The sequence below is a fragment of the Gopherus flavomarginatus genome, chromosome 1, assembly GCF_025201925.1.
Source record: "Gopherus flavomarginatus isolate rGopFla2 chromosome 1, rGopFla2.mat.asm, whole genome shotgun sequence".
Lineage (NCBI taxonomy): Eukaryota > Metazoa > Chordata > Testudines > Testudinidae > Gopherus > Gopherus flavomarginatus.
The window spans coordinates 209,411,143-209,552,569 of record NC_066617.1 but is presented as its reverse complement, the minus strand read 5'-3'; the positions used below and the strand labels follow the sequence as shown (position 1 = coordinate 209,552,569).

The 141,427-nt window shown below is 41.6% G+C and overlaps 3 protein-coding genes across 5 annotated transcripts; 2 read left to right on the top strand and 1 right to left on the bottom strand.

The window, feature by feature from the left end:
* The first annotated feature begins 21,206 nt into the window (after positions 1–21,206).
* Positions 21,207–38,772, top strand: RSPH1 (radial spoke head component 1). The gene is made up of 9 exons (XM_050936712.1): positions 21,207–21,324; positions 22,823–22,936; positions 23,791–23,896; positions 31,166–31,256; positions 31,602–31,737; positions 32,045–32,116; positions 36,211–36,367; positions 36,847–36,987; positions 38,590–38,772. The coding sequence occupies exons 1-9, from the start codon at positions 21,271–21,273 to the stop codon at positions 38,661–38,663; spliced, it is 945 nt and encodes a 314-aa protein (XP_050792669.1). The 5' UTR covers positions 21,207–21,270; the 3' UTR covers positions 38,664–38,772.
* An 11,322-nt stretch (positions 38,773–50,094) lies between these two features.
* UBASH3A (ubiquitin associated and SH3 domain containing A) lies at positions 50,095–100,435 on the bottom strand. 2 transcript variants are annotated; one of them, XM_050936582.1, is made up of 15 exons: positions 100,292–100,435; positions 99,147–99,272; positions 95,355–95,408; positions 92,952–93,138; positions 88,557–88,755; positions 78,746–78,915; positions 77,247–77,455; positions 62,313–62,436; positions 61,120–61,228; positions 58,929–59,051; positions 57,904–57,996; positions 56,984–57,128; positions 52,882–52,988; positions 52,265–52,371; positions 50,095–51,265 (listed from the first exon to the last, which is right to left on the bottom strand). In XM_050936582.1, the coding sequence occupies exons 2-15, from the start codon at positions 99,257–99,259 to the stop codon at positions 51,128–51,130; spliced, it is 1,878 nt and encodes a 625-aa protein (XP_050792539.1). In that variant the 5' UTR covers positions 99,260–99,272; positions 100,292–100,435; the 3' UTR covers positions 50,095–51,127. The 2 variants fall into 2 exon arrangements, with proteins under 2 accessions (XP_050792539.1, XP_050792540.1); XM_050936583.1 differs by lacking the exons at positions 50,095–51,265; positions 52,265–52,371; positions 52,882–52,988; positions 100,292–100,435 and adding an exon at positions 53,001–55,940 and having other exon boundaries at positions 99,147–99,333.
* A 1,102-nt stretch (positions 100,436–101,537) lies between these two features.
* Positions 101,538–133,470, top strand: TMPRSS3 (transmembrane serine protease 3). Of its 2 annotated transcripts, none has more exons than XM_050936636.1 (13): positions 101,538–101,641; positions 102,805–102,949; positions 104,772–104,882; positions 106,002–106,118; positions 107,984–108,107; positions 110,040–110,165; positions 110,696–110,739; positions 121,088–121,253; positions 123,634–123,803; positions 125,726–125,821; positions 127,264–127,316; positions 130,649–130,801; positions 132,893–133,470. In XM_050936636.1, exons 1-13 carry the CDS (start codon positions 101,624–101,626, stop codon positions 132,911–132,913), a joined length of 1,344 nt encoding a protein of 447 aa, XP_050792593.1. In that variant the 5' UTR covers positions 101,538–101,623; the 3' UTR covers positions 132,914–133,470. The 2 variants fall into 2 exon arrangements, with proteins under 2 accessions (XP_050792593.1, XP_050792592.1); XM_050936635.1 differs by having other exon boundaries at positions 127,264–127,406.
* Positions 133,471–141,427: the final 7,957 nt, after the last annotated feature.

The window sequence follows — 141,427 nt, the reverse complement described above, 5'->3', positions numbered from 1 at the left end:
CAATCTGAGGAGTCCCATTTAATTCAATAGGGCTACTCTCCTAGTACTGCCATCTCAAATGTTCAAAAATTATGAGGCAGATTCATGAAATTGGCTTAAAATCATGATTAAAAAATGAATTTTGGGTTCTTTTTATTTGCCACCTAGTTTGTGCATTTGCGACACATTTTAAAACTTCTGAATAACCATGAATGCTAGAAAATTAATTTTTTTTTAAAAATGAAAGCTGAGCTGTTTATGTATATACTTGATTCCTGTCGTTGGGGCTTAAATAAAAATGCTAAATATTGCTAGACTTGTGATAAAATTGTGGGATTGGGTAACACTGCTCACCAGGCACAAAGAACATGTCTGAGACTTTTCAGGATCAGACTCTTTGTCAAGAGACTAGGTCCTACATTTACAGGAAGATGGACTTAATCTAATTCCCTTCTGTCATAAACAGATAAGTAAAAGTTAATAGAGCAGAAGTACTTCATATCTATTTTGCCTGTAAAGGGTTAACAAAATCAGTGAGCCTGGCTGTCACCTGACCAGAGGACTAATCAGGGGACAGGATACTTTCAAATCTTGAGGGAGGGAAGTTTTTGCGTGTGCTGTTAGTTTTTGGTTGTTGTTCTCTCTGGGTTCTGAGAGTGACCAGACGTGCAACCAGGTTTCTCTCCAATCTCTCTGATACAGTCTCTTATATGTCCAGAATAGTAAGTACTAGGTAGATAAGGCGAGTTAGCCCTATGTTTGTTTTCTTTATTTGCAAATGTGTATTTGGCTGGAAGGAGTTCAAATGTGTATTTTGCTGAAAGGATTTTAATTTGTACTTGTATACTTAGGCTGAGAGGGTATTCCCAGTGTCTATAGCTGAAAGACCCTGTAATATATTCCATTTTAAATTTACAAAGATAATTTTTACTGTTTTTCTTTCTTTAATTAAAAGCTTTTCTTGTTTAAGAACCTGATTGTTTTTTTTTATTCTGGTGTGAGATCCCAGGGGATGGGATCTGGATTCACCAGGGAATTGGTGGGGAGAAAGGAGGGAAGGGGGAGAGAGGTTAAATTTCTCTCTGTGTTAGGATTACTTTCTCTTTCAGGGAGAGTTTGGGAGGGGGAAAGAAAAGGAGGGGGGAAGATGAATTTTCCTCTCTGTTTTAAGATTCAAGGAGTTTGAATCACAGTAATCTTCCAGGGTAACCCAGGGAGGGGAAGCCTGGGAGAAGCAACGGGGGGAAAGGGTTTACTTTCCTTGTGTTAAGATCCAGAGGGTCTGGGTCTTGGGGGTCCCTGGGCCAGGTTTTGGGGGGACCAGAGTGTACCAGGCACTGGAATTCCTGGTTGGTGGCAGCGCTACAAGTACTAAGCTGGTAATTGAGCTTAGAGGAATTCATGCTGGTACCTCATCTTTTGGACGCTAAGGTTCAGAGTGGGGAATTATACCATGACACCTTCCCCCCACTCTAATTTGTACAAACCCTTATTTCAGTTATGTTTTTAAGAATCTGTTTATTTTATTCAGTACTCAGTAACGTAAACAGTTATGGAGTAGCAGCTTTAATTATCCTCTACAATATAGACAGTTTCTATTTTGTATAATGTAATATCCTTGGCTCCAGCAGGCTGCTTACAAAATGTCTCACAGCTCTCACTGGAAAGTTATGCTTCATTTCATTTTCTCCCTTGTACTGCCTGTCTGAGCTTTCACAGTTAAACAAACTCATTAGCTCCTAACATGATTTTATTCATGCCTGATCCTGCAAACATACAAGCTCAACTTTTCTACCATGGGTAGGCCCATTCATTTAAATGGGACTATTCAGACTAGTAAAGTTAAACGTGGTGTTTGCAGAATCAGGTTCTTGGCATTACATTGAAGCTTAGTAAAATTACACTAGATAGTTGTGATCTTGGGTAGCCATTGTGCAGCTTGCGGAAAAAATTGGTGCCTGCCTTGGAAGCTAAAATGTTGTCCTTGATTAGGACCAATCTTATCCTTAAAGTAGAACATTTCTGGTTCACAGGTAATCCAGTAATTTAGGACCAATTTCAGAAAAACAAACACTCCTACTCTGTATGTTAAATGTTTAGTTTTGGCACAACTAGTAGAGAGGAATGTCATACAGTATAGACTAAATTGTGACTTTATCACAAACCCTGGCAATACATAGTTGCCCAGTCACCATATGGCCCCTTGTTCCCTCCTTACTCCAGAGAAGAAATGATCTGCCTCAGCTCACTATATGAGTAATCCTTATAGGGGAAGGCAATTTATGCCCCCTTCTTTCACTGTGCAGGAGCATTGAGTAAATTGCCCAAACTTGATATGTGGCTGGGGAGGAAACATCAGCTATATTCTGCTAATAACTACAGCACAGACAATGTAGGGAAGCATGACATTATTGAGCTATTGATGGGAGCCATCAGTCTGGGCTGCTTCTTTATCAATATGCTGATTTTTTTTTAATTTCTATTTTATGGACCGTTTAACAGAGAGAAAAATAGAACAAGGGTGCCCTCCGAGGAAAAACAATTTGCATGAATAATGCTATTGCCCTTTTCTGCCAGCACCAGAAGACATTCAGGCAATGTTTACTCTGACTGATGTGAAAAGTGAAGATTTGCACTCTTTGCAGCAGAAAGGTCAGCTACCCTAAAGTAACATTTGTTTATATGCAAAACTACACAACATAAATTATATTCTTACCATTACATGCACAGCCTCTTGTCTTTTTAAAGTCTGTTTTGACCTTTTTTAAGTTATGTTATCTGATGCTTATGCTTCTAAAGTACATAAGCTTGAATTGGTAACATCCAGTCCCTGATTGAAAACATCTCCTTAAAATAAATAAATCAACAAATAAATAAAAACAATTCTCCTCTTAAAGCTGAAAATGCTGCTCTAAAAATCTCTAACACCAGAAACTGCTGCTGCATTTAGCACAGCTGCCAGCAGCTAAACTTGTCAAAAGCCAGCAAGTAAGCAAGAACACATATAAAGAGTGACAGGAGTCTGTGCCTGTCAGTTACAAAAGAGAACAGTGGCAGGGAGAATCAGAAGGTCATCCTCCAGCCTGAGATGCAGATAGTAATATGGCCAGGAGTAAAGGATTAAAAAAAACCATTGGGAGGAGAATACATAATCCAGAGCACCATGCAAAATAATTGTTGGGTTTTGATGACGTTTTCTTTATAGAAGGTATGCATGAGGATGGCAGTATGTTGTTGGATTGATTATACAAACCATTTCCTTTCTTGCTATGCCTGTACCAGCACTCTCATTGCCAAAAAAAGAGAAAAAAAAGTGTGTGCTTGTCTCCAAAACCAAACAGTTACTATGCTCTGTATATTGACATATCCTTGACTACATCCCTGTTGACATCACAGCCTGAAAAAGTACTCCAGTTTCCTGGGTAAAAAAGTCAGTTTAATTTGTTCAGAACTCAAAGCTCTGACTTAGCAAAGTACTTAAATTCATGACTTGAAGTCAATAGGAGTTAAGCATATTCTTAAATACTTTGCTGAATTAGGATGTTTTGTTGAACTGGGGCCTTAATACAGAAATTACAGCCTGTAGCCACATATAGCATTTACATGTACACAGCTGGTATGTGTTTCCCTCCCAGTATGTTATATTGCATGATCTCATTTTCATGTCTTATGATTAGCCTTTTATGTACATGCAGATAGTTTCAGAAGTTCAAAAAAGCTAATGCCTTCCCTAGCTAATAATGGGTTAATATTTCCAAAGAAGTAGCAGAATTCCAGGCACTGGTGCAACTATTGGACTTCATTTGTTTTTATTAATTTTAACAGCCTTTGTCTCCCTAACAGAGGACATGGGATATTATATGACTCATTTACACCAAAATTGGGGCCAGACCAGCCATTAAACTGTCCTAAAGAAAAACAATCCAAAAGGAAGAGCTGGTAACAAAAGGGAGGGGGAAAATAGCTATAGGTGCAGTGGATTTATATCTGGATTTATATCCTCTTAAAACAGGCAGTTCCTGAACCAAAACATTTCTGTTCTAGCCTGATTGAGATGGCACCTCTGAACTAAGGGTGTGGTCCAAATCCCACTGAAGTCAATGGGAGTCTTTCCATTGATTTCCATAGGCATTGAATCAGACTCACACAGCAAAGACAAGATGGTCAATTTCAGTTGCTTTGGAGGAGCACAGGGAGTGAGGCTGACCTATTGCTGTGCTTTGGACAAACTTCTGACAGTATCACTACTTTTAATCGCCTTTATAGGGAAAGGCTTTGGGCCAGGGGTGGCTCTAGGGATTTTGCCGCCTCAAGCACGGTCATCCGAAGCCGCGGGACCAGCAGACCCTTCACAGGCAAGCCGCCGAAGGCAGTCTGCCTGCCGCCCTCGCGGCGCTGGCAGAGCACCCCCCGCGGCTTGCCGCCTCGAGCACGCGCTTGGCGTGCTGGTGCCTGGAGCCGCCCCTGCTTTGGGCACACTTACAATTGGTATAACGGCACTATCAGAACATTTTCAACAAATATTTTTGTTATGACCAGAGTAAATATTTTTCTAATCCTCAATAAATAAAGATTTCATCCGTGGCTGCTTTATCCAAAGAAGTAAAAGCCCCCCGTTGAAGTAAAAATTGCAAGTCCAAAATGTTTTTGTACAAAAAAAAAATGTACAGCAAACTCTTGTGCATTTATAACTACAGTTGTGCCAGGACTGAAATGCCAGATTTAAAGCCATCTAAATCTTGGGGAAGTCTGAATCTGGATTCATTTGGATACCAGAGCATAGGGAAAACACAAGCCTACTCTGCATTACCAATTTTGGAGAAAGGCATCTGTTGCTAGTGCATGTTGTGCTCTCATAACTGAGCAAATAGCACATATATTAAGGAAATACTTTTAAGAGGGCAGGAAGCAATTACTCTCCTTAGATAAGGATGGATAAGGTAAGAATCCAATTAAACAGCAGCAGGGAAAATGATGTTAAATATTAAGAAAATCTATAACTACTGGAATGATTAGGCAATAGAACACACTATTGTGGATGGCTGTCGAAGTGCCTTCATGGGTGCTATTTAAGGATAGATCTGACCCCTATAATAATGACTCATAGCATGATTGGTGAGTCACACACAAATCTGTTTTCCCAATCAAACAAATGAGGTCAGCTGCCTCTGTGTCATTATCCCACTCTTACTGGGCCTTTGTAGAGGTTTCCCACAGGCAGTCTCAGAAAAGCTGCTCTAGCACCAGGCTTTTCCATGGATCCCTTCTAGTAAAGGAACCATCTTGAATGTTGTTTCTTGGGGCATTATGTGTCAGAGAAAGACTGGGCAAAGCTGCTCCCTTTGATCCATTCTACTAGGAACCAGTAGCTCCTATAGCGAGTGTAGAGGGCACTTGTCTCCTGCAGATCCCAGATTTGAGGCGGGAGATGGAATCACAAATATTCCATAGTGGGACAGACATCACCTCTCTGTCAGATAACTTGAGCAGAATTCCATGAAGGAATCGGTGAGGAATTGTTCTCCCCTTTAGTCCTCTCCCGCATTTTCGAACATGGATACTATTGAACTAGCCCAATTCAATCAATGCTGCCATGTGGCAGGAGGACCCTCCCAACCCATATAATCCTTGATTTGGAAAATCCATGACTGTAGGGCAAGACGTACCAGTAAGTTACCTTGACAGGGCCACAAGTTCTAGATCCTTTCTTAAAGCTTCTGGAAAATAAACTAATTCTCAGCTGACCCCTGGCCACAGAAAGAGTACCAACAATACATTAAGAACTCTGTGAATTTTTTTAAAAAAGGATTGCTTTTCTTTTAACTTTACTATAAATGCAGCGTGCAAGTCAACATATTGCCAATCTTATGCCCAATCTGATCCTCCTCCTACAGAAGTCTGGATGACAACAATGCACAAATGAGAGAAAATGAGAGAAGGAAAGGAATAGCAAACTGCATAGACACATGTTATAGAAGTGTTGGGGGAAGAGTTCATAAGGTTAAGGTTAAGTTCATAAGGTTTTTCCTTTAAATGGCATTTGGTGTGTCATTTTCTTTCTCGTCCCCTCCCAAATATTGGAAGGGGAAACTCTCTTTTTTATATAAAAGTTTAGGGGAAAATACTTGTCTTAAGAATGCGATATGCTAAGCACTTCAAAGTCAGCTGTAAGGTTTGAGGAGTTCTGGAGTATGTATTACCACTCCCTTGGGTCTGCAATAGAAGCTGAGCAGGGTTGCATTAGCTGAGGAGTAATGAAGAGCTGCCAGTATTTCAAGAATGGCTTCCTCCATATTTTTTGTCCTTAGGGAAACTACGTCTCAGGACATCTATGTTTGCAGGGTGTGGGGAAGGAAGGACTAGATAAGCCATTCATTTGTTTTCATGTATAAAACAAGCTTTTTTCTTATCCATAAATACAGAGGGATACAAACAGATATGCTAAGCAGCTCCACTTTTGCTGGAACGGTTATACTTTGTTCATGGGTATAATATACTCTGTATTAAGAGTTAACTTGTGAAATTTGAAGAGGGGTGGATGTGAAGACCTGGTAAAAGATCTGGGCTTTTACCAGGATTTCCCAAGGGGTGGATGTGAAGACCTGGTAAAAGATCTGGGCTTTTACCAGCTTTGCCCAGGATTTTTCTTAAAATACCTGGTCCATTCCAAAGAAAACAAATTTGATATTCTGGGGCCTAATTCTGTCCCCACTGAAGTCAATAGAAAAAAATCTCATTGACTTCAATGGTTCAGGAATGAGCCCCAGAAATAAGCCTACTCTGACAATGATAATTTAATTGTATCCAGAGCAGAGATGAGCTCTGCTGGAATCAGAGAAATCACTGCAACTTTCATCTTAAATCAGTGACAGAATTCTAAAAAGGGTTCCAGAGAGCAATCTCAGTGCCTAGTAGGGTGACCAGACAGCAATTGCAAAATATCGGGAGAGGAGGTGGCGGGTAATAGGAACCTATATAAGAAAAAGACCCCAAAATTGGAACTGTCTCTATAAAATCAGGACATCTGGTCACCCTAATGTCTAGGTAGTGAAAAACTGCTACAGTTCACAGATGTACTGCTGCTGGAGGAGAGAGAGACTCATAGACTCTAGGGCTGGAAGGGACCTCGAGAAGTCATCGAGTCCAGTCCCCTGCCCTCATGGCAGGACCAAATACTGTCTAGACCATCCCTAATAGACATTTATCTAACCTACTCTTAAATATCTCCAGAGATGGAGATTCCACAACTTCCCTAGGCAATCTATTCCAGTGTTTAACTACCCTGACAGTTAGGAACTTTTTCCTAATGCCAGTCTATATCTCCCTTGCTGCAGTTTAAGCCCATTGCTTCTTGTTCTATCATTGGAGGCTAAGGTGAACAAGTTTTCTCCCTCCTCCTGATGACACCCTTTTAGATACCTGAAAACTGCTATCATGTCCCCTCTCAGTCTTCTCATTTTCAAACTAAATAAACCCAATTCCTTCAGCCTTCCTTCATAGGTCATGTTCTCAAGACCTTTAATCATTCTTGTTGCTCTTCTCTGGACCCTCTCCAATTTCTCCACATCTTTCTTGAAATGTGGTGCCCAGAACTGGACACAATACTCCAGTTGAGGCCTAACCAGCGCAGAGTAAAGCGGAAGAATGACTTCTCGTGTCTTGTTTACAACACACCTGTTAATGCATCCCAGAATCATGTTTGCTTTTTTTGCAACAGTATCACACTGTTGACTCATATTAAGCTTGTGGTCCACTATGACCCCTAGATCTCTTTCTGCCATACTCCTTCCTAGACAGTCTCTTCCCATTCTGTATGTGTGAAACTGATTGTTCCTTCCTAAGTGGAGCACTTTGCATTTATCTTTATTGAATTTCATCCTGTTTACCTCAGACCATTTCTCCAATTTGTCCAGATCATTTTGAATTTTGACCCTGTCCTCCAAAGCAGTTGCAATCCCTCCCAGTTTGGTATCATCCGCAAACTTAATAAGCGTACTTTCTATGCCAACATCTAAATCGTTGATGAAGATATTGAACAGAACCAGTCCCAAAACAGACCCCTGCGGAACCCCACTTGTTATACCTTTCCAGCAGGATTGGGAGCCATTAACAACTACTCTCTGAGTACAGTTATCCAGCCAGTTATGCACCCACCTTATAGTAGCCCCATCTAAATTGTACTTTCCTAGCTTATCTATAAGAATATCATGCGAGACTGTATCAAATGCCTTACTAAAGTCTAGGTATATCACATCCACCGCTTCTCCCTTATCCACAAGGCTCGTTATCCTATCAAAGAACGCTATCAGATTAGTTTGACACGATTTGTTCTTTACAAATCCATGCTGGCTATTCCCTGTCACCTTACCACCTTCCAAGTGTTTGCAGATGATTTCTTTGATTACCTGCTCCATTATCTTTCCTGGCACAGAAGTTAAACTAACTGGTCTGTAGTTTCCTGGGTTGTTTTTATTTCCCTTTTTATAGATGGGCACTATATTTGCCCCCTTCCAGTCTTCTGGAATCTCCCTCGTCTCCCATGATTTCCCAAAGATAATAGCTAGAGGCTCAGATACCTCTTCTATTAACTCCTTGAGTATTCTAGGATGCATTTCATCAGGCCCTGGTGACTTGCAGGCATCTAACTTTTCTAAGTGATTTTTTACTTGCTCTATCCTTATTTTCTCTTCTAAACCTACCCTCTTCCCGTAAGCATTCACTATACTAGACATTCCTTCAGACTTCTCAGTGAAGACCGAAACAAAGAAGTCATTAAGCATCTCTGCCATTTCCAAGTCTCCCATTACTGTTTCCCCCTCCTCATTGAGCAGTGGGCCTACCCTGTCCTTAGTCTTCCTCTTGCTTCTAATGTATTGATAAAAAGTCTTCTTGTTTCCCTTTATTCCCATAGCTAGTTTGAGTTCATTTTGTGCCTTTGCTTTTCTAATCTTGCCTCTGCATTCCTGTGTTATTTGCCTATATTCATCCTTCGTGATCTGACCTAGTTTCCATTTTTTATATGACGCCTTTTTATTTTGTAGGTCACGCAAGATCTCAAGGGTAAGCCAAGGTGGTCTTTTGCCACATTTTCTGTCTTTCCTAACCATTGGAATAACTTGCTTTTGGGCCCTTAATAGCGTCCCTTTGAAAAACTGCCAACTTTCCTCAGTTGTTTTCCCCCTCAGTCTTAATTCCCATGGGACCTTGCCTATCAGCTCTCTGAGCTTACCAAAATCCGCCTTCCTGAAATCCATTGTCTCTATTCTGCTGTACTCCCTTCTACCCTTCCTTAGAATTGCAAATTCTATGATTTCATGATCACTTTCACCCAAGCTTCCTTCTACTTTCAAATTCTCAACAAGTTCCTCCCTATTTGTTAAAATCAAGTCTAGAACAGCTTCCCCTCTAGTAGCTTTTTCAACTTTCTGAAATAAAAAGTTGTCTGCAATGCTGTCCAGGAACTTATTGGATAGTCTGTGCCCCGCGGTGTTATTTTCCCAACATATATCTAGATAGTTGAAGTCCCCCATCACCACCAAATCTTGGGCTTTGGATGATTTTGTTAGTTGTTTGAAAAAAGCCTCATCCACCTCTTCCGCCTGATTAGGTGGCCTGTAGTAGACTCCCAGCACAACATCACCTGTGTTTTTTACCCCTTTTAGCCTAACCCAGAGACTCTCCACCCTTCCGTCTCCTATGTCCATCTCCACCTCAGTCCAAGTGTGTACATTTTTAATATATAAGGCAACACCTCCTCCCTTTTTCCCCTGTCTATCCTTCCTGAGCAAACTATACCCATCCACACCAACATTCCAGTCGTGTGTATTATCCCACCAAGTTTCAGTAATGCCAATAATGTCATAGTTGTATTTATTTATTAGCACTTCCAGTTCTTCCTGCTTATTACCCATACTTCTTGCATTTGTATAAAGTCATCTAAGATACTGGTTTGATCTTGCCTCCCAGCTTTGCCCTGACCCTCCTTCCTCTCTGCCATTATAGCCCGTGCTCCATCCTGTTTCCAACCCATCTCCCACGTCTTGTTCCCCACTTACCTGTGGGCTTTGCTCACCTGTCCCCGTCGAACCTAGTTTAAAGCCCTCCTTACTAGGTTAGCCAGTCTGTGTGCAAATAAGGCCTTTCCCCTCTTCGAAAGGTGAACGCCATCTGTTCCTAGCAGTCCTTCCTCAAATAGCATCCCGTGGTCGAGGAAGCTAAAGCCCTCCTGGCGACACCATCTTCGCAGCCAGGCATTCACCTCCACGATGCATCTGTCTCTGCCCGGACCCCTACCTTCAACAGGAAGAATCGAAGAGAATACCACCTGCGCTCCAAACTCCTTAACCCGTACTCCCAGAGCCCTGTAGTCACTCTTGATCTGCTCAGTGTCACACCTCGCAGTATCATTTGTGCCCACATGGATGAGTAGCATGGGGGAGTAGTCAGAAGGCTGGATAATCCTCGATAATGCCTCTGTAACATCTCGGATACGGGCCCCTGGCAGGCAGCATACCTCCCGGGATGACCGGTCAGGGCGACAGATGGGTGTCTCCGTCCCCCTCAGCAGAGAGTCTCCAACCACCACTACCCTACATTTCTTATCAGTGGTGGCAGCAGACCTCCCAGCCTTAGGGGTACGAGGCTTCACCCCCTTAACTGTTGGGGGTGATTTCTTCTCTCCTGTATCAAGAAGAGCATAATGGTTATCTTTTACCACAGCAGGAGGGTTCGCAGCAGCGGTGGAGCACTGCCTGCTGCTAGAAGTAACCAGCTGGCTGTGTCCACCCTGAGCCTCCTCCTCCACTGGTGTGTCAGATACACCCTGAGGCATCTCCTCCTCCACTGGAGTGTCGGTAGTCCTGTCAACTGGGACTGCACCGTCAGCTGTCTCCACATGGATACTGTCCAGGAATTGCTCATGGATATGGATGTTCCTCAGCCTAGCCACCTCCTCCTGTAGCTCTCCAACCTGCTGCCTGAGAGATTCCACCAGTAGGCACCTTTCACATTGGATGCCACCCCCAGCCTGGATATCAGTAAGTGGAAATTGCAAATTACAGTCTTTGCAAGCCCACACCAGAATCTGGGTAAAAGCATCCATGCTTTGGTACTCTGTCTGGCTACAGGTGCAGGTGGAGGAGACAGAAGCAGCGCTGGCACAGGTGTTGCGGGTCCTCCTCACCATTGTAAGCCTCCCTCTGTCAAACTCTCTCAAATTCCCGTCTACAGCTCCCTGTTCGCTCTACTCTGCTGTAAACAGAAAGGTTTTTGATGTGGCTCAGTTTACAGGTTCAGGGGACCAATGGGTCACAGATGAGACTGACAAGGGACCCCCCCTCCCTTCCTACTCCCTTGCAAAACTCCCTGTTAGCAGCTCCTGTTCGCTAAGCTCCCTGGTCGCTTGTGCACAGCTTTATAAAGCCCTGGCCGGAGTGAATGCCCCACCCATATGAAAGCATATGGAGGAGGGTCTAAAATGGAACACTCTTTAAGGGCTGGAAGTCTGGAGTGTACTTGGTTGGCTTAACGGAGAGGATAAAACCACACAAAGTTCTTCAACAACTTGTGATTGTAAATGCCAATTGAGCATCTGGTTACATAAGAAACTGTGAAGCTGTCACAGACCATGGTTGACTGCACTATCTCAGTCGCACACTAGACTACTATGAAGGAAATCAGCCACTGGTCCCTGGAATTTTAAGACTCTGGGCCATGAACGGAGCCCAGACATTGGGTCCCTCTCTCTGTCTAGCACCCCTCTGGAATTCTGGTTCAAGACAGAGGTCAGAAGACAGTAGGAAGGTAATGACCAGCCTTACAATCAAAATGGAGTTTGCAGTCTCACACAGACATAGAGAGAGCTCATAATCTCAAACAGAATTTGCAAATTGCACAGACAAATTCCCCAATCGTCACAGAGGTGTTATCAGGGGGAAGGAAGGAGGACATAAGAAAAGGAAGTAGCTATGTTTAGTGTTGGCAAGCAGATGTCAAATTCTGAAAGTTGTAAGAAACTGGAACAGAGAGGTTTGTATACTATACAGTTATTAAGAAATAACTGTGCAGATCCCGTCATCCAGAAACAGGGGATTTGCATAAGTGAGAAATAGTCATACAATTATGAGTTAGTAAGTGTACAGCTTCTTTTGCTCTGACAGCTGGGGAAATTTGATTTCAGTATTGTTAAATATCTCAAAACAGAATGTTCCCTCAGATTAATAACCATGCACAAAATAAATTGCAGAGCCAAAGGACAAGGAGTTTGTTAGCTAAGTACACACTTATTTTGAGGTCAATATTAAGCAACATTGAACTACTTTTTAATAAAATGTCTTCTCCCTCCTCACCTTTGTTCCTGGGAAATAAAATCATTATATATATGCCATATAATAAGAATACCTAGCTCTTATTGAGCACTTTTCATCAGCAGATGTCAAAACACTTTACAAAGGAAGATTAACATTATTATCCCCATTTCACAAATGGGGGCACAGGGAGGGGAAGTGACTTTCCACCTAGTAGGTCAGTGGCAGAGCACTAAGAATTGCCATGTTTCCACATACTGAATGTATAGATTTCTGTGCAAACTAATGTGAAAAAAACATTCCTTTGCACATTACAGTTCACACATAGGAAATGGATATTCAAAATTGACATACTATCACAAAACATTTCTCCATATGGGGTACCATGATTGGCTGATGTGAACATACTGTTCTGATTAGCTACTGTTCTCAGTGCTCCAGTTCCTTATGCCAACAACCAGCACTACTCCCTATTACCCACTCAGTTTTAGCTATCTCAATATCAGCCCATTATCTTCCTTGCCCTTTGAAGTGGGGAATTCTCATCACTCCCTACATTGGATTGACATCAATAATTAGGTGAGGGTGACCAAATAGTTAGAAGTTGAAGTGGTTGTGCTTGTTTTGGGTACCTGAATAAGTTCTGAGGCCAATAGCTAATTATAACAGAGAGATTTAGAACAGCAAATCAGAATACAAAAATGTGCATGATCTATTACTGATGCCAGGTCTGCACTACAGTACACTAACTCTACAAGCATCTACACTAAAATGTAGCTCCCACCAATGTAACTTGCCCACTACACTTGCTTAATAGCTCCACCTCCGTGAGAGATGTGGCTGTTAAATTGATGTAGTTACGTCGATGCAGTGTCAGTGTAGACACTGCATTGCTTACATTGACTTTTGCTGTCCCACAATGCCCCACTATGATAGCCAAATTGTTGAAAGCACTCCTGGTGAGAACACACACTACTGAAAAAAGAAGCATAGTGTGGATATACAAAAGTGATTTAATTACTTCAGTGGCTGTATATTGATGTAACTTAGGTCAACTTAATTTTATAGGTGTCACAGGGCAAGTGCGCCCTGTCCCTTCTTGGGACGGAGTGGGGGTAATGATGGCCCCGCAGCTGAGTCTATACAACCATCTCTCGTCTTGGGGTAGCTTGGCCTAGGGATAAAATTCAATATGTCTGACCTGTTCAGTAGGGCTGTGTGGCCTGGCGGCCAGAGTCAGTATGGCTGCCACCTCTCAGGGCTGCATGGCCCAATGGCCAGAGTCAGTATAATGATCCTCTTCAGTATGGCTGTTTGGCCTGGCAGCTGGTCAGGGGAGTGGGCTGCCTCAGGGAGGTGGAAGGGATGTGGCAGCTGGGTAGGGGGGCCTAGGCCCTCCCTGCTCCTCTATGTCTCAGCTCAGGGCCCTGTCAATAATAAGTATGCCTGCCACTGAGTCAGTGGGAAATCCACCCGAAACACACTGACCCCACACAGCACCATAACTTTTCCCCCTGAGCTACTTTCTACACAGTTCTTGAGGCAGCATCTGGGCTTCTTGGTCAGTGCAGCTCCCAGCAGCTCTGACACTCCTTGGGCATCCTCCAGAGTCTCAGTGTCTCTGGCTTCCACCATCAGGGGCTTCCACAGTTTCCAGGCTGGAGCTCACAGCATGCATCCTCCCACTTCAGCAGTCAGCCATGAATGAACCAAGCTGCGTCCCTTTATATCTAGTCTCCAACCAGAGCATGCCCAGCAGGGCAGCAGGGGTGAGGCCTCCATGGTCCAGAGAGTACAGTTAATTCTCGCAGTACCAGTGCAGGGCAAGTGCGCCCCATCACAGTCTGGTAGACTTGTCCTGAGAAATGACTACAGAGTCATCAGGCAAAAAACGACCCATTTAGCCAGAGCATAGATGACTGCATACATTATTTATTTGATATGGGGTCTTATACGGCACCTATCATGTGGTACCTGAATACCAGCTCAGTGGTTTAGCAACTTCCCTGTGGTCATACTGGCTATGACAATTCAGTTTTAGTGGAACTTAAAAATACCTCTTCTGTTTATTTACATAGATACATAAAATTTTCCAGACCAGATTACACCACTAGTCCATGAATTCCAAAATCCTACCTCTAGCAGTGGCTAGTACCAGGCATTTTTAGAGGAAACTGAACTCTTTCCCAGCCCGATCTTGGCTCACAAATAATGCACCTAACCAGTTATGCAGTGCTTTACACGGGTAGCTGGGAATCCTTCCCAACTGCTGAGGCATCAGCTTAAGCACCGAAGCATGAGATTTAATTGCCTATTCTTTTTCTTCTGTCTTTATGCTCCCGCACCCTCAGATGCACAGAGCATTCATTAGTTTCCACCATTTTGTCTGCTCTTATGCTGGTCTGTTTAGGCTTCTAAATGCCATGTTGATGGATTTAGCTTCTTTCTCTATTATTCTGTGTTAAGTTTCTCTAGGTTACCCTCTTTTTTTTCTTTCTAAGTTGAAAAAATGGTGTAAAAGTCATGTTGGTGGTATAGTTAAAGTGTCTCCTAAATATGTCCTTTGTCATCTTCTTACAAGAGTGGCTAACAGGGGAGTTTTGCAAGGGAGTTTAGGGGATGAGTGGGAGGGGGCTAGATTCATTTAACATTCTTTAAAGACATAAACACCCCCTGATAAAAATAAAACATCAACAAAAGAATGCGCTGCAGGATTAAAAAGAGAGTGCAGGCAGAAGTCCATCAACACAGTGGGGGCTATCCAGTTTATTGCACCCAATGCAGCATGTATGATTACCTGCCCTATGGGCAGATGGCATATGTTTGCATTTGGTGCAAAGAGCTCCTGGCCCTTAGAGACTGTGTACTGGCTTTGAAGACCAGGGTGGCTGAACTGGAGGAGCTCAGGGAGACTGAGGTACATAGATGAGATTTTCTAGGACGCAGTAGACTGGTCTTACCCTCGGTCTGACAGCCTCTGTGCTGTGAAGGAGGATGAAAGTCTCAGAGAAGGAGAACATCCAGCTGGAGCAGAGGGAAAGGATCCATAGTTGCGACCCTCCTTCCAGATGATGTTATGGTATCCTCTCGCACTGAGGATACCCGTCTGGGGAAGGGAACTCCAGTTATTAGAAAGAGACAGGTATTAGTAATGGGGGTTTTGATCATTAGAAACAAATAGCTGGATTTCTGATGACCGGGAGAGCCGCATAGTGACTTGTGTTCCTGGTGTGAAGGTTGCAGATCTCTCAAGATATCTAGATAGACTTATGTGTAGTGCTGGGAGGAGCTGTGGTTGTGGTACATGTAGGTACCAATGGCATAGGGAAAGATAGGAGAGAGGTCCTAGAGGCCAAATTTAGGCTGCTGGGTAAGATATTGAAGTCCAGGACCTCCATGGTAGCATTCTCTGAAATGCTTCCAGTTCCACGTGCAGGGACAGATAGACACGCAGAACTGCAGGGTCTCAATGCGTGGATGAGACGATGGCGTAAGGAGGAGATTTATTAGGAAATGGGGAAACTTTTGGGAAAGGGAGAGCCTATACAGGAAGGATGGGCTCCACCTAAATCAAAGTGGAATCAGACTGCTGGCACTTAACATTAAAAAGGTTGTAGAGCAGTTTTTAAACTAAGGGCTGCGCGAAAAACAACAGGTGCGGAGGAGCACGTGGTTCAGACAGAGACATCCCTTAGGGGAGGATCTATTAATGGAGATTCTCTATGTCCTAGTAAGAAGGGAAGGATGGAAGGTGATAAAATACAGGTAGGATCTGATGAGAAACAGTCAAATGAAAAAGAGTCCCATTCAACTACATCATGTAATGGCAGACAGCAAAAAAGTGACAAGTTTTTAAAGTGCTTATATACAAATGCTAGAAGTTTAAATAATAAGATGGGTGAACTAGAGTGCCTTGTATTAAATGAGGATATTGATAAAATAGGCATCACAGAAATTTGGTGGAATGAGGATAATTGATGGGACACAAGAATGCCAGGGTACAAAATATATTGGAAGAAGAGAACAGGTCGTGCTGGTGGGGAGTGGCTGTATATGTGAAAGAAAGCATAGAATCAAATGAAGTAAAAATCTAAAATGAACCAAACTGTACCACAGAATCTCTATGGATAGTAATTCCATGCTCTAATAATAAGAATATAGCAGTAAGATATATTACCAACCACCTGACCAGGATGGTGATCATGACTGTGAAATGCTCAGGGTGATTAGAGAGGCTATAAAAATAAAATACTCAATAATAATGGGGGATTTCAACAATCTCCATTTGACTGGGTACATGTCATCTTAGGATGGGTTGCAGAGATAAGGTTTCTTGACATCTTAAATGACTGTTTCTTGGAGAAGCTAATCCTGGAACCCACAAGAGGAGAGGCAATTCTTGATTTAGTCCTAAGTGGAGCACAGGATCTGGTCCAAGATGTGAATATAGCCGGACTGTTTGGTAATAGTGACCATAATAGAATTAAATTTAACATCCCTGTGGTGGGGAAGACACCACAGCAGCCAAACACTGTAGCAATTATTTCAGAGAGGGGGACTACACAAAAATTCAGATGTTAGTTAAACAGAGATTAAAAGGTACGGTGCCAAAAGTGAAATCCCTGCAAGCTGCATGGAAACTTTTTAAAGACACCATAATAGAGGCTCATCTTAAATATATACCCCAAATTAAAAAACACAGTAAAAGAATTAAAAAAGAGCCACTGTGGCTTACCAACCGTGTAAAAGAAGCAGTGAGAGATAAAAAGGCAACCTTTACAAAGTGGAGGTTAAATCCTTGTGAGGAAAATAGAAAGGAATATAAATTCTGGCAAAAGTGTAAAAATATAATTAGGAAGGCTAAAAATTGTTTTGAAGAACAGCTAGCTAAAGACTCAAAAAGTAACAGAAATTTTTTTGTAAGTACATCAGAAGCAGGAAGCCTGCTAAACAATCAGTGGGGCCACTGGACAATTGAGATGCTAAAGGAACTTTCAAGGACAATAAGGCCATTGCAGAGAAACTAAATTAATTCTTTGCATCGTTCTTCACGGCTGAGGATATGAGAGGGATTCCCAAACCTCTGAAGAATCTCAAATGTGAAACTGCAGAACTACTAACTGTAGTTTGTAATGTATCATTTAAACCAGTTTCTGCACTAAATGACTAGAGGATAGCTAATGTGATGCCAATTTTTAAAAAGGGCTCCAGAGGTGATCCAGCCTGACTTCAGTACTATGCAAACTGGTTGAAACTACAGTAAAGAACCAAATTTTCAGACACACAGATGAACATAAATTGTTGGGGAAGAGTCAACATGCTTTTTGTAAAGGGAAAACATGTCTCACCAATCTACTAGAATTTGTTGAGTGGGTCAACAAGCATGTGGACAAGGGGGACCCAGTGGATATAGTGTACTTAGATTTTCAGAAAGCCTTTGACAAGGTCCCTCAATGAAGGGTCTTAAGCAAAATAAGCTGTCATGGGATAAGAGGGAAGGTCCTCTCATGGATTGGTAACTGGTTAAAAGATAGGAAACAAAGGGTAAGAATAAATGGTCAATTTTCAGAATGGAGAGAGGTAAATAGTGGTGCCCCGAGGAATCTGTACTGGGACCAGTACTATTCAAAATATTCATAAATGATCTGAAAAGAAGGGGTAAACAGTGATGTGGCAAAAATCTGCAGATGATACAAAACTATTCAGAATAGTTAAGTTCCAAGCAGACTGCAAAGAGCTACAACAGGATCTCACAAAACTGGATAACTGGGCAACAAAATAGCAGATGAAATTCAGTGTTGATAAATGCAAAGTATTGCACATTGGAAAACATAATTCCAACTATACATATAAAACAATGAGGTCTAAATTAGCTGTTACCACTCAAGAAAGAGATTTTGGCGTCATTGTGGATAGTTCTCTGAAAACATTCACTCAGTGTGAAGTGGCAGTCAAAAAAGTGAACAGAATGTTGGGAATCATTAAGAAAGGGATAGATAATAAGACATAAAATATCATATTGCCTCTATATAAATTCATGGTATGCCCACATCTTGAATACTGCATGCAGATGTTCTCGCCTCATCTCAAAAAAGATATATTGGAATTGGAAAAGGTTCAGAAAAGGGCAAGAAAAATGATTAGGGATATGGAAAGGCTGCTATATGAGGGGAGATTAATAAGACTGGGCCTTTTCAGCTTGGAAAAGAGACAACTAAGAGGGGATATGATAGAGATCTATAAAATCATGACTGGTATGGAGAAAGTAAATAAGGAAGTGTTATTTACTCCTTCTCATAACACAAGAACTAGGGGTCACCAAACGAAATTAATAGGCAGCAGGTTTAAAACAAACAAAAGGAAGTATTTTTTCATACAACACACAATCAACCTGTGGAACTCTTTGCCAGAGAATGTTGAGAAGGTCAAGACTATAACAGGGTTCAAAAAAGAACTAGATACATTCATGGAGGATAGGTCCATCAATGGCTATTGGCCAGAATGGGCAGAGATGGTGTCCCTATCTTCTGTTTGCCAGAAGCTGCGAATGGGTTATAGGGGATGGATCACTTGATGATTATCTGTTCTATTCATTCCCTCTGGGGCACCTGGCATTGGCCACTGTTGGAAGACAGGATGCTGGGCTAGATGGACCAGGATGGCTGTTCTTATGTTCTTTTTTGATGCTTTAGATTGATTTGTTCTACTGAGAATTTTTGGTGTTGCAAGAAACAATTTCCAGTAGACTCTGAAGATCTCCCACTCCATTTACTTTAGAATGTAGTTATCTTCTTATCAGTTTCAGGGGTAGTTTTCTGTGACTCTACTCCATAAAGGAGTACAGACATGATGCTAGTGTTAAACATTCATCTTTTTGTTAGTGCCAATCATGCTACTTTTCCAGATCTTTTCAATTTTATGTATGTTGTTTTCTTCTTTTGATATTTGTTGCTTGATATCTAGCCTAGTGTCCTCAACACTGCATCTCACTCCCTTGATGTACATGAATAATAAAGCAGAAGTACAGATTATTATCAATGTACTCTTTTATTGTATTCCCATGGAAACACCCTTTTTTATGCTAGTCAAGGTGCATATAAGTTATTTTGTGCATAAATTCTCCGTACTATGAGTACTGCCAAGTTAGCTGCATCTTACTTGCTGGATTTCAGACATGCCAGCACATTGGTATGTTTACCATAAGATCTCTGGCTTCGATTTGAAAGCATATACTGTTTCCAGTAAGATTTACTGAGCTGTCCACAAGAGGGTGTCCTGATGAACAAGACTCATTTATAAGCAAAAGTCATAAGATATAACAAGCAGATAAAAATCAATGAACTGGAATTTCTGAACATCACTATATCCAAATGAAAGAAAATTGGACCTAGCAATAGTTTAAATTTAAAATATGATTTACAGGTTCAAGACCAAACTATTTGAATTACTGGAAACGCTCAGTATGCATGACAGAAAAAGATTTGTGAACATTTGAAGCATTTATTTAGACAGGCTCATGACATTAAGAAGTCCTAGGTGTAAAGAAAGGGGCTATTTCTGGGGAAAGTTAATATTTAATAAAGATAAGCTATGCACTATTGAATATGTATATCTACGTTATCATAATTGCATTTCCATGAAGGATTTCAGTCATCACAACATAATATCGAGGCCCAACATTCCTTGAAAGAAACTCAAACAAAAACAACCAACCAACCAACCAACCAAAGATATGAGGAAGGAGGTTTCTATTTATTGGGATGTGGTCATTTTCATTTTCTAATAGGAAAAAAGGCCTGCCACACTTGTCCTTTGTGAAGTAAGCAGTGGTCATACATTATGTGCCCTTGGTTGTGCACTGATCTAGAGATGAGTCCAAACAAAAACTCTTGTTACAGTTGCGTAGCTGAAGTCGATCTCTACTGTAGTCATAAAATGAAAATCTGAACATGGTGTACTCTAGCAAAGTTTAGAGTCAGACACAAGCCACACACTCAGAAGTGTAGAAATTTGGAATTTTGACTTGTACCTTATATTTGTTGGACTAATAAAGCCATGGCACATCAGGCCTCTTCCATCATTGCCAAGCTAAACCACACGCTATAGTGATTCCCTTTGTTTGTGCTCAGCGCTATGCCATATGTGCACCAGGCTGAATGTGCCCTGTGAATGCCATACCCTGCATTGTATCTATCATCCCACAACTTACACACACTCCTCACATCAGTGGGTGCTACTTGCTCTGTGCCTTGTGTCCTGCTCTGTGCCTTACAATCACCTCCTGTATTAGGGTGGCCAGGCAGCAAGTATGAAAAATCGGGATGGGGGTGGGGGGTTATAGGAGCAGGGCCGGGTCTAGGCACCAGCTAAGGAAGCAGGTGCCTGGGGCGGCAAATCTGAAGGGGCGGCACTCCGTCTGGCACTCCGACTGTTTTTTTTCCCTCTTCTTTGGTGGCGCTTCAGCAGCAGCTTTTTCTTTTTTTCTTCTTTGGCGGCAGTTCAGCGACAGCCTTTTCATTTTTCTTCTCCAGCGGCACTGCTGTGTTCCTCCCTTTTTTTCTTTGCTTCACTGCTTGGGGTGGCAAAAAAGGTAGAGCCGACCCTTTCCAGGCGCCTGTATAAGAAAAGACCCCAAAATTGGGACTGCCCCTATAGAATCCGGACATCTGGTCAGTGGTCACCCTACCCTCCCTGCCCTGTATCCCCTGTGCCAGACCCTCGCCCCCTGCAGGCTCCTCGTGTGCCCGGGACTGTGCCTTGGGCGCTGCACTGTGCGCTCCCGTCGAGCCCTCTCCGGCCGGAGCGCGACGTTGCAGCCTATTGGCTGGGCCGGACGCCCCGCTCCAGGACCCGGGACAGCAGCACGCGCCCTAGGGCGGCAAGGGGGCGGGGCCTCTGCGTGTCGCTAAGGTGACGGCGCGCGCCTCCCTCCGCCCGGGCCGGCGGTTCCCATGGTGACGGAAACGCGGCGAGGCCCGGCAGGACCATGTCGGACCTGGGCTCGGAGGAGTTCGAGGAGGAGGCGGAGAACTACTTGGGGGTCAGTGCGGGCCGCGGCCGCCGCTCCTCCGGGGCCCAGCGCTGCCTCCCCCGACCCGCCCCCGGGCCGGGGTCACCCCTCGCCCCCGCTAGCGCCTGCCCCGCGCCCCACGCGGCCCGGCCCCGCCTCACCCAGCCGCCCCTTAGAGCCGCAGCTCCGGGCGGGCTGGCGGCGGAGCTGACCCCCCCCCCCCCCAGCTGTGCCGGGGAGCCCTCGGCGAGCCTCGCTCCAGAGCCCGCGTGCAGCGGGGCAGCCTGGTGGAGAAGAGCTGGCACCAGCTACCCCAGAGCTGCCCGCCATTGCCAGGCCCTGGCTGCACTGTTAATCTAGGTGCCGGGGGGCTGGTTGTGTCTGTGCACCAAGGTTAAAGGGTGGCCTGATTTTAGCCTGTCAGTATCCTCCTGGGGAACAAATACTTAACAGTGGGCTCTTTAGTCTAGCAGAGAAAAGTATAACAGGACCCAGCAGCTGCAAGTTGTAGCTAGATAAATTCAGACTGGAAGTAAGATATACATTTTTAGCAGCGAGAGTAAATATCCATTGGAACACCTTACAAAGGGTCCCGATAATTTTAAAATCTAGATAGGATGTTTTTCTAAAAGATCTGCTCTAGGATTTATTTGGGAGAAGTTTTATGGCTTGTGCTGTATGGGGATCAGACCAGATGCTCATAATGGTCCCTCTGAATCTATAAATCCTCTTTTTCACCTGGCACAGCCCCAGTCCATAACTATGTGGAATATTAATAAAAACGCACCCATTAGACATAATTACACCAACATATCTTTAGTTTTGTCACCCCAAAAAGAACTGAATGTGTAATTACTCACTCTTACATATTTTAAAGGTCAATTCTGCTCTAATCAAAGTTAACAGAAGGTCTTCCACTCATGTCAATCAGAATAGGAGCAGAGCCATAGACTAGGATCACACAGGATATTGGATTTGTACTATTAAAGTATGAGGAAACAAAAAAAAAAATCACTGTTATGTTGGGATTCTCAAAGCTATGATATGTGTATCTCAAACAAAATGGTTTTTAAAATAAGAAATAATCTTTCACATACAATGATGTCATTAGTTGCTATTTTCTTTTGGATTATATACGTTAGTGATACTCAGCCTCAAAGAGTTGCTAAGCTACTGCATTTAATGGAGTTGTAGAGATAAAAAGGACTTGAGTGAATTCCTGCCATTTTACTGTGGTATGTAGTGTCTGTTTCAACTTGCTGCAGTCTGTGCAGCAAGAATCCAGCCCCCAACACATTTCAGTAGTTTGCAGGCAGAACACACCTTTGGGTACCATGTAGGATCTGGTGCATTGGTACAAGATACTCACCACAGTTACAAATAGATTTCTTGGCCAGGTGCCATCCTGGGACTCAGGAAGAAAATTTGCTGTTCAGAACAAACAATTGACTTCCTCTTTGTACTCATATTGGATTCAGCTCAGAACCCCTGCCTCTTAACTGTTGAATGGCTTATTCCATTTAAATAGGAATATGAAGGTGAACGCAATGCAGCAGGTGAACGACATGGACATGGAAGAGCACGATTACCCAATGGTGATACATATGAAGGAGAGTATGCCAATGGTCTGAGAAATGGGCGGGTAAGATAATTATAGAGCAGTGGTTCACAGACTTTAACAACCTGTGAACCCTTTCACTAACATGTCAAGTCTCGCAACCTGCCTCTTAAAAAGGAATATTTCCAGGGTTTTTCTCCTTTACCTGAGTACAAATTATAAAAAAGTGATCTTGGAAATATAAAATTTGTTTTTATAACATGCTTATTAGACACTATTTATTATTATTATTTATCATTACAGTATTTTTATTACATTATGAAAATGGCAACACTCTTCCAAGATCTCCCTTTCGTAGCTTTTATCCCTTTGAATAAGCCTGTTATAAGACAAGGCTCCTATGTTTCATCAAGGAGTATCAGATGGGAAAAAGCATGAAGGTATTTAAGAAGCCAACTCAAAGAGTTCCTCCTACACAAGCATTCAGGTCTTGAGCAGTCCAGGAAACAGTGCACGTTACAACAAAGCTTAAACTTGTTTTTCATAATAATTTAAAAAACAAGACTAGCTGCCTATTTAATTTTAAAAACAGCAACAAATATTCACCTCCCTTTCCATTTCTTATAAGGAGTCTTGAGGTTTAAATCTCTTAAGTGTGAAAGATAAGCTTGCTTTGATCTGCTTAGCTCTTGGAAATCCAGGGGCTCTGGGTTGCTGGCCCCGTGCTGGGACAGCTCTGTCCGCCATTAGGGAATTTTTTCCCGAGAACCCTCTGTAACATTTTGTGAACCCCCAGGGGTTTGCGAACCCCAGTTTGGGAACCACTGTCATAGAGGATTATTTTGAAAGCCATGCATGTGTTTCAGCAATTCCATTAGTTTAGGCACTTCATTATCCTTTTAATTCAAAGTACTATATCTACACCAAATGTATTGCAGGGGACCTACAGATTTAAAAATGGTGCTCGCTACATTGGAGAATTCTTTGACAACAAAAAACATGGTCAAGGCGTTTTTATGTATCCAGATGGATCAAAATATGAAGGTAAAATGTGCATCTTTTGTTGTTGAACATAATTATGAAGATGTAAATATTTGAGAAGATGAGGTGCCTCAGAGGAATTATGGGAAACAATGAGCCAGGCAGCATATTATTGCTTCGATCCACAAAATTGTCCCTTGTGGTCGGCTCCTCTGGCGTGGCTGCTGTACCACCCCCAGCCTCGCCCCCCAGTCCTGTCCTCCGGCTGGGCTGCTGTACTGCCCCCAGCCTGGCTCCCCAATCCTGTCCTCTGGCGGGGCTGCTGTTGTACAGATGGAGCCAGAGGAGAGGCAGGTCAGTGGCAGGGTAGGGGGTGGGGCTGGGGGCAGTACAGCCACACCAGAGAAGAGCCATGGGGCCACTGGCTCCTTCTGTGTCTTTCTGATACACCATACCAGCTATAAATATCTTGCTGGTATGGGGTACTGGGCATACCAGCCTACTTGCACTGCTGGGAAGAACTCTACACTGGCAGAGATTACCACAGAATTTTCCAAGGGGAATCTGTGGCCAGAGAGCTTAGACTGAAGAATCCAACCTGTAAAGCTTACTATAAAAAAAGTTTTTACCTGTTGGGAGAACATTTATTTATTTATTTATTTTTATTGGTGAGATTGCCAACAGCAAGGGAGGAGTCCATATATATATCTGCACCTATCTTCAATATGATAGTAACCCCCATAGGGTAGATAGTAACCCCCACAGGGTATATATGGTGAGTTAACACCAAGTGACCCACTACTTCTATGTGGACAACTAATAAATACTCTGTGGTCCACAGTTTGAGTCACTATGATAAATATCCTAATGCAGCTTCTACTTCTTGGAGTAGCAAGAGTCTTTTCCCTCCTCTGTACACCTCTATAAGTGTGCAGTTCAGGAAAAGTGAGAGATCCAGGAGAAGAAAACTTTATATATTATAGGTAGATAAGAAATCTGCTACTTAGTAGAAGCACCACCTCCGAATGTAGGCATTATATCTGACTTGAGATTAAGCATTCGCCAGGGAACATCACTGAACTGCTTTCATCAGAATATAGATTGGAAGGCTTGGGAAGATTAGATTCACACTGATGCATCTTGCAGTGCAGAAGAAATGGATGTCAGCAGAAGTGCAAGAAAGAATTAAGTGACTTGCACAGACATAAGTTAAATTAATTTGTTTATGGCAATGTCTTTTGGCCTGATTCATGCACTAGGAAAGCTACGTTGGATTGTTTGCTCACTGAGGAACAATTACTTAAGCAGTACCTCATCGTTTGCTTTCTGAGGCTAAAATACTCCGAAAATGAGTTCAAACTATATTTTACTAGTGCAGTCTTTGTTTTATATTTTCCCCTCTAAGAAAAGAAATATTGACTGATGTCATTGTGACTCCCTTACTTTCTGTCTGCACCTATCTTTAATATGATAGCAACCCCCACAGAAAAACCCAACAACCATAACACTAAGTTGCATAGGCCCAATCCACAACGTTATTTAAGCTCCTCACTTCCACTGAAATCAATGGCATTCTGTTGAAATTAGCATGTGTCAGCAGTTCTCCTTCCATTCACAGATGCTCTTTTAGGCTTCTTGTACAGAATTATTTGATTTAGCTTGATCTAGATCTTTACCCTGAACAGAATTCTCAAGATTAATCTGTAGGGTCATTACAATCTTTTACAAATAACAGATTATTTTAGGAATGCACTTTCTTCCTTTATGGTAGCAATGTCTAGGAAATGCAGCAGTTTAAGCAAGATACTGTACTTAAAGAATCTCATAAAACAGAAGAGTGGAATATCATTAGTCCAGCTCCTGAAACAGAAGCTCATACAGAATATTTCCCCACATTTTAATACTAAGAATGACTGATTCGGTCTGATTCTCTTCACTATCTTCCCTGAAATATGAGGAAACAGATAAATCAGACTCCAGCTGCTTCATTAACCATCTTCAGAGAGTTTCTTTCCAGAATGACATTTAATTTGAGGACTAATGCTGTCTCTGCAAAACATCAGGAGGTTGATCTGATTGTTGGCCTTTTTTATTCATTTTTTTCAATAGAGTAATGTTGTATGCTATCCCATCAGCTTTGAAAGAGGAGATCAGAACCAAAGACAAAGTTTTTAAACTTAAGTGCTTAATTTTAGGCACCACATTCAAATTTTTTGCCCCTGAATGAGTGAACAGATTTCCAGATGTTCTGAGGCACCCAGCTTCTGTTGCACAGTATCTGAAAATCAGAACGCTCAGTTACTGGTTTTGGCTTAGGTTCTTTAGAACCTATTAAAAAATTATTTCAACTACAGTGTAAGACACTCTGAAATAGTCCCACCCTATTCTTCCATCGGATGTGTGTAAATTGTCTCAGATTTTAAAGGTGACCTGAAAAGGAAAATAATTTGCCTTATGCTGTCTTTTTTTTGCTGCTTTATGATGTGCAAAGAAAGCCTGAAAGGTAGGGGGTTTGGCCTGTGTTAGAAATTTGAATCTTGTGCAGGCCAGAGTACTATATGTACTGGAGAACTAGTGAAATGGTGATAATCTGAAGGATCAGTACAGTGAATTTTCAGTTAAGACTACCAGCCACCCCAATGGGTTGGGAGGGGTGGCTGCCCTGCTCAAGATAGGTCTCACAAAAGGAATAAGAGCTACAATATTCCACGCTCAGCAAGGTTAAAATAAAACAAGCGCAGAGTAGCTACCTTTGGCTGCAGGGCAAATGAAACAAAACAAACACAGGGTAGTTTCCTCCCACTTACTCCAAGTGTCCACAAAGAACACAGGGCAGCAGCTTCCTTCAGTCAGGGCCTAGTTTGAGGAAACAAACAAATTCAGTTCTGACTGTGATCAGAGTCTCTTGGCTCCAGCATAATGTTCTGTGTACAAAGCAGCCAAATAGTTCCCCAGATCCTCCTGTCCCCTGAGTAAGAAAAAGACAAATGAGGCTATGATCTCTTCCCATTTTGGATATCTGTACTGCTTAACTAGCCACAGCTACCAGCACTTCCCTCTAAGTTTGGCAGCTCAGACAGTCTTTAAGCTTGATTTTCCTCTTTTCTGGGTAGTGAAGATGTTTACATTCTGGTTCACATGATCGAGATGAGGCACATACACGACATCACAAAAGCCCTGCTTTATTTGGTTTTGCTAACACCCATTTAACTTCAAGAATCATAAAAGTGGAAGGGACCTCGAGAGGTCATCTAGTCCAGCCCCCTGCACTCATGGCAGGACGAAGTATTATCTAGACCATCCCTGACAGGTGTTTGTTTAACCTGCTCTTAAAAACATCCAATGACGGAGATTCCAGAACCTTCCTAGGCAATTTATTCCAGTGCTTAACCAGCCTGACAGTTAGGAAGTTTTTCTTAATGTCCAACCTAAATCTCCTTTGCTGCAATTTAAACCCATTGCTTGTCCTATCCTCAGAGGTTAAGAAAAACAGTTTTTCTCCCTCTTCTTTGTAACAACTTTTATGTACTTGAAAACTGTTATCATGTCCCCTCTCAGTCTTTTCTTTTCCAGACTAAACAAACCCTATTTTTTCAGTCTTCCCTCATAGATTATGTTTTCTAGACCTTTAATAATTTTCATTGCTCTTCTCTGGACTCTCTCCAATTTGTCCACATCTTTCCTGAAATATGACACCCAGAACCGGACACAGTACTCCAGTTGAGGCCTAATCAGCGTGGAGTAGAGCGGGAAGTATTACTTCTCATGTCTTGCTTACAACACTCCTGCTAACACATCCCAGAATGATGTTTGCTTTTCTTGCAACAGTGTTACACTGTTGACTCATATTTAGCTTGTGGTCCACTATGACCCCCAGATCCCTTTGCACGGTACTCCTTCCTAGGCAATCATTTCCATTTTGTATGTGTGCAACTGATTGTTCCTTCCTAAATGGAATACTTTGCATTTGTCCTTATTGAATTTCATCCTATTTACTTCAGACCATTTCTCCAGTTTGTCTGCAAACTTTATAAGTGTACTTTCTATGCCATTATCTAAATCAATGACTAAATTAATATTTTGGGGAGAGAAAGCCTATGTTCAAGATACAGGAACTTCCTCCCTTCAGTGTTAGGCCCCTGAATAAGTGATGCCAGGCTTTGGCAAATTAGTTCTAATCTACTGGTACATACCCTAAGGTCCACTTTTAGATTTTGGAGGAAGGGTCCCTTGACATAACCAAATACATATCCCACACTACAAAATAAAACTATAGGACACTGTAAAATTTATGGTGTGGGAAGTGAGGACCACAAGTTACGCAGCTTGCACTGTCCACTCTAATGTAAATAAAGGTATGTATGTAAGCATGATACTAGGTGAGAATAAATGGAAGAATGTGTTAGGAGTAAAAGAAATAGCAGACAACTATGTAAGTTTGTGTAGAGAGGGGCAGAGAGTGAGGAGGGGAAAAAGTGATTGGAGCCCAACCAAGTAAGGGAAGAGGCTGAGAGCCTGCCACAGGGAAGAGAGAAAAGAGGATGAGAGGCAGAACAAAGGGGTCAGAATGAGGAAAGGAGGGAGACAAGAGAAGGGACGAGTGTGACACAGTGCTGATTAGACTGAGGACCTGTATGGCCTGCTGTATGACGACATGGCCAGAGCAGAAAACAAGTGACCTTTCAACTATTTTAAAGGGGAATCTGAGGATTCCTCCTGTGTGGTAGCATGTTGGAAATTTCCTGAAGGCAAGGCATGATTGAAAAGGTGGAGTGTGTTCCACTGATACTTGACTGGCAGAATAGTCCCTAGGGACGGTCTAGTTAACATAAATTAGAGCAGCCTTGTGGCTAGGTCTGTGACTTTAAATACACCTTCTCATCCTGTTCTTTAAATCATCAATTAAGATGACATTGCATAGTTCAGTCAACAAAATTATTTCATTTTACCTAAACCAACAAGAGAACACAAGATAAAGAGCATTTGGGGCAGAGACAGTCAGCATATGGAAATTCTGTATGTGCAGAAACATTCATCTGATAGCAAGTAATCTTTCAGTCATGAGTAACCAAGAGCACAATAGCTGAACGGAGGTGCAGAACCACCTCACTAGTGAGAACACTGCTGATAGGCCTTTCTTCTTCCATCACACCTAAAAGTAAAGTAATGCACGCATGGATATCCAGCTTCAAGACTAAAGAGTTATGCTGTAATCTGTCATACATGGCTATATATTGTCAGCTCTACACTGTGTCCTGTTACCAGATTTCCCCGTTACTTTGGGATATGCTTATTTATTCAGGTTATTTTTTTGGGGTGGTGGGGAGGGGGGTTTCTATAATTCTATTAATACATTGCTTGTGTTACTTGTGTTTTTATTTGGAGCTCTACTTCTCCCTTCTGCAAATCTCCTCCCAATGGAGCTATCCTGCAGGACCTAGGTTCCCTAGGGCTGAGTTTTTCCAGCCCCAGAACTGGTTGGATGAAGCAGCACTTTTAAACTGCCTCCCCTTAAATGCCCGTGGGCTCCATGGACTGGGTCAAGCTGTACTTTTAAGCTGTCACCCTTATGTGTCCCAGATTCAGCATATCCCTGTCCACACTCTTACATCAGAATTGTACTGGCAGTAACCTATTTGATGAGCAAACCCCACAGTATTTTGGGTGCTGTGGGGATCTTTAGCTTAGATAAAAGAAGCATTGCTGTAGAGTGAATGAGGGAAGCTAAAAACACAAAAGAGTAAAGTTTAGCAAGAGAGAGAAGCAACCAGCTTAACCATAAAAGTTATTTATTGAATAATAGTGATAAGTACACAAGGAGAGCCTAAGCCAACATAACATACATTATTAAAGCTTAATACCTAAGGTAGAAAGGAAAAAAAGAGAGAAAGAGGGGGATCTCACCCACTCCACGAGGCTTGAAGGGTTGGGGTTCCCAGGTGATAGTGGTAGCTCAGGGTCTTGAGTGCTTTAGGCAGGCAGAGCCCCCAGCACGATCAGTCAAGAGAAGATGGAGTCCCAGTGGAGCTGATGCATAGTTTGGATCTAAGCATCAGAACACTTACTGGAGGGTGAGTAGGGATTAGTATAGAGAAAATATAATGGTTCAAGGGAGAACATCAGATTTGTTTATGAGTAAACTGGTGACTCAAGGGTTTTCTTTAGGCTAGACAATAGGAGTGGATTACTCTTGGCTATGGGTGGTGTTTTATTCCAGGGAGCTCACAATGCAACAAGTCTGCTTTAGTATTTTGGATGTTAATCAAGGATTCATTACTAGAATTGGTCTGATAATTGCTGAGCTGGGTGTGTGCAGGCATAGGTTCATTAACATCTGGAGCAGAGATTCCCATGATGCAGCGTGTCCCTGCTTTTCTGGTCCCAGAGTTCAGTGCAATTTTCTGTTCTCCATTCTGTATGCAAATTGAGATGTTTCTCTGTCCCATCTTTTATGCAGATGAGGCTAAGGGAGTTGTCTGTTTTTCATTCTGTATGCTAATGGAGATGTCTTAATCTTGTCACCCTTGTCAGGACGGGTCTAGGTGTGTCTCCCATCCACCCTTCATTGCGCTCTGCAAGTCTTTTCTCTGATGAGTTTTGATTTAAGCAGAGGCTGGTGGGGGTGGGTATCTTTCATGAGTCAGTCAGGCTGGATACTGTGCCCTAGTTCCCCAAGAACACAGATCTGACTGCAATCAGTCCCCCCTCCCCCCAAAACCTTTAGTTCTCAGACTGCTCCAAAGTGGCATTAGACTACAGCTGGCTAATTCTAATTCTCTAGCTCTCAACTGGCCAAGTAGATGCTGTTTTGCACTGATTAGTTTTATGGTCCAGAACATTCTCCCTGCCCTTTCTAGAAGCCTGAAGCCCTACTGATTCTCAATAAGAGAATAGTTTATCCTCTGAATCTGTGCATGCTCATGGCTTTTCTCCTGACAAGTCAAATCTTTCCATCAGTTAGAAATACTGTACTAGTAATATCAATAATGATATAGTGACAAATGGTGGCCTGCTTTATGTCAGGGAATACCAGTACTTTTCTAATTTAATTTACTGTGGAGTGTGAAGAGACTACACTGATATACAAGCCTAATAAGCTATCTTTACTGTTCACACAGAAGTTGAAGATTACTGAGGTAGAGCTTGCTTCTGCTCTCATTGAATTCAGTTACAGAATTTACATTGTCTTGAGTTTACATGTTCATTTTCTAATACTGTATATTCATTCACATAAAAAGTTGACTAAATGTCTAGATGATCATTGTAAAGGCTGACTTCTATGACCAGTTAAATTGATCACATCTCACTCTATTTTTGTCACATCCGTTGCAGGAGAATGGGTGGGAGACCAAAGACATGGCAATGGAGTTTACTACTACGTGAATGGAGACACCTACACTGGAGAATGGCTTAACCACTATAGGTTTGTTTCATTATTACAGTGAACTTTCAAGTTTCTTGATGAAGTTTAAAAAATGTTGTTTTCAGAGTTGTAGTTGTCCTTTTGAAAGAGAGAGCTGTGGGAGGGCCTTGGCAACTAAATCCAGTTTGGAATGGGAGGAAAGCCTGCAGTAAGACATCAGCTGATTTCAATAGAGCCAAACACATCAGGCAGATGAGCATGAATGTATGAAGATATTCTTTGGGTTGGAAATATGGATTAATGTGGCATTTGTTTTAATCATATGTTTAATGAATTAAAATTGCAAAGAAATCCTGCTCTTTTAATTTACAGTAATATAGAGTACAATTATTATTTGCCTCTCAGGCATGGGCAAGGTACATACCTCTATGCAGAGACTGGCTCTAAATATGTTGGTGGCTGGGTAAATGGGCAGCAGGAAGGAGCAGCTGAACTTATTCATCTAAACCACAGATACCAGGGCAAGTTTGTGAATGGAAATGTAAGTATGTTGGAAAATGCTATTTGAATTTGAAAAAATAACGCATGTTGTTGTTCTGGTATGCATTCTTTACATTGAAAAATTAAACTAGGTTTCCCATTTTGCACAGTATTCTCTGAACCATAAATGTAACAGATATAAATGAATCTATGATGCAAAGTTTCTCCAAAGTTTACTTTTCTCATTTTTATTTAACATTGTGTAAATTACATAGTACAGTGTTAAGTGATCATCTGTATTTTTCATTTACTCCTTCAAAGTTTTCTAGCTTTAAAGTCTTGCTAACTTTTTATTTCTCTGTGTACAGCCGATAGGTCGTGGAAAGTATGTCTTCGATATTGGGTGTGAACAGCATGGTGAATACACACATTTAGATCAGGTAAATAATATAATACAGACTATACCAAATGTTAGAAAACTCAGCAAGTCAGGTCAGCCTATTCAAACGTAGTCTGCCTAGCTCATTACAGGTACTGTATATTTAAAAAGTCCAACAGCTTTAGAATGTGCTTTTCTAAGCACCAGAGTAAATAAAAATAACTTGTCTGGCTACTGTGCTGTGCAAGGCCAGACACATGAAGGCCCCATTGCTGCTCCCATTGCAAACACTAGAAGTTTTGCCATTGATTTGAGGTATGATCCTGCTTTCACTGAAATGTGCTAGCCTTCTGCAATACAAAAAGCCAGGCAGAGTTTTGATTGACTTTGGCCTTTATTTTGAAGATGTCATGTCCCTGTACCAGATATGGACTGGCTTCAAAGCTTGCTTATATATACCAGATGTGGTCATCATAAGATCTCTTAATGCTGTGTTCCGTATAGTTGAGGTTCGTTTAAATAAGATATTTTACACACCATGCCCCTTAGTGGCTGAACAGTATAATATATTTTAGCACTCCATTACAGAAGACTGGAAAATAAAAAATATAGTACTAAGTAATTCTAAAATTTAGTGAAAAATTACAGGTGCAAATTTAGAGCCACAATTGAAACTACTTTTTCAAATGTGGTCTATTATTGTCCTGATCCTATGAGGAACTAAGTACCCACAACTCCCATTGATTTCAATAAGAGCTGTGGGTGAATAGTATTAGGGAATGATTTTTCTTCTTGCTTTTGAGTGTGGGTTTTCAGACCTGTTTCTTACTATCTGACCTACATACTCTAGTTATATAATAAAAATAATAATGCCTAGCTGTTATTACAAATATATTTTTAGCTTAGTATTTTGATTTCAAGATAACAAACATGCTGCATTTAGTTCAGAACTTGCTCTTTTTCTATATTGCCTGACATGCCAGATCTTAGTCTATTACATGCTATTTCAAAACGTCCAGTGAAACAATTATTTCAAATATAGTCTCACCTAAATGAAAGCTTTGGGCGATTTGTAATCTTTCTTTTTTCAAAAAGGGTCTTCCTCATTTTTCCATCTTTCTACAGTTAACGTGTCAATCTAGTGCACATTTATTTCTTCTTTTTCATTGATTTGCTCAGCTAATCCAACCCATGGACAAGAGAAAGGGCAGCAAAAACCTGCCTTCTCTTCCAGTGTATGGGAACCCACACACCACTAAACGCTTTATCTTCATGCAGCCTACTGTAACAGAGGTGCTCTCTGGGTTTGCATGAAGTGTTTCTGCTGCGTGGTTAACCTGCATGTAACAAAACACAAAAAAAGGAGCGTGGGAAACAGTATCCCTTCATAATATCAGTTTGAATGGGAAACTTTTGCTTTACCTGTAAAATTTAACTCCAGTTGTTTTTGTTTGTTAAGACCTTAAAAATATGAAGCATTTTATAACTGAAATGATTATTATTTCTATTTTATTGCATGTTTTGGTAAACAGCTACTAAGATGTAAAACATATGCTTTGGCTTTGTTTTACTTTTATTTTTTAATCAAACTGTATTTCCCTCCTTAAATGAAAAATGCTTTCCTCTTTTTCTGTAAAAATACTGCAATTACATTTTGAAATGTTTAGATCAGGGGTCAGCAACCTTTCGGAAGTGGTGTACCGAGTCTTCATTTATTCACTCTAATTTAAGGTTTTGTGTGCCAGTAACACATTTCAACATTTTTAGAAGGTCTCTTTCTATAAGTCTATAATATATTACTAATCTATTGTTGTATGTAAAGTAAGTAATGTTTTCAAAATGTTTAAGAAGCTTCATTTAAAATTAAATTAAAATGCAGAGCCCCCCGGACTGGTGGCCAGGACCCGGGCAGTGTGCCACTGAAAATCAGCTTGCGTGCCGCAGGTTGCCTACCCCTGGTTTAGCTATTGTTAGACAAAGCACTAGGAAAGATAACATTCATCCCAAGTATATTTGTAAGCAGTAAGATATGGGGAAGTGTATATGGTTATAATGGAAGATTTATGTGTATGACATGATGAAACCTTCAGCCACCCAAGAAGTATGAGCAATATCAATTTCTTTAGGCCAGTGCTCTCAGATTTCTATAAAAAGGGAACAACTTGCAACTCCACATCAGATCCCTAAAGAACACTGTGTGGTGGTGGGTGTGCCAAAGCCAGCGTCTCTGCTGCTAGAAGTCCATGTTGGGAGAACTCAGGGCTCTTGCAGACAGTGGCTTCACAGCTGGTCATTGTGTCTGGGAGGAGAGGAGGAAAGTATCTCCCCCTTTCCCACTCCCCCTGCATCTTCCCAGCATCTGGCCTGGTACTTTGTGTGTGCTAAGATTTTCCCCTTAGGTATATGTCTATACTGGAGCTGGGACTGTAATTTTTAGCTGAGGTAGACATTCCATGCTAGCTCTCCGATCAAGCAGTGTAGCCAGAGTGGTGCAAGCAGTCAGGAGGGCTAGCTGCCCACATACGTACCAAGCATTTCAGAGGTGATTGTGTTTGGTTGGCTCCCCTGCTGCCACTCGTACCTCTGTGGCTACACTATTTTTAGCATGCTAGCTTGATCAGAGCTAGCACAGATATGTCTGTCTGAGCTAGGAAATATACCTCCAGCTCCAGTGTAGACATACCCTCAGTTCTTAAATCTAACTGGTGCTGATTGAGATGCATTAAAAATTAGGACTCAGTTATGGCCTGTAAGAACCTGAACTATATTTGGAAAGTGAAGAGGTTCATTGTCGGAGGTGTTGCCTGAGGACATTTTACCTTTGCAAAATGGGCACCTAAAATTAGGCAATTAACTCCATATTTGGATACCTGAATATAAGTAGCCGGACTTTTACAAGAGCTGAGCACGCAGCAGCTCCCTCTGACTTCAGCAGGAGCTGATGGATGCTTGATACTTTTGAAAATTAGGCCATTTACGAAGGTGTCTAAATGTGAACTTAGAAGCCTAACTTTAAGCACTCACTTTTGACAGTCTTAGCCCTTAACTATAGCAATTACTCTCAAGTGAATCCTATGATTATTATTTACTGTAGGTCACACTAAATAATACTCATTACTATAATGGAGTATTACAGTTCTAGCTGAGGTAGACATTCCCATGCTAGCTCTCTAATCAAGCAATGTAGCCAGAGTGGTGCAAGCAGTGAGGAGGGCTAGCTGACCACATACGTACCAAGCATTATAGCAATGAGAATAAACAGTCCAAACTTTGCTTGTTTGCTGTAGTTGAAATAGTTGTAGTACACGACTCATTTTCAAATAAAATTAGTTTAAGAAAAGTTAGCTTTCAATACAGCTAGCTAGTCTATAATTTAAACTCTCCCACTTTTGTATAAAATAAATCATTCTTATTTGTAAAGAAAGTGGCAGAAGGGCTGATATTGAGAGCACAAAAGCTCATGTACAATACTACATTCTTCATAAGTTCCATGGGTCTTACCTGAGCGCAGGCGGCACAGCCTTGTGAAGCAGAGAGCAATTTTGTATTGTATGCACTCTTTCTTCTCTGTTTCTGAAAGGGGTTGGGGCAAAGAGCTATATAACCCCACTGGAAGAAGCAGGATGCATTCTCCCTCTGGGGTGCAGAATGCCTCCGTGAGCTACCTATGTGCCAGACCTATGGTGTAGGTTGATGTGGAAAGGAGGCAGATAATGAGCCTGCCTTCTCTCCTTTTCATCCCTTTTGTGGCACTGGGGAAATGGAACACCCCAGTGTCTGTAGGTACTGCCGTTAGACCCAGCCCTTCTGAGAGTTGCAGAATGATTAAAGAAGAAGGCTCTTTGTTGCCTGAATCTAAGCATAAGAAAGAAAGGAAACTAGCATTTTTTTCTTTAATTTTGAGACCAACATTATAACTGACTGACTGCCTCCAAGTTTTCTAGCTTAGAATGGTTTTCTCTCTCTTCTAAAGTTTGTGACTGTTAATGTTGTTCAGTTGTTGTTTCATATTGGCACCATACTGTAAAGGGCTGTATTGTTACCATTTCAAACTCAGGGTAAAAAGAGATTTCAATACATGCAAACAGGCTCATAGTCATTACCTTCACATTCCCAATTGTGATGCTAGATTTTTTATGTTTGTTTGTTTTTTAGGATAAAGGGGAAGAAGAGGAAGAAGAGGAATCTCAGTCAATTATTCCAAAATGGAAAGCAAAAAATATTACTAAATTAACTCTGTGGACGCCGGGGGTTGAAAAACCACCACCTCTTGAAGAGCCTCCAGCTGCAGAAAAGATGCCAGAAACTGCAGGTTTGTCCTGATGAACTGTTGGAAACTCCTTCCCCCCAAAATTCCCCAAACTGTTTCTGCCTCATTAATTTGCATATGTTATAATAGAGTTGTACTTTTTGTCAGCTTACAAGATGCTGGATATTAGCGACAAGTAAAAGTGTGAAGGTTCATCTTATTGCAGCACATTCATATGCAGCAGAATGCATGCTGAGTATACTTCCATTTGATATAATGTGGTGTTAGTAACAGAGACAACTGTCCTGGGAAGCCTGTAACATTAGAGAAATTATTATAATCTGATTCACGGCTTGATACTGCAACCCGTCTATAAGCATTCCCCATGAAGTCAGTGGGATTACTCACATGAGCCAAGGCTACAGGATTGGGCCTAAGATGTTAGCTGTTACTTAAGAATAAAAATAATGGCAATGAACAGTTCTATAAAGTTCTTCTTCCCCCTTATAGGTTGACATATATCTCCTTTTCTCCCCTTTCAGTTGCTGAGGAACCTGTTGCTGAGGAACCTGTTGAGATTGAGGAACCTCCTGCTGAAGCTACAGAGCCCACTGAAGATCTGTTCCCATCTAAGGAGGGAGAAGAAGAGGAGGAAGGGGGCAAAGAAGATCAAGTGGATCAGGGTGAGGAAGAAAGAGAGGAATGAGTGATTATAGTTGGCCATCTAAAATGGTGCATGTCAACTAGCTGAAAATGTGTTACTGTGTGGGGGCACATTATCGTTCTGAAAAGATAGTAAACTCTTGTTTTTCATAAGGGTCCAAATCTTCACAAGGTGGCTTTTAATTTATACATTCAAGTTTATGTGCATTATTGTTTGCACATAGTGGAGATTTGAAACTTGTGTGTACAAAAATTAGAGGCCAGGCTGACATGCCTCACAAAATTTAGCCCCTCAGAGTGAAGCTCCCCACCCCACCCCCAATGAGAGGAATGTTCTCCTCACTGGAATGAAAAAACAAAACAGAACCAAAACGCCCTAAGAGATAATGAAACAAACCTTTTATATTAATGTAAAATTTGTTTAGTTAGAAAGTGAAACTGACATACAGGACTTCAAACTGTATCACTTGTCACGCAAAGCTTTGTTCTGAAGAAAGAAATCTCATTACTATTGATGGGTCTGATCTTTGTAATACACTAAATGGAACGCCAGAGCTAACCGACACCAGAACTTTGGACATTTGAAATCTACATATGAATTTGGAGGCTTGATCCTGTTGGTGACACTTGCACACTCTCATTCAGAAAGCTAAATGAATGATTAAAAGAAAAACTAGTTTTGAAAATGAAGTTATTGCTTTTTAATGTTTGGATGTTTTAAGTATAGTTTCTGAATTTTCAGTATTTTTTAAAAAATATTTCAAATTATTTATCACAATTATTAGAAGGTATTGTAAAATGAGGCCTGTGTTAAGCCATATTTTATGAGTAAATCTCTACCTATTTAAAATATGGACTGCATATATTAAAACATATCCAGAATTGTAAACTTTTATTCTGATGTTTCAAACCATCAAGTGTTTGATTCTCAGTTTTTCATCAATCCATTTCATGTTAAGGTAAAGTGCAAAACTGACAACAGGAGCCAGGAAAACAATTAAATGGCTTGAAAATATGCTGAAACATACACTAAACACACAGAGCTAAGTTCTTTGATTTCAGCAGAGTTATGTCCATGAAGAATTTGGCCCCTAATATACAGAATGTGATGATGCTGAATGTACTTGTAATGTTTAGGCCTCATTAGTACTTTATTGTTCTCTAATAATGTTCTCCAATAATGAAATATTAATTGAGCAGCCCACACCTCAGTAATTAGTATTTTTTGTAATGAACGGAATCAGTCCATTTAAGTCCTGCAGCATTCTGTTGATGAACCTAGGGCTATGAGTATGGGTTAAATATTTATGTCCTCATTCGTTTACCATAGGGTCTTTCCTTTGGTAATGTGAATACAGTAAGTGGACTGTAAATTTAAAGCAGTTTGGGATTTTATTATACCCTATATATGCCTATCTTCTAAAAAGAGTGAGATTTTCTAAAGCACTCCACTTAGGCCCACTCCTAATAACGAACTGGACAGTATATGTAAGGAGCCTGCACTATATTTTCCAGGATAAAGTATTACTACAATGAATGAATGAATTAAAAAGATTTCAAGCACTATTAAGCACTATTGTTTTATTAAATGTACCCCAGATTTCATGTTTTTCTCCCAACAGTAAATACTAGTTTAGAGGAGAAGGAGGAGGAATCAAAGGAATCAGAGGAGGCAGAAACAGGTAAAGAAGAATAAAACCAAATAAGGAAATTACACAGAAAAAAGCTAGGTACCATAGCCCTGTATTATTCTTATTCAATTGAAAGCTCTGTTACACTGTTTTGAATAAACATATTTTTCTGAGCACTTTGTGTAGAAAATGCCTTTTTTTCTGAACTCACAGTTTATGATTTCTAACTCCAAGTCCATTTTATTTGCTATATACAGTATGTGTACGCATTGGTTGAACTCAGTGGGACTCCTCACATGGATAAAGTTACTCATTTGTTTAAGTGATTACAGGATCAGGATATATCTTTGGACTCTTTCACATTATTAGTTTAAAATGGAGTGTACACAAATGAGAAGAAAAATTCTCAGTAATTTCCCATAATGTATCAGACCATTGTTCACTGAAGTCTGTATCTTAACTGTGGCAGTGGTCTATGCCCAATTCTTCGAGGAAGGTGAACTTTGGATCTTACAGTCCTCAAAGTCCTTAAGAGCAGTACCGAATCAAAACACAGCTTCTCTGTTGGAAACTAATTCTCAGCATCAAAAATATTTTTGAAATTGTGATGTTATAAAGCAATTAAAATGACATTTGCACCTGCTTCTTTAGCAGTTTTACTAACTTCATGGCAGTGTGGAGTTGCACACAAAAAAAGTGCACTAGTGTACAGTGCTATAGCAAGTTTTTGTGCATCTTCAGAGATTGAGTGGAACAGCACAAAAACAGTTGCAAAATCTCAGTGCTTCAGCTATGTTTTTTTTTCCTTTATAGAAAAACAAAATAAGGAACTAACCACAAAATGCTATATTAATACAGTGTTAAAATTGCAAATTTGACTGCACAAATATCAGACAATATAAATTTAAGGTTCTTATAAAAACACTAATGCCTCCATGTTGAGTTACTAGTAGTGTTCCCCAAGGGTCAGTCCTAAGACCAATCCTATTCACCTTATTCATAAATGATCTGCAGAAAGGGGTAAACAATGAGGTGGCAAAGTTTGCAGATGATACTAAACTGCTTAAGATAGTTAAGACCAAAGCAGACTGTGAAGAACTTCAAAAAGATCTCACAAAACTAAGTGATTGGGCAACAAAATGGCAAATGAAATTTAATGTGGATAAATGTAAAGTAATGCACATTGGGAAAAATAATCCCAACTATACATACAATATGATGTGGGCTAATTTAGCTACAACTAATCAGGAAAAAGATCTTGGAGTCATCGTGGATAGTTCTCTGACGACGTCCACACAGCATGCAGCGGCAGTCAAAAAAGCAAACAGGATGTTAGGAATCATTAAAAAGGGGATCGAGAATAAAACAGATATTATCTTATTACCCTTATATAAATCCATGATATGACCACATCTTGAATACTGCGTACAAGTGGTCTCCTCATCTCAGAAAAGATATACTGGCATTAGAAAAGGTTCAGAGAAGGGCATCTAAAATGATTAGGGGTTTAGAACAGGTCCCATATGATTGAGAGAGTAAAGAGGCTAGGACTTTTCAGCTTGGAAAAGAGGAGACTAAGGGGGGATATGATAGAGGTATATAAAATCATGAGTGATGTGGAAAAAGTGAATAAAGAAAAGTTATTTACTTGTTCCCATAATATAAGAACTAGGGGCCACCGAATGAAATTAATGGCAGCAGGTTTAAAACAGATAAAAGGAAGTTCTTCTTCACACAGCACACAGTCAACCTGTGGAACTCCTTGCCTGAGGACGTTGTGAAGGCTAGGACTGTAACAGGGTTTAAAAGAGAACTGGATAAATTCATGGAGGATCAGTCCACTAATGGCTATTAGCCAGGGTGGGTAAGGAATGGTGTCCCTAGCCTCTGTTTGTCAGAGGGTGGTGATGGATGGCAGGAGAGATGATGATCACTTGATCATTACCTGTTAGGTTCAGTCCCTCTGGGGCACCTGGCATTGGCCACTGTCAGTAGACAGGATACTGGGCTGGATGGACCTTTGGTCTGACTCAGTACGGCCATTCTTATGTTGATACAATGGTTAGGCCCTGATCCTGCAAATACTTCAACACTTGCTTAACTTAAAGCATACAAGTAATCTTATTGACTTCATATAGGACTACTCATGTTCTTAAAGTTAAGCCAAGTATGTAAGTACTGACAAGTTTGTGCCTAAGATATTTTACAGGTCCCTTTTGGGGTAAAGTAGCTGTTTCTAGCCCTGGTGAGTCATGAGATATCAATGTTACTGAAACAGGACTAAATATTTCAGACCAGGATAATTTGAGTGACATTCCACATTAAGAGGAAAAGGAGTTAACATTTTAGTGGCAGAGTCTTTTTATTGTAACACAGAACCTATCTGAAGCTGTTGTAGAGGTTTTTGAAAATAATTAGTAGAGATAGTTAAAGGAAGGAAGTGATAGGTGTAAAATAAATACAGTTTATCACTTGGTTTTGCAATTTTTCTCCTGTCTACAATTTCTTATTAAGGAAATGCTCATTTAATTTTTTTCTCCTACCCTGCTTGGAATTTTGTTTGCTATTCCTTATTACGTTTTAAGTTGAGCTTCTCATGTGGTTATCTTTTTTAATTATTGAATATTCTCCCCTCTCCTTACATGGCTTCCTTGGTGAATGGAAATATCATATTTCCATTACTGGCACTGCTAGATTAAGGAAAGTTTGGCTTACTAATGTAAACTTTCCTTCTCTTCTAGAAGAACTCACGTAAATTAGAATTCTATTACATCTCTACCCCGATATAACACAATCTGATATAACATGAATTCGGATATAACGCAGTAAAGCAGTTCTCGATGGGTGGGGCTGCGCACTCCAGTGGATCAAAGCAAGTTCGATATAATGTGGCTTCACCTATAATGTGGTAAGATTTTTTGGCTCTGGAGGACAGCGTTATATCGGGGTAGAGGTGTATATGCAAGCTTTAACATAGTCTGAGGCAAATTTGATGAACAGCTGCATGACATAGTTAATCAGTCGCTGCTATCTCAAGGTTGTCTTCAGTTCAACTGAGTTCATTCTTGGTTGGTTTATGAAATTACTTTTTCCTCAGGCTCATCATGTACTCTGACTTTCAGGAAACTAAAAGCATTTGTTTCGTGAGCATATTTACTTGTTCATTTGGATCACATTCCTATTTCTTTAATCCTCACTGATGTTTATGGTACAATTTCAATGTGCAGAGCAAACTATAAAACCTGCACCCATCCAGAACAAATAAGGATATAGGAACCAAAGTTCAATCCACAGACTTATTTTGTAATACATTGTTCCCCTTTCCTTCCTCATACTGCTACAGCACCATTTCTACCCTCAGCACTGAGACATGTATGACCTCTAGTGGTATGACACATGCTTCGCATCCTCTTACATACAGTGTAGCCAAGGCTGCTAAGAACCTTTCCCTACTTTCCTGAGAGGCCTGAAGTTATACCATCTTTGTTGTTTCAACATCTTTCAGCAGTATGTTTCAGCTTACCACTAATGACGAATCAGAGCTCTGACCCTGAAGTCAGTAAAAAGTTTGCCTGAGTAAAGACTACAAGATCAGGTCCTGTGTTAGAAATAAGCACCTCAAGAGCCTCAATAAAACGGGTTGGATCACAGAAACCCCCTTGGGAGCTGCCACCTGATGTGCCAAGACTGCTTCTACCCCTGCCTTCCCTTCCAGCTCGGGACCCCAGCACCCTGTCTTGCTGAGCGAGACACTCCCGTCCGCTCCAACAAAGACCCAGTGTCTGAATTACTTGCCCCAAAATGTGCAGGTTTACCTGAAAGCAGCTAACTAAAGAGTTCTTGTCTTTAACACCCAGATGCCCAACTTCCAATGGGGTCTAAACCCAAATAAATCCATTTTACCCTGTATAAAGCTTATACAGGGTAAACTCATAAATTGTTCACCCTCTATAACACTGATAGAGAGATATGCACAGCTGTTTCCCCGCCCCCACCCCAGGTATTAATACTCTTGTTCCAGCTCAGGTGGTAGCTAGTGGGTTCTTCATGATGGCTCCTCTCTTTAGCCAGCTGAAGACAAAATGGAGGGGTCACCCAGGGGTTTAAATAGACTTTCTCTTGTGAGTGGAGACCCCCTCCTCACTTCTATGCAAAGTCCATCTCCAAGATGGAGTTTTGGAGTCACCTGGACAAGTAACATGTCCATGCATGACTCACAGTTTTTACAGGTAGCATCCATTGTTTACATGCTACCTTGAACATCCTCAAGTAGACTTCTTATTGGATTGGAGCATTCCAAGATCCATTGTCCTTTAAGCGTTTCTTGATTAGGTACTTAATTTCAACATTCCTTGCTCTACTACTATGGATTATTTAGAAACCAAGCCAGTACACAGCCAACATTCATAACATTCATAACTTCGAATACAAAAGACACATGCATACAAATAGGATTAATACATTCAGTAGATCATAACCTTTACAGAGATATGTTACATGGCATATGTAGCATAGAACACATTCTAAGCATATTTCCATAAAGCCTTATGGGAGGTACTGTCACGACTGCCTCTCCCTCTCTCCTTGTAGGGTGACCAGATGATAAACATGAAATATCGGTACGTGGGGGCGGGGGGAAGGGAGTTTTCTGACAGAGCAACAACAACAAAAAAACAACAACAAAACCCACCAAGAGCCGGCGGTGGAGAAAAAACAAAAACAAAAGCAAAAAAACCCCAAAAACCTAAGAGCCGCCGGAGCATAGGAAAAATTGGTGGGGATGAGCACCCCTGGCAGCTCTATGCCCCGTCCCCCTGCACCAGCTTGCCTTCGCTCTGCCTCCACCTCCCCTGAGCTGGCTGCCGCAGCCTGTTTCTCCCCACTCCCTCCAGCGCTTGCGCTGCCATACAGCTGATTCATGCAAGCCTGGGCTAGAGGGGTGAGGAGGAGGAATGCGGCGTGGTTGGAGAAGAGATGGGGCCAGGGCAGGGATTTGAGGAGGCATCCAATAGTGCAGTGAGGGGGGAGGGCTGGGGGAGCAGCCAGGGCAGAGATTGGGAGGGATCCAATGGGGGAGGGAAGGGCGAAATTGGGGCGGGACCAGGGTGAAGTTGGGGCGGGGGGGCGCGAGCCCCCTCCACCTGTGCACCAGAGGGCAAAATATCGGGACAATTCGTGTTCCGACTGAACATTGGTCGGAACGCAGGACAAACAGGTAAATATTGGGACATCTGGTCACCCTACCTTCTTATCTTCCTCTCTATTCTCCTGCTGCTGCGCTAGAGGATGTTCATGTTAATCTCACCACTCTATGACATCACAATAAACTGTGGGCTCAGTGATGGAGTGCAGTCAAACAAGGTTCTGCACATGGATTCTGGCTACAGATTATTGTGCCACTTCTCTTGCAATGGAAACTACACTTTAGCCTAGTTTCCTGATAAACCCGCTTTCCCAGCCCTCTGCATGTTCTGAGTGATGGCTGACAGTGCCTGTTTTGTTCTTCTAAAAAGACTTCACAGGCAGCAGAACTTGAATGGACATCTTTCTCATCACGTTTCTAGCAGGATTCTGATGCAAAAGGTCCTGCTGCCAGTTTCTGGCATTTACAGAGATTGTGGGTTCTTCTAATTTATCAGAAACTTCTTTTAGGTGTTCAGATTGCGATCTATCTTATCCCATAAAGTTCCAAAACAAGAAAAAGATACCAATGTTAACACTATTTTAAAAGACTTCAGAGATCAGAAGTTAGGGGGAGGAAAATGGAATAAAGAACCGTGAAGTTGCTTTCTGAATTTTATACACATATATGTGTATTGTGACAGACCCAGACCAGTAGGGTACAGGAGTCTGGTAGAGGGCAAATATACTGGTCACTGGATGAGTAGTTTTCTGTTCCCTGACTGACCAGAGCAGGGGCTGCATTAGAGTAATCAGGAACCTGCTAGAACCAGTTAAGGCAGACAGGCTGATTAGAACACCTGCAGCCAATCAAGGCAGGCTAATCAGGGCACCTGGGTTTAAAAAGCTCACTTCAGTTTGTGGTGTGTGTGCCCACGTCCAGACTAACCCGCGGCATCGGCGGGTTAAAATCGATTGCTCGGGGATCGATATATCGCGTCTAGTCTGGACGTGGTGTATCGATCCCCGAGCGCGCTTACATCGATTCCGGAACTCCATCAATCCGAACGGAGTTCCGGAATCGACACGGAGAGCCGCGGACATCGATGCCGCGCCGTCCAGACTGGTGAGTACCTCGATTTTAGAAATTCGACTTCAGCTACGTTATTCCTGTAGCTGAAGTTGCGTATCTAAAATCGATTTTAATACCTAGTCTGGACGTGGCCTGATGAGAGGACCTGGGAGCAAGAGGTACAAGCAGCTGAGAGTGAGAGTGAGAGTGAGAGCTGCTGGAGGACTAAAGAGTACAAGTGTTATCAGACACCAGGAGGAAGGTCCTGTGGTGAGGATAAAGAAGGTGTTTGGAGGAGGCCATGGGAAAGTAGCCCAGGGAGTTGTAGCTGTCATGCAGCTGTTACAGGAGGCACTATAGACAGCTGCAATCCACAGGGCCCTGGGCTGGAACCCGGAGTAGAGGGTGGGCCCAGGTTCCCCCCAAACCCCTCAACTCCTGATCAGACAGAGGAGGAGTTGACCCAGACTACGGGTTCCAGCAAATGGGAAGATCACTGAGGTGAGCCAATAAGCGCAGGACCCACCACGGTAGAGGAGGAACTTTGTCACAGTATATATTCACAAAACAAACAAACACACACACACACACACACACACACACACACACACACACACACACAGAGTCTCTCTCTTATGGAGTTATTTTCATTGGCACAGTTATTCTCCTATGCTGTACTATGTTACTCATGAAATATCTTCTATTGTAGTGACATAATAGATGATTTACATCCTGATCCTGAATATCAAAGAAGATAATAAATCAATGATTTCCTCAACTAAATCTATGAGACTACAAAATCCTATTTTATATGCATCCGGCTCACTGGTTTTTAGACTGATATTTTGACAGACTTGTTTGCCTGTATTGTCACTGGAGAGTAGATGATACTTCATATATTTTCCATTTAGTGTATTACTCATTCAGTTTGCCAGCATTCAAGTGGCAAGATGAAGAAGAACGGCTGGAAATGGCATCTTCTTAGCATCAAACAGATTTAGGAACAAGCTGCTTTTGCCCTCACTAGATAATGAATGAAGGTTGAAACTCCTGGGCGTCCGTGAACAGATTTACAACACAAGTACCCACTATGAATCAAAAGGATGATTTTAAATCCTCTGAGGTATACATTTTCCTGTAGAATCAATAAAGAATTTAAAGGTGAAAAGTTTTTTTCCCCATTATTTCAGCTGAAACCTAAACAAGACATAGACTTAGTTCCAGATCCTGCAAATGCTTATGCACATAAGTAGTCCTATTGACTTATATAAGACCATTCATATCAGTAAAATTACTTGTTTAAATACTTCCAGGATTGGGGCCTTAAAATTTCTTTATTACATTCTTATGGGCAGATCATCCCCTCTGTAGGATTTCTTCACTGAGAGTACAGAAAACTCAATAAAATCCCACTTACAGAGTTCTCACCTGGTTATTCAAAGAGGGGAGGGGCATGGGGCAGGATTTGCACATGCACAGGCACCACACACTGCAGAACTGGCAGCAGGTTACATCAACTCTCGAAAACCATGCAGACCTTGGATGCTCCACCAGAGTTATCTCCATGGAGGTCCTAGTGCCTCTACACTGCTTCAGGTCCTCCCACCACGCGAGCAGGGATTATACGCCCATGGACTTCCCCAGCTGTTGCCCACAATCCCCCTTCCAAGAGAGGATAATGGAGGAGGAAAGCAAGTAAAATAAATGTCAACACACTCAACAGGGTTTTTTCCTCACAGCATGTAGCTTTTGTCTACATGTAGCTTTTTCTTAAAATTTCCTACTGTTACTGGAAGATTTTAAGCAAAATCTTAGTGGAGACATAGGCAAAGGTCTGACTCACTGCTTTGCCCCTAGTGTGATGATTATACCTGTGCAAAGTGAGTGAGTGTGTATGACTGGATAATGTTTTAGACTCACTTGCATAGGTATAAATGGCTGCAGAAAGTGCAAGGTTCTGGATTATTAAGCCCCAAACAACTACAACTTACCTCCCTTACATAGGACCAGAAGAACTGGTTTGCATTTTCTACTTCAAACTTTTTATTTTGCCTATATGTAAACAAGAAATTATCAATTGATCACTGGAAAAATGTGTAAACAGTGAGGTGACAAAGTATGCAGGTGATAAAAATTTTTCAAGATAGTTAAGCCCAAAGCAGACTGCGAAGAGCTACAAAGGGATCTCACAAAACTGGATGACTGAGCAACAAAATGGCAGATGAAATTCAGTGTTGATAAATGCAAAGTAATGCACATTGGAAAACATAATCCCAACTATACATATAAAATGATGGGGTCTAAATTGACCCTTTAAATCTCTGCCCAAGCTTCACTGGTGGAACCCTAGGGTAACGGTGGCAGCCCAGAGCTCCGGCGGTGATTTAAAGGGTTAGGAGCTTCTGGCTGCAACGGAGCCCTGGGCCCTTTAAATCGCTGATGGAACCCCGGGGGCTCCCGGCTGCCGCCGCTACCCCAGAATTCAGGGCTTTGTCGGCAATTTAAAGGGCCTGGGGCTCCGCTGCTATAGCGGTAGCTGGGAGCTCCAGGCCCTTTAAATCACTGGCCTGGGGAAGCCGGTCCAGTCCAGCACGGAGTACCGGCTCTTGCCGGTATGCCATACCGAACCGTATCGGCTAACTTTCACCTCTGGATTCCATGTTTAATGCCTCACTGATTTCCATATCAAGTATATGCAACTTACAGATAACACAATTGTTTATAAAATTGCCAACCCTGCAACCACAGCTGGAAACTGAGACTCAAGAGGGTCTGTTAGATACGTCCTTCAAATACACCTGTGCAAGTCCATTATATTTAAATTGTGTTCTCAGTGACACCTGTGGAACCCAGGCTCACCCCACACCTGTCAAGGGGTTTGTACATGTATAACTGATGAAATTTAGTGGACAATTATGTTAATGATACACAAACAGGAATAGATTCCAACTTGGTATCTCTTAGCTCTATTAGCTGTGCAGAGGTAATAGGAATAAAATGTAATAGATTTATTTCATCCTTATAGTCAGCAGGTGTCACCAAAAGAGCAGTTTTGTTGAGTAAGAAGATGCTATGTTTTTCCAGAGTTGGAAGACTTTTAAACTTTTCTATTTTTTTAAAGTAAAACCTATTTATGAGCCCAAACTACCTGACAATGTCTGTAGTGTGCCCTGAGATCCTTGCATGAGCGAGGCTAAACAAGGGCAAAGCATAATTATTTCAACATAGGTAAAGAAAAATTTCCACTGTATTTTACAAGACAGACCATACTGCTAGATAATTATATATTTTAAAAATATATCATTTACAATTTAAAAAAATTCAGAAACTGAGCAAGTTTTGCTTTCTCCATGGCTGTTAGTTCCAGTCGAACGTCCTGCAGGCAGGTATGTTTGTGACAGGGAAAAACCAGAGTTGGATCTTATGAACTTCCTCTCTGCACTCTTTTGGCTGTATCCCCAAACAAGGAACATTCCACAACTCCTCTCTTACAAGGTGTCACTTGAGGAACAAATCCCACCCACCCCTCTTGCAGCCTGGACTTAGAGCGCAGCTATTGTTCCAGCTCTGACTCACTTTTGTTACATCTTGGTAAGCCTCCATACCTTGTTCATCCTTCTTGAACCAAGCTTGGGAGGCTTGCAAATTCCCTCTCCCCTAGGACAGTGAGCCAAGGCCATTCACTGGGCTTGTAGAGGGGACAAATGTGCTGTGGTGACTGACCTGGCCATTTTTCCATAATAGCAGGGAAAAGTGAAGTGGGATATGAGGTGGGACAGGAGACCAGAGCATATGGCTACAGAGCAAAGAGAAGAAATTGAAGCAGGCTTGGTAGGATCCAAGGTCAGGCTGCACGCTCAGTTAGCTGTCCATGTGAGGTCTGGATGGAGAAGTTCTAGAAGATTACTTGGTGGGGTACTATTGTTGACTGATTACAACATATAAAATTGAAGGGAAAGACCTTGGGTCCAGATCAAGACTAAAAAGCACCTGTGCAGGTGCTAGGTGCATTGGGTGTACTTTTAAAAGTGCAATGACATTTTAAAATTGTGATACAGCAGGGCAGGAGAGTGGTAGATGGAAAGTATTTAAGCCCTAGGTTGATCAGGGCCTTAGTACCTGGGGACTAGGGAAAGGTTACTACAGGGTAATTGGGGCACCTGGAGTCAATTAAGGCCCCACTAGGGTGACCAGATAGCAAGGGTGAAAAATCGGGATGGGGTGAGGGGTAATAAGTATCTATAAAAGACAAAGACCCAAATATCGGGACTGTCCCTACAAAATCGGGACATCTAGTCACCCTAGGCCCTGCCCAAGACCTAATAAACCCCCCTCTGCATGGTGAAGGAGCAGGAGTAGACTAGTGTTTGGAGGAGTGTTGTTGCTAGCTAGAAAACCATACCGGGGAAGGGAAACCCTGCCTGAGCACAGAAGACTGAGGGAATCCGTACCCCAGGGGAAAGAGGGTAAGCAGCCCGCAAAGCTGAAGGAGCTGGGACCCAGAGCCCACAATGCTCAAGAATAGGGGCAAGGAGCAGCACCCTGACTCCCCCACATGAAGGAGAAGTGTGGGACCCACCACAGTAACATCGGCCATTTGGCAATCAATAAATTAAATAAACAACAGCTTCCTCCAAACCAGAAAATCAAAGTGAACTATCCAGAGGTTGACACTAACCCACCCACAGCACTTCTCACGGTGAAAATCTAATCCTAAATATAGAAAATATTTTTCTGTCCCTCTAATGACCACTCTGACCATCTAATTTCAGCAGGCTGTTTGGCACCTATTTTTGCAATGATCTTGTTGAATTTTCCCCATACCTCTGTCTCCCCAGAAGCCTTAAAAAAAAAAGATTGACTTTCTGAGTATGCTGCAAAGCCTATGGAGACAATGTTAAGGGTTTGTGAGATGTAAGGAAGAAACAGAGCTATGCAAATAATGGATTTTTTTGGTTTGGTTGTTGAACTGTTAAAAAATGTTTTGGATCAACCCAACCATTCTGTTTGGATTTCAACTTTTTTGACCCTTTTAATTATTTAAAAATAAAACTGAAGTAATTTTTTTAAAGTTCCAACTTAAAAATGACAAAACAAATTGTTTTTTAAATTATTTTTCATTTTTTTCAACCAACATAATTTGCTGAATTCAACACAAATTAGCGAAATGTTTCAGTTGACCCAAATATGTTTTGTTTGTTTTGAAGGAAAAAAGTTTAGTCTGAAAAATTTTGCTTAGCTTTAGGAGGAAACAGAGACTGAGTCATGTCTAAGAGTGAAAAATAAAACTATATCAGACAACATAAGAGAGGAATAGGGACCTCATTTATTTCTCATTGAAACAAAATCTCCTGGTTTCACATGGGATAGTCAGGGCATTATGATGAAGATAGTTTAAAGAGGCAATGTGAACCTTTTGAAGAAGTGTTTGTTGGCGTTTGGGTCTGTATCCCTTTAAACAAACAAGGAATTGATAGAAATGGTGTACATGGTTTGTGAGCAACCAATAAGCTTGTCATCTCAGGTCCGGGGGTAAAACAATAAGAAACAAGCTGTGTGGTTCTGTCACATGACAGTCATCTCAGGAAACCTTCAGCAGATAGCATTACCCACAACATGGTCTTGTCACCATTACGACAATGTATTGTACAGTCTTTTTTAGCAACAATGAGGCAATACATCCAGTTTTCTTAAACTTTTTTTCAGCAAGTCATTTATTAACAATGATGCAATATTTGCATTGTTAGAATCGCTTGATGGAAAAGCTCCTGTGATGGAACCTGATTAGGCATCAGAAGAAAATAGTCTGTATGATACATCATGTCCATTCATACTCTGGATAAAGTAGAAGCATTTAAGAAAACAAAATGTCCACCTGTCTGAAACAAAATGTCTAATTCTTTATTGATTGTACTTTGTTCTTGAAGATATACCATATGTTTTCATGAATGCATCAAGCAACAAGGCTTATAGTCAGATATATATATATATATATATTTAGACTAACATCTGTAATGATATATAGATATATAGATATATCATTACAGATGTTAGTCTAAATAAAGAGTTTTAAAAGTTCATTCTTCAGCACTGGATGAATTATCGTTCACTTTTATGTCAGTTAATAGGTTTTTTCTTCTGAGTCACTGTAACAAAAACAGAACTCAGGCTCAAAAACTTCAAAAGTGCTTTCTGTGCGTTGACAATTCTTACAAGTAGTAGAGGAAAATTCCCCCAAGTTCTAAATATTTTGGACAGACCATTGGCCTGTGTTGAGCCAGGAGGAAAAAATTTGTCGTCTTCTTTTTTGAAATATATAATGAATGAGTATAGATTCTAACTGTCCAGTATACCATTTCTCCAATTAAATGCTGCATTTGATCCATGGGTTAACGTCTTAACTGGTGGGTTAATCATCTGCCATCTATTCTCCTCTTTAAGCTCTTCACAGAAACACATGCCCAGTGAAGGTATCTGGAAAAACAGAGAGATTTCAACAGGACTTTGTATTAGAACTTTCCTGAATACACTGGAAATGGGGGAGACATACCATATAGACTGAAAGTACAGCACAATTAAACAGTTTGCATTGTGGAACAGGGGTGTGCATCTTGAGAGCATTTTAGGAATACAGATCAAGATATTGTCCCACTTGACCTAAAACGAATTGGTAGCATGAGGGAGTCCTATCTGTTGGACACTAGTGGAGCTTGTGTCAGCTCCACAAGCTCTTCCAGCTATGTTCTTTCTATCTCATGCATCATCACCAGTAATAAACACACTGCTGACCAAATTCTCCCCTCCCTAACACCAGTGCAACAGGTATAATGGAAGGGAAAATTTGGCTTACAGAATCTTTGTTACCAGTGATTATGTACAAACCAGAAAGCATAGGTTGATCATCAGATCACAGGATGAGCTTCTAGTGCTGGCAGCACAGATCACTCTTTTATTCATAAACTGAGCAAATACGATTTGGGCTCACTGAGACATAGTGAACATGCTACGCCACTGTACCGCTTTACGGACTGACTTTTCCAAATGGGAGCTGTACTTTCTTGACGTAGGCTGCACAACATCTTGGGAGATGCAAAGGGGACACGGTTATCCATCTTAGTGACAGACAAACCAAGATACTTAGGGGGAGATTTTCAAAGGCACACCTGGCAGTTCGGTGTGTACCTCCCAGTGACTTTCAATGGGAATCTGGTGCCATGGTGCCTTTGAAAATCTTCACCAGAGAGAACATGATATGCCCAAGGTCACATGGCAATTGACTGGTAGAACTCACATCTCTTGACAGTCATTTGTGTGCTAGAACTACTGAACAGAGCTCCCTGCAGAATCAGAGAGTAACTTTTGTTAGTGGGCAACTGAGAGAACAAACAGCCCATTGCTTGAGTAGGTTCCTTCCTGAAAATATACCAAGGAGAAAACAGTGGGCAAGAGCTTCCTGTTGGAAAAACTTCTTACCTTTCTAACCAATGAGGCAAAATCATTGCTGTCTCTGGCTGGGAGCCCTAGTACAGGTCGAGTGAAGGAATCCAGGGAGGAGCCATGACCCACTATCAGGATGATACCTGATACACCAAAATATTTAAAGGAAGGAAGAAAGAAGACTGTAACTTTACAATTCACTGTGTGCTGGTTATGCTTATTGGCTGTTTTTGTGTTGTTCATCTTTGCAGAGCTGGGTGACATACAAACTGGGCAGGTGTAAATATCCTGTTTGGTGTGTTTCATGCAATTCAGCTAACGAGAGCAAGCATTTGCTGGGGGGAAATGACGCTTTCCAAATAAATAAATAAATAAAAGGGAGCTGCCTTACAGCATCAAGTCACATCCTGACAAACCAAGACCCTGCATATATGATATGATTTAGCAATGGAGTATTTCACTGCCTTATGTTTACTCTTGCCTATTTCTATTTTAAGTAATAGATACATTAATTTAGTATGATGTTTAATAATCTACCTCAAAGACAGGGCAATACCAAGCATCCATACTAAATGTATTTCATATGGCAAAGCTGTTTCCGATCCTGCCATTGAAAACATGAGGCGCTGAACACGAGAATGTGAAATATTTACCGTTGCTTGTGCAGTCACTGACAATCTGTTTTACAACTGCAGAGCATCTGCTTACATACTCTTCATAACTTTCCGATGGCACCAGGGAGGAAAGTGGGAAAGTACATCTGATAATAAAATCCACAGAGGAGTCACTCATCTAGGTAACATTTGTATACTGGCACATTATCAACATTGTCAGTAAACAAACTGGTACCGATACACCATCTCTACCTCAGAGACTGCACTGATCTGAAGCATGGTACTTCAGCTCACACCAAACAGTAGCTTTCTCTGCAAGTAATCCAACTGAATCCAACAGAGGAACTCACAGAACAAGACACTATCCAATGTGAATAAGGGTAGCAGAATCTGTCCCTTAGTAAACTTCACAATGGATCATGCCGTTTATAAGAAATATACCCTAGAAATGCTTGTGTTTGGGGGAAAAAAATACAAGTATAGGCTCCTCCAGGCAAGAACATTAAAAAAAATCATTGTCCCTGTAGGATGGATTTTAGGCTTAAAAACTGAGCCAAACCCTGAAGTTCGTACTCAGTTCTTACCTATACAGAACTCCCACTGACACCAATGAAATGGCTGATTCCAGGATTTGGCCCGTTGGCTTGAGTGTCCCTTTAAAAATCCCTACCTGTGCCTGCTTTGACAAAACAAATTAAACAATCCTTTTTTGCTTTTTACTTCAAAATAAATCTTTATAAAGACCAGTGAGAATATTTATTAATAGTGTACCAGTTTTAGGATTTTGGGCAGTTGTGCCTTCAAGATCTGACCTTAAAGTTTCTTTTACTTATAGGTGTTCCCTGCATGTAAAAAATAGTGTTTACAAATTAAGGGCCAGATCTTCAGCTGCTATAAATCAGCGTATCTCCACTAAACAGTTGAGGATCTGGCCTGAAAGATTTAGGGTTCTGCCATCAAGTCTAGAGTAAATGGACAAAGGAAAGTTTTTATTTCCTTCATTATTTCCTTCTATAAAGTCACCTCTCCTGTTAGCTGGAGACCTGCACAGCTACATGTTGCTCTGCCTCATGCAATGGCTGTGTTCCAGGAAACTATACCAGCTAACTTCTTTCAACCATACAGAAGATCAGAATCTGATCATCTTATCTCACCCATTTAAAACCTGCATGCAACATGAGCAGTGAATAGGTAGGAAGTAGATTGATGTATTGTAGGGCTATTGTAGTATACCTGTCATACAGTACAAAAGTGAATTTCAGACTGTTCTCAGAGCTTTTAAACCATGGGACCATCACTAAATAAGAGATACAATAAATAGATAGATGGTTAAGCCTTCCTCCTCTACTTTTACAGGGACCCATTCAACATAGAATCCAAGCACCAATTCAGAAAGCAGGGAATAAATAGTGACTAAAAATCTGTGAGGAATACAGATATTTTTCAGTGTGTGATCATTGATAGTAGGTCATTCTGTGTATTACAGTAGTGTCAAGAGACACCAAGTGAGACCAAAGCTCCATACTGTAGGTACTGTACATATTGGATATGTGTGGAAGCAGTCCCTGCCCCAAGTAGCTTGCAATCTAAATAGACAAGAAAGACAAAATGTGAAAGAGGAAACAGAAGGAGAGAGGTTAAGTGATTTGCCTAACAGATCAGTGGCTGATTCAGGAACAGAACCCAGGTACCCTAACACCCAGTCCAGCACCATATCCATTAGACAATGCTGCTTCTTTAATGCCATTAGTGATCAGTTTAAGTTAGACTGAGTAATTTCACTGATGGGGTGTGATTAGGGTCCTGACCAGAAGAAGGTCACAACTTTTACTTAAATAATCTAAATGTCAATCAGTGGGTAGAGATATCTTATGTGACTTTGCAGAAATCTCACTACTGAACACAGTCCTTTCAGGAAGGTTACAGACTTCACTGACTCTTCTGTGACCTAGAGATGCTATCTTATGCAAACAGTACTAGGAGTGATGTGAAACCTTGATAGTGTTTACTGATTTGGATAGCCCCCATGGCGATGGAGTATTTGAGGAATACAATATCTATATATCGATAGCAAGGATCAGCATTACTGAGCAAGAGTCAGTAATGGAGTTAAAAAGCAAAGCTTAGACCTCAGTTGGCCTGGCCATAAACATAGAAAAGAAACAAGTGCAATGGCTCTTCCCAAAAGAAATAATAGTGAAAATGCTGAAGACAGGAGGAGCCAAAGGAGTTGGAAGGAATGGGGTTGCAAAGTTACATGCATTGGGAGAATATGGTAACAGTAGCTACTGGAGACAGTGGATTTTGACCCTGACCATGTGACAGGAATTAACCTTTTTTAACGCTGATTTATGGCAGATGACCGGAGCTAGGAAATAATAGCCTCTTATAATCATTCATGTGGGGTGGGGATAGAGAGAGTAGAAATGTGAGCTATACTTCTGAATGAAATTTGGAGGAAGGAGCACAGGTTTCAGCAAAGAAGGTTTTGGAAAAGGCACCAGGAAGCCAGTCTGCGTACATATGACTAGAATGGTATCTGCAGTTGTGGCATCTTACAAACAGTTCTCTTAATAAACAGACAGTTTTGTTTTAGAAACATGGAGATCTCTCATGTTATTATCCAGTACCCTGGGGAAGGACACTATACTGTTTTCACTGATGTTCAAAATGCATATTTATAGTTTGTTTAGGTTATTCAGATGCTGACTGGCTCCAATGTTGCAACACTTTATAGTTTTCCCTTCCACCCATTAAGCACTTTACCTATTTTCAATCATGGCCTGTCTCTATGGAATCTTATATCAACTGATTTATTGATTTATTTATTTATTTTAGATTAGTGAGTTTGTATGGAAAGTGAGAAACTAGGAAAAGTAGTAACTCTGCTGTGAATAGTTTTGAACCTAGGAAAATGAAAGGGTTTGTCTATTCACTCACTCTTAAACTAAGGATTTTGCTCTGTGTTGAGAAATACCATAAGGACACAACACTTTTTTTACTTGTCCACACATGGAAAAGCCCAGAGTTAGGTACGTTTATTAACCGAGTGATTTTCTGGGTTTGGCTGTGCACTGCGGGAATAATGCAGCATGGCACTGTGAACCAAAAAAAAAGAGGCTAGAATAGATTCAATGCCTGGTGTCATTTCCTGTTCTGCTGTGGTTTACAAACATTCAGAACCTGCACCATCCCACAGAATTGCATTGTGAAAGGCAGGGACAAAAAAGAGGGACTTTGCTGAGTGCAGTGATTATTTTTGAGCAAGACAAAAAATACCACAGAATTTAATGCAGAAATCTATTTTAATGGAACATTAACATCCCGACAACCTATACAATTAGAATGAAAGATACCTTGCTTTCTGTTCATCTCTTCCCCCAAGACCTTTGGGCTGCCCCTGGTTCCTACAACTCCCTGCTCCAGCGGTATGTAGGACATGAGCTCTGTCTCTCTTACACTTGCTGTTTAGAGGGACTTAGTTGAAAATTGGTGACTTTTTCTCACTGTTGAGACGTTCACATGTGGAGCTGTGCGAATTTTGGTAGCTACGGGATCATGTGAGATCAGCCCCTATTGGGACAAATTCTGAAATCCTCTCTCAATTTTGAGCTGTGCACCAAGGAAAGGACTTGACCCCAACCCCCCATCAAAATACAATACAATTCTTTCTTGGCTGAAATGTGACATGACAGGAATTTTTTCACACTTAACAAATTATGGCTCATAGTTTTTAGCTAAAAGTAAAAACAAAAATATGGATGTCCATCACGAGAGTCTAAAATATTTAAATAATCAGCCAAACTTGAAGTCACTACCATTCACTTCGATAGGAACAGGATTCAGATCCTACACACACACTCACCCATCCGTATACATGTAAGAATGATTTGCCCATTAGTATGTCACCTTGCCAAAAAGCAGTGAATTATGTAGTGAAAGAACTAACTATATATCGGCACATCCTATCTTGGGGCCAAATAATATAGGCTTTACTCAGCCCTCACTCTGTCCATTGAAGTCAATGGTCTAAATCCTGAATCATTCATTTTTGCAACCCTGTCTTGTGAGACTTAAGAATTGCCAAAAACAAGAGAGGTATCAGAAATACACATTAACATACGATACATGCAGCATTTACCTGTAACTGGGATCTATATTGTAAGTAGCCTCTATCAGTTCTGTCAGTGCCATAAAAGAGGGAATTATTTTGTTGACCTCCCATTTCGTCCATTCAAAGAGTCCAGGTTCTACCCTGATTTTAATTTTTTGTCCTAATTTAAGCCCTGCAATAAATAAGAGATTTTTTTAAAAGGAAAGGTGCATTCAGAGCTTTAACCTTTCACTGCACGTGGCACCTTATTCCTGGTAATAATTTTATTAACAAAGTAAAAATATAATGTAAACCAAAGACTATTAAGTACACATAATCTTGACTACATGGAGTCTCAGTCCTCCTAGATACCCTACTCCACATGCATAAACAATACTTGGTAAAGTCCTGAAGCTAGCAACCCAGGGAGAGGAGAAGAAAGTACACCTCTACCCCTTTGTAATGCCACCCGTTATAAAACAAAAAGACTAGTTTTTAATAATGTGGCAGTCTCAAACCTCTTGTTAGCAAAGGTAAACTTCCAGGAGAAACTTACAGGTTTCTTTCCCCGGGTACCTGTCCCTCAGCGTAATGGAAACACTTGATTTTATGACCAAAATTATTCATGGAAGAGTTAAATTTAACAATTTGAGTCTAGCCAATATGTTAAATTCTACTTAATCTGAAATGTCTTTGTCTTATACAACATTAGATTCCATTTTAACTTTATTGGATACAATTCAGTTGAACACGATTTTACTATTATAGTGGGGAAACTTTATTACTTCCTCACAGTATCACCAAGCCCTTGTTCCAGACAGAAGTATCTGTCAGCACTGATAAAAGGCAAAAGTAAATTTTCAAAAAGCTCTGCAGCATTTTAGCTGCTCCACTCGCATTGGCTTAGAAGAAGATTGACTCAGAAATGTCCAGTGTGGTATAAGAACATAACCATTTTGCTAACCTACCTTCTAGCACGTGTTGAGCTGTCTGTATGCAGCGGAGGGCAGGGGAACAGTATACATGGCTAACTGTCTCTTGTTTCTCCAGCAGAGCTTCTCCTGCAATACACATGAGAGTTGCTCTTTACAATCATTATTACTACTGCAAAATATTTCCCACAGATATTAGTTTGAACTTTATAATAAACTGACTTTGAATGCACTCATTCCTTTTTTTAATTCACTTTCAACAAATATTCTAGTGGACAAGCGTACCAGCAGGAATATTTGTGGGAAGAGGAAATGTTAAGTGAATACTAGAAAAACAGGTCATAGAAATATTTAAATTTGTAAAGGCACTTAGACACACTTATGGTAGATAGAGAAAGACAGGTATTTGCACCACAACCCTATTTATGAGATTTATAATCATCAAAGCAGGGAACAGAAACACATCATGGATAGATGTATTCAATCTGACTACCAAATACAGCTCAAATGTCAAATACTCTCAATGAACTACTCCTCACACACAATCTACAGACCAAGAAACTGCATGTCCTGCCCCACTCTAGCCAGCCAACAGAGATGCTACAGTCAGGTCCAGCTTTACCATTTTTGCCGCCCCAAGCGGAAAAATAAAAGCTACTCGGACTGCTGCCCAAACTGCCAAAGCAGAAAAAAAAAAGCCACCCCTTAGCATGTGCCGCCCCAGGCATGTGCTTCCTCCGCTGGTGCCTGGAGCCAGCCCTGGCTACAGTTCACTGCTCCGGTTCAGATTAGAAGCAGAATGTACAGTGTTGCTCTGACCCTTCCCTGCCATAAGGTGGCAGGCTGGCTCTTGCACTACATAAGAAATTGGCTGTGTTCCCCACCCTGCTGTACAGCTCCCACATGAAAGAGCAAAGTCCCTTTCCTGCTGCCCATAAAGGAACTCTACCAGTTACACTGCCAGGAAGCATTCCTATGGCAAAGCCAGCATGTGCTTTCACAGATTACAGAAGTCTTTCTTCCACCCCTTTTCATTCCTATTAGAATAATATTTAACTTACCTACAAGTCTAGACTGGAAAACACCACAGCATGATAAAGGAGGATCATATTCAAAATGTTTGATGCCGTCTCTTCGTTTTGGTAGATTGGCAGGGAAGTTCAGATCTGCTCTGTGGTATTTTCCTAAAACAAAACAGAACATTTCATCTGTATATATAAAGGCCATAGTAATAAATATGTACATATTTCTGTTATGCACGCACAATAATTTTCTTCTGAATTTTAGACAACCCATTTCTGAAAACCTGACCCTAACTGTCTCTCTGGTGAAAAAAGGGAGTGAGTGATTTCTTAATATTACCTCAGGGATACTGCACTTTACATTCACCAAAGCAAACCCGGGAAATTGTTGATTCACTATGGCCCAGTCTCATTGGGTTCTGGGAAAGACAGCAAGGAGGAGAACCTTCTAACAGAATGATACATCTCCTCTGAGTTCCAGAGTAGTAGAACACCAGAGAAAACAAATGCTCAGTAAAATTCACCAGAGACGTATATTCACATGAGAGCAGTGGAAACTCTTTTTTATTTTTTTTACCATTGCTAAAGTTATCAAAAAATAATGTTCTCATAGCAAAAAGGAAAAGGAAATAATTCACAGATTTTAAGGCCAGAAGTGATCATTATGGTCATCTTGTCTGATTTCCAACATAACCCAAGAGATCATAAGCAAAATACAATTCCTCCCCCACTCTCACCCCCAAAATATATATAAAACTTTTTTTCCACCTCAGAATCATGCTTTGAAGGCCAAAAAACCCATCAACCTTGACTTTTCACCTATGCCACTGTTAACATTCTGTCATTTCCCCACAAAATCTCATTGTTTGTGCCAGTTATTATTGACTGGGTTTGACTAGCACAGATTTTGATCAACATTGTAATGTTGAAAAGCTATGTCTATGCACAAAAATAGGGAAATTTGGCCACTGATCAATTTTTTAAATTTCTGAAAATGCTGGTGAAAAATTCATGTTTTGCACATCAACTCGAGACAAAAATGTAGTTTCACTGAGCTCCATTTGTACAGTATTACTTGTGTAGGGTGACTACATGGAAAGTACAGTGACTATAGACCATATATTGACTGCGCATATCTCAAATATAGTAGATCCTCAGAGTTCTGCACACCTCAAGAATGAAGGTTTTTTGTAACTCTAAAATGTTTGTAACTGAACAAAACATTGCAGCTGTTCTTTCAAAAGTTTACAGCTGAACATTGGCTTAATACAGCTTTGAAACTTTACTATGCAGAAGAAAAATGCTGCTTTTAACCATCTTAATTTAAATGAAACAAGCATAGAAACAGTTCCCATACCTTGTCAAACCTTCTGTTTAAACTTTCTCTTTTTTTTTAGTAATTTATGTTTAACACAGTACTGTACTGTCTTTTCTTTTTGTCTCTGCTGCTGCCCGATTGTGTACTTCCAGTTCCAAATGAGATGTGTGGTTGACTGGTCAGTTTGTAACTCTGGTGTTTGTAACTCTAAGGTTCTACCATATTGCTTTGATTATATCATGGGTCCCCAATGTCCTGGCTGGTGGTAGAGCATCCGCCAAAATGCTGCCGAATTTCTGAGGCATTTCGGCAGCGGCGCCTATCGATGACGTCACTTGTCGGTGGCAAGCGGCATCATCAAGAGGCGTTGCCCCCGAATTTCAGCAGCATTTTGGTGGCGACGCCTCTCGCTTACATCGCTTGTCGGCAGCGAGAGGTGTCGCCTCTCAAATTTCTGTGGCATTTCGGCGGCGACGCCTCTCAACGAAGCTGCTTGCCTCTGACAAGTGACGTCATCGAGTGGCATCACTGCCGAAATGCCGCAGAAATTCGGGAGTGACGTCTCTCGATGACACCACTTGCTGCCGACAAATGACGTCATCGAGCGGCGTCACTGCCGAAATGCCGCAGTAATTCACCGGCATTTCGGCGGATGCTCCACCGCCGCCATAGTCCTTCGTCTGGCACTCGCCAGACGAAAAGGTTGGGGACCACTGGACTATATGATACTACTACGCTTTCTGTGTATGAAGGGTATTTCTGAATAGCTGCTTTCTTCAGCACTAAAATTCAGTCTGGTTTGCAGATATTTACAAGTACTAATCCAGACTTTACGCATCATGGCCATCACATTGCAATATTTTCTTTTCAGTCTGGTTTCTCAAGGGCCGGTCCTCCTGTTGTTTTACTTACCATCTGCAGTTAAGCATTGCTGAATCCAGGACTTCCCAAAAACATGATCCACTCTCTCCCCATGCCGCATCACCAACAGGCCTCTTCTGAGAGCAACAGTCTGAGAAAGCTGTATGCAGTGACCCATTTACATTTTAGTGTTATGAATTAATTTTATTGCAGAGGCACCTAGAACCTGCAACTGAGATCAGGCCTGCAAAGTGCTGTACACGCATACTAGAGGACAGTCCCTTTCCTGAAAGGCTTACAATCATTTGAATAAACTAGACAGACAAAGGGTGGGAGAAAGGAAATAGTAATATTCCCATTTTACAGATGAGGTGCTTAGACCCACAGAAATATAAGGCGTCAACCACAGTCCACTGAAATCAATGGAAAGAGTACTATGATTTCAGTGGCTATAGATTAGGTTATAAGACCATGTTTACATTAGGAAAAAGGTGTTTTAACTAACATGTTAAAATCCTAGCATAGGCAGAGCAAATTGGATGAGGAGAACTGGAATCCTTACAATGCAGACAGACCTGCATTCAATATTGAGGGCAGGGATTAAAAATGTAAATCTGTCAGTGTTGATGGTGACCCTTTAAACTAATTTACTCTACTAGTGTCTTACGCATCTATTTATTGTAGATATATATAAAAACACAAAGAAATTACAGACTAGGTGCTAAGATCCTACAGTAAGGCATATAAATATCTAAGATAAGGTAAAATAAAATCAGTTTAGCCAAGAAAGTACAAACAAAGGGCCTAATTCTGCTCTCAGTTAAGCTGGTGTAAATCCATTGAAATCAGTGGTATTATGCAGGCTCAGACTGGTATGCCTCAGACTGGGATGAGAGAAGAATTAGGCCCAAGGCCTACTGCTAACAACACCTGCACATTGCTCCCCAAGCTATATCACCGGAGTTGGACACAAGTCTTGCTTATACCTAGAGGCTCTGTTTACTCCTTGCACATAAAGAAAGCTGACATTTGAAAGCTATATTTTTTTCATTTGCTTTGCTATTTTTTACTGGCAGAAGCAAAGAGTTATTAAGAAATGTAAAAACAATTTCTTTATAGATAATATTGAGATGAAACTAGAGGCTGATATTAAATGTTCATTTAAAAACATGTATTTGCATAAGCATGTTACCTGCACTGATATTTATGCACCTGTCAAAGAGTAAGAAATGAAGACTTATTACCTGGAAAGCAAGGGTTTGGGTCACACTCTTTGTCATTGGGTTATAGACTTCACCGTTCAGTTTACGTCTAGGTTCATTTTCGTTCTTGGGGAGCAGTCCTGAAGCTGGAGTGAAAGTGTATTCTCTGTGGGAAAAGTAGAAACACAGACAGATGCATATAGAGAGGTAGGATTTTTAAGGCCTGATCTTGTATCCAGGGAAGTCAAAGGCAAGATTCCCATTCACTTTAGTGGGAGAAAAACCATAAAGAGTTTTGACATGCTTCGCAAAATTGTATATGAGAAAGTCTGATCCCACAGTACTAATACAAGTAACAGGCTATTGCCAGATTGTGGTTAATAAATAACGTTGCCCCTTTTGATCTGAGTGGCTAGTCAAAGTTCGGTGTCCCAGAGATGTTCCAGCTGGAAGCAGAAATTGAGGGAGTCTGGTATTTTCATTGATGCAGTTTTATTTATGTACAAGGAATGTACAAAGTCCTGCTTGTCTAAATGCTGGAGAAACCAACAATAAAGGAACAGTTTCTTAGTTTTTAGCACCAAGCCTATTTAGCCAACAGACCCACAAGATCATTCTCTGGCTTTTTCCAGAATCACACTACGCTTACTGGCTATTCTGGCTATTGCTTGGCGCTCTCTTTCTCTTTCGCTCTCCCTCTCTCTCTCTCTCTCTCTCTCTCTCTCTCTCACACACACACACACACACACCCTCTGCCCACTCAGTCCAAACTCCTTAGCAGGTTCACAGTCCCCGTTTGCCTTAGATGGGGGGCTTCTGACTAACTCATCCAGACAGTTATGTTAACTGAAGGCGGAGTTTACGCCCAATCTCAAAGAGGTTACAATTGATGCATAAGTCTCAGCATAACTCTCCTGTTTTAGCTCTGCCTATAATTCTGATGGTACTCAAAATGACGACACCCTGTATGACCCATGCCAAAGAGAGAGCAAATAAATAATTTAGCAAACTAACAATGATACAAGGTTAACTATCTACTTATCATCGCTGTCTTTCTGTCAAGATGTTTTCACATCATCAACCCAAATTGATTTAATTTCCACCCAACCCCCTTTTGGATTTTTTACTCCCTGACTGACTTTCCTTCAATCACCTGGGAAATCCCTGTTGTTTCTATGAAATTTGTTGGCTGAAGCAGACCTTGTCCATTCTGAATGTGAGTTGTGGGATTGATCTCTACAACTTTTCCAGGCCATGTCTACACAATGACACTATACCAGCACAACCAGGGCTGGATGTAGGGGAAGGTAACCCATGCGACTGCCTGGGGTGCTGGGATTGGGTGGCAATGGACTTGGGGTGCAGTTTTTGTTGTTAACGACAAAAGGGAAAATAGAATATATGAAGTAAAATGTTTCAGGTATTCCATATGTGGATTCTTTTTTCACTAACCTCCTAGGATGTTCTGGACCTTGTAGAATCTCGTGGAACCTTCCAGACTTTGAGAACTACATTTTTCTTGAACCTCCTAGAATGCTGTCAGCCATGCCCTCATGAGTATTATCAGGGGTGTGGCATTGCCAGTCAGTCAGTGAGTGAGATATAAGAACAAACTGAACTGAAGTGAGAGTCCCACTGCAATATTGTGAACCTTGTTTTATTGTGAAATTATGAACGTGTACTGTGTTTTAAGACTTAAGAGTGTAAGTAGCAATTAATAAAGGACACATTTAATGAGATGCCAGAGATATCTAGTTAACCTATATTTACACAACAATATAAAAGAAATACTGTTTCTTCTTTTGCCATGCTTTACATGTAATGTTTGATGACTTTCTAAGACTGCAGAACACAGACATTTGCTCTCCTTAATACTGTCTATTTTCCCCTGTACAAAAAAGATGCCCACAAAGAAACCTTCAGGAGCTCAGTATAGGAAGCAAAAATCTCAGTTGCAATCTAGTTTGCAGCAAGGAGCAAATTTGATGGGAAAATATCTGAAACAGAACAACATAGACCAGACTTTAGGCAGTTGCAATCGTCCCAGTGCAGAAGAAATTGAGGAGTGAAGGGTAAATGATGGAAGTCTTATTACTAAGGAATTAGTAGATTTACCTGAAGATAAAGAATGGAAATGTGAAGAAAGTGATGGAGAATCATCCAGTTTCCCTCGCGGCCTAAAGGAGAGTAATGATAAAGAAGAATGTGGCCAGGGCCGGCGCTTCCATTTAGGTGACCTAGGCGGTCTCCTAGGGCGCCAGGATTTGGGAGGGCGGCATTTTGCTGACCTCGGCGGCAATTCTGCGGGGGGGGGGGGTCCTTCCGCGCTCTGGGTCGTCGTCGGCAATTCTGTGGCGAGTCCTTCACTAGCTCCAGGACCTGCCGCCGAAGTGCCCTGAAGACTGGGAGCGTGGAAGGACCCCTGCCTAGGGCACCAAAAACCCTGGCGACGCTCCTGAATGTGGCTCACATAAAAAGGAGAATAATGACAAAGAAAAATCAGGTTTACACAAAAAGGAGAGAAAGAATAAAGATGAATCAGCCTCACAAGATGACAGAAACAGCTGTGAGAAAAATTGCACATCACAAATCGATACATCAGATCCTGCTTTATGGCCAGTGATCCTAAATGTTGCCATTATTGATTGTACAATTTTGAACAGGTCAGACAAAATCAAGGATATGACATTTCCATTAAATGAGCAGAAGCGCCACTTCTCAAAGTTGCATTGTGAAAGAGTGTTTGACAATGGTTAGAAACTGAATTGGCATTGGATAGATTACTCAAATTTAACTGACAATATGTTCTGTTTTTGTTGCAAAACATTTGACAAGAATGTCAAACCATTGCTTGTGCTTTCTGGGTACAATTACTGGAATAATTCAGCTGATGCTCTGAAGCAACATGAGAAATCATCAGGCCATATTACAGCCTATTCTAAATGGATGGAGGTCAAATCCAGGCTCAAGCTGAATAAATGCATAGATGCAGAAAACCAGTGCATTATTAATGTAGAAACCCAGCATTGGAGGAACACGCTTGAGTGTCTGATCTGAATTACCCTCTTTCTTGAAAAGAATAATTTGACTTTCTGGAGCTTGTCAGATAAGTTGTTCACTGAACATAACTGAAATTTCCTCAGTTTGGTAGAGCTCCTTGGGAAATACGACCATGTCATGCAAGAACACCAATGTCTAGTAGTTCATAAAGAAGCAATGGACCATTACTGCAACAAAACAATTCAAAACAAATTGAGTGACCTTATGGCTAGGAAGATGCTTGATAACATACTGATGCAGCTTGGCAAAGCAAAGTACCACCCCGTAATAGTGAACTGCACTCCTAACATTAGTCACAGTGAAAAGATGTCATTTACAGTAAGATTTTTTGATGACGAGGATGGCTGTATCCAAATAAAGGAACACTTCATCTGTTTCCGGTCTGTGGACAACTCTACTGGAAAAGGCCTAACAGAACTATTTATGAACAGTTGGAATGAGAATAAAATAAAGCTTCAGCACTGCAGCAGCCGAAGCTATGACAATGGTGTGAACATGTCTAGGCAACAATTCTTGTGCTGAATACAAGAGCTTTCTTCGTGCCTTTGGCCACCATTCCCTCAACCTGTTTGTCTCAGATGCAGCATCTTTAGATTCAGTATCTCTCTTCGGAGTAGTTGATATACATCTTGGTTTCAGCATCAAGTATCAGGTGGAAGATCCTCATGGGCAATGTTACAAATCTGACCCTAAACCCACTAAGTGACACTCACTGGGAGAGACACATTGACATCATAAGGTCACTGAGGTACCAAATAAATGAGGTTTATAATGCCCTGATGGAACCGGCACAGTCTAATAAAGCCAAGGCCTGAATCCGACACAACGTGCAAAGCCTGGCAAACCAGATCACTGACTTCCAATTTCTGGTCTCAACTGTGGTTTGGCATGATACCCTGTTCCAAGTAAACGTTGTAAGCAGCGCATTACAAACTTAGTCAATGGACATCGCAACTGCTACTACTTTGATGAGAAGTTGCCTTGATTTTGTTGTGGTCTACAGAGACAACGGATTTGAAGATGCCATTGCTGCTGCCAAAGAATTGGCAGAAAACTTAGGAGTTGAGCCTGTCTTCAAGGAAACTTGCATTCATCAGAAGAAGAGAGCGTTTCGTTACAAGGGCAGAGATGAAGTGAAGGGAAGCTTGGAAGAAAAATTCAATAGGGAGGTTTTTTTGCTCACTAGTTGACACTGCTCAAGTGTCCATTGAAGAAAGGTTCAGACAAATGAAACACCACGAATAGAGGTGTGAGTTTTTGTAGCTGCTGGCAGACAGGAAAACTCTCTTGAACAATTGTACAGACCTTCACTGGATGCTGAAACGTGAAGAATGTTCGGACAACAATGATTAAAGGCTTGTATGTCAAATTAGACAACATTCTTCACATTTTGCCACCTGGGAAACACTCTCCATTCAAAGTTCTCCAATTCATTCATGATGCAAAGCTGAAGGACACTTTTCCTAATGTGTGGATGGCTTTGAGGATTCTGACCATGCTGCTGTTCAGTCATGAGTAGTGAGCGCTACTTTTCAAAGCTCAGGTTCATTAAAACATGGCTTCATGCAATGATGGCCAATGAGAGACTGACATTACTTGCTATTTTATTGCTTGAAAATGCCATTGGCCAATCTTTGGATCTCTCTGAAGCTGTGTTCAGTTCACGGGGCAGAGGGACAAAAGCGACCTTTTAAACTGAAGGGCTAGGGTTCAATTCTAAGACTATCACCTACTGTAACACTAATTAATAGTTGTTCACCCAGTGTTAGTGCACAGTTCAATTTCTTGATAGTACATTTCAGTTATTCTTAGAATTAAAAAGTTTCTATAAATGTAGAGGAAATGATTTTTTTATTTGTTTATATATGGCATGAATAAATACAGATTTACAGATTCTACTATGCACATTTATCATCCTATATGACATGGCTAAAGCATGCATGCAAATCGTGCATCCAAGTTGTGGAATGGGCTACAAATACAATTAAAAAAAAGATATTCAAAAGTTTAACAAATGGAGAGGGGGAGCGCCAAAGACGCTCCTTGCCTGGGGCGCCATTTGGTCTAGGGCCAGTCCTGAGCAAGGCTATGCCGTTGTAGTGCCATAGTGCAGATGCTTCCTACAGTGAGAGACGAGGTTTTTCCATTGCCATAGAAACTCCACCTCCCTGAACAATGATCGCTAGGCCAATGGATGCATTCTTCTGTTGACCTACTTTGCATCTATACTAGGGGTTAGATTGTCATAGCTATGGTGCTCAGGGGTGTCATTTTTTCACACTCCCGAGCACCACAGCTATGTCGACCTAACTATTAAATGTAGACCAGGCTCCAGCCTCGACTTCCATAGCTACATTCTCAGATTCAAAAGGAGAGGGGGGAGGGCATCCAACCTGAAATTCTCCCCCTTCCCCGCAAACAGTAAGCATTAGCTTCGGTGTCCAATATGAAAGGGGCAGTCCCAAGAGCCGTTTTCAGCGGTGACAATGCTAAAGTTTACCCTGCTGTCCACTGAAATGGTTTCTGTGTTTTGCTATTTGCTTCTTGTTGGAAGCACTCAGCAATCAAACAGGGATCAATTCTTCTTTCAGATTCACAGGAGCATTAGCAGCTAAGATTCCCCCCAAGATGCTTGGTCTCAAAATAGATTTCAAGGACTCCCTATCTTTCCAGTGCTGCAAAGCTACAGTGTGTAGCTGATACAATGGTTTCTGACCCCCTGGGGCAGGCCAATTTGTTCACTGCAAACAAACAGCCTCCAAACCATTTGTCTCATTTTTAAAGGGAACATCCACAGACTGAATTTGTAAGACACCTTTCCTGGCACTGATTATGCAGTTATTAGCCATAATCAAATTCAAGCCAAGCTCAAATCCAAATAGCTCAGCCATTATTTCAGCCACCAGACTTCTGGCTTGAATTCCAGGGCTCCAATCTTCAAACCCAGTTTTCCCAGTTTTTGAATAGGTTTCATTGCCTCAGTCACTGTCTCCATTTGAGACCAAGTAGGGGGTTCAGTTATGGATTCCCTGTTCCCTAGCTTTTTTAACAGGTCTGGTTTAATATTATATTTGAGCCAGTGTCAATCACCACTGTGCATTTTGCAGATCCTATTACACACTCAGTAGCCAATTCCCCATGTTTGTTCAGCTGTGCAGACTGAAGCTAAAACTGTGGGGCTGATGCTTGTACCTCCACCATCCGTTGCCCCTTCAGCTTGGTGTTTCACCATTTCCTGAACTGAGAGAGAGGCTTTCACTACACACTGGTGCCACTCTGTCTTGGCCTGCATTAAATTTTAAAAAGTCCTTTTTGGTGGCCAATTTTGTCAGCATTTGTCAGTATCAGCATTTAACTGACTGTTTCATTTAATTTTGTATTGTTGCCAATTTCCCTTCTTTACAAACCAAACTGATCAGTTTTTCTAATAGTTCAATAAAATCATGAACCAGAATATAATCCCCTCTTTTATCATATGTATTAGACACAGAATGATACTTACATGGCTCTTGGCATTCAACTTCCATCTTTCTCACTATCAGCTGTTTCCTCTACTGGTGCATTGCTGCAAAGAAATGTTCAAGTTCTGTGGCAAATTCCACAAGCTCTCAGAGTGTCTTTGGTCTCCTTTCACTGCTCTTGATCTGCAAGTCCAACTCCAGCTGAGCATCTATAAATTCATCCATCGCCAATGTATCCTGGAAGGCCACATTGCTACCTGGGTATGCTAGGTGCACAAGCCTTTGCAGGTCTTCTGCCACATGGGGTTTCTTCTCTCTTTCTAACTCTTAGCTGCTTTCTGGCCAGCTCAGATTGATGGCTAGCTCCAAACTGCATGACCAGGTCTTGTACCAGGTCTGGATAACTCTGTCTCTTTTCTGCAGGTAAGTTCTGCAACACTTTCAGAGCTGAGTCACCCACGGTGGCTGCTAGTATCCCTCTTTTTCTGTCCATCTGCTCAGCCATTATTTTGAGCTATAATGTTGAACTGAGCCAAATAAATGTCCTAAGGAATTTTGCCCTCCCTTTTGCATTATTTGACCTGGGACAGGCTGAACTCTCCCCTTTGGGCCTCTGTAGATTACAAACAGGGTCGAAATCTGTTGCAAATATGTGGTCTTACCCAAGTCCTCTGGCTGGCTCAATTCCTCATCCAGATGGCTGCCTGCCACTGTGGTCTGTGATATTTACATTTCCTTCTGGAGCCGAATTTTCAACTCCTTAAGTCCTTGCTGCAATTCACCTCAGATAGCAAGTTCCAAACTGACCAAAGCCTGTTTGATCTGCACTATTTTGTGGAAAAACCTCTGGTGTATGGTAGTCTGACTGTTGATCACCTCATCAAGCCATTTTACTATTCCAGCCTAAGCATGTTTCCCAGTCTGTCTGGGCACTTTGTAGTTGCTCCTCCAACAAGGCTCTTATCTTAACCTGCAAATTTTTTCTAAACCCTTTCTAGGAAATCTCCAGCTCTTGTTTTAGGCCTTGTTTTAATTCCTAGTGGCCATTTCCAATTTCTGTAGGTACTGTATCTCCATTATTTGTTCCATCTTGGTTCAACAGGAATACCATAATCTGTATCCTTGGAAACTGGATCCTACTACTATTGTCACTTTTTGACCCATGTGACTAGTCAAAATTCAGGGTCCTGGCCATGTTCCAGCTCAAAGAAGAACTGATGGAGTCTAGTATTTTCTTTGATGCAGTCTTGTTTATGTACAAGGAATGTACAAAGTCCAGCTTCTCAGAACATAGGTGAAACCAAGAACAAATGAGCTGTTTCTTAGTTTATATCCACAAGCCTCTTTAGCCAACAGACCCCAAAGCTCTCTTTGTCTGGGTCACACTGTACTCACTAGCTGCTACTTGGCTTTCTTGCTTTTTGCCTCTGCCTCTCCTTCTGTTCTGTGTTGTTATCCTTCCTCTCATACACACAACACAAACAGTACTCAGCAAACCCCTTCTGCCAAACTCCTGGGCAGGTTCACAACTACCATTTATCTTAGACCTGGTCCACACTTAAAAATTACATCAACTTAGTTACGTGACTCATGACTGAAAAATTTTGCACCTGGAGGACCACAGTAAGTTTGAACTAGCCCCCCACCCCCGATGTAGACATTGCTAAATCAATGGGAGAATTCTTCCACTGACCTAGCTATCACTTCTCACAGAGGTGGATTAACTACATCAATGGAAAACCCCTCCTGTCAATGTAGGAAGCAGCTATATGGTGGTGCTACAGCGACACAGCTGCAGTATCTGTGTCACTGTAGCTGCTTTAATGTAGACATGGCCTGTGTTGGGAGGCTTCTCATTAACTCATCCTGACAGTTACATTCAAAAAGGGGGGCATTCATACCCAATCTCAAAGAGGTTTCTGAATGATGAAGCACCAGTACCTCTCAGCATAACAACACTGTCATACCATATACATTCCATGAAGGTTAAAGTAGCAGCTACCACATGTCCACCTCTGTAATTTTGTGAACTGGTACAGGCATGTGGTGGGTGGGAAGGCAGCACATTCTGCACCTCCTGAAGTCAATGAGAAGACTTCCACTGACTTCAGTGCTGGATCAGGCTCTATATGGTTCTAAGGCTCACCCCGATATTCAGCCTAACGTTGCAATTCTGCCCCATGGAAGGGATGCGATAATAATGTACCAACCAAGGAGACTTCAGAAGATGCACTTTTACGCTTTTCTAATACTTGAAATCCCCTAAATGTATATATTTTTAAAACTCTGCTCCCTTGAATAAATAGGCCAAATAGACTATGCAATGCTGTGATGATCTGGGACGTATGTATATATTTTTAGCTGCAGTCTCAGTACAAGGAATGAATATTGAAAAAATCTGACTCACATGTTACAGTAAAGCCAGATCTGTACCAAACCTTCCAGTCAGCTAGTTTGTGATTCAGGCAACCACATGAACATTGGGTTAAGTCGAACCGCACTCTGGGGCCTTCAGTGCACTATAGCAGTGTCCAGCCAGGACAATATTGTACAGCAAGCTAGTGCACATCAGTTTCACACCCTGGCTTGCCACACAGTAACTTGCCATGTAGACAAGCCCTAAGCTGCACACCCCAGGAATAACTGCAGGAGGATTGTGCTCCTGAAGAGGCACCATCTAATACAAAACATCTCCTCCTACTTCCTCTTTTCTCCTGGTGGATAGTAGTTTACTGACGATCTACACCAGCGCCAAATTACTAGAGCTCATGTCTCCCACATGCTGGGTCAGCTACTTGGCCACTGAGTGAAGGGTGGTGGAGCTAAGGCTTCATTCTGCCCGATCCTGGGTGGAACATGTATGTGAGTAGACCCTCTTTTCCTGCATAGTCAGATCTAAGGACTGTGTAGCTCCAGGAGGGACATAAGTGAGTTCTTAGTCCGTGGGTATGCTTCCTGTGCCAAATTATTTTATACACTTACCATACCATGCTGTTTCTGACCTACGAACTGTCCCATATAATGTTAAATAGATATTAATTAATGGCAAGGAGAGCGCGTAAACCCTCTGAAATGTGTCAAACAGGAAATGGTACACAGTTAGCTCCCTCCCTTCAAGGATACAGCAAGGACTGTTTTGCAGCTTTTTGTGTAGAAAGCTAAGCTCTTATCTATAAATACCATCTGCAGAGCTTGCAACTATAGAGCAAAATGCAGCACAGAGACAGATGCTTTTGAAATGAGGTAAAATCATCAAGATCAAGGTGGTATCTATGTGGGGAAGCAGCCTCCACATTTCCTCATTTCTAATTATCACTGTAACCTCTAACAATGAAAAACAAGAGGAAAGAAAATGAAATAAGCAGAACATAGGCCAAGGGGATGATCTGTATTGTAGAATATTTTCTTCTAAAATTCATTAAGATTTTTAAGTTACACAGGGACCAAAAACAACTGCAGCCATAATCCTTTTATTTTATTGTTCCTAAGCCCTCTAAAAATAACTCATGCCAAATTTGGGATGAAAAGTGTTCCTGGGTTGAGGTTTTGAATGCCAAATTTCAGTGTAGATCAACTCTAACTGAGCAACAATCACTTATGTATAAGACACAAATTGGTCTCTGCACTCACGAAAGAGACTCATGAACTCTCGAATTGATAGAACAGACACTCCTCTTCTGTGACACAGGCACAGGGGAACTCTGGTGAGTAAATGCAACAGAGAGCATGGAAGTGGGAGACTTTACAGTTCCAGTGCATATTTGTCCCCTAACCTTTAAGACAATGGAAGCCCTCATGCAAAAACTCTGCATGCTAGAGACCCTGCAGTTTGAGGGGTCATACCAGGGCAGCTGGAGGGCACAGTTCTAGTGAGCATTCTTCAGGGTGTGTTCCCCCTCTAACCTAAGATTTGCTAGCAGAAATTCCTGAAAGATGATCCTTGTCTATATTTTAATAGCTCCAAAAGATGTGTTCACATGAGAACTTCAGCTATAGAATCTCCAGCATTTTTCTATGCCTAGTCTCTATGGATTTCTCCACCTTATATTATGCTGAATGAAGACAGCATGAAAGAACTTGGATTTTGTTTTCCACTAGCATTGGGTCCATGTCACAAAAACTGATTCTAAGATATCCTGCCAGACCTTCCTGTACAATAACATTTTGCATTTCATATAAATATGTGTATTTGAAACTGATAATTTAAAGTCATTCATGCAGATTCAGTGAAACTATTAAGTACCTAAATTATTATTATTATCGAGATGTAATAGTGTCACCATGGTTAAGGTTGGGTTCTTTTTTTTTCACTTAAAGCAGGGATTCAGCCTCTTTGTTTTATATGAAGAATATAGTACACCTTCACCAAATTTCCAGTACACAATCTGTTCAGTGATATAAAGTTTTCTATGAATTTTAAAAATGTGAATTAGCTTGAGTTAAAATTAATTAAATATCAGCCATTTGAGAAAGTTTAGATTTTGTGTCTCAGTTTCTCAGATATCTCTTGCCAAACTGATTACTGATTTTTCGTGCTTGAACATTGGCCCATGTGTACATTATAACAGCACTGAAGAGAGCGGTTACTTGTAAGTTTATTATTTATCTTTGATTTATGGAAAATATTCATCAAAATGTTTTTTCTCCATCACAATATTAGCTGACAAATATATTTTACTTCAAAGGAATTCCCTTGAATCTCAGTTTTCATTTAAAAAAAATGTTTTCATTTCCTATGGTTGTTAATAAAACCTTAACTCCCCCCCACAAAAAAAAAAAACAAAAAAACCCAACAACAACCCAGTGCTTTGGTCATCGGCTAGCAACATTACATTTTTATTCACCATCTAGCAGTGGCTCCCCTGTCATGAAAAACAGGGTCTCTTTGAAAGTGTCCTGGAGCCACTACAATGCTGGAGATCCTTTCTAACGTTAAAAAACCAGGGAAATTCAGACACAAGAACACTATGGTGTGTATCAAACTAAGGCAGGGGTCGGCAACCTTTCAGCAATGGTGTGCCAAGTCTTCATGTATACACTCTAATTTAAGGCTTTGCATGCCGTGAATACATTTTAACGTTTTTTAGAAGGTCTCTCTATAAGTCTCTAATATATAACCAAACTATTGTTATATGTAAAGTAAAGAAGGTTTTCAAAATGTTTCAGAAGCTCTATTTAAAATTACATTAAAATGCAGACCTGTCATAAACAGATAGCTAAGGGTTAATGTCTCTTTCTCCTATAAAGGGTTAACAAACAGTGACCTGCAAACACCTGACCAGAGGACCAATCAGGAGACAAGATACTTTCAAATCTTGTGGAGGGAAGCCTTTGTTTGTGGGTTTTGGGTTTGGCTTTGTTCTCTCTGGGTCCTGGATGGGACTAGAGGTGCAACCAGGTTTCTGCCAATCTCCCTGCTACAGTCTCTTATCTATTCAGAATTGTGAGTAAGAAAAAAGGCGGTTATAGTCTTTTAATTTGTTTTCTTATTTGCATATGTGTACTTGCTGGAAGTAGCTTAAATTGTGTTTCTGCTGGAGAAAGTTTCTTTCTATTGTTTATAAGTTGAAAGACCCTGTAACTGTTTACCATCTAAAGTGCAGAGATAAACCTTTTACTTTTTTTCTTTCTTTTTTATTAAAAGTTTTGCTTTTAAGACCTGTTGATTTTTCTTTCCTAATTAAGGCTCAAAGAAATTGAGTCTGTATATACCAGGGAATTGGTGGGAAACAAGGAGGGAAAGGTAAATTTGTATTGCCTCTGGGTGAGGGGGAGAGAGAAACTTGATCTCTCTGTGTTGTGTTTCAAGGAATTGATTCACGGTATCTCCTAGTGTACCCAGGCAGGAAAGATCTGGGAGGAGGTAAAGAGGTGGGAGGGAATGGTTTATTTCCCTTTGTTGCGAGACTCAAGGAATCTGGATCTTGGGGTCCCCTGGGAAGGTTTTGGGGGGACCAGAGGGTATCAGGCCCTAAAATTTCCTGACTGGTGGCAGCGCTACAGAATCTAAGCTGGTAATTAAGCTTAGAGGACTTTATGCTAGTACCCATATCCTGGATGCTAAGGTCCAGATGTGGTCTCTGTATAAGTCTCTAATATATAACCAAACTATTGTTATATGTAAAGTAAACAAGGTTTTCAAAATGTTTCAGAAGCTCTATTTAAAATTACATTAAAATGCAGACCTTATTAGTTTAGCGTGTTCCTTGTCCTTGCTTTTCCTTGCTGAGTTTTCCAGTGTCTGGTGGCACCTATTTGGATACTTTAAGCTGCACACAGGCTTCTGAGTGATCAGTTGTTAATTGACTGGAACCCCAGATCAGCAGCCGAGGTGAGTGGAGCTGGCGGCTGGTAGGGCTGAGCAGGGCCGGAAGCCTGGACCCTGTCTGTCAGGGGGCCTGCGCTGGAACTCCAACTGGAAGCAAGGTGAGTGGGGCTGCGGTGGGGACCCCAGCTGGCAAGGGGCCAGCAGCCGGAACCCCAGAGTGGCAGTGAGCTGAGCGGGTCAGCCTGCCCAGCTCTGGGGTTTCAGGGGTGGGCTGGGCATTTCTGCATGCCTCCGCTCTGGGGTTTCGGCTGCCATCTCCTGCTAGCTGGGGTCACAGTCAGCTGCCAGCCTGGGGTTCCTTCCCCCAGGCCAGCAGCGGGTGCTGAGTGGAACCCCGGCTGGCAAGGGGCCAGCAGCAGGAACCACAGAGCAGCAGCAGGCTGAGCAGATCAGCCTGCCCCCGTTCTGGGGTTTCGGCTGCCATCTCCTGCTAGCTGGGGTCACAGTCAGCTGCCAGCCTGGGGTTCCTTCCCCCAGGCCAGCAGCGGGTGCTGAGTGGAACCCCGGCTGGCAAGGGGCCAGCAGCAGGAACCCCAGAGCAGCAGCGGGCTGAGCAGATCAGCCTGCCCCCGTTCTGGGGTTTCGGCTGCTGGCTCCTGCCAGCTGGGGTCTCAGCCCGCTGCCCACTGGGGGAAGGAACACCAGGCCAGCAGCAGATGCTGAGTGGGACCAGCGGTGGGACCCTAGCTGGCAGGAGCTGGCGGTGGAAACCCCAGAGTGGCAGTGGGCTGAGTGGGTCAGCCCGCCCAGCTCTGGGGTTTCAGGGCTGGGTTGAGCGTTTCTGCCCTCCCCCACGCTGGGGTTTCAGCTACTGGCATCTGCCAGTTGGGGTCTCAGCCTACTTTCAGCCTGGGGTTCCTTCACCCAGGCCAGCAGCAGGCACTGAGTGGGACCGGGTGGTGGGACCCCGGCTGGTAAGTGGCCAGCAGCGGGAACCCCAGAGCGGCGACAGGCCGAGCGGCTCAGCCTGCCCCATGTGCCATCAAAAATTGGCTCGCAGGCCACCTTTGGCATGTGTGCCATAGGTTGCAGACCCCTGAGCTAAGGCTTTGTGTGTATGTGTTTTCACTAAACTTCGTAGAAGCAATACTGGGGTAATCTGTGTGTATGAGGGAGTCTGATGTGTTTGTGTGTTGTGGAGAGTTTAGGAAAGGGGGAACTGGAAGGCTGACATCCTTACTGTGGCAGATTTAAGGCTGTGATGCAATATCTGTGACTCACAATAGTTATTCTAGAAATGAGGAGTCTCTCCTTAGGTGGAAGAGTAGAAGGTAGGTACTGTCAGATGCCTTAAATTTTCATTTCCTTCCTTATGAGGTCTCATGTCATCTATATTTAACTGATGTACAATGTACAATTATTATGTATGAATTTAGACTGAGGTAGTAACCAAAATATCCTAGATGTTTTCCAAACATATAAGCTGACATAGTTCTTGCTCTGAAGAAAATTAAAGATCAAAACCGAAGGTGAAATATGGGGGAAAGGAGGCATCCCACACACAGTGTGAAGATAGGCCTGGTCTCTAGTTCTGTTTGTTTGTTTGTCTTTGTTTTGTTAAGTTATGGAGGCAGAGGTGGGCTATAGTGAATGGTATGAGAGAGAGAACTAAAAGAAAACAAGAGTAGAAAAAAGAAAAGGAGGGAAAAGAGAGCTCCGCAACTCATCCACACGCTGTATAGGGTCAAAATTAAACTTCCTGCAGTGTGGCTTAATTACAAATAAACCAATGACAGAATGACATAAATTCCAAGCTCAAACCTTCCCCCTCCCCAACCCCCCTTCTCCTGTTTCCTCATTGATGACTGCTGTTGCTCACTGGCTTACTCTGTGTAATTATGGATGCCACTGCACTATAAATGTGTACACTGCATGGTATGTTGTGTATCAGACCCTATGCCAGCTCTGCCCAGAGAACCACTCTTACCTCCTTATTTCCCAGGTTAAGGCACCCACTTCCTGTAATGGGTAAGCAAGCATCAATCAGCATCTTTGCAGGGTTCCAATGCCTACCAACAGGGTAGGTCAAAAGACCTCTATCCCTGTGTTATAATATACAAGGGAGAGAATATAGAACAGTACTATGCAGGTACATTGCCGGAAATTACTGAGAGGAGTTTTACTAACCTGTGTTTAACCCAAGTATCTGACTCATTGGCTTTTTCTGTGTAATTTTCAGGAAGAAATCCTCTGCAGCCAGTCCGGTGCGAGGTACCAATTACCCAGCCATCACTAACATCGGATTGTTGTGATCGGTCAACATATATCAAATCTCCAGTATTCAGCATTAGTTCATCAATGTTCTGAGGCTTGTATTGGAAGAGTGCTTGCAAGATCTGGTGGGGGATTAAAAAAGGAAACGTCTTCAAATGCATGTCAGGTCCTATTTCCAGAACATTAATGTTATAAGTGATAGAGCATTTCAGAGAAGAGCTGCTCAACTGTGAGCCATAAATTGTTTCTCTATTTTTTTTATACTGTAGCTTCTTCTTTAATTACATTTTTCTTTATCATAGAGAAAAAGAATGTAGTGGGCTCTTACAATATATATAAAATAGACATTTGTTGTTCATAAAAATCTTCGTTTCTGTAACAAGTGTAGAATAGTTTAAAAAAGACAGAGATATTTGTAGGTATGTTTTCCATAATTTACAGTTATCTGGCATATGAAAAAAATCACACTGTAAGTTTCATAGCATTGCACGCTGGGCTGTTATCTCTTGTCTTATACTTAGATTGTAAGATCTGTGGGGCAGGGACTGTCTTTGTGCTTGGTTTGTACAGTGCCTAGCACAATAGGGTCCTGGTGCTTGACTAGGGCTCTGAGATGCTACCGTAATTCAAGTAATAATATGCTGTACTGATCTGGTTGAAAAATGGTGAAAGTGTCATGAAAAAGTTTAGACTTTTTAATGAAAAAACTTAATTGAAAAGTTGAAAAATGTTGAAAAATTTTAATCAAGAATCCTTTGAGCAGAAAATCATCATGGATATAGTCATGTTCTACATTAGGGTATTCAGCCCTTACAGGTTTTTCCAAGGTAGGTATAGTCAACTAACATGTTTTTACTGTTACGCAGTGATCTTGCCTGGAAGAATGCTGGTACTTTCAAATACTTCTTGCTTATTTTCTGTCTTCTTATTTTCACACTCCATAATAGTCTAAAATTAAGTTTTCCTGTTTGAGTTTGGAATTAGATCTGATTAGTCTGCATATCAACAGCCATACAATGTCACACAGTTGTCTTCCGCTGATTTGAGAAGACAAATTTTCAGGCAAAAGAAGCACCTTGCATTGTAATGTATACTGAAACTATGAGTTATGCATGCATATTTTTTTCATGAATTAAAAAAAATCTGCTTTTAAATACATAACTACAGAAGACTAAGTAATGTTGAAGCAGCAAAGAGTCCCGTGGCACCTTATAGACTAGCAGACGTATTGGAGCAGGAGCTTTCGTGGGTGAATACCCACTTCTTCGGATGCAAGTGGGTATTCACCCACGAAAGCTCATGCTCCAATACATCTGTTAGTCTATAAGGTGCCACAGATCTCTCTGCTGCTTTTACAGAGCCAGACTAACACGGCTACCCCTCTGACACTTAAGTAATGTTGAATGCTGTACCTGGTAATTTACAAAGCGCATATCTCTAGAATACAGAGCAGCTGTCCACAGGCAGCTCTGTCCCGGGTTGATAGATTTGGCCAATTGTTCCAAAGTCTTTTGATGGTGAGGATAAAACTTATGAGCCAGAGTAAGGTGCAGCTGCTTTGTGCAGGGTTTCACGCGGCAATCTAGGAATAAATTAATAATCCTATAAGGTCACATAATAAGGTGAAGTTTATCTAGGCTGTTTATTTAGCACCATGAAGCAGAATTTTATTCCATAGACTTCTGCGCAGTATATGAAACAATGTAGTAATCAAAGACAATTTTTCAGACTATTACACTATTTCCAAGTGAACATTCTTAATCTGGTGATGTGTACAGTTCACCCTTCTGCTAAAAAAAAAATAAATCATTCTTTCTGGTTCACTAATGAATACTCCCTTATTTTCTTCTACAAAATTTCACTTCTCAGAAATGAAAATACCATCAACCAAATCCTGGTGTTAAGCCATCAGCTGGTGTGCAGTCCACTCAGGCTCTGCCATTAAATATAACTCCATGGACCCTGAGAGAGATGTTCTCTCTCTCTCTGATGCAGCTGCATAGTGACTACCCTCCATGACCTCATGGCCCCACCACAAACTCCTTTGCACACTTGACTCCTCTCCTTTCGCTGCAACTGTCCTGACTGCCAAACGAAGAAATCAGAGTGCTGGAAGATGACATCTGGGCATAGGTGCTGGACCCCTGGGCTTGAAGTGGTTTCCATCACATGCAGGGTTTACAGTTTGGATCAATGGCTCTTAGCACCCCATTATATAAATTGTTCCAGCACCGTGCATATGGGGAAGCAGTGCCTCCCAGTTAGGGTAGCAAGCTGACTGAGTGTGAGGAGGAGATGGCATTACAGCTTAGAGAGAATGAATGGGACACACGGTCAAGAAGAGGTTGCTTAGATAATGGCTTTGAAAGAGCCCCTCCTCCCCCGAGCCCACCTTTCTCCCTCCCATGAGGAGATAGTTTTGGGGTTAAGGGTTCCAACTATCTCTTTCCCTTCCTCATACCCGAACAGTACTGGGTGACTGGAGCCCTAGGCCTGCAGTAACCTCTGTTATCCCAGGGGCAAGATAAAGGAGATCAGGATCTATGGAGATTGCTTGGTGGGAAATCCATGGCTCCTATCTGCAGAACACTTGTATGCTGATGTGATGAGTGCTAAGGAAAACTCTAAGACAGACAAATATACAGATTGATCCTCTCTTTGACCTCTTTTGTATCAAGCCTTATTGCACCGATTACTGACTGTATATTATAAGACTATCTACAGTACTCATCACTGTAACATCCAAGCACATACCAAAGCTGTATTGCAAATTCCTTAGTGGATTTCACAGAGTCTTCAGTTCTTCTCTCTTCTTCAGCATAAGAAACCTTGCTTTGAATATATCCCTACCTTTCCCTCTTCTTCTTATTGCAGTGTAAGATGGACCCAGCATTTGGCCTTTTGTCTTTTTAATTACACTTACAGATGCTCAAATGTACTCTTTGGTATTCTTAGCGATATTTATTGATTTGATCTGTGACATCGATGTAGTAAACGTCTATTTCAATATTTCATGTCTCAGACATGCAGTTGTCAAGGATCACTCCAAAGCACAGGTCCCTGATGGGAAATCTGTGACTCAGGGTATGTCTACATCTCCAATTTTGCAGCGCTGGTTGTTACAGCTGTATTAGTACAACTGTATAGGGCCAGCGCTGCAGAGTGGCCACACTTACAGCAACCAGCGCTGCAAGTGGTGTTAGATGTGGCCACACTGCAGCGCTGTTGGGCGGATTCAAGGGGGATTCAGGGAACGCGAGAGCAAACCGGGGAAGGAGACCAGCTTCCCCGCGGTTTGCTCTCGCGTTCCCCGAACCCCCCTGCAAACCGCAGGGAAGGAGACCTGCTTGCTCGGGGGTTCGGGGAACACGAGAGCAAACCGGGGAAGGAGACCAGCTTCCCCGTGCTTTGCTCTCGCGTTCCCCGAACCCCCTTGCAAACCGCAGGGAAGGAGACCTGCTTGCTCGGGGATTCGGGGAATGCGAGAGCAAACCGCAGGGAAGGAGACCTGCTTGCTCGGGGATTCGGGGAACGCGAGAGCAAACCTGTCATAAACAGATAACTAAGGGTTAATGTCTCTTTCACCTGAAGCACCTGACCAGAGGACCAATCAGGAAACCGGATTTTTTCAACTCTGGGTGGAGGGAAGTTTGTGTCTGAGTCTTTGTTTTCTGTCTGCCTGCTTTCTCTGAGCTTTGGAGAAGTAGTTTCTACTTTCTAGTCTTCTGTTTCTAAGTGTAAGGACAAAGAGATCAGATACAAACTTCCCTCCACCCAGAGTTGAAAAAATCCGGTTTCCTGATTGGTCCTCTGGTCAGGTGCTTCAGGTGAAAGAGACATTAACCCTTAGTTATCTGTTTATGACACGCCCCCCAAATTGCAGACAGTGGGGAAGCTCACTGGCGGCGATTTCCTTCTAGAACTTGAAAATAAACAGATTAATACAACACATGCACCTTTACATATACCACTAAGTATATAACTAACAGACTTCTACATTTTAAGAACACTTTTTAACTACTGAATTCTGGGAAACTCTCACGGGAGAGTGCATCAGCTATTTTGTTAGAAGCTCCTGTGATGTGCTGAATTTCAAAATCAAAATCTTGGAGAGCTAAACTCCAACGAAGAAGTTTTTTGTTGTTCCCCTTGGCAGTATGAAGCCACTTTAGTGCAGCATGGTCAGTTTGTAGTTGGAACCGCCGTCCCCAAACATATGGGCATAGCTTTTCCAGGGCGTACACAATGGCATAGCATTCCTTTTCACTGACTGACCAGTGACTTTCCCTCTCAGACAGTTTCTTGCTGAGAAACACGACAGGATGGAAGTTGTGATCTGTTGCTTCCTGCATGAGCACTGCTCCTATACCACGCTCAGATGCATCCGTGGTTACTAGGAATGGCTTGTCAAAGTCCGGGGCCCTGAGCACAGGGTCAGACATGAGCGTTGCCTTAAGTTGGGTAAAGGCCTTTTGACACTCATCAGTCCACTTAACTGCATTTGGCTGGGTCTTTTTGGTCAGGTCGGTCAGTGGGGCAGCGATTTGGCTGTAGTGTGGTACAAATCGCCTGTAGTATCCGGCCAAGCCTAAGAAGGATTGGACCTGCTTCTTGGACCGTGGGACAGGCCACTTTTGGATAGCATCCACCTTGGCCTGTAGGGGGTTTATGGTTCCTCGACCCACCTGGTGCCCCAGGTAAGTCACTCTGTTTTGGCCTATTTGACACTTTTTGGCCTTAACAGTTAGTCCTGCCTGCCTGATGCGCTCAAAGACCTTTTCCAGGTGTAGTAGGTGTTCGGGCCAGGAGTCTGAAAAAATGGCCACATCATCGAGGTAGGCAACTGCAAATTCTCCCAGTCCAGCTAGTAGACCATCTACCAGCCTCTGGAAGGTGGCGGGTGCATTTCGAAGGCCGAAAGGAAGGACATTGAATTCATACACCCCCGCATGGGTGACGAATGCTGACCTCTCCTTGGCAGGTTCATCTAGCGGTACTTGCCAGTACCCCTTGGTTAAGTCTATTGTAGAGATGAACTGGGCACATCCCAACTTCTCCAATAGCTCATCGGTGCGTGGCATTGGATAGTTGTCCGGACGAGTTACCGCATTTAGCTTACGGTAGTCCACGCAAAAGCGTATTTCCCCATCTGGTTTGGGTACCAGAACCACTGGAGATGCCCATGCACTGGTAGATGAGCGGATTATACCCATCTGTAGCATGTTCTGGATCTCCCGTTCTATAGCAGCTTGGGCATGAGGAGACACCCGGTAGGGTGGGGTTCTGATTGGGTGAGCATTACCTGTATCAATGGAGTGGTATGCCCGTTCAGTCCGTCCTGGGGTGGCTGAGAACAATGGGGCGAAGCTAGTGCACAGCTCCTTGATTTGTCGCCGCTGCAGACGTTCCAGGGTGGTTGAGAGGTTCACCTCTTCCACGCCACCGTCTTTTTTCCCGTCGTAGTAGACACCGTCAGGCCACTCAGCATCATCTCCCTGGACTGTAAACTGACAAACCTGTAAGTCTCTGGAATAGAAAGGCTTGAGAGAATTAACATGGTACACTTTAGGCTTTAGTGAGGAATTGGGAAATGCTATGAGGTAGTTTACAGTTCCCAGGCGCTCTTGGACCGTGAATGGCCCTTCCCATGATGCTTCCATCTTATGGGCCTGTTGCGCCTTCAAGACCATAACCTGGTCTCCTACCTTGAAGGAACGTTCTCTGGCATGTCTGTCATACCAGGCCTTTTGCTCTTCTTGAGCATCCTTTAGGTTCTCTCTAGCAAGGGCTAAAGAGTGTCGGAGGGTGCTTTGTAGGTTGCTTACAAATTCCAGAATGTTAGTTCCTGGAGAAGGCGTAAACCCCTCCCATTGCTTCACCAACTGTAATGGCCCCTTAACCTCGTGACCATACACAAGTTCAAACGGTGAAAACCCTAAACTGGGATGTGGTACAGCCCTGTAGGCAAACAGCAACTGCTGCAACACTAGGTCCCAATTATTGGAGAATTCGTTGATGAATTTTCGTATCATGGCCCCCAAAGTTCCATTGAACCTTTCCACCAGGCCATTGGTTTGATGGTGGTACGGGGTGGCAACCAAGTGATTCACCCCATGAGTTTCCCACAGTTTTTCCATGGTCCCTGCCAGGAAATTAGACCCTGAATCTGTAAGGATGTCAGAGGGCCAACCTACCCTGGCAAAGATGTCTGTTAGGGCCAGGCACACAGTGTTAGCCCTGGTGTTGCCTAGAGCTACTGCTTCTGGCCATCGGGTAGCAAAGTCCACTAAAGTCAGTACGTACTGCTTTCCTCTGGGCGTCTTTTTTGGGAAAGGGCCCAGAATATCCACAGCTACTCGCTGAAATGGGACCTCAATTATGGGGAGTGGCTGGAGAGGGGCCTTGACCTGGTCTTGAGGCTTTCCCACTCTTTGGCATACCTCACAAGACCGGACATACTTGGCAACATCCTTGCCCATCCCCTCCCAGTGGAAGGACTTCCCCAACCAGTCTTTGGTTCTGTTCACCCCAGCATGGCCACTGGGATGATCATGGGCTAAGCTTAAGAGCTTCCTCCGGTACTTAGTTGGAACCACCAACTGTTTTTGCGGCTGCCATTCTTCCCGGTGTCCACCAGAAAGAATTTCCTTGTATAAAAGTCCTTGGTCTATAACAAACCGGGATCGATTAGAAGAGCTGAGAGGCGGTGGGGTGCTCCGTGCCGCCGCCCAAGCTTTCTGAAGGCTGTCATCCGTTTCCTGCTCAGCCTGGAACTGTTCCCTTGAGGCTGAGGTCACCAGTTCTTCCTCAGACTGTGGACTTGGGCTTGGTCCCTCTGGAAGCGATGTAAGTGATGGGGTTGTTTCCGTTGCTGGTGCACCTGAGGGTATTTCAGGCTCTGGCTGAGCCTTTTGGGTATGGCTGTCTTTTGCTTCTGCCAGTTCTGGCTCGCTGGCGCCCTCTGGCGTTGAGTTTGAAGATGTGGTTGCACTTGCTGGTGCTGGTTGCTGTTCCAGTTCCGGGCCTGGGACTGGAGATGCTGTGGCTGTTTCAGTGGTAGGCATGGAATCCGGGTCCACTACCTCTGTCTGGGTCTCTGGTAACACAGAAGGGGCCTCTGTGGACGGCTCAGGAACAGGAATGGGTCTGGAAGCTTGCCTGGTTTGGCTACGTGTAACCATTCCCACTCTCTTGGCCCGCCTCACCTGGTTGGCCAAGTCTTCCCCCAGTAGCATGGGGATAGGATAATTGTCATAGACTGCAAAAGTCCACATTCCTGACCAGCCTTTGTACTGGACAGGCAGTTGAGCTGTAGGCAAGTCTACAGCTTGTGACATGAAGGGGTAAATTGTAACTTTGGCCTTTGGGTTGATGAATTTGGGGTCAACGAAGGATTGGTGGATAGCTGACACTTGTGCCCCCGTGTCTCTCCACGCAGTAACCTTCTTTCCACCCACTCTCAAATTTTCCCTTCTCTCCAAGGGTATTTGAGAGGCATCTGGGCCTGGGGATCTTTGGTGTGATGGTGGTGTAATGAATTGCACTCGCATGGTGTTCTTGGGACAGTTGGCCTTGATATGTCCCAGTTCATTACACTTAAAGCATCTTCCATCTGATGGGTCACTGGGCCGAGGTGAGTTACTGGAGACTGGTGAGGTGGAAGAGTAGGGCGTCTGTGGCTTTACTTGGGTTGTATGTGGGGTCTTTGGCTGTCCTCGGTTGTAGGGTTTATGGTCTGTGTGCCCCCTGGGGTAATCGTTCCCCTTGACAGTAGCTTTCTTGCTTTCTGCCAGTTCCATCCATTTGGCTCCAATCTCCCCCGCCTCAGCGAGATCTTTGGGTTTTCCATCTTGTATGTACCGTGTGATGTCTTCAGGAACACCATCCAAGAACTGCTCCATTTGTATGAGGAGGTGCAGTTCTTCCAAGGTTTGAACGTTGTTTCCTGTTATCCAGGCCTCATAGTTTTTTGCAATGTAGTAGGCGTGTTTGGGAAATGACAACTCTGGTTTCCACTTTTGGGTTCTGAAGCACCGACGGGCATGATCTGGGTTTATCCCCATTCTGTATCTGGCCTTGGTTTGAAAAAGTTTATAGTCATTCATTTGCTGCTTAGGCATTTCAGCTGCCACCTCTGCTAAAGGTCCACTGAGCTGTGACCTTAATTCTACCATGTACTGGTCTTCGGGGATGCTGTACCCAAGACAGGCTCTTTCAAAATTTTCCAAGAAGGCCTCGGTGTCATCACCTGCCTTGTAGGTGGGAAATTTCCTGTGCTGTGGAGCAATAATTGGCGCCGGGTTGTTAGGGTTGGCTGGCACATGCAGCCCAGCTTTTGCCAAGTCCAGTTCATGTTTTCTCTGTTTTTCCCTCTCTTCATTCTCTTTTTGTTGTTTTTCCATTTCTTTTTGTTGTTTTTCCATTTCTTTTTGGTGTTTTTCCATGTCTCGGCGGTGGGCCGCCTCTTCTTCTTCTTGCTTCCTTCTGTGGGCCAGCTCTTCTTCTGCTTGTTTCCTTCGGTAGGCCACCTCTTCTTCTTCTAGTTTTCTTTTGTGTGCTGCCTCTTTGGCTGCCTGTTCTCTTTGGTAGGCTGCCAGTTTGATTTGTTCTTCTCTTTCTTTCATCTCCATCTCTTTTTGTTTTATTTCCAGTTGTCGCCTGTGTTCAGCTTCTTTGAATTGCTCTTCGGCCTCAATTTTTGCCTTAGAAGTCATGATTCCTGTTTTCTTGTGTTGGGGTGCCCTCCGGTGTTTATCTTCTGAACTGCAGGTTCTCTGTTGCCTCCTGAAGTCTGCCTAGCAACAGTGCCTTTAGCTGATCTTCAATGTTAAGTAAACCTGAAAAACCACTTTATTTGCATGTATATAGTGCTGGTATGACTCTCAATGGGAGTGCTATTGTGTGACAAAAGACTCTTAATAGCACCTTAATGGTTTCTTGCTTAAGATGCAAGCTACAAACTGCCAGAGAGAGCAGAAAAAAAAATTCTCTCTGGTTCCCTTTTAAAACCAACTGTTTCTCTCTGCTAAAAAGCCCCTAGCAGAGAAAAGAAAAATAAAATATTTCTACTGGCTTCTGGATTGTGTCTATCCTCCCACCACTTCCACCATGTCAAACCTTAGTCCCAGATTTGGACCTTAGCGTCCAAAATATGGGGGTTAGCGTGAAAACCTCCAAGCTTAGTTACCAACTTGGACCTGGTACTTGCTGCCACCACCCAAAAAATTAGAGTGTTTTGGGGCACTCTGGTCCCCCTGAAAAACCTTCCCTGGGGACCCCAAGACCCAAATCCCTTGAGTCTCACAACAAAGGGAAATAATCCTTTTTCCCTTCCCCCCTCCAGGTGCTCCTGGAGAGATACACAGACACAAGCTCTGTGAATCCAAACAGAGTGACTCCCCCTCTCCGTTCCCAGTCCTGGAAACAAAAGCTCTTTCCTCTTCACCCAGAGGAAATGCAAAATCAGGCTAGCAAATTCAACACACACAGATCTCCCCTGATTTCTTCCTCCCACCAATTCCCTGGTGAGTACAGACTCAATTTCCCTGAAGTAAAGAAAAACTCCAACAGGTCTTAAAAGAAAGCTTTATATAAAAAAGAAAGAAAAAATACATACAAATGGTCTCTCTGTATTAAGGTGACAAAATACAGGGTCGATTGCTTAAAAGAATATTGAATAAACAGCCTTATTCAAAAAGAATACAAATTAAAGCACTCCAGCACTTATATTCATGCAAATACCAAAGAAAAGAAACCATATAACTTACTATCTGATCTCTTTGTCCTTACACTTAGAAACAGAAGACTAGAAAGTAGAAACTACTTCTCCAAAGCTCAGAGAAAGCAGGCAGACAGAAAACAAAGACTCAGACACAAACTTCCCTCCACCCAGAGTTGAAAAAATCCGGTTTCCTGATTGGTCCTCTGGTCAGGTGCTTCAGGTGAAAGAGACATTAACCCTTAGTTATTTGTTTATGACAAAACCGCAGGGAAGGAGACCTGCTTGCTCGGGGGTTCGGGGAACGCGAGAGCAAACCGGGGAAGGAGACCTGCTTGATTACCAGAGGCTTCCTCAGGTATGCTGGGATACCTGCTTATTCCACGGAGGTCAAGAAAAGCGCTGGTAAGTGTCTACACTTGATTACCAGCGCTGGATCACCAGCGCTGGATCCTCTACACCCGAGACAAAACGGGAGTACGGCCAGTGCTGCAAACAGGGAGTTGCAGCGCTGGTGATGCCCTGCAGATGTGTACACCTCCTAAGTTGCAGCGCTGTAACCCTCTCACCAGCGCTGCAACTTTGTGATGTAGACAAGCCCTCAGTAACAAACCATGAGAGCTGACTAGTCTATGTGGGCATTGCAGGAATTCCAGACATTTACAGATCTATTTGTATGTCTGGCTTTCTTCCTGCCTCCCTTTCTTCACAGCATCACCATAGTAAGCTGAACATCACCAAAAGCCAAAGGGCTGATCATCTTCCCACACTGCCATAACTAAAGTATAGAGCTAGAGGATCTGACATGATAAGGCTTTGGTTGATGTATTCCTTCTGGACTCTTTTGTTTTCTCTTGACTTTCCTCCTTTCCTCATCCATGATCATAAAACTCACCATTATCCTAAATTATGTGCCAGGCTTCAAGTTAGGGGTGGTGAAGTTTTATACTCTCTGTCCCTTTCCATTCTGGAGGCTCAGAACATTAATACTTCCAATGTTGCATTAATTTATTTTTACAAAAACCCCTTGACACCTACTAAGGTAACCCCTTGACCTGAAACTGCTGTTTAGCAATGCAACACTGAACAGACATCAAGCCTGCCTCACAAACCATGGAGATAACCACAGCTAAGTGCCTAAATAGAGAGAGATACACAGTATATATATTTACAGATAATTCTACTCAGTAATTGCCTGCAGAATGTTACACAGTGAAGGCTTTGCTTAGATTTCTCAAAGATAATAAGAACACCATGAAGTGTTTTTACTAACTGCTATTTTATGCATCTGGCTTTTGGGAAAAAAAGAGATATCTTAGGCTAATACATTATGTCTGCTGTGTAAAATAAGCAAGAAAGCAGGGCCCACTTTCCCCAGGCATGATTTTTTCAAAACTTTGGGGCAGGATGGTTGCATGAAGTGAACAACAGAATCTGATTGGAGCCCCATCAGAAATTCAGGAGATACTTAAATTACTACAGTTTCCAATTGAGATTGACGGTACCTGCCAAGATTGATGCCTCAGTAGCAAAGGCCGCAGCAAACTCTTTGATGACATTTGCATGGGCATCATTAATGAAGAAACCAAGGTAGCTGACAGACGAATGTAGTGATAGAGAAATGGCAGGTGGGAACACATTTAAAAACCTGTCACCAACTTTCTTTAGGGCTTCATGCAAGAATTCCACTTTCCGATCTTCACACTAAAAGAAAACATATTTGGAGCATGCATTAGAAACATTCAGTGGCATCCACTGCCTCATAAACAATTCCTGCTGGACAATATCCAAACTTTAAACCATTACCATAGTTCAGTATTAGTGGGCACTCCGACTGGCAGTCATAGCAGAAAGAACAAGTACTGAATAGTCACAGAGATTAAATTACTTTCTTATCCCTTGAAATGTTCCACTTAGAACAGGGTTGAGATACGTTATGTGGAAGCTTGAAAATGCTGCTGCCTATGCATACTGTCTGTGGTTAATTCAGACTTTTACATCTGACACCTTTCAAAAGCACTACATTCATTACAAACTAATAAATGTTTATTTCCTATAAATGTTATTAATGGCCAGCTAGTACCACAGTGTTTGACATTTTGCTATGAAACGTGTTCTCTTTATTTTGTAGTCTCAGCAGCATTATAGAGTACAAAATTACAATGAATATAATTTGTTTGTCCAACTGCTCCATCACAACACTTTCCATATTGCTTCAATAGATCTCTGACAAAGCTAATGGCGAAGTGCTGCAAGGATGCTAATGTGCAACTTTGTCAGCAATGAAAGGACTCTAAAACTTTTACAGATCAATATAGTTTTAGTGATACCCACACCATTCTTCCACTGAAGTGTACACATTGATCCTTTAGGGGGGAGGCAGCACCTCATTATGCTGTTTAAGACTCATTTTGTAGAGAATATCTCAATATTCATAGGGCATATTATTTAGATTATATTATCTTTAGATTTAGAAAACACACTGATCACAGGTCAAATTTTCAAAAGTGCCTAAGTTATTTAGGAAGCTACGTTCCATTTTCAAAACTGACAGGGACTTAGGATCTTAAGTCCCACTGATTTTCAGTTAGGCTTTGTCTACACTGGAACTTCGTCTGAAAAACTTTTGCCATTCAAGGGTGTTAAAAAAACAACCCTGAATGACAAAAGTTTTATCGACAAAAAGTGCTGATGTGAACAGTGCTTTTGTCATAAACAGATAAGTAAGGGTTAATAGAACAGAAGTACTTCATATTTCTTTTGCCTATAAAGGGTTAACAAGATCAGTGAGCCTGGCTGTCATCTGACCAGAGGACCAATCAGGGGACAGGATACTTTCAAATCTTGAAGGAGGGAAGTTTTTGTGTGTGCTGTTAGTTTTTGGTTGTTGTTCTTTCTGGGTTCTGAGAGTGACCAGACGTGCAACCAGGTTTCTCTTCAATCTCTTTGATACAGTCTCTTATATGTCCAGAATAGTAAGTACTAAGTAGATAAGGCGAGTTAGGCTTATGTTTGTTTTCTTTATTTGCAAATGTGTATTTGGCTGGAAGGAGTTCAAATTTGTATTTTGCTGAAAGGATTTTAATTTGTACTTGTATACTTAGGCTGGGAGGGTATTCCCAGTGTCTATAGCTGAAAGATCCTGTACCTATTCCATTTTAAATTTATAAAAATAATTTTTACTGTTTTTTCTTTCTTTAATTAAAAGCTTTTCATGTTTAAGAACCTGATTTTTTTTTTCTGGTCTGAGACCCAGGGGACGGGGTCTGAATTCACCAGGGAACTGGTGGGGAGAAAGGAGGGAAGGGGGAGAGAAAGGTTAATTTCTCTCTGTGTTAGGATTACTTTCTCTCTCAGGGAGAGTCTGGGAGGGGGATTGAGAAGGAGGGGGGAAGGTGAATTTTCCTCTCTGTTTAAGATTCAAGGAGTTTGAATCACAGTGATCTTCCAGGGTAACCCAGGGAGGGGAAGCCTAGGAGAGGCAACAGTGGGGGAAAGGGTTTACTTTCCTTGTGTTAAGATCCAGAGGAACTAAGTTTTGGGGGTCCCCGGGCAAGGTCTTGGGGGGACCAGAGTGTACCAGGCACTGGAATTCCTGGTTGGTGGCAGCACTACAGCTTCTAAGCTGGTAATTGAGCTTAGAGGAATTCATGCTGGTACCCCATCTTTTGGACACTAAGGTTCAGAGTGGGGATTTATACCATGACAGCTTTGTTGGCAGGAGCACTCTCCTGCCGACAAACAGGGCTGCCCAGAGGGGAGGCAAGTGGGGCAATTTGCCCCGGGCCCCCGCAGGGGCCCCATGAGCCCTGGCTGAGAATCCCTTCCCTGGCTAGAGGTGCCTTTTTAATTTTTACTCACCCGGCAGTGGTTTGGGTCTTTAGTGGCACTTCAGCGGCGGGCCCATCACTCACTCTAAGGTCTTCGGCGGCACTTTGGCGGTGGGTCCTTCAGTGCTGCCAAAGATGCGGAGCGAGTGAAGGACCTGCCGCCGCAGACTCGGAGCGCCACCCAGTGAGTAAAAGAGCTGCAGCAGGTGGCATCTTTTTTTTTATGTCCGCTCCCCGCTTTGCACAAGGCTCCCTGCATCCTCTGGGGAGCTAGGGTGACTAGATGTCCTGATAAAATCAGGACTGTCCCGATTTTGAAGAGCTTGTCCCACATCCCTACCAGAGTACAGTTGGGACACCGTTTGTCCGATATTTTGTTTCCTGGTCTTCGGCAGCAATTTGGCGGAGAATCCTTCAGTCGCGGATGGTCTTCAGCAGTATTTTGGTGGTGGGCGCTTTTGTCTTTGGCAGCAAGGTTTATTACTCCCCGCTGAAATACAGCTGAAGAACGTCCGCGACTGAAGGGTTCTCAGCCAAATTGCTGCTGAACTCCCGGATGGGTGAGTGTAAAAAAACAACAACATCCCCCGCCCAACAGCAGTTCTGATATTTTCCCCTTAACATCTGGTCACCCTATGGGCGGCCCTGCTCATCGGCAGTGGAATTTTTTTATCGGCAGGAGAGCTCTCTCCTGCCGACAAACTGCAGTTACGCTGTACGCCTTTTAGTGGCTTGGCTGTAGTGGCAGAGCCGTGTCACTAAAACCTGTGTAGTGTAGCCATAACCTTAGACTTAGGCTACTAACCGCCGAAGGACAAGATACATCATAGAGAATGTAGACATTGTAGACAACTAATGTAGACACACTGAATTATATTAAAGCAGAAAACAGTTGACTGTGTGTATGTAATTACCGCAACTATCCAATAAGCAGCAGTTAATGCACAAAAATTCAGTGCAAAATTACCCCCCTGTGTAGTTTAGGCTTTACAAAGATATTTTGGTGCTAAAAGCATCTAGGTGAATTTCCTGTTTAGGAGCTTTTGAAAATCCCGCTGGGTGCCTATCTGCATCTTTAGGTACCTATATAAGTAAATCTGTCTGTAAAGTACTTTTGAAAATAGGATTTAGACTCCTAAGCCACTTACACACTTTTGATGTTTTTACTCCATGGCAATACTAAGGTATAGAATGCAAGCTGTGATGGGCAGGAGAGCAAATGCAGCACCAGCCAAAGCAGGAAAAAAAAGCAAAGAGAACCAACTTTTTCTATAGCTATTTTTAGTATGTGGAACTTTCTCAACAGCGAACTGAGAGCAACTACTGTGCTTCCAGTCAGCATCCAAAAGCAGTGAGAAATGAATGCACAGAGAATGTTAAATAGATGATATGTCTGAGGGTTTGCTTTTCTGTGCACACTGCATATGCAACACTTTGCCTAATTTGCATGCTCAGAAGGCAAAAAGAGATAGTACTGACCACTTGTACATGCAAATACATGATTTGCAAACACAGCCATATTAGCTGCATGAACAGATTAGGTGTGCAGTTGCACTGACATATTCATACATAGAGTTTAAATGATCAGACCTCAAAAAAGCCTAAATCCAACCCCTCCGCTCTCATGAGACTTAAAAATCTCCTTCTAATCCCTACTTTCAGTCCATAACATTTGTTGGCCTGATCATTCCTCAATATTCATCATCTGAATATTTTTATTGATATTTGTAAATGTAGAGGGGAATAAATACAATTACCTTAGCCTGTGTCCCAGCATACTCTGTGACGGGATACTGTTGCTGGGTTTTCAAAACATGGCATTTATCTGAACACACTGACCTTTGCATATTGAATCCCTCATCCATATAATTTTTACACACTATCATTTGTGCTCCTAACTGCATACAAAAAACAATCACACCTGAGTTTTTATAATTATGCAAGGAATTATTAGTGCAAAATAATTGCAAGAGCAAGTGAAAATACATGATCAAGAAAGTCCAGATTTCAATCTTAATTTTATGTTAGCCCGTTTTTTATGCTCAATGGAATTGTTAAAGGCTTTCTTACCGTAAAGAAATCACAAAGAGTTATGTGGGGGAATATCTCATGGGCTTTGTTTCTTGCACATTGGTTCTTGCTCTCTTTCCAAAATTCCTGCAGTTTGTCATGCAAGGGTCCAGTTGGGCACAAATAGAGAGCATATTCCTGAGGGATTGGATCATCCAAAGAAGGATCATTACAATGAGAGTGCAACCTGAAATTGAGAGCGCATGGCACAAGGTAAGTTAAGGCACAATTGTGTACACATTCCTCCATCGCTCTGGTGAAGACATCCATAATAAAAGCAGAGAAAGAAAAACAAATAGTTGCTACATGAGCAGAAACTGATAATGAAATAAGAACAGATTAAAACTAGAGCTGGTCAAAACATTTCCCTTTGTGATATTGATTGATGGGATGAGGTCTTTCGGTTTTTAAATGAAAATTTTCAATTTTTTTTTGAAATTTGAAAATGAAAACATAATTTTCAGTATTTGAAAACAGAAAACTTGTAGTATTGTTTGTTTGATTTTCTCCTCCATTTTCTATTTTGCAATTGGAACAGGGAGGAAAAGGGGTAAGGGGAGCAAACCACCAAAAAATGGAGAAAAAAACTGGGAGATAATTTTGAAAATATAGGTTTAAAAAAATCCTTCCAAAAAAATTGGCATTTTTATTAATCTCAATTAATTAATTAATTAATTAAAACAACAAAACAAAAAACCCCCACCAAAAAAACCAAACAAAAAAGAAAACACATCAACTGAAATTAATAAGTCATGCTCTAATCTATAACAAGTCATTTCGCATTGGGAGTTGCAGCATCATCTGCTTCTGAATTTTTTCAATTCTCAGCATGAAATAATTTCTGATGGAGCTTGTTTTGTAGCCTGTTTTGAATTGGATATGTGCTCGGATGAACATGCAATCCACCGCTTGATCACCACTCTGGATGTCAGAAGTAATGCCACATATCAGCATGTTTTGCAACACATGGACCCAGATCCAAAAAATCCAGAACCACCTTCCTTGTAGTATAAACTCTAAATAAAAGTCATAACTTGTGCCATCTCAGCTTTGCTGGAAACACAGCAAAGAGGAATATACAATAATGCATATTTCAATGTGCAATGTTCTCATTCTAAGCCTTTGTATCTGGATGATTAACTGTATTTGCCTTACATCGCCCCATCTGGAGCAACATCAGTTGCTTTGTAGAAGGCATTGCTGCTGGTAGGTGCTTTTTTATATCTCTTCTGTGTCTCACAAAGATCAGCAGAGAGCGTGGGTTTGAGATTTGACTCAAGTCTGCTCTACATTTAAGAATTAGATTAACCTAGCTACGTCACTCAGGGTTGTGAAAAATTTTGTGGCCCGAATGCTATAGCTGGGTCAAACTAATCCCTTGTGTGGTTGACAGAAGGATTCTTCTGTCAATGTAACTACTGCCTCTCAGAGACATGGAATAACAACATCAATGGAAAAACCCCTTTCCATTAATGTAGGAAGTGACATGGAATAACAACATCAATGGAAAAACCCCTTTCCATTAATGTAGGAAGCACCTACACTACGACTTTCCAGTGGCACATCTGCAGCGTTGGAGCTGTGCTGCTATAGGGGTATAGTGTAGACATACCCTTAGTTCTGGGATTTAAATTGCAAAATAAATCAGTATCAGCAACATCTCCGTACTCCATCATCAGTGTCTTGGGCTGGAGAAAAAACTCAGATGACCCCAGAGTAGCCATTGACAGTACTCATGGTCATGCCTATCCTGGATTCTTATTTTTTAAAACCGGAAACTCTTAGCCATTCAACTTAATTTTATAGCCTTTTCCCACCTGGAGTTGTGTTCCCTCCAGTCAATGCCTTTTAACTTAACATGTTCCAAATTCCTTTACAACTGTAATCTCTCAGATCTTTAACATCTCCTTTTCTACTTTTGCCTCATGGGCTGAGCATCTAAATTTTCCTCTCTGATCTATAGTCATCATCCAGTTCTGTGAGAGGGAGAGGTTTTTGTTCATGAGTGAAGGTGTGAGAAACTGGAGACATTTATTACATAATGATTCCTCACAATCCTCCCCTCTTTGACTACGTCAAAATTAGTTGATCATGACAGCATCCCCCCCCCCACACCCACATGTTCTCTCACGTTCCATAAAATAGAACCATTGTCTAGGAAGCAGTAACTCTGCTCTTACTTCACTTTGTGCTCTGTGCAAATAATTTTATGCCTACAAGAAACATGATCGAATAAAACTATTCCCATAAAGCAAAATAAAGATGAGCTCAGATTTGATTTCATTTTTACCATGAAGTCTCCTAAATCCAAATCCAGTGGGGAAAGAGCCCATAAGCAACTACATTTCATTCGGTTTCATGTGAAAGTACTCTTGGGGGAACTGTACATTATTTCATTCTTACCATTTTGAAGCCTCTTCTGCTGTCTTGTGTCCAGTAGCAGCCAAAGCTTTTTGCCTAAGGAAAATAAAGTGGATTCACCAGAAGAAAATAGATGCAGTAAGACAGCAAATTCTCCTTTGAGTTCTGAAGACTTTTCCTTAATACACTGTATAAGCATGATTTGTACCGTATATGGGCCCACAGTATTATTAGAGATGAGACCAAACAAAATCCCGGCTCCAAACACTATAGTGGGCAGAACCAAAACCTTAGATCCACACACTCTTATACTTGGGATCTGGAAATCTGGATCCAAATTTTCCCAAAGGAGTCAGTGTTTTGTTTCTGCCCATTAGAGAGACAGATTTGAGCCACAAGTTCAGGGATTTTGGTTCAGGTCTATCTCTAATATGTAATTGCTGTTCTATGGAACCAAATTATACCCAAATTCAGTATCTTTTTCTATCAGGACAGTATGTTCCTGCACACACACATCTTTGAGACCCAGAGTTGAGTTTCTTGGGGTGGGGGAGATAAGAAGAAGTCCAGCAGAGGAACTGGACATTTCAGCCTGGACACAATTCTAAAACGCACTATGACTCGTGTTTCTTTTGCTACACCCAAGAGACAATTTTTGCTACACTTGAAACAAGACTTTCTGCCTGTTGGCGTCTTGAAGCCAAATTTGTAACATTTAATTCCCTTCTGTTCAAGTTCTTATACTGCATCCAGCCCTGTGATATCTGTGCACCTTCCAGCAGCACAATAAACAGTGTGACTGGTCTCATGTACTTTTTTCTGTCTTCGTCGCCCCAGGGAGAAAATTGTATGTGGATTTGTAAATAAATAATTAAATGTATTACTTACGTGCTGTGTCCTTTTATTACTGAAGGCCCAACGTGGCCAAAATACACTCTAAATCTTTCCCCCCCAAGCCCTCCCCGCTACTTTCTTTCTTGAGCACTGTGGACACCACCACAATGCTTCCTGTCACTCAGGCCAGTAAACTGGGTGTCAACTTTGAATGACTCAGACCTGTCTCTAAGACCTTAAGTCCTAACTATGTGCAAATCTTGCTGATTCTTTCTGCATGACATCTCTAAGGTATGGCCTTTCTCATCCATCCTCACTGCTAACAGTCTCGTCCAGGCTCTTATTTCGTGTCTTGATTACTGCAATATCCTTTTACTGCAATATCCTTCTCTCTGGCCTTGACAAATCCAGTTTTACTGACTTATATCCATTAGGAGTGCTGCTGTGAAGATCACTGGTTGCTTTGACCATGTCACCCCTCTCTTTGCCTCCCTCCACTGGCTCCCCTTTCTCCATAGCATCACCCATAAGCAGCTTGTTTTCACTTCCAAGGCCGTTCACCAGCTATCCCTACCCTATCTATCATCTCTCATACACTATCAAGAGGTCGACTCCTGCCTTCTCTTTGCCAATGCCAGACTCCATCAATTTTCAAATGAGCTTTTGTTCTTTCTCCCATGCAACCTCCAACTCTTGGGAATACTCCCGGTCAACACCTACAAAGCCAAATCATTGTTCTCCTTCATTTTCCTCCTTAAAACCATCCTGTGCCATTAGGCTTATAAAAAATTGACAAATGGCTAGGCAGCTGGGGTGCTGAGACCTCTGCCTATCATACCAAACCAGCACTGTCTCATTTTTCCTTGTGCCGGTCTGTATCTACCAGTTGTCTCAGCTCATATTAGGACTGTAAGCTTATTGAGGTAGTGACTGGGGTTTTTTTGTGTTTGTATAGCATCATGCGTGTTGGCATCCTGGCTTATGACTGGGGGTCCTATGCACTTCCACAAAGCAAATAATACACAATAAGGCAATTTAATTCAAAAATGGATCCTATGTCTACAAATCTCTCTCAGACAAAAAGCAGAAAGGTTCTTAAATATATATATTTTAAAGTACTGTTTTAGAAGAATAAACTCCCAGATCCCTGTCTGGAAATGCTAATAATAATTAGTACTGTATAAGCCTGGAGTTGGGAGTTAATGTGTTGCTAAGATTCTTCCTGATTCCCATTTACACGAATGCACCTTTAAACTGCTCAGATGTAAAGGGGCCTTAGTGTAAAAGAGATTATGGCACTGCAGCTCTGAATCATGTAAGATCAGGCTATCTTATGATATTTCTAACACAACCTGGTTTTGGCCATGCCAGGAATGCTGAATGGCTGAAATCAGGAATTGAAAACACATGCAAAAGTTTTAAAAATAATAACCAAAGTTTCTAAGATTAGATAGTTGTTCAGTTGAAATTTTAGGCAAAAATCCAGGCTACTTTATAAATTTTATACAAACTTGCTCAGCACTCTGACTATTTATCTAACTGTTTCCTTTCCACTAGAAAGCACAAATACACTCTATAGATAACACCACTGTGCTTTAAAGAAGATTTGAAGAATTTAGACCTCAGAGCCAAACATTTTCAAAACTGGCCACTCATTTTGGGTGTCTCAGTTTTGGGATGCCTGATGGGAAAGACCATGAGCCAGATTTTCAGAAGAGCTGTGTCCCCAAAATTTCAATTGACATTAATGGGAGCAACAGGAACTCAGTACCTCTGAAGTCAGGTCCAAGGTGTCTAAAGTTGGCACCCAAAAATAGAGGGCTCTTTAGAAAATTAATTCAATACTTTTGATACTGAACCTTTTCAGACATAGTTGCTTCACTGGTTGGTTTTATTTTCGATAAGAAGCCAACATAAATAATATTAAAAATCAGGTTATGAAGATGTATTGTAGTCAGTTTTAAATTCACATTGATGGATCCTTATTTCACTCTCTCTCTCTCTCTCTCTCTCTCTCACACACACACACACACACACACACACACACACACACACACACACACACACACACACACACACACACACACACACACACACACACACACGTTAAGGGATTTGCAGGAAAGGGAGTACATTTTTGAAGAATGAGATTTTCAAAGGCACACAGGAAAATTAAACTGCCCAACTGCCACTGAGTTGAGGCCTTAGATTCCCCCATGTCCCTTTGAAAATCTCACACAAAATATGCTTATCCCATCTGAAGATGTTTGGGAAACAAGTCACCTTAATACTGCATTTTTCTTTAATGCAGAGTCAAATTCTGCCCACAGTTACACTGCTCCCGCACGGAGGTTGCCAGTATAACTGAGGACAGCATTTGGCGCTTTCGTATTTTTCATGGAGATACTATTTTCCCTTCTCCCCTTTGACATGTAATTTTTTTAACGTGATCCTAAACTGAGAGAAATTCTTTATGGAATAAAAAGAGTGAAAATGATAGTTGTGTTGAATAGTTTTATATGATATTTATAAACAGGAAAATGATGTCTTGTGAAAAGTAAACTCAGTCTCTAATATCCTACATGTGGTAAGATGCCTTGGCTGTGTCATAGAACTCAGCATAGGCCAAAAGGTGTCTTTAAACTTAACTGTGTTACAGCAAAATTGATGGATGAAAAATGTGACTTGTTTTTGGTAATACTGTGGGAGATAACTGAGCATGTCAAGTGTTTAACAAGTTTTACAGTCTCTCAACCCAAAAGTGGATAGTTTTTAGATTTAGATATTAAAAATGGATGCACAGTAGGTTCTTTGTAGGATAAGATCAATACACCGAAAATGCTATAAATTAAGCCCTAAGCGGGATATCTTATCCACATACAGAAACATCTGTGTCAAGCAGTTGTCTGTTTTCTCTGTTAAAAATGCAAACTGTCTATGTTCAAATTTTTATGAGAAAATTCTTTTAATATATTGAGGTAACTTAAAAATACTACTCACGCTGTATGTGCAGGGAATCCCATAGATAAGAGGGATTCCAGTAAAGCGCAGGTGCTTCTGTTTTTGACTTTGTTCAAAACCTTCGAATATAGTTGTGTTTCAGCCACTGCCATCTCTTCCACTCCTCTTGTGAATGTATGTTCAGTACAGGCAGAAATTAGTAGAAAGAGACAGAGAGAGAGGGAAGGAGAGAGGCTGCTAAGATAAAAAACCTCAAACCCCTTGTGATCTTTTTGACAAAAGCTGATATCCTGTTTTCATAGCATGTTAGTCTTTGCACTTTTACTTTAGGGTGGTTGAAAGGCAAGAAATATATGCAGTCTCTGTCTGCCTGCCGTAGACTGTAGCAAAATAAGACTAGACTAGTATATGTCCACAGTAGAGCACAATGCATAGTCAGTGCAAATTTGCTAATTGCAGGGAACTGAATCTCTCACTTTCAGATCACCATTTTAAATGCACCCCAAGGCAGTAATGAGTCAGTGAGCATGAGCTGTTGCTATGCATTGGTTGTTCAGTGGCATACGTGAAATCAGATGGTGGTCTGAACCCGGTTCTTAGTGGACACATTTCCACCTCACAGAACCAGCACCACAGCTGGGCCCCTTGTTGGCATCCCCATCAAAGAGGCTAAGAACTGAACGAGCATGGATGCTGAAACATGATTTCTCCTTTTAAGGTGGCCCCTTCAGGTCAGGTTCAGAGCACATAGATTAGGCAGTATGGGAAAAGTTTTGCTTCCACAGCCTGTGCTGCTCTTGGCAATAAAGCACTAAGACCAATGATATACTGGATAAACTAAAGCGTTCCCTTGATGACCCAGCAGCAGGGAGAGACAGTATGTCAGATTCTCCAATTTACACACTACAAAGTGTGTTTAAAATGGCCAGAGATTGCCCAGAAAAATTTCCCATGTGAGGGGAATCTCCACTGAATCTCCCCTGCCTCCTGTGCTGCTATGTCCCTCCTGGCACAAGGGGTGGGGGGCAGGGTGTATATCAGGGCTGGGAGAGTAAAAGGGTTATCAAGGAACAGGAGAGGGCATGGTAAAGCAATCCTTTGCTATGCCTGATTCTCCACTGCTGTAAGGTTCCTGAGGTCAGTTGAAGATGTCTCCACACCTCACCCTGGAAACTTTAACTTACCCCAGGTCCTGGTGGCTGAGAATCAGGGAGTTGTGACTAGTTCCCTAACAGCCTCCCCTCGGGCACTGTGGGGAATCAAACCCAGGTCTTCCGAGGCTGAGCTGAGGGCAGCCGAGGGTCAAACCCATGATCTTGCACAGTATGCTGGGAAAAAAGAGAAATATTAGTCATTTCCATGTGTAGACAAGTCAATTCTGCTTTCAGTCCTGCCTCTAACTGAACCCAGACTGAACCTTTTTATCAGTTTTCTTTCTTTTTTCTTTTTTTTAATGCCTCTGCTTCCTAATTCCTGCAATGATCAGAACTGCCAAAATAAGGTAATAAAAGCTGTTCTTGTCACAAAGCTGTCCTGACTAAGATGAGGAAGTATCAGAAATATTGTACAACCTTCTTTTCTTGTAAGAGTTCAACTCCCATCTTGAAGAGCCAAGTTTGAATAAGATTCCTCTGAAACTGCTGAGATTCTCCCATCATTAGTAAATGCCACTAACCTACTCTAAAATATTAGCACTCTCATTAGGGAGCCACAGTCTCTCAGTAGCCCTGTCTTCACTTATACATACCAGCATGGCTCTTTGACTCACTTCACAACCTCCTGTCCCCGCCACTCAAAAAAAATGCTCAAAACAAGATCATGATTATATTGTTATTCTGATCAGGATTTTTCATTTCAGCTGCTCCATGAGCTTCTGAGTTTAGAGCAAGTGGAATTTTTGCATTGGCTCAAGTGCACAATTTTCATAATTATGGAGGTGGAATTCTTTCATAGTTAAAATGCAGATCTATCCTGGGAACTATCTTTTGGTTTGCTCTTTGCCTTATGCCTGGTGGGTGCATTTAGCAAAGAGCACACCAAATTCACAAAGAGCAATGAAACCAAATAAAGGGCCTGGTTTGCCAAACTGACTAGGTTTGAGGGGCTCCTTCACCAGAGCACAGAATTCTGGCACATGCTTTTCTGCAGCCACTTTATTTAATATAAACGGAACAAGCAAGCACACTTGTGACTTAATCTTTGGAGAGTTTCTTGTCAGACAGGTTCATGAAAAGGTTTACAAATACCACGATATTACCTTACCTGATTACACTGATTAAAAGGGTTGCTGAGTTTTTGCCTTCCTGGTATCCATAGCTATGTCATCCTAGGCTACCTGATATCTATGACCAGGCTGAATTACACAGACTACAGTAATAATGTCATTTGCTACAGTGGTTGAGCTGGCAATTCTGGGTGGTTTGATGAAAATATTTCCTGAGTGGACTGGTTTAACAACTAGATTTCCCTCAGGCTTATTACTATAATGAAAAGAGAACATATTTTTGTTTTTAACCATGATATCTCAAGAAGAGGTAAGTAACACCCTAGGCCAGGGTAAATATTGTTTCTCTAACATTTTGTAACTGTATGTCATGTATGTTAATGCTGTTTTATTTCCAGAGCAGCAACACATGTAGCAATGAAGGTATTCTTTAGGTCAGAAATCATTTGCAGAAGGACGTGCTTTCCTTATTTCTGCCCTAAAAACAGCAGTTTATATAATGCCTCTTGACATTTGTAGTTACCAGGAATGTCTATTATATTTGATAGAATAAGAGAAAAGTTGTATTTTGATAGGTAATGCTTGCTAGATGGTGAAAAGGTATTCTATGTTCCCTAAAAGTTAGTGGCAAAGCTAAACTATACTTTGTCTAAGGCAAAAATTTCCTGGGCCTGACATTCTGGATTTACAGCACACTAGCTCCTCTGACTTTAATGCATTTACTCTTGATTTGTGAGTGCAAAATCAGACCCATTCTATCATTGATTGTACAGAGCCTACTGGACCAGATTCCGAAGTTTTTTGTATCCTATCTGTACCCTATACCTTCATGTTAATTTTAAAACATAAGGTTTATTTACCCAGAATTACATTTTAATTTCAGTTTGTGAGCTGCATACAACATTCAAAGGTTCTTCAGCATAAGGTAAATAGGAAGTCCGACAGATCAGAGCAGGCTTTGCACAGTTCGTAACTTGGACTTTCCTTTACAGTACTTACAGTAGCAATTAAAAAGCACGCTGTGGAAAATGCTTTGACATTTAAAGAAGGAACTTGTCAGAATTTCTTGATGTGGTGAATGAATTACTCTAAATAACTGTGGTTATAGGCAGACTCAAGCAACATTTTAGTTTCAGTAAATTGCTGGTTATTGCTTGCTAATTAGCGGTCCATTTGTGCAAGTTGCTGAGTGCCCCGACTCTCACTGAAGTCAATAGGAATTGCGTGAGCTCCTCAGTAACACTCAGGAGGTGCTCAGCATCTTGCAGGATGAGGGCATTTTTAGGCAAACAGAGAGCAGGCCTGGAAGCTGTCCCTGGATTTGCTGTGTATCAGCTGTTCATTCCAAAAGTGTGCGCAAAGTAGGGCCCCGCAACAAAAAAAAAATCATCATCAATAGAAAGGCATTGGGGGGTGGTATGAGGAGAACGAGTAGTTGCTTTTAAAAGTGACTTCTGTTCTTTGTTGGTCCAGGTACTGGAGACTAATCCCAATACTGGAAATCCTGAAAACACCTCTGTTACTGAAGACAAATTGCCAGTAGCTGAAGTTCATTTTCTCTACAAAAGATTTTTCAGCATACAACAAGCAAAAGTAGATCCCAGTGCAAATGGACTTGGTAGGGATTCTACATACCTTTGTAATGTGTACAGTCAGGGGTAATCAATGATTTTTTGTCATCATCCAAATTTATTGGTGAAGGTCCAGACTCCAGACAAAAAAATAATAACAATGATAATAATAAGTAAATATAAAGATTTCAGGGTCCTTTTAATGGCAACTGGCTGTTCAGATTTGGCCTGTAGTCTGCCTATTGGCTACCCCTGGTTTATGTAGTAATTTAGCCTTGCAAAACTATACTTACACAAACAGGGTACATTGTTTTTATTAGTGAGAAAGTAGCACTTATTTTTTTTTCACTAGCTTCCTCATGGTGAGAGTGGGTGAGGACATTTTTTGCCTGGGCGGATATGTTTCCATGACACTTTTGCAAGTCTGCATTATTCATAAAGTTTCATCCAGGTTATAGATTATTTGTTTCTTAATTGTTTCTACAATTCTGAATGTTTTATATGAAACCTTCCAAGTCTGGAAATCCATATAATTAGAAAAAGGCCATGCAGTAGAGTAGGTCACGGGTAGCACAGTATGCATTTTGGTTACATTCTACAGGCCTGATCTTGTTCCCATTGAAACCAGTGACAGAACACACATTCAATTCAATGGGAGCAGAATCAGACCTAAGGTCGTAGGTAAAGCAATATTAAATTATGCAGACTGTTTATGACTGCTCTGCAAAATATTTATTATGACACCAGAAGCCAGATAAAATGTACCTGATTTCACATTTTGTTTGTCTAAGAGATTCGCTCAATTTCTACTGAACATGTTTGAGTGAAACTGGATTTGTTTGTGATTTTACATGAAACTGGATGAAACTCAGCAGTTTTGTCTGAGCTTCAAGTTTCCGCAAATCCAAAATTCAAAGGTAAGTTTAGGGGTAGGGTGGGCACAGCTTCATGAATCAAAACTGAAGACCTCCTGTATATGTAAATGGCACCTTTCCATTATTTACACTTGCTTTGATCTTTATACGTCAAACCAGAATAATTATATATATATAATTTTTTTTTTACACAAAACTATCCATTATGTTCAGTGAAAACCGTTGCCCCTCTTGTTGATCCACTGTTGTGGATTCCGGTTCTTCAATCCATTTCACAGGAACAGGCTAGGCCTCTTTTCCTTCCTCTACTATTGATTTGCTGTGTGACTTTGATCAAGTCAATAAGGCTCAAATTTGCAAAAAATCGCCTCTAATTTTGGGTGCAGTTTTCTACATCTACATTTCTAACTCTATTGCTCCAATTAGCCTTGCTTCAAAAGCCAACAATCTAGAGCTTTATTCTTGCCCTAAACTTTTGCTTTCTTCAGCCATCTTCTTTATTTGTGGGCCTGTCTAACAACTCTTCCAAAACACTGGCTAGTTTTGTCCTTCTCTTGATTCTGTCCTGCCTCTGTTTCAATCTTTAGCATCTCTTATTAACATTTGCTCTGAATCTTTATTTTTCAAACTTTAGGGAATGCAGTGTGCTGCAGCTAGACTTACTTCCTCACTGTCACACTGTCATACCACCTCCTTCCTATTCACTGGATTTCAGTTGTCCTGAATACAGCACACAATGTAGCATCCAGCCAGAGATGATGGTAACAGTGAGCCTCAGAAGTACTAAGCTAATACAGGAGGGATTCAGAAGACATTTTTGGCAGAAGTTTTCATAAAAGTGACATTCAGAGCCATTAATTCTTTGAAGAGAATGAAATGAACGGAGCTGTTACTACTTGAGTCTATTTTAAAATTTAAAAATGTTTTCACTAAAAATCCAAGCGTGTTTATTTCATAGAAGCTGCTGTTTCTCACTTTTCTTTTTGGTTTCTAGGAGCTATCCAGCCATCATCGAAGTGCCATGTTTTAGTCTCACTAAGGTTTCTTCCATTTATCCTTGTTTTATTACTTGTAGTAATCCTAGCAGTTGCCATTGGCCTGAGTGGTGAGTACAATTAGTTATTTATTAGGTTCTCAATTAACCATTCAAGAGCTTAATTTTTCATGAGTCCATTCTTACTGAGAATGGAATTAAACTGCCACCAAAATAGTTTACTGAAGTAAAAAATCCTTTTGGTGTGATGACTTGAAATTTTATTTACCTATATGAACAAAATTAATCTGGCACACAAGAGAGACCATTGGCATAACCTACATTCACAACACTGGGAAACCTGAAACAGTAAGAAACCTTCAAAGCAAATACTGTAATTGAAGACATAACTGACTGAAAACACAGACGTCAGTGATTCGACACAGTGATCCCCATTTAAAAAAATCCAAACATTTAAGCAGCCTGTGTGCTTGAGGAATAGAGACTGGATGTGGCTTCAGACAATGTCATTTTTTGTCCTGTATGTCTCTCATACATACCAACAAAAGACTGACATCATTGTGTTTGAGTGCTCTAATGTCCTTTTCCCCCCAACCCAGAAAGATGTGAACAGGAAAAAGAATGAGCTTAGTTGCAACCGGAAGGTCACACCTGCACAAGTGCAGACACAGAATTTGTTAGTGGTAGAGCAACACCTTCACATCCAGAAAATTCATAGACTTACAAGGCTGAGATACACATGGGAGGAAACAACTCTACACTGCAGCTCTGAGGAGGTTCTCCTTTCCTTCTTTGCTGACGAGGAGCCAGTCATATATATACCAGACCCAGAAACTCTCCCTAGAATGAAACATAAACTGGAGATTTTATGACATGCATCTGAGGAAGTGGGTATTCACCCATGAAAGCTCATGCTCCAAAACGTCTGTTAGTCTATAAGGTGCCACAGGATTCTTTGCTGCTTAAACTGGAGATTAGAGAAGTTGGAAAGGAGCCATAATTGACAACAATGCTGTTTCACTATAGTTGCCATTACCAATGGATACATTTAAGAGCATTGTGTAGAAACCTCCAGATTATATTTCAATATTCCTAGAATATAAGGGTTATCTTTTCACAAACAACATGAAAGTGGGACTATATAATCAAAGTAAGAAAAAAAATACTTCAAGCACACAAATTACTATCCTGATGTGATCATGTTAGTGTGTTCTCTTTAATTCCTGGCAGTCCAGTACAACTGCATTGGGAAGTTTCGATGCAGATCGTCCTTCAAATGTATCCAGCAATCAGCGAGGTGTGATGGTGTCTTTAACTGTAAAGAAGGAGAGGATGAATACACCTGTGGTATTTTTTATTTTATTATGAATCACTACTAACTTTTCTTGGCAGCAGAGCGTGTGCTATGTTATAGCAAAATGTGGGGAAAGGAATGGATGAATAGGGGAGGTGTTGTGTTCTACAGATCGTCCCCTGATCTATCAGATTCATAGACTTCAAGGCTAGAAAGGACTATCATGATCATCTAGTCTGACCTCCTGCACACTGCAGGTCACAGAACTTCACACACTCACTCCAGTAATAGACTCCAACCTCTGGCTGAGTTACTGAAGTCCTCAAATCATGATTTAAAGACTTCAAGTTACAGAGAATTCACCATTTACACTAATTTAAACCTACAACGGACTTGTGCCCCATGCTGCAGAGGAAGCAAAAAAACCCCAGGGTCTCTGCCAATCTGAACTGAAGAAAAATTCCTTCCTGACTTCATATATGGCAATCAGTTAGACTCTGAGCATGTGAGCAACACCCACCAGCCAGACACCTGGGAAAGAATTCTCTGTAGTAACTCAGAGCCCTCCCCATCTAGTGTCCCATCACTGGCCATTGGAGATATCTGCTACTAGCTGTCAGAGATCGGTTACATGCCTTTGCAGGCAGTCCTCTCATACCAATCCCTCCATAAACTTATCAAGCTCAGTCTTGAAGCCAGTTAGGTTCCTCCCCACCCCACTGATTCCCCTTGGAAGGCTGCTCAAGAACTTCACTGTTCTGATGATTAGAAACCTTCATCTTATTTCAAGCCTAAACTTGTTGATGGCCAGTTTATATCATTTGTTCTTGTGCCAACATTGGGTCTTAACTTAAATGACTCCTCTCCCTCCCTGGTATTTATCCCTCTGATGTATTTATAGAGAGCAATCATATCTCCCCTCAGCCTTCTTTAGCTTAGGCTAAACAAGCCAAGCTCTTTGACTCTGCTCTCATAAGGTAGGTTTTCCATTCCTCAGGTGATCCTAGTAGCCCTTCTCTGCACCTGTTTCAGTTTGAATTAATCTTGCTTAAACAAGAGAGCAGAATTGTACACAGTATGTGGAACTTCTCCCTGAAAATCTGATCAGGAAGAAAATCAACTCCAAGCTGTATTATCTCCCTCTGGGCCCACTCTGAATCTTCTGCTAAACAGCTCATAGAACCCAACCTTTAGAAGCACTGCTCTAGTGGGAGTTGTGCTAGCTCATTGCAGATGGCAGGTAGAGGGAGCACTGCAGCTCCCAAAGTTATATCTCCATTTTTCCTCCACAGTCCCTAAGATCCTTTCCATCGGAGGTGATAATGCAAAGAGATCTCCGCAAAGCATTCCTTGGGAGATCAGGCTTGAAGTGATGATCAGGCACGTCCAATCCTATGTTCCTACAACTATGTCATGCTGCTAATACAACAACAATTACTTTTAATTACATTTTTCAAAGCTACTCAGCTTGGGCTTGATTTTTGGAGGCTCTGAGCACATGCAGCTCCCATTGATTTCAAATGGCATTCACTTGCCAAGAAACTCTGAAAGTCAGGCCTTTAATCTCTCTATTACTGCTAGAATTCTGGCAAAAAGGGTTCTGAATCTATGTCCATTTATGCGGGGACTTGCCAGGTACATCAGGCTGCACTGGTGAAGCTGCATTTGCTGGGTGTCCCTTGGTATTTTGTCAAGTAGTGAAGAAGGTAAAGGAAAATTAATTTTCTATTTGGAAAAAGATACAGGTGAATTATCTCAAAGAAACAAGTGTTCAGAAGAGACAAGTAATACAGACAGAATGAACTTAGAGATACAGAAGCCATGGTGATTTGCTTATGTTGTTTTGCACTTGATAGATTTCTCAGTGGTTTTTATTAACTTCTTATTGGTGTTTTTTGTGTTTTTCTGAATTCCTCAGTCAGGCTGAGTGGAAAGAAAGCAGTGCTTCAGGTGTTTACTTTTGGTTCCTGGAGGACTGTCTGCTCAGATGACTGGAACGATGAGAATGGAAATGCTACATGTAAACGCTTAGGTTTCTCAAGGTATTGAATAAAACTGTCAGAGTCTCTAAACGACATTTTAAATAAACTTCTAGGTGGGAAGTGCTACTTAGTTCCTGCAGGAATTCTTGCCGGGCTTGGACTCACCTTCTGAGAAAGCTGTATCTAGTGCATAGAACAGCTTCATTCTTGCAGGAGACAATTCAGTACTGACATTTTAATGGCATTCCCTATAATGTGACCAGAATGTTTTAAGTTATCTTGTATAATGAATCTATTCTGACTTTTATACAGTGTTAGTGTTAATGTAAAGATTACTAAAACAAATGATCACAGGTATTAGGATAAAATACTACTTCACTATTCAACATAGAAGAGGTGAGGTCAGGAAGTTTTATTTTCAAAATATACTAAAGAGTGGACTGACCAGCACCAAAGAGACTGCTTGAATAGGAAAACCCTCCTCTCATTGATAGGAGCCACACTGCTGGGGCTAGGAAGGGGATAGTGGAGTGGTCAGAGTTATACTTCCTGTTGACGTAGGACAAGATGGCCCAGGATATGCAACTGTGTTTCACCTTGGGAGCAAATTGGTGTTCCCAGAAGCTGGGACTGGATGACAGAGGATGGATGACTTGATAATTGCCCTATTCTGTTAATTCTCTCCGAAGCACCTGGCATTGGCCACTTTCAGAAGACAGGATACTGGGCTAGATGGACCATTGGTCTGACCAACTATGGCCATTCTTACGAGCAGGGTCCCTGGCTGGCAGATATGATAGACGTTAGCATGCAAGCTAACCAGTTAGGGACCTGGTCATGCCTTTATTTCTCAGACAATGCCCCTTTGGGGCTGTGATGTACCAACCAGCACAGTAACAAGTTCCTATTAGGTGCTAATGCTTCTGTGCTGCTCCTCAGCACACCTGCACAGCAGATAGAAGGATGTGGCCCTAAGAAAATAAAAGTCTGCTGTGCCATGCTGCTGGAATGTTCACCCCCAGATTAAATTTCACCAGAAAATGTTTTTTCACTAAATTGATATTTCCTATAAGCTGTAATGCAGCAGATACTGTCCACCTCTATTCAGTCAGATCACATGCAACAAACTTCAGCCTAGAACTAGGGAAAATACAGCAAAGGAGTTTCATTGATTATTGATTCAAATTTTAAAGTAACTCACTTTGATTGTGTTCCCACCCCTTCTGTGTTTGCTTCCCATGAATATCCTAGCAAATATGTTTACTTGATGGAAACTGAAAATTTTTAAGTGACTATTGGAGAGTATTTATTAAAGGTAAAATTTGAAAATAAGTGAGTATTTGCACCAGAAAACTGATTCTAAAATGTACACATATCTGATCGGTACATAAATATCAAGTGACTTAGTGTCCAATTAAGTATGACCAAAACACCTTGAATTTCAGTAACAACTAGTCAGAATGAGCTAGTCACAAGTGATCTACAGAGCAAAAATTATTTGAAAAAATCTGAAAAAAAATTCACACTCTTCTCTAGGAAAATTTTTAAACCGAAAGAAAAGCAGAATTTGTTGAATAAAAAAAAATTTGTTACAATTTTTTTTTACCTCCTCTACTATAAAAACGAAGTCTTATTTCAGAGGGAGAAGAAGATATCTATGTTAGTGTTACAGAAAATGTACTGACCAATGAAAGATTAAAAGTTCAGTACAATATTAGAAGTAAAACCTATTTTCTCTGTCAGTTTAGGGAGTCTGTTCTGTTCTCAGTGTGTGTAACTTCCATATGTATTAATGGCAGTTCCATGCAGGCATGATAAGGCAAATAGCCTCCTTTGTGAGAGATGACTGTATTGTTTTATATGCTGTTAGTGTCAGACTGATATATTTACTACTTTGAATCTTTTAGTAATACCCCCACTGAATCATTTAAAAGTATTATTGGAAATTCTGTATCAGCAAGCTGAGTTTATGATTTTTATTTTTTTTTGCAGTTACATAAGTTCTGGTTACCTGCCTGTGGCTGCAATCGAAGAAGAGTTTCAAAGACATTTTGTTTCTGTAAGTCATTGGTCATCAGCTGATCAAGTGACAGCCTTACACAATGCATCATACTTCAGGTATGTTTCAGACTGTTTAATTAAATACTAAGCAAATCAGAGTATATATGTTGATAGAAATGGTCTAAGTAACAGAATAAGAATTGTTAATAGATTAAGTTTGTTGGCTTATTTTCTCAGTAAGTTACACCTTTTCTCAGGCATGTAGGCCTTCATAAGTGTTTCATGCTGTCATATAGCAGAGACCCAGGTTCAGTGGCATCTTCATTACTTGTTCCCCGAAGAATGAGAGTTCACGTGTATTAGAGGCTTGATCCAAAGCCCGTTAAAATCAAACTAAAGACTCCAATTGACTTCAATGGACCCTGGATCAGGCCCTTCTTTCATCTGTAGGTATATTCTGAGATTTATATACTCATACAAATGCACATACCTACACACACAGGGTATTTCTGCATGCATATAAATATGTGCACACACACAACATTCAGTGTCTATTCTTTTAATTAGACCCTAAATATGAAACCAGATATATATCCAAGAAATCAAAGAGCATGCTTAGGAATAATATTACTGTCTTTTCATCTTAGAGAAGAGTGTACTTCAGGCAACGTAATCATCCTAAAATGTTTGGGTAAGTGTTTGTGAAAGTTAAAAGTAATAGATCAAAAACTATCTTCAGTTACATTCATTTCAGTTGGCTAATGTGTGGGGAATGAAGCTAAGAAAATCCAAGAGTATATTGCCACGTTGTAAACAGTAAGTAGTGTTTTTGTGATGTCCAGGAAGAACTGCCTTCTTTAAATAAAGTTTTAAGGAAGGAATTATAGAAGGTCAGAGATGAAGATGTGGGGTGAGGAGGTAAGTGATGGGGTACAAGGGCATATATGGGGAGGATTTACGTACAAGTAAGGAAGCAAATATTTAAGGATACTGAATGTATTCAGTCAGTGGATGGATATTATAACTCCAGCTAATTGTCACTGGGGAGGGGAAATGGAAATGTTTGTCTTACTTGTGAATTTTCATTCTAGGACCTTTCATATCAGAGAGTCTTTAGAGTGAGGCCTTCTCCATTTCCATGGCAAATAAAAGCAGAGCAGACTTCACTCTAAGCATGGGTGTGCAACCGCCCCTCAAGAAGTGTTCACTCTAACAGCTTCCAAAGCTGAAAAATACTATATAAGTTTAAAAGTGCTATTCAGTTCAAACCATCTGCAGCACAGTCTTGAAATGAAATGTAGGGATTTCCTAGAGGAGCACCCTCCTTCCCTTTCCAAACTACTTATAAAGTGAGTAATAGTCAGGAAAAAACTTGGACATAATGCAATCCTCTGAGGGAGGGTCAGGCTGTCTGACATGCAGCACCCTCAAATGAAAATTCACAGGTAAGACAGAATTTTTCCTTTTCCAGACCCCTCCATGTCAGTCTTCACAGTGGGATGCAGAAAGCAATAACTCGTCTCTTGGAAGGGAGGCAGGATTCAACTTACCCATGAGGAACTGAAAAGGAATGTAAAGATATTGGGGCACTCCTTTCCATAACATTCTATCGAACACTGCATCACTTGGGAGAAGGAATTTGCCCTGATAGCGCTGGAGAAAATGTGGATGGAAGATTCTGTAGTACTCTTACAGACCTCTGCATAAGATGAATGTGATATCTCCAATCCACAAAATCACTATTCTTTTCACAGAGTACATAGTAATGAGAAGAGTTGTATCTGAGGCTTTGAATGCCTCTGCTATATAGTCCTTATTCCCTGCTTGGCTCTGCTCATATCTAAATTCTCTACTTTCTTAAGATGTTTGGATTCAACCAGAAGGGCAACAATACCACTTCGAATTATATGAAGAAGATTGCATTGACCTTGGGGTGATAATCTTGTGGATCAAGGCATTCTTAATTACCACATTTGACAGTGTTTCACTGAATACACGCCAAGCTTCAAAATCTCCTTTGTCGAAGAGGTGGCAAATAGCCAAAAGATATTTTCAGTGAGAAGAGGAAGAGCCCTACTGACTGTGAGGTTGAAATATGGTTTTAATTAGGATGTATGGTACACAGATTAAGATAATGACATGAATCTGCATATTGCTAGAGAACTGATAAGAGTAGTTAGTCTTCAAGAATCAGTTTATGTGATGGTAATAAGAGATTCTCATAGGTTTCTTACAGTGCAATAGGCCCGCAGGGACTAACTTGTCTTTCCAAAAACAATTGTTCTTGAGCCTCATAGTCAGGGCATCTTGTAAAAAGACTAGAATGTCCTTTGCTTCAGCTTACTTTGCCCTGATATGTGTCCCTTGTAAGGCCAACATGTAAATCCCAAGTGATACATAGACATCAGACAGAATTTGTGCCAAGACGGCAGAAGGGTGTTGGTTACCTTCTTAGAATGACTGTAGCTCCTTCCTCTCAGCTGATGAATTAGGCAGGACTGGATTTTAGTTTAGACTATGTCCTGGTTGCACTGTGTTTTGTTTGTGCATGTGTTGGCAGTTTGAGAAGAGGTTCCAGTTACATTTAAATCAGGTCTGAGAACCAGGACCTGAGATTAATGAGGCGGTGATTATTTTCACAGTGGGTTATACCTTCACAAACTCCTTTACCATCTTTACTCTCAGTGGGGAAGGAAATGGGAAGACATAAAGAAGGCCTTTTAGCCTACTTCTGAGATAAGGGGACCACGACCTCTGTTTTTGAATGTCTCTTCCTCATGTAGTACCTCTTTTGGTTTTCCAGCGGGTCTTGGATGCAAATAGGTTCATCATTAGGCTTCCCACCTGGCCTGTGATATGCCAAGAGGCCAGATGGTCTAGATTGCATTCCATTGGTTTAAGTGTGTCTTGTTGAGCCAGTCAACCCTGACTTTCCTTCTCAGCATAGAATTCTGAGAACAAGAGACAGAACTTCCCCCCAAGACAAGAACAAGGCTACTTGTTCTCTCCCCTTTTAGCAGTTATATGTACACCCCATGTTCCTGAAGAACCATCTGCTGCAAATGAAGGAGGGAGTGTGATGGTCCATAGCACAAAAAATGTCTCCTCTTTCAGCCACATCCTACCCAAGTCATAGAGGAGTCTAGATATTGTCTCCCCCTTTTCCCAGCTAGTTAGGGTCAGGTTGCCCTATCAGTCTTTTCCAAGCTTGCTGATTCAACACTCATTCCATATTCACTGCATCTTCCAGTACACAGTGTTTAGAACATAAGAACATAAGAATGGCCATACTGGGTCAGACCAAAGGCCCATCCAGCCCAGTATCCTCTCTACCGACAGTGACCAATGCCAGGTGTCCTAGATGGAATGAACATAACAGGTAATGATCAAGTGATCTCTCTCCTGCCATCCATCTCCACCCTCTGACAAACAGAGGCAAGGGACACCATTCCTTACCCACCCTGGCTAATAGCCATTAATGGACTTAACCTCCATGAATTTGTCTAGTTCTCTTTTAAACCCTTTATAGTCCTAGCCTATAGTCCTAGTTTCAACCATTTTCTTGGCTTTTTTCTTGTTTTCCACCTATGAACTTTATTCTTAAATGCCTCCCTAATGGGATTCCCTTAATCCATTCTTTGTACATGCCCATACCATCACATATTGCTCTCTTGCAACTTCTCTCTAATATTGAAAACCTTGGTCTCACTCCTAATTACATCATTTTGTTCATGGTCCAGCAATGTGCCCCTCTCACTGCCCTCAAATATCTCATTTCAATGGTGTCAAGTCTTCTCAAGTGCCTCTCTTTGGTCACCCATGTCTCTGCTCTGTACAGACAAACTGCTCTCTCCTGGGTTTTGTATCATTGTCCCTTAAGTTGTCTGAGCATCCATTTATTATAAATCACTTCACTTATCCTGCATCAGACTTCCCCCACATTCAGCAGCCTTGCTTGCAGTTCTCTGTTGATCTCTCCATTTGGTGTTAAACAGCCCCCAAGATACTTAGATGCAGAAATCTGATTTAGGCCTTGGCTTTTGATGTTGATATTCATCTGTCTTGGTTCCTGCAAGTTGCCCACATGACTTCAGTCTTTTCATTACTCACATTTGCGGTCACATTTTGTCTGTTCCCTGTTCCAAGCATCAGTCATTTGGACCAAATTTTCTTCACTATTGGCCATTAGCACAATATTGTTCATGTAGATCAACTTTGTACCACCTTCCTCTTGGATTTGCTTACTTATGAAGTACATCACAATTCTGAATAGTAATGAAGAAAGCAGTGATCTCTGGTGTAGTCCAGCCTTCACCTTGAAACCCTCTATTACACTGAAAGGTGTCTGCACTTTTGTCATGGAACCATCATACAAACCCAGTACCATCTGGACAAGATCCTCTGGTACCCTAAGATTATCCAGTAACCCAAATTGTAGCAGAGGCACCAGCAGTCTCCTAGGTATGGTACTTTGTTGAATGCTTTCTCCAAATCAAGGACTGTCCAACCGTCCTTGACATTTCTCTCCAGCTTCTTTTCCACCAGCTGTCTAACGAATGAACATACCATCTGTCGTCCCTTTTCTTCTTCTAAAGCCAAACAGCTCCGTTCTTAAAATGGGCTCCACTATTCAGCAAATGCAACTATCTGTGATTCTCTCTAACAGTTTCATGAAGTGGGACAGTGTCCTAGGATGGTCCTGATTCGAGCATCTTCTGCCAGTATGCCACGGCATGACATACACCTGCCTCAGTTTCCCCTTCATCAGAGTCCCCAGTAATCCCCAACCAGTCTATTTGAGTATGAAGATAGCCCTTGTGGGGTTAATTAATTACACACAAAAGCCCTGTGCATAGAAACCATTACTTGTGTCCCATAATCATAGTCCCAACAGTACATCACAAACAACCTCAGAATCTTTCACTACGTCCTAAAATTGTTCACTACAATTCAGCTCCTCAGTACAGCTCTGGCATCCATCACTACACCTCTTCCTCATTCTTAAGACCTCTCTCCCTCCATCTTCAGCTCTCTATCTCTGAAAGCCAGCAGGTATCCCTCCCACTCATCCAATGCTATCAGCCTTCATCCCCCTTCAGGGTTCTCTGGCCATGGTTTTCTGGCTCAGGCAGGTCAGATGCCTATGCTGGCTTCTAGCTTTCAGCCCTTTACAGCCTCCCACTGCTGGCTCTCTAGCAGGCATATTGCACTAGCCTGTAGAACTTTCTGATCCATGTAGACTCTCTCCCAAGGTCAGGAGGGAAAGTAACATAAATGTCTTACCTGTATGAGGGGCCGTGGCAGCACTTTAATGTCAGCTGTATACAGGCCCATACTGGCAGCCACTTCTTACCGGTACACCGTACTGGCCCATTTTCACCTCTGCTCTAAGCCCATTTCCTGATTCTTTATAAACCCCAGATGGTGCTCCATCCTCCTAACTGGCAAAATGGGAGCATGCTCTCGCACAGGGTAGCTGGACCTACTTCATTTACAGCCAGCCACCCTGTGACAGACAGCAGCTTAATTCCTCAGTACTTTGAACTGCCATATATGGCACCTTTTTGTTTGTACATTGTGGACTTTCTCTATTCTCTTGGGATTTTCCTTTCTGTCCAAACTGTGACCAGGACTTGTGTGAGCCTCTCTCAAAGCTGTGATAATTTCAGCTGTGATTTTGTCTGTTCCCGCTGCATTTCCAGATGCCATCTTCAGCAGTTCAGCCTTGACATCTGCCTCTGATAGGTCATCAGAATTCTTGGTTCACATGATGGTAGTGTAGAACACAAAGGGATCGCCTCATTAAGCAGACTTTCATAGTATTCTTGCCATTGGTTACGTACTGTGTCTCCTGTCACAAGTAGCCTGTGTCCGGAATTCAGCTGCCTCTGGGCTTGGTTGTCTAGCAAGTCAATGAGCTTGGCTGGGCCCAATAAACTCTCTCTAAGTGACTGTGATGCACCAATAGGTCAGAAGAGCCAACAGATCACCCTCACAGTTCGTCCCCTGCATCCTTTAAGAATGGTGTGTTCACTCCCTCTTCCTTTCCTTTGTTTCTTCTCCCTGTGATTGCATATATTTAAGAGTCTAGATAGGTTCCCTATAAATGGGGTCTGGTATCAGCACTGAGGACCAGCTTCTCAAGAACTGACATCAGGTAGCTGTTAAATAATATTCAGAATGAATTCATCAAGGGAAGCTAGTACTGGATCTGGACCAAAATCTTTATATACTGATTTGCTGCAATTGCAGGTTGGAAGAGAAGCAAGAATTGCGCAAGTTATACACATGGGACCAACTAGCCTAGGAGTTGAGTCAGAGATTTTTATCTTAGGACAGTTGTGCTAATGTTTTTCAAACCAGACACTATCTTCAGTCTCTCTTCTCAAATAAACATTGTCTTGGACAATAACTTAGATGCTGAAAGTTTGTGAGTGCTGTAACTGGCTCTTCCACTTGTTTGCTCAAAGTCAAGTTTCTGAAGGCTTTTAGCAATGATGAGAAGATTATTGGACAAAGATAGGCATGTATCCCTTTCACTTGAAGGAAGAGATGATATGGCATTTGTGAATACTATGTAGACATTATGAATCCAAAAAGGGAGTACTCTGTATTGAAAATATTATTTGTTGTAGCAGAAGCTAAAGTATTTCCGGGTGACACTCCCTGATCATATCTTCAGTAGTTCTCTAGGATGTTTATTTTCATATTCCGAAGTTTTGGGAAGATAATGCTGTAATGATGGATTTCAGTATTTCCAGCTGGAATATTTATTGCTTTGTGGGTATGTCACTGTTTCTCTTTGTAGTATAAAGAACCTTGTGACCTTATCAAAATATCTGTCTCTTCACAGAACTGGTTCTATTATTGCTAAATGTATAGCCAATTGCTAGATTATACTTGTGATTCATTATTAAGAATGTTTAAGAGACCAGCTAATCAAGATTAGCCCAAATTATTGTCTAAAGACAAAGCAATACAATACAGAAAGGAAGGTGTTAATATGTTATCAGCCCTTCTGGGTAACAGTTCTCCCAGCATTCAGTTCACCTTTCATAGAAGGTGTGCTCCAAAAACATGTCCCAAACCTACCTGTTATTTATGTCACAGCTGTTTATGAGCTAAAAGTACTCTGTGTATCACCTAAGACTAAAAGTTACCAATCAACTTGTTTTCCTGGTACCACATACCTTTCCTTATCTCTTATGGATTCTACATTGCAAAGACAGAAGGAACCCCTGAGATCAGACTAGGATAAAGAATATTCCAAAATAGTTCCTAGAGTAGAGCTTTTAGATAAACATCCAAATTTGATTTAAAAATCATCAGTGATGTAGAAGCCATCCCAACACTTTGTAAACTGTTTCAATGGTTAGTTACTCTCACTGTTAAAAATTTACACATTCTTTCCAGTATGAATTTGCCTACCTTCAACTTCCAGCCATTGGATCATGCTACATGCTAGATTGAGTTCTTTGAGTCTATCACAATAAGGCATATTTTCTAATCCTTTAATCATTCTCGTGAATCTTCTTTGAACTCTCTCCAACTTATGTCTTGAACTGAGGGCACCAAAATTGGACACAGTATTCCAGCAGCAGTCACACCAGTGCCAAATAGAGGTAAAATAACTTCTCTATTCATACTCCATATTCCCATTTATGCATCCCACAATCACATTAGCTCTTTGGCCACAGCAGCACATGGGGAGCTCGTATTCAGCTGATTATGCATCAGGACCCTCAAATCTTTTTCCAGAATCACTGCTTACCAGGATAGAGTCCCTCATCCTATAAGCATGGGCTTTTTTGTTCCCAGATATATACATTTACAGTAAGCTGTATTAAAACACACAGTTTGCTTGTGCTCAGTTTACCAAGCAATCCAGATTGCTCTTAATCAATTAATGGGTCGCCTTCATTATTAAACACTCCCCCAACTTTTGTGTCATCTGTAAACTTTACCAGTGATGATTTTATGTTTTTGTCCCGGTCAGTGATAGAGATGTTAAATAGCATAGGGCCAAGAACTGATTTCCGTGGGACCCCACTGGAAACACACCCAGCTAACTGTTTACAATTACATGTTGAGATCTGTCAGTTAGCCATGTGAAAGTAACTACCAACTTCTACCAGGTCACAGAATGAATATATCTGGTCTTTGATAGATTTCACATTTTTCAGAGCCAAAGCTGACTTCAGGTTTGCAGGGTATTGTGGGATATATATCTTGACGTGAGTGAGCAGAAGTGCAGCCACTTAATATAATAATATAATTTGGTCAACATAACATATATGAATTGGCTAACATTATCATTCCAATGCATAGGAGATGAACTATTGCACCTTCATCTTCATATTACAGACAGTCTTGTTGATAATGTTGATATATTTTAATTTACTTTGGGGAAAAGGATAAACTTGAGTTTGGGGAATAAGCATGTGTTCTGTTGGATGTCCTTCCCTGACTCCAGCACTCACTTTGCGAAGTGGTTCACTCCCAGATGAGGGCCTACCCCGAAGCACCCCTCATGGGGGTGAGAGAGGGATAAATCTGCTCAGACTTAAGAGCCCCAAAAGAAGCTTTTGGGGTTTGATACTTTTCCATAGATTCCCAGCATTGGGCTCAGTAAAGGCAGCAATGGCCTCCACCTAATGGGTAATCACTGCACTGGGACCTAGAGGAACACCATGTTTAAAGGGAACACCTGCCTAGTCAAGGTAGTTCAGAGATTCTCACTGGAAGTAGGGTGGGACTTATTCCCTTCTCTAATACCTCAGTGGCTGCTTTGTCTCTATGGTCTCCAAAGCACCTACCAACAAAATATTTGGAAGAATATCAGATGTTAGTCTGCAATTCCAGTTTCTTCAGATGGAGCATAGTTGCCCCTGAGACATGTCTTCGCAAGTTTTGAATGTACAACAAATCGGAGTCAGGGGAAGCATTGGTCCCGAAAAAGCTGCTAGATGAACTTAATTTAAAGAAGATTTTCTCATGGTTTTCTTTCTGTTTTGTTTTGTGCATGCTCAAGGTGGCCTCTCAGTTGAGCATGATCTTCCTAATAAGAAACTGTAGCCAATATGCTATGGGCTGAGGCTATTGTATCCAAGCTCAGACTGAGTGATGATCTTCTCCTTTCTGTGGGTTTGGCAGGACCACTCTCTCAGATGATATGACAATGCCCTTTACTAATAAACTGAAGCAGGCCTAACATTAGGCAGAGTAAAGAAGATCTTTTAGTCTTTAGGTATAGGTATGACTTTACAGGGAATTCCCACTTCACCTTAATCACACCCTCATAAGCTAGGTGAGGAAGAATTACACCGCTCTTCAACTTTTCAAGGTTTTTCCCCCCTTTGGTGTTTCATCTTCTAAAACTAGAAGCACCTATGAAGATAAGCATCCATTTGTGATTAATTCTGGGATTCTTAGCTAAGAATCTGAGGTATCTTGCTCAAAGTCCCATCTGTAGAGATTTCTCCTCCTCTTTAGAAGATCTAGAGGGTAGACGTTCTCATGATTGTGAGCAATATCCTGCACCAGTCCCTCAGCCAAACCCTTGAGACCAAGGGGGAGGGGGCCTGTGAGGGGAGAGTGCGTTACCAGGGAAATTGGAAGGACAGTCTGCAGACATGTATCCTGCATGTCTCCCTAAGGAAAATCATATCCACTTTATTGTCTCTTATGGAATCCCTGGAGGTTGGAAGAGGAGAGGAGGTAGGTCCATCTCACATGGATATCAAAAGATGTTCCAGTTGCAAATTGGGCTGAAATATCTATTCCCAAAAATAATTTTGGTGTGGGTCAAGTGAAACATTTTGTTTCTATAACTTCAAAATATCAAAACCAGAATGAAACCATTTTTAATGTATTTTTCTGTAGTTAGTCTAAATTACAAAAGTCATCTCTAACCAGAAAACTAGAATTTTTTTTCATTCAGAAAATACCCAGATGGAACACTGACAGTGACAATTAAAAAAAAATTGACATTCTTTTTTTTTTTTTTGAAAAAATTGTCAAAACCAAGCCTTTCTTGCAAACAGTTTTGGTTTCAATAAGTTGGTGCTTTTTGATGAAAAGTGTTTCATCAAAAAGTTCCCAGTCAGCTCTAATCTGAATCACATCATTCCATACCTTGCTGCTGGGTCTGGGCTGAGTGGGAACAGACTGACCAAGCAGAATGGAGGAGTGAGCCAGAGCCACTGGGGACAAATTACTCATTGGTATCAGAAAGGTCACAAGCAACTGAGGCCCTGCAGGTACAACCACTTGTGGGAAGGATATTCTGTGGCCTTCTCAATCACCTGGGCATGATTGCAATGGGGGAGCCTTGCCTTCCCTTCCCTTGAAATTCAGGAGGCTCCAGTGAAACTTTCCTGCTTCATCTGTAAGGTGTGAGAAAAGGGGTCCAATACCTGAGGGAGAGGCAGTAGGGACTTTGAACTTTACCCACAATGCTCTACAACGCAGACTTTGGTCTAGTCTCAGTGAAGGGAGCTTTGATGTGGCCTGCTCTACTGTCTTGGTGGGGATCTCACCCTTAGAAGAGCTTGAAACTGGTTTCACGGTGGCCTGTGATAGCCTGTGGCCTGCTGGATGTCTGCCATTCTGAGGGGAGAGAAAATCAAAAGAATGGGATAGCTTGTTTGTTTTGGGTTGTTTTGAGTTTAGCAGTTTTGAGAACAACCTTGAAGCCAATGATGGAGAAAAAAACTACTGAGAGACATTTAGTTAAAATCTTTTAAAAATCCTGTGAAAGCTCTGCTCCAAAGGGAGCCCTGGAGTCTACTGCTTGGACGCACAGAATTCTGGGGAGTTCTTCCTGAGGTCTGGTCCTAATCCCAGGTTTAGATCCAAGACATGGTCCTCCCCCAGTTGAAGGATTGGGAACATCTACTATGAAGACTGTCTGACATGGAAGGGACTGAGAATAGCTGGAATTCAAAAAGTAAGAAATAAAGGTTCATTTCACACAGATAGGATTGTGCTTACCATGTTTATAATACTCTTCCAACCATTTTTTCTTCCCATCCATACAGAGTGTGGTACTAGGTCCAGGTACTCCTCCCGTATAGTTGGTGGAAATGCATCATCACCCTGGCAATGGCCATGGCAGGTCAGTCTTCAATTTCAAGGATTCCATCTGTGTGGAGGATCCATCATCACCCCATGGTGGATTGTCACAGCAGCCCACTGTGTTTATGAGTAAGTATCTTATCTACTTATCTTGTTTAACTTTCATATACCAGGCTGTGACAACTTGAGGGATAGTTGTGGAAACACAAGGACAAATGACATTGAAGAACAGTTCTGCACAGGAGAGAAGTGTTATCCTTATTTTACTTGCTCCAGTGAAAGTATCTCACATGTTACTGTATAAAGAAGGCACCTGTTGAAAAAAATGCATACACTAATAATGGTCCAACTATTGTGATATCAGAATCTGAGGTCACATCTGGGAGACTGGGCCTGATTTTCAGAGGTTCTGAACACTCAAACTCCTTTGGATATAAATGAGAACTGTGGGTGCATAGTAACTCTGAACAAATCAGGCCATAGGCCAAAATGGCTAACCTTGGACACCTGAAATTAGGTATCTAATCAATCCTAAAATAAGTGGCCTGCTTTTCTGAGATTCTGAACATGCATGAAGTCACCTTCTTCTGAACAATGAGGTCATCTTTAGTATGTTTGAAAAACCAAGCCTAAGTATTCATTTAGGTGCCTAATTTTAGGCACTCAAGTTTGAAAATTTTTTGAGAAACTGTATTGCACATGACATAATAATTTAGCAGTAATTTATACTTGACCATTCTTACAGTCACAATTTCCAAATTATTTTATGAGACCATTTTAGCTTGTACAAAATCAGTTAGTTGTAGGACTGCTTACAGTCTAGTGTGCAAATTGTAAATGGGTAAAGACTTGCTTAGATTTTTCTTCTTAGAGTAACATTAAACCTGTTCCCCTTCCTTATGTGTAATGAGAATAGTCTCCCAGTGAGAGATCTTGTTTGCATGCCAGCATCGGAAGGCTCCCATCCTTGCTCCTAGGAACTCACAGGTTAAAGATTCGTGATTTGTTCAATATTTCACAGAGAATCCATAGTAGAGACAGGAACTGAATACACGTCTCCTGCACTCCCATCCAGCAATTTAGCTAACCCATAATTAGCATCACAGGCTAAATGCTAGAAGAGAGTGGAATTACCGCATGCCTTGAAGGCCAGCAGACATGAATAGTGGTGAACCAGTGACAGAAGTGAGTTCCAGAATGAAGGTCCGTCCACTGAAAATGCCCTGCTACTAGCCCTCTTAAATAAATCTAGTGACTTACTTTGAGCACCCCAGCTAGTCTCAACCACTCTGGTGTCACACAGGGAAAGAGGTGGTTTTTCAAGTAGGCAGGATGCAAAACCGCATAAGTCTATAGAGAGAATCAAGATCTTAAATGGCATCAAACTGATAAGGAGCCAGTGCAGCCTTTCGAGCACGTGTGTGTGTGTGTGTGTGTGTGTGTGTGTGTGTGTGTGTGTGTGTGTGTGTGTGTGTGTGTGTGTGTGTGTGTGTGTGTGTCTCTCTCTATATAGACACACATATGTATATGTGTACTCAGCTAGTCACTGAATGCAGAGGCGCCATCTTTCTAAGTTGCCAGGGAGTGCTCGACCCCCTGTCTCAGGCCCTGACCCCAGGGCCGCCCAGAGGATTCAGGGGGCTGGGGTCTTCGGCGGGGGCCCCCGCTTTGGCATTAATTTGGTGGTGGGGAGTCCTTCTGCTCCAGGACCCGCCGCTGAAGTGCCCAAAGGCCCGCAGCGGGGGCCCCTGCTGCCCAATTACTGCCAAAGACCCAGCTTTTTGGGTCCTGGGGCAGAAGGACCCCCCAGCGCGGGTCTTCGGGGCACTTCGGCAGCAGGTCCCGGTGTGGAAGGACCCCCCACCACTGAATTACCACCAAAGACTCTGAGGGGGAAGAAGCTCCAGGGATCCAAGCCCCATGAGAGTTTTTCAGACCCTGGAGCAAGTGAAGGACCCTGCTCCAGGGGCCCTGAAAAACTCTCGTGGGGGCCCTGTGGGGCCCAGGGCCTGGGGCAAATTGCCCCACTTGCCCCCCCTCTGGGAGGCCCTACCTGACCCTACTCTACCCCTTTCCCCAAACCTCCGCTCCTTCCCACCCCCGCTCCACCCTGCCCTATTCTGCCCCTCCCCTGAGTGTGCCCTGCCCTCACTCCTTCCCCTCCTTCCAGAGCCTTCTGCATGCCACTGAACAGCTGATTGTGGCTGGCAGCAAGTGCTGGGAAGCAGGAGGAGCTAATTGGGGGGATGCAAGTGGGTGCTGAGCACCCACTATATTTTTTCTATGGGTGCTCCGGAGCTGCAGTATGGAGTCAGTTCCTATGACTGTACATATATTTATTTATGAAGTGAAGTTTAAAACATGGCTGATACTAACAGACAGCTAGAAAAATAGTGTAGATTATATATATTCCAAACCCTATAGCTATTAATTTTGCATGCAGGCACAGTAGACAATTTTAAAACTTGACATTTATTAACGTTTTCTCCCTCCTGCCTCTTTGTTTCAGTTTGTACTCGCCTAGCTCATGGAGCGTGCAGGTGGGCTTTGTGACTCAACAAGACATTTCAGTTAATCCATATTCAGTGGAAAAAATTATATTCCATAGAAATTATAAACCCAAGACAATGGGGAATGATATTGCACTGATGAAGCTGGCAGCACCACTTGCTCTCAATGGTAATTTTTTGCCCCTTTGTTTTTTTATCTTTTTTTTTTTAATTAAAAGCTAGGAGTAATTTCTAGTGATACAGACCAGAAAAGCCTCTGAAGCACAGATGGGCTTGAATCAGAACACTGGGGGGGAAAAGTCCCACTAATTTCAATGGGTGTTGGACTAGGCTCACAGTATAGATAGACTAGTCCCCAAATGCCTAATACTAGGAGATATCCCCTACTTAATAGATCTAATTCACATGGAAATGAATATCATTAAAAGACACAAATTAGTCTTTAATACCACAGCCAGTCCATTTATATACTTCTTACAGTAGTCACCATTTTAACAAATGAATATCAAAGCTATGTGGGCTGTTGGAAATCATGCAGAGGGAGGAAGCTACTTATCTGAATCATTTATTCTTATTCTTCCAAACTAGTTTTCCATCCCTGTTAGAAATGAGCTAGCCTCTCACCCTTCCAGCTCACAGCTGAGACTAAGGTATGAAGTTTATGCTGCCTGTGCCCCTGCTATACTAATTTCTGTGAATAAATGGAGGTGTGCAGTACCCAAGGTTTTGAATCTGGCACTTTTCAAGAGTATTAACATTTCAAATAAAAGTCAAGACAATTAAAATAAAGTGATGCATTTAAATTAAAAACAAAATAAACATCACTCTTACTTTCAGATCAGGATGCCAACTTCAACTGACGTGGCTGGTGAACCAAAATATAGAAACATTTGTAAAAAGAGCATTGTGCTGTTTTCAAATAATCTACAAATGTCTCCCCAAAGATGACACCTTTCCTCATGGGGGTAGTTCTACAAATGTTCTCACTTCTCATCGCCATGTTTTCTAGTTCCCTAATTGGCTCTTCTTTAGAAACCACATCTACTCTGTGGTTAAATAAAAATTAAGCTTCAGGTTTTTTTCAAATCTCAACTATCATATTTAAAAAAAAAAGTTTAGGAAACTATCAAGTTTATAAGCATTCTGCAATACATGACTATCTCTGAAATTTATTCACAATATGATCAGAACAGCTGGAATGTATCTAAAGGAACTTGGAAGGCTACATACTTATGGCCAGATGTTCTGCACAGAGATAATTTCATGCTGGAGAACTGAACTGTTTGAGAGCCCCTGAGTGCTACTGGTATTTGTGCAATGAAACTTCCCTTTCTTACTGCCAGTTCATTTAAACATGTTGCGATGTGCAGCTGCAGACATACAGTGATACCACAGTCACTGGTAAAGTGCATCAAATAAATTGCACAACATTCAGTGCCCTAAATCCTAACCCTGTACGTTCAGCCGACTGAAGAAAGATAAAAGCACTTGCAGAGCCCCGGCAGTCTAGTCAGTAGAGGGCAGTGGTGTGCTCCCATGATTTATACATAAGTTACTATGTACTTTAGCAAGACTATTTTTTAGATACTGTTTTGAATTTTGCACGTGGGAGGAGACTATTCTTTTTTTAGATGGATTGATTTTCATTACATGTTTACCTCAAGACAAATCTTGAAGCCCTTACTCATTCATAAAACTCTCATTAAAGTAAAGGCGGAATAATAATTAAAAAAACCCAACTTTCCAGATCTGGCATTATAGCAACTTTAGAGCTGTTCCTATCAAAAGCCCATTTACTGCAGCTACAGCTTTTCTGAAGTTACACTTTCTTGTTTTAAACGTTTCAAGACATTTCCCCTGCGGGTGTAAATTGATCTACACCAGCTGAGGATCTGACCCAATTACTTTACATGTAATAATAATAGTACTTAGCTATTATATACCGTTGTTCATCAGTAGATCTCAAAGCATTTTACTAAGGAGGTCAGTATCAGATATATGGAATAATACACATCTGAACACAAATACCACTCCGCCCCCATGTAGGTCTTCCTCTGCATATTTTAAGAGCAATTGTTTCTTTTTAAATAGGCCTGATAGAACCGATTTGTCTGCCTAATTTTGGTGAACATTTTCCAGAAGGGAAAATGTGCTGGATATCAGGATGGGGAGCTACAGCAGAAGGAGGTGAGTATTTTTAATGTCCTTTATAAATTCTATGCACTGAAAAAAGTCATGTGGAGTAAGTGCAGAAGTGAGTTCCAGCATGAAGGTCCGTCCACTGAAATGCCCTGCTACTAGCCCTCTTAAATAAATCTAGTGACTTACTTTGAGCACCCCAGCTGGTCTCAACCACTCTGGTGTCACACAGGGAAAGAGGTGGTTTGGCAGTTGCAATTGCAGTGTACAGCATTAAATCTTGAGAAAAATCTGGAACTCAATGCTATTCTTACATATAGCAATAATCTAGGGTAAAATTCACCCATGTGCAGAGGGTCCAAAAAAGGCATATGTACCACTTAAAGCCTCAAAAGTAGGGTTATTCACAGAGCTGAATTTCATCTCTAGCAAATACCACCCAGAGTATTATTAATTTACCTAATTTGATTGGTTTCAAGTAGAGGAAGTACAGCATGATCCAAGAACCAAATGTACATTGCCTACATTGATATATTTTAGAGCTGGCTGGATAACAAAGAAAATGTGAATTTACAATGAATCATGGTTGTCATTATATTCATCAACTATTGGATGAATCACTCCATGAAAGTGAATGTTTTTGAATACTCATGCTGGAAGGGCACTATTTACTGTTCATTAGGCATCTCTTTAAAATGTTTCAATCATTCAGTCAGAGAGCAGAAACATTATGGGACCTATGTAAAGCCAAGGTGAGAGGTGCCATAGGAAAATCAAAGGAAGGGAGACAGGCAACCAATTACACAAGGTGAACAGGAATAGCTCAGTGGTTTGAGCATTGGTCTCTGAAACCCGGAGATGTGAGTTCAATCCTTGATGGGGTCACTAAGGGATCTGGGGCAAAATCAGTATTTGGTCCTGCTACTGAAGGCAGGGGGCTGGACTCAATGACCTTTCAGGATCCCTTCCAGTTCTATGTGATAGGTATATCTCCATATATTAACAACTAAACAGTCAAAGCAAAAAGTTTGTGACCACCACCTATTGTGGAAACAGTTTATCCAAACAATTTGGTCAATAGTTACAAATTATGCATACACTCAAAGAAAATTACACTTATTTGCAAATAATTTGCTAACTAAACTGAGGGCTGAATTAACAAGTATTGTTAGTAATGAATAGTTTGACTAGCTCTGAAGTTCTTTATATCATCATCAGTTGTCAAGTTTGTAGACCACATAATGCACAACTTTCATGGCTATATGCTGTAGCTCGTTATTGGGTAATGTAGGCAAGTGACAGGACGTCTAGATTTCCTGTTTGTGTATTATCATGTTAAGGTTAAACCATGTTCTTTTATCTTTGTCTTGCTAATTCTTCATATCCTTAAACTTTTGTTCTTTACTATAAGACATTGGTTTCAAGAAAATAATAGCACTGTAAAAACTGTAGGACTTAAAAAAAAAAGAATTATCTATGTTTTTAAACAGATGATACTTCAGAGACCATGAATTTCGCTGGTGTTCCTTTGATTTCTAATAAGGTTTGCAATCACAGGGACGTCTATGGGGGACTCATAACTTCTTCAATGCTTTGTGCAGGTTTTTTAGAGGGAGGTGTGGATACCTGCCAGGTATGGACGTTTCTTAACTACAATTGCATTGGTTAACATTGGTTGTAAAAATAAAAGTAACATATTCTCAAGAGAGAACTCCCTTCCTTTTTCTCAGGAAATATTTGCAGATATTTACTATGTGTGTATAAGAGATACTGTGACTGTTTGCATTCATAAAGTATGGCTCCCTTCCTTCTTTTAATCTGTGTACTTTACCGGCTACAGCAGAAGGTGCATTTACAGTTCTAAAGAAAAATGTACTTAAGATATTTTCAAACTTCTCGTATGTGCTTAAGCATGGTGCCATCCACTCTGCCCTGCTCACAACCACTGGCAAGGTGAAGAGTTCATAAGAGCTGCAAGGTGCAGAAACTCCATGGTTAACACACAGCAATAAGAGCATTTCACTTTCAAGTGAGAAATGGAAATGTGTAAGTCTGGAAGAAAACTAGATTTGGAAAAACTAAAACTAGATAACTCAGAGCAGGGCTGGTGCAAGGATGTTTCAAGCCCTAGGTGAAACTCCCATCTTGCGCCCTCCCCAACCCGCCCCCCCCGCCCTGAGGCACCCCTCCTGCCCCACCTCATCCCTGCACCTAAACTGATTGGCGCTGCAAGCCTGGGAGACGGGAGAAGTGAAGCAGCTCACCCTTGCCCCACCTCCTCCCAGAGCACACTGTCACCACTTCACTTCTCCTGCCTACCAGGCTTGCAGCGCCAATCAGCTTAGGCGCCACAAGCCTGGGAGGTGGGAGAAGTGAAGCAGTCACGGTGTGCTCGGGGAGGAGGCGGGGCAGGGATGAGCTGGGGCGAGTAGTTCCCTTGCGTGCTCCCCCTCCCCACCACTTGCTCAGGTGGCGCTCCCTGTGCTCCCCTGCTCTAGCTCCCTCTGCCTAAATGCCAGCGGTGACCAGGGCGTCGGAAGATCTGGCCACTGCGGTTGCTGCTGAAGAAAATGGTGCCCCCCAAATCCTAGTGCCCTAGGCGACCGCCTAGGTCTCCTAAATGGTTGCACTGGCCCTGACTCAGAGGATTGGTAATGAACTATGGAGTCTTTCACAATATCTATAAATCACTGGCTCAAAACCAACCCAGGTTAGTGATCAAAAGTCATAAAGTATTTGTATTATGGTAGCACCCACAAAAACAATGAATTACAAAGTGTCTTTACCAAAGAGTGCCACTATGTGGCCAGTGATCACAGGGATACCAAAAGCTTTGTTGTCGCAGTAAGATCATCAGTGATGGACATAAACTCAACATCCAGCCAGGCTATCTTAAGGACCTAGCTAGAGTTTGATCCTGATGGCTCTTGATCTGCGAAGAGGTTACATCCCTTTGGGATTTGCCCTAGTGATAATGATGAGCACCTACAATATACTACTCTGTGCTGTCTAAATATAGAGCAATGCTAGTAATACTGCCCTGCCCTAAGAAGCTCACAAATGAAAGCAAGGGAAAGGGATAAAATGTATCAGTTTACTAGCCCTGCTGTTTGCACTGAATATTCATGCTTGGAAGTGACATCCCCTGACGTAAAGAACTCCCTCTGGAACTGCTAACAATGTTGAGTTAAATAGAAAAAGAGATGGGCTTAATAGATACAGGATAGTTAGAATGCCTTCAAGTATTGTCATCATAGTCGAACCATGGACATACTAGTAGCACCGTAGATCAGGAATTTGACTATTCACATCAATTATTCTGTGTTCATACAGTTAATGGCAGAATGGGGCTTCAGTCTTGGTTAGTTCCTAGACATGACCATAATAAACAAAGGAAATGCTACCCGGAAAGCAGTACTTATGAGTCATTGGGTCAAGCAGCCCTGGTTGGCAGGTGTAGTAATGCAACTTCATGGATGGCATTTCCAGTAGTGAATCATTCACGATGGGTCCTCTTGGGCCTCAGCATACCCACATGTAAATTGATATTTGTGGATTTCCCATAAACAGTTAGGAAAAGCAGATACCCAATCCCTATGCAACTCTAAATACACTCTTTATTGATCTATCCCAAAGAATCCTCAAGTAATTTTTGTTCCAACCTGATAAAGACCCCAATCTGGAGATTTAAATTCAGGGCTTCTACTTCTCAAACCATTAAACAGTGAAAAAATCATGGGGCAACAGTGCCCCACAATTGTAGGAGCACTGAACACTGCTGACATCTGCTCTGGGAGTCTTTGATTTGACTGTCGCATGTAGTGTGAATGCTGAGTAGAGCTAAGCAAAAATCAGAATTGCCATCCCATGAGAAATTCTGATCTTTCAATATTTGTTTTTATCTTGAATTGGGACAATAAATTGAAATATCAAAATTTTTCAAAGAATAAAGAAGTTCTGAAAATTTTTGATTTGGCATTTTCAACGTTTTACATCAAAACAAAACATTTCAACGTTCCCAAATAGAAATAGTTTGGTTTGTTGAACTGACCCAAAATATTTTGTTTCAAGTCAGTTCAACATTAAACTACATTTCCCTATTATGGTACATTTTCTTATGGGAGTTGTAATTCAAGTTGACAGATGCCTCCATTCTTCTCTATGGGCCAAGCTCCTTGGCCTGACTAAATTTCTGTTACGGCTCCTGTAGTCATGCGACTCCCATTATGCACCATGCCGCTCAGTAAGAACATTGCTGCATCATAGGAGATGTAATCCAGTCAGGATGCTCAGCCCATAAGAGAGGATGGGGGCCTGAATGACAATTCCCATGAGGCAACACATCACAATAGAGAAATGCAGTTTAATGTTGAGCTGACTCTAAATGAAGATTGTTCAACGTTGGGTTTGTTCAACAACTCAAAATATTTTGATTCAAGTGGAACCAACCAAAAACAAAATATGCCATTTTGCTTTTCCTAATGAAAACTTTCAACAAAATAAAAAATTTCCATAGGAAAATTTTGATTTCATGGAAATGCATTTTCTGTGAGAAAATCATTCCCATGGAAGATTCCCTACCAGCTCTAACACCTACTACATCTTTGCACATATGAATGAGAAATGGCAGATAACACTTTTTCACAGTAAAGAGAGATGTAATTTCATGTGTACTTGTCTACCCTAGAGAAAAGTCACTTGTCTGTGAAAATCAAAGTTCCTGTAGTGTATGTTTTTTGTAAGATTCAGAAGGGAGAGGAATTAAGAAACTCTTTTAACCAGTCTTACTTGCTATACTCCAAAATACATAGCTCCTCTAATTGTTTCTTTTTTGGAGATGTTGACCAAATTTGTTTTATTTCTTCGGTCCTTCAGGGAGATAGTGGGGGACCCTTAGCCTGTAAAGATATGAACACCTGGAAGCTGGTAGGAACTACCAGCTTTGGGATGGGCTGTGCAGAAGTAAATAAACCAGGAGTCTACAGCCGTACCTCCTCATTTCTTGACTGGATACATGAACAAATGGAGGTTTGTTTTTCCCCTCCCATCTTTTGTCTGATAATCAGATTTTGCTCTTACTTCAAGTAGGTCTATTGCTCAGAATGAGAGGACTCCAACAATGCCTGTACAGGCAGTGCAGCTACCTTACTGGAGCAGTCAACATTTTAGTTGTGTCTGGGAGACACAAAGAGAATGGCAGGGATGACCACTTAGGATGACTACCAGGCAATTGCTAGTGGTAGCTGATGATGTGAAGATGTTTTATTTCTCAAAAAGAAAAATAAGCTTTAGCAATAAAGTATATATTTCACTTTTATAATTTCTTACAAAGTGGATTACTAGTTTCTAGACTTTGTTTAAATCTGGTATAATTGTGCCCCGGTAATAGCTTGATATATTATTGGTGTGGGTAGTAGCACTCCCTACTATTAAGGTTGCCCAACACTTGCCATTATAAGACCCTGTTTTTCAGTCATTTATAACTTTGCCACTCTCTAATTGCTTGAGTTGAAATTATCCATGCTGGGTGTCTGCCTCAGACTGAATTTTTTGGAACATTGAGCCAAAACAGTTCAACCATTTCCGAGAACAAGGCTAGGGAAAAAACAGTCATTGTTTTGCTCAAGTTAAAAAATTTTGGTGACCTTTTCTTTGAACTGCTTGATCACCTCCATGCTTTACAGAAGGAATTTGAAATTTTCATGGCAGTGGCCTCTGTGTCAGGGATGTGTCTTTTACTATCCCTGTGAAATTCTGCCCAAATTTGGCCAAATCATAGTTTAGCTTTAGAAAAATCATAGTTCACCCATGCTGAATAGAGACCTTAGATTTTAGCAGCTAAATTCCCTGAAGATTCCATCTGCACTGACCATGCTATAGCACAGGAGTTTCCCCACAACTGCAGCTTTGGATGGCTGTGGGCTGTACTGGGTACCACACAGCTGAACACTTGAGAGTGGATAGCTTGTCTCTCTCCTGTGCTCCCAATGGCCCCCTTTGCTGTTTTTCACAGCTTCATCCAATTCATTCTCCTAAGGGTTCCCATTTGAATGGAGACATCATCAAGGTTTAATAATCTACATTGTCCCTGGTCTGGGAGAGAAGTGCTATAGCCCTGATGGCAGATGATGGATTCTGCATACACCAAGGGATTCAATGATACTGCAGTTTCATAAAATCAACAAGAATTAATAAGCTGCACATAGATTCCCCAAGTTGTCACAGAGATGATACCCTTAAAGGGCTAAACCTGGCAAGACCAGAAGCCAGGCACTGTCTAGGGATGTGGCATTTGCATGTACATTCCATTTTCTAATCCAAAACTTCATTTAGACACAGTCAAACTCAGTCTCAGATTTCTAGAAGCACTCAAATGCTTTGCTAAACCTCTGTTGGCTGTAATCATAATGAAATTACTTTTTATAAACCTATACTACCTGAGGAGAGTCAGTTGTGTTGTTTAATAAGGTTTTTTTCTCAACATTAAGACTAGGTTTTCCACCCAGCACCCTCACCCCTATTAATGACATATCCCAATGGGGAGGAAATGAAACCACATCAGGTCTTGTCAGAATGGAACTGATCTATTATTAATCTGAATGAGTTACACCCTGAGGAATATTATGCATTGCCAGTTAAACTTGAATTAATGTGAAGTGTCCCCACCCCAGCAACAAAACCAAAGCCCTTCCTAGCACCTAGTACCAACCACCTGCACCCATACACAGTACTTCCTTCAGCCCTCCTAATGTGGCCTTCAGCCTCCTCATACAGCACCAGAGCTCCTACACTTAGTCCCAGTTGTTCTGTACCCCACCTTCAATTCCCAGCAAAGGTTGAGAACCACTGGATTAAAGCATTCAAAAGTATCAATGACATTTGGTGAGCAGAATGTTGTTTGTTCAGATTCTCAGTAAATAGAATGGGAGTTAGACTGTACCTTCTTTCGGTGCAGGGCATATTTTTCTGAAGAGTTCTTACCACGATCTAGAATTAGAGGTAATTTCAGCAGTCATTTACTGTGCCATGTGGATTAAAGAAATCTTGTGACTTTAGAACTATTTCATGAAGCAGTAAGATTAATATTTTAAAAGATGCAAAAATGTTTTTTATTTTCAGAGAGAAGAACTGCGAACCTGAAGATAGCACTGATTCACTGAACTTTTGAAACTTGATTTCAAATTCCTGCTCCACAGAATCATGTACCCCATCCCATGGACTCTTGTATAGTATTTTATATTAACAGCAATTACTTTCTATCATCTCTTCGTTGGTACTCAGAACTTACTGTATTTAATGAAAAAGAACAATGGTCTCTTCTGGTTGCATTCAGTCCCTTTCAGATGTAAAAGGCAAGTAGGATTTGGGATGATGTGCAGGTATGCTTTTTGGCACCTACACATCTCATGTAAAGAAAAAGCAGCAAGAAGACCTATAATACAGAGTGCTACAGGAATTAAAAATTGACGGGTGATACTAGCAGCAAAATTGCAGAGGAGGAAATTCAAATCAGTGACTATTTTTATACTTCCTTTCCAGGGATCAGAGTACAAGAAGTTTATTCTCCTCCTAGATCTGTGCACATTCAAGTTAAATACTCCACTACACAGCTATCTTCAGATTTCTTTATTAACTAAATTGACAAACAAATATCTGGTGATTTTTCAAGTATGCTCCGTTTTCATTATTAAGAGAGATCTAGGCCAGATCCACTTGTATCTTGTTGAAAATATACCTTAGTTTGACTCAGATATGTCATGGAAGGGCCGGTGCAAGGATGTTTCGCGCCCTAGGTGAAACTTCCACCTTGCGCCCTCCTCCCCCGTGCCCCCGCTCTGAGGTGCCCCTCTCTGTGGCAGCTCCCCCCCTCCCCCCTGAGGCACCCCCCCGCTCCAGCTCACCCCTGCCCTGCCTTCACCCCAAGCACCCTGTGGCTGCTTCACTACTCCTGCCTCCCAGGCTTGCGGCGCCTAAGCTGACTGGCACCTAAGCTGATTGGTGCCGCAAACCTGGGAGGTAGGAGAAGTGAAGCAGCCATGGCATGCTCAAGGAGAAGGTGGGGCAGAGGTGAGCTGGGGCGAGGAGTTCTCCTGCGTGCTGTCCCCCTCCCGCCACTTGCTCAGGTGGCCCTCCCCGCGCTCCCCTGCCCCAGCTCCCTCCACCTAAATGCCAGCAGTGACCGAGACGGCCGAAGATCCAGCCGCCATGGTCACTGCCAAAGAAAATGGTGCCCCCCAAATCCTAGTGCCCTAGGCGACTGCCTAGGTCGCCCAAATGTTTGCAGCAGCCCTGTGTCACGATGTTGTAAATGATTGGCTCTGAATATCAGCAAAACATAGCTTTGAATTTTGCACATAAATTCTGAGACTGTCTTGAAGATAGTTTATCAGTCTCCTTTATTGCTTTTTGATGGGTTATTAAATTAAACACACATGTTGCTACAACTAAAACATGCAGTACAGCACCATAGCACAGCATATGCTGTGACACAGTATGGTATAGAACCACAGAAATATCTGGCCGGAAAGGACCTTGAGAAATTATCTAGTTCAGCCTCCTGCACTGAGACAGGATCAAGTAAACCCAGACTATCTATGACCATCTATACATGTATCTAGTGTTTCAAAGTCACAATATATAGAAATTACACAAGGTAGCCCACAAAAGCTCTCTCCAGAGAGAGGGGGTAGGTTTTGTATTGTTTGTGCACCTTACCCAAAATAGCATTCTGCACAAATCAGTCTCACGAAGATAACCAGCTTATGAGGGGGAAAGGCACATAAAGTGCTGCTGTGGTTTCCTGTCTTATGAGCTATTAAACAGCTGCCTCTTGTGGTTATGTTACAAAACACCCAGTATTTTATATCCGCTCTTTGTAAAATTATAGCAAACTAGATATTTCTTCTTTTAGAAAGCAGTTGTAGGGGGCTGGATAGCTCAAGTAGTTGATAATGACATAGAGAAGTTGTAGTCAGTGATTCAAAGCTGGTCCAAGCTAATATCACCATGCAGGATGGTATGTTTGTAATGAGGTCTGGACACAGACAAGTTGCCAGCGGATAGTTATCCACATCACAAAAACCCTTCCTGCCATCTCTGCAGAGAGCAAAAGTATGAAATCGGAACTACCCTGTCACCTGTGGAGATTAGGTCAAAGTTGAGAGACAATGGTAAAACAATGTGAGGGAGTTTGAACTGTCACTGCCCATATTGTGCTGTGGATACACCGAATACTTTGGTTTCAAAGGTGGCTATTCTAGAAACTTTCACCAGAACTAAATGTACATAAAAGAAAATTGCAGTGCAGCAAAAATAGTATTTCTAGAGGTCATATTTAGATACAAAGAATAATAAATTATTCAAATAAAATATATTAAGTGTCAGAAATAAAAACAACTGTAAGCTGCTATTTTGATATTTAGTGGGAAATTAGGATGGAAAGAATTCAGACTTCATTGTGAAGCAGAGTTTCAAAGTTACTTTATGGTTTAATTGTTATGAATTTCTCATTTGGTTATTCTAATAGATCTAATCAGTCTGATGTATTATTAAAATGGCAAACACCAAGAGACATACCAGTACCATTCACTGAACTGAGACAGTGATATATTTCTAGAAACTGCTTTGAAATTCCTTTTAAACTATTCTTATTTACTAAGTAAGATTATATAATAATCACTGCAGTTTTTCTTTAAATTAAAAATATATACTAATAGAAAGTTCAGATGACAATCCTTGAAAGAGAAAGTGAGATGTAAAGATGAAAAAAATATAAGGATGGGTTAAGTGGGAAGGGGGTTCATTGTAAGGGATGGGGGCTAGCCTAAGAAAAAGACTTAAAGATATGGTCTAATAATTCTAGTAATTGAACATTCTCCATGAGGTAACTGAATTTCTAGTCTCTACATGTGCAGTTTTGCAGTTGTGATTAAAGTTTAATTTGTAGGATGATTTTAGGACCATATTGTATATGTGTAAAACGCATAAATACCATACTGGCATGTTTTCAGTTCTTGCCTGTCGCCATGAGTTCCATTCTTTTCATCCAATGGCTATTTAAAAAATATGCACAACCCTTCCCCACCTCCACCTCCCACCCCCCCACAAAAAGGGGCTGGAGGTGAAGAGGCTTCAGTTTAATTAGGTTTTCTCTATAATTCCCTGATAAGTGCCTCAGTGTTTGAAAATCTTTGTACTAAAGACATGTATATTTGTTAGATTATTAAACAAGCTGATTAAACGGCTTAAAAATTGGTAACTCACAATTGAAAGAACTGGGATTGACACAGGATTACATCATAGTCAAAGTATCCCTTAGATATATGACAGACTTGGCATGACATGCTATGTGTAAAGATACACAGACAACACCACCTTTAAAAAAAAAGCTACAATCTCAGCAAACTGATTAGTGGTTTTAGAGTTAAATATGCAGCGTGTTTCAAAAAAATCTTTCACCATCATCAGTGGATGGCAGGAGACGACCACCAAAGTAGGCAAAGTTAAAAATGTGCTACCATGAACTGGTAATTATAAAATGGAAAACTGTGCTTGCCTTTGGCCAATCAAGAATTCATTTTTTTGCTTAAGATGTTCAAAAGAAAACGAGACACACGTTTGATTTTTTTTAGGTTAATGAATGACAGCTGCTTTGCTGTTGTTTTTCCTTAAAAAAAAAAAAAAAGATAAGAATGTATATGTTTGGTACTCCAGCAAATAAGGGGGTTTTGAGACATGTACCTGGTTTTACATACTATTCATATTCTATGTTGGTAAACCCTTCATACACATGTGTGATGGGTTGAATCATAGAAACCCCCTTGGGAGCTGCCACTCGATGTGCCAAGATTACTTCTACCCCTGCCTTCCCTTCCAGCTCGGGACCCCAGAACCCTGTCTTGCTGAGCGAGACACTCCCGTCTGCTCCAGCAAAGACTCAGGGTCTGAATTACCTGCCCCAAAGCTCCAGGTCACATGTCCATGCATGACTCAGTCTTTACAGGCAGAAGCCAATTTCCACGTGGTATCTTGTATGTCTCCAGGAAGACTTCTTATGTGGCTTGGAGCCTTCCAAGCTCTTTTGTCTGTTCAGTGCTTCTGGATTGAGCACTTAATTTGTACATTCCTTTCCCAAGAAGGGACCAAATGTTCTAACTAAGGCTACTTAGAAATCAAGCAATTGTATAGCCTATGTTCATAACTTTGACCACACAAATGGTGCCTGCATACAACTAGGATGAACATAACCAGTAGATTATAACCTTTACATAGATATGTTACATGGCATATGTAGCAAAACCCTATTCCAGTTATATCATACATACATTTATGAGTACCCCACCCCATAAAGTCTTATGGGATACACTGTCACAACATGTTTTTGCAGGGGTGATCCTGAAAATGTTTCGGGGTGTGTGTGTGTGGGAGGCTTGTTCTGAATTACTTCTCACTTGTCTAGTTCTGTGTTAGCCTGAGAACACAGATGCAATAACTGCATAGTGGATTTTTAAAAAAGGGTAGAGAAGCCTCAACCAACCATTTTACAGGGCTCTAGGGAGCTGCAACTGACATGAATAAAAATTGAGTGCAACAGAGGAATAGTTTGAACTCCTATATCCCATGTGCCTCACCGCAAACCTATAGGATTTAACTGTTGTGTTGCTGACCAGTGCCTCAGAGCAGCATTTGGGTGTAGTCTAATCATCAAGGGACAAGCTGTGTCTGATACCTCTATTTAAAGCCCACCTTCTGCAGGTACTTCTTTGGAAGCATTTCAGAATATGTATATTGGCTTTTTTCTTTTCAACAAAGAGCAAGCACATAGCAAGGGAAGCAGTATCTCACTTACATGCAACTGAAATCTAAGATTACACACAGTACAGGAAAATGCAAGCCAAATTCCTCTGTTTAACTTTAGGGTAGGTACAAGGTAGCCATAAGGCGTGTTCACCTTGAGTGTACCTTGGTCTGAAGAGACGCACCCAACATTTAACTTTAATCTCCATTTTCATGTAATCTAGGCTGAGCCAGCTACTGCTAGGCAGTTGTTGCTGGGATATTTTTATGTTTGTTTTTTTTTCTTTTTTGCAGTTTTCATCGCTTGTGGACACTAGTCTCAGTGACTGAATGAAAATTCACCTTTGCCAATTTGGAAACCAGCTGGCAAGTGACTTTAATCGTTATGATTCCAAGTCTCATATAGGGGAGGTAAAATACAACCTCACAGATTGCTCAGAAAAATGGTGATCTGCCAGATCCATATCTCACTGAAGTCAGAGGAAAAGCTCCTACTGATTTAAAAGGGAGTTGGATTTGAACCCTAGTCTTTATTTTCAGAAGTGCTTTGGAAATGTATCAAAGTCTTGGACACACAAAGTTACTATGAACAATCAGCAAAATGAGCAGTTAATTCAAGGCTACTTACTGTATGCTTTTACAAGACATCTTTCATATGCCTTCAGTATTTAATACATTCACACAGCAAAAATAACTTTAAAAGACAATTAGGAGGTTTTGATACAAGGCCATCAAAGCAAGTTAATTATAGTAAAAGAGTAAATAAATCTTAACTAGATGCATTTTTGTAACATCTGGGGTCTGATTCTGCTACATGTACTTATGTAAAGTACCACACTCACTGACTGGATCACTTGCAGAGTATGAGTGGAGAACGATCAGTCTCTAGCTGCTGTGAGACAGTGGTGGCACTTTGCTTTGAACTTAGAATTTGCTTGTGTGTGTATGATGGTAGCACCCAAAGGCCACAGTGGAGACCCAGGCCCCATTGTGCTAGGTGCTGTGCAAATATATGGTCCATGGAGAACTTATAGTGTAAAGATGAGATGCAGCACATGAATGTGAAAATAGGGCAACAGTAACAATGTCTTGCAGTTACATGGGCTCACAGTGCAAATAACTTGAAGGGTCTGATCATTTAAATTTGTAAAAATTCCCCTATCACATAATTCCCCCCCTCTCCAAATTCATCAAGCCTCCTCCTTCCCAAGATCCCTTTACTCCCTTGTTTCTCAGCCAGTTGACTCTAAGATTGTAGCCTATTATCTTTGTAGTTATTCATGGTTTTTCTCCCCTTCTATGCAAACCATCTTTCTACTACCCTTTACTTATGAATGTCTTTAAACAACAGTCTATCCCCAAAACTCCCTCAAAGGAAATATGTGCGTGCGGAGGGGCTAAGCCTCTCCACCTGGGCTCTCTTTCCCATGAGGTGCTGGAGGCCTCTGGAGGCCTAAGGTTCCTCTCCCCCTCTCAGAGACAGGGGTCATGAGCAAGGGGGCATAAAGTCCATTGACCAGTTACGGCACATATGCTCTGATGTCACTGTGATCCAGCTGCCATGCTCTCAGCTTTCTCCCACTTCCCCCACGTAGGGTGATCACCTTTTTGAAAGACAAAAGCAAGACACATGCAGGAGCCTTGTCCCCCTCTATGACGCCAGCCCCTGCTCCTCTTCTTCCTCCAAGGCCCTGCAGGTAGGGCTGTGGTAAGAGCTGCCCAGAGAGCCCAGACTGCTTTGGGGAGCTCCAGGCCCTTCATCTGTCAAGGGAGCTTGAAAGCAGCCACTGGCCCATGTCTCCACTCCCCTTGGGGTGCACTGCCCAGGGCAGGTGGAATGTCTGGGGCGTCCCACAGAGGTCCGGGCTCCCTGTGGGGGGCAGCAGCAGGGGGGGGTGTTATCATAGCCCAGCTCTGGCTTCTGGCCTGGCCAGGGGTTGAAGCCTTCGGGAAGAGAGGAGGAGCAGGGCCTCATGATGAGTGAGGGCTCAGCCCCTGCCACCAGTAATAGGCTGGTGTCGCCCCTGAGCCTTGGGCAGGCTCAGAGCAGCACTGCAGGGAATCCAGGACAAATACTGTTTTGGAGTCATTCAGCCCAGGACTGGGACTTGAACTCTGCATTTTGGGACTGTCCCACCCAATTCATGATGGGTGGTCACCCTACTCCCAACCAACATTCATATCTGGCCTTCCTGCCATGGCCAAATGGTGGCTGCAATATGTTATAGGGTCCCCAAATGAGTGACACTCAAAATATTATTCATTCAGGAAACTTGAAACACTGTTTTGCTTCCTTGATGCAAACAGCTTCCTTGATGCAAACAACCTCAGTTTTAAGATATCAGATCTTAAACCTTAAAACTTATAACCTCAGTTTTTAGATACTAGACCTGTGTGGGACGTAGGTAACTTTGAGACTACAGTGAAAGATGTTGGAGAGGTGAGCCTGCTGTCAGTCTTCCATCCTCACAAAATAGCTCACAGAAACTCAAACTACTGCCCTCACTGGAGTCCCGAGGCTGTCTGAGCTGCACGCACTGGTGTTAGTGGAAGTAAGGGTCTATTATGGCTATGGACCCCCAAAGTTCTGACTGCGTGTGTACAGAAGAAGCAAATTAAGATTTATTAGGGCCCTGGGCACAAAGAACATTTGGGCCCCCAGCACCCCATTAAAAACACAAATGTATCAAAATGCATTAATACAAAGACTCCATTCAATGCTTATGTACTGCAATAATAATAAAGCAAATCATATCCCAGTTCTTTATGCTTAAATTAATTGCTCAATTTTTCCACATAGAAAATTAATATGGCTAGATATTATCCATACCATTACACAAAGTTGTTCACTGCTAATCGGGACAACACTGGTGTTACAAGAATTAGTTGTTCACAGGCCAACACGTGGTTCTTTCATCTCCCCCAATTTTCTTAAACCTGACCATTATGCATTTTTTTCACCTATTGATCCTGTTACAGTCCAATTTTCTGCTGTTGAAGCAAAGATGTCTGAAAGAAAACAGTCACAGTTCCAGAAAGTAATTTAATTAAAAGAAATAATCCTAACCTGAGGTAAAATTATTCCATTATTAAGAACTTTAAGTTTCAGCTAATAGTGAGAACTGGTTTAAAACAAAGTTTGCAATTGATAACATCAGCTATGAAAAAAATGTTGACAGAATCTGGTGTGTGCCAAAGTGACTCTTCTGGCTTTCTGCCAAAGGCAATTCATGTCAATCCAGGAGAAAATTGGCATTTTACCAATTATGTTTTAGGACTCACTATTTCAGCTAATCAGAAACTAGCTTATAAATAGACATTAAATCACACTTTTAATAATAGGCCAGGTTCTGATTAGCCAGAGCACACAACAGGATGTTCGGTTGTTATTAAGCCAGTGAGAATATAACTTTTTCAACAATACTGCAGAGAAAGAAAATTCATCGCTCCATTCTACCAATGCCTCATCATCAGAGTAATGGAGGGAAAAAAGTCACTGGAACTGAAGGCCCTCACAAGATAAATTTCTCCCACTTGTATAACTATCGAGGTTTGTACTTTATGTTTTATCCCCCAACCAGGCTTGGCTTTGCCCTTCATCTAGCAACAGATGACCATTTGCCCATGACAACAGTTGGTACCACTGACCATCTTTGTTAAGTAAATTTGAGTGGGCCACAATTCATTTGTGAAATTCATAGTTAAGTGAGTGGGGTCTGGACCAGTGTAAACAGTGCCACATCAATCCATGCTGGACGAGGGGGGGAAATACACATAAAGATCTTAAAAGTACGATCTGGGGTAAAAAGAATTATAGTCTTTCATGCAATGCTAAGGTGGGAGAACTATACCAGGGAA

Coding starts and splice junctions, on each gene's coding strand:
- RSPH1 (XM_050936712.1), top strand. CDS start 21,271: ATGTCGGACCTGGGCTCGGAGGAGTTCGAGGAGGAGGCGGAGAACTAC. Junction 22,937..23,790: donor ATGGTCTGAGAAATGGGCGG/GTAAGATAATTA, acceptor AATGTATTGCAG/GGGACCTACAGATTTAAAAA. Junction 31,738..32,044: donor GCAAGTTTGTGAATGGAAAT/GTAAGTATGTTG, acceptor CTCTGTGTACAG/CCGATAGGTCGTGGAAAGTA.
- UBASH3A (XM_050936582.1), bottom strand. CDS start 99,259: ATGGCAGTGGCTGAAACACAACTATATTCGAAGGTTTTGAACAAAGTC. Junction 78,916..88,556: donor TGAGGCATCAATCTTGGCAG/GTACCGTCAATC, acceptor ATTTATTCCTAG/ATTGCCGCGTGAAACCCTGC. Junction 57,129..57,903: donor AGCTCAACACGTGCTAGAAG/GTAGGTTAGCAA, acceptor TATTTATTGCAG/GGCTTAAATTAGGACAAAAA.
- TMPRSS3 (XM_050936635.1), top strand. Junction 125,822..127,263: donor GGGAGCTACAGCAGAAGGAG/GTGAGTATTTTT, acceptor GTTTTTAAACAG/ATGATACTTCAGAGACCATG. Junction 127,407..130,648: donor GAGGTGTGGATACCTGCCAG/GTATGGACGTTT, acceptor TCGGTCCTTCAG/GGAGATAGTGGGGGACCCTT.